This window comes from Saimiri boliviensis (assembly GCF_048565385.1).
Source record: "Saimiri boliviensis isolate mSaiBol1 chromosome 19 unlocalized genomic scaffold, mSaiBol1.pri SUPER_19_unloc_4, whole genome shotgun sequence".
NCBI lineage: Eukaryota > Metazoa > Chordata > Mammalia > Primates > Cebidae > Saimiri > Saimiri boliviensis.
Genome location: NW_027412505.1, coordinates 1,249,391 through 1,393,569, shown reverse-complemented (window position 1 = coordinate 1,393,569; position 144,179 = coordinate 1,249,391). Strand labels below are relative to the sequence as shown.

The 144,179-nt window shown below is 42.3% G+C and overlaps 1 long non-coding RNA gene and 1 pseudogene across 1 annotated transcript; both read right to left on the bottom strand.

Moving 5' to 3' along the window:
* Positions 1-43,079: 43,079 nt before the first annotated feature.
* LOC141583356 (uncharacterized) lies at positions 43,080-112,100 on the bottom strand. The gene is made up of 4 exons (XR_012516012.1): positions 112,068-112,100; positions 73,478-73,616; positions 68,891-69,008; positions 43,080-43,124 (listed from the first exon to the last, which is right to left on the bottom strand). It is a non-coding gene; the product is annotated as an uncharacterized LOC141583356 (long non-coding RNA).
* Positions 112,101-113,732: 1,632 nt separating this feature from the next.
* LOC141583345 (phospholipid phosphatase 2-like) lies at positions 113,733-118,063 on the bottom strand (annotated as a pseudogene).
* Between the last annotated feature and the right edge of the window lie 26,116 nt (positions 118,064-144,179).

Genomic DNA, 144,179 nt, shown 5'->3' with positions numbered 1-144,179 from the left:
CAGCGAGTTAGAAACACGTTTCTTCTTAAAGCTGCGTTTGGACATTCCAGAGTGGATGGGAGAACAGAATGTAAAGAGAAATACCGTTCTCTAAAACCAAAACGGAGCTACCTAGCAGAATAGTTGTCAATGTGTGTATTCAACTTCCAGAGATAAACTGATGTGTGTTTGCAGCAGTTCGGAAACCCTTTCTTTGGAGAACGCAGAAACAGTCTTTTCCAGCCGTAGAGACGCATATAAGTGTAAGCAGTAAGAATGCGTTTAAAACACAGAAGAGCCGCTTCTTACGAACTCATCTGCTGAGTGTGGGTTCCTTTTAGGAAGTTGCATCTATGTTTAGATTCAGCGAGGTAGAAACACGTTTCTTCTAAAAGCAGCGTTTGGACATTCCAGAGTGGATGGGAGAACAGGCTGTAAAGAGAAATACCTTGCTCTAAAACCAAAACGGAGCTATCTAGCAGAATGATTGTCAATGTGTGTATTCAGCTTCCAGAGTTAAACTGATGTGTGTTTGCAGCAGTTCAGAAACCCTTTCATTGGAGAATGCAGAAACAGTCATTTCCAGCCCTAGAGAGGCATATAAGAGTTAGCAGTAAGAAAGCGTTTAAAACACAAAAGACCCGCTTCTTACAAACTCATCTTCTGCGTGTTGGTTCCTTTTAGGAAGTTGCATCTATGTTTAGATTCAGCGAGGTAGAAACACGTTTCTTCTAAAAGCTGCGTTTGGACATTCCAGAGTGGATGGGAGAACAGGCTGTGAAGAGAAATACCTTGCTCTAAAACCAAAACGGAGATATATAGCAGAATGGTTGTCAATGTGTGTATTCAACTTCCAGACATAAACTGATGTGTGTTTGCAGCAGTTCGGAAACCCTTTCTTTGGAGAATGCAGAAACAGTCATTTCCAGCCCTAGAGACGCATGTAAGAGTTAGCAGTAAGAATGCGTTTAAAACACAGAAAACCCGCTTCTTACAAACTCATTTGCTGTGTGTTGGTTCCTTTTAGGAAGTTGCATCTATGTTTAGATTCAGCGAGGTAGAAACAAGTTTCTTCTAAAAGCTGCGTTTGGACATTCCAGAGTGGATGGGAGAACAGAATATAAAGAGAAATACCTTGCTCTAAAAACAAAACGGAGCTATCTAGCAGAATGGTTGTCAATGTGTGTATTCAACTTCCAGAGATAAACTGATGTGTGTTTGCAAAAGTTCGGAAACCCTTTCTTTGGAGAATGCAGAAACAGTCTTTTCCAGCCTTAGAGACGCATATAAGAGTTAGCACTAAAAATGCGTTTAAAACACAGAAGACCCGCTTTTTACGAACTCATCTGCTGTGTGTTGGTTCCTTTTAGGAAGTTGCATCTATGTTTAGATTCAGCGAGGTAGAAACACGTTTCTTCTAAAAGCTGCGTTTGGACATTCCAGAGTGGATGGGAGAACAGGTTGTAAAGAGAAATACCTTGCTCTAAAACCAAAACGGAGCTATCTAGCAGAATGGTTGTCAATGTGTGTATTCAACTTCCAGAGTTAAACTGATGTGTGTTTGCAGCAGTTCAGAATCCCTTTCTTTGGAGAAGGCAGAAACAGTAATTTTCAGCCCTAGAGACGCATATAAGAGTTAGCAGTAAGAATGCGTTTAAAACACAGAAGACCCGCTTCCTACAAACTCATCTGCTGTATGTTGGTTCCTTTTAGGAAGTTGCATCTATGTTTAGATTCAACGAGGTAGAAACACCTTTCTTCTAAAACCTGCGTTTGGACATTCCAGAGTGGATGGGAGAACAGTTTGTAAAGAGAAATACCTTGCTCTAAAACCAAAACGGAGCTATCTAGCAGAATGGTTGTCAGTGTGTGTATTCAAATTCCAGAGTTAAACTGATGTGTGTTTGCAGCAGTTCGGAAACCCTTTCTTTGGAGAACGCAGAAACAGTCTTTTCCAGCCGTAGAGACGCATATAAGTGTAAGCAGTAAGAATGCGTTTAAAACACAGAAGAGCCGCTTCTTAAGAACTCATCTGCTGAGTGTGGGTTCCTTTTAGGAAGTTGCATCTATGTTTAGATTCAGCGAGGTAGAAACACGTTTCTTCTAAAAGCAGCGTTTGGACATTCCAGAGTGGATGGGAGAACAGAATGTAAAGAGAAATACCTTGCTCTAAAACCAAAACGGAGCAATCTAGCAGAATGGTTGTCAATGTGTGTATTCAGCTTCCAGAGTTAAACTGATGTGTGTTTGCAGCAGTTCAGAAACCCTTTCATTGGAGAATGCAGAAACAGTCATTTCCAGCCCTAGAGACGCATATAACAATTAGCAGTAAGAATGCGTTTAAAACACAAAAGACCCGCTTCTTACAAACTCATCTGCTGTGTGTTGGTTCCTTTTAGGAAGTTGCATCTATGTTTAGATTCAGCGAGGTAGAAACACGTTTCTTCTAAAAGCTGCGTTTGGACATTCCAGAGTGGATGGGAGAACAGGCTGTAAAGAGAAATACCTTTCTCTAAAACCAAAACGGAGCTATCTAGCAGAATGGTTGTCAATGTGTGTATTCAACTTCCAGAGTTAAACTGATGTGTGTTTGCAGCAGTTCAGAAACCCTTTTTTGGAGAATGCAGAAACAGTCATTTCCAGCCCTAGAGACGCATGTAAGAGTTTGCAGTAAGATTGCGTTTAAAACACAGAAGACCCGCTTCTTTCAAACTCATCTGTTGTGTGTTGGTTCCTTTTAGGAATTTGCATCTATGTTTAGATTCAGCGAGGTAGAAACACATTTCTTCTAAAAGCTGTGGTTGGACATTCAAGAGTGGATGGGAGAACCGGCTGTAAAGAGAAATACCTTGCTCTAAAACCAAAACGGAGCTATCTAGCCGAATGTTTTTCAATCTGTGTATTCAACTTCCAGAGATAAACTGATGTGTGTTTGCAGCAGTTCGGAAACCCTTTCTTTGGAGAATGCAGAAACAGTCATTTCCAGCCCTAGAGACGCATGTAAGAGTTAGCAGTAAGAATGCGTTTAAAACACAGAAAACCCGCTTCTTACAAACTCATCTGCTGTGTGTTGGTTCCTTTTAGGAAGTTGCATCTATGTGTAGATTCAGCGAGGTAGAAACACATTTCTTCTAAAATCTGCGTTTGGACATTCCAGAGTGGAAGGGAGAACAGGCTGTAAAGAGAAATAACTTGCTCTAAAACCAAAACGGAGCTATCTAGCAGAATGGTTGTCAATGTGTGTATTCAACTTCCACAGTTAAACTGATGTGTGTTTGCAGCAGTTTGGAAACCATTTCTTTGGAGAATGCAGAAACAGTCTTTTCCAGCCGTAGAGACGCATATAAGAGTAAGCAGTAAGAATGCGTTTAAAACACAGAAGACCCGCTTCTTACGAACTCATCTGCTGTGTGTTGGTTCCTTTTAGGAAGTTGCATCTATGTTTAGATTCAGCGAGGTAGAAACACGTTTCTTCTAAAAGCTGCGTTTGGACATTCCAGCGTGGATGAGAGAACAGAATGTAAAGAGAAATACCTTGCTCTAAAACCAAAACGGAGCTATCAAGCAGAATGGTTGTCAATCTGTGTATTCAACTTCCAGAGATAAACTGATGTGTGTTTGCAGCAGTTCAGAAACCCTTTCTTTGGAGAATGCAGAAACAGTCATTTCCAGCCCTAGAGACGCATATAAGATTTAGCAGTAAGAATGCGTTTAAAACACAGAAGACCCGCTTCTTACAAACTCATCTGCTGTGTGTTGGTTCCTTTTAGGAAGTTGCATCTATGTTTAGATTCAGCGAGGTAGAAACACGTTTCTTCTAAAAGCTGCGTCTGGACATTCCAGAGTGGATGGGAGAACAGGCTGTAAAGAGAAATACCTTGCTCTAAAACCAAAACGGAGCTATCTAGCAGAATGGTTGTCAATGTGTGTATTCAACTTCCGGAGATAAACTGATGTGTGTTTGCAGCAGTTCGGAAACCCTTTCTTTGGAGAATGCAGAAACATTCATTTCTAGCCCTATAGACGCATATAAGAGTTAGCAATAAGAATGCGTTTAAGACACAGAAGACCCGCTTCTTACAAACTCATCTGCTGTGTGTTGGTTCTTTTTAGGCAGTTGCATCTATGTTTAGATTCAGCGAGGTAGAAACACGTTTCTTCTAAAAGCTGCGTTTGGACATTCCAGAGTGGATGGGAGAACAGGATGTAAAGAGAAATACCTTGCTCTAAAACCAAAACGGAGCTACCTAGCAGAATGGTTGTCAATGTGTGTATTCCACTTCCAGACTTAAACTGATGTGTGTTTGCAGCAGTTCAGAAACCCTTTCTTTGGAGAATGCAGAAACAGTCTTTTCCAACCGCAGAGACGCATATAAGAGTTAGTAGTAAAAATGCGTTTAAAACACAGAAGACCTGCTTCTTACGAACTCATCTGCTGTGTGTTGGTTCCTTTTAGGAAGTTGCATCTATGTTTAGATTCAGCGAGGTAGAAACACGTTTCTTCTAAAAGCTGCGTTGAGAGATTCCAGAGTGGATGGAAGAACAGACTGCAAAGAGAAATACCTTGCTCTAAAACCGAAACGGAGCTATATAGCAAAATGGTTGTCAATGTGTGCATTCAACTTCCAGAGTTAAACTGATGTGTGTTTGCAGCAGTTCAGAAACCCTTTTTTTGAAGAATGCAGAAACAGTCATTTCCAGCCCTAGAGACGCATATAAGAGTTAGCAGTAAGAATGCGTTTAAAACACAGAAGACCCGCTTCTTACCAACTCATATGCTGTGTGTTGGTTCCTTTTAGGAAGTTGCGTCTATGTTTAGATTCAGCGAGGTAGAAACACGTTTCTTCTTAAAGCTGCGTTTGGACATTCCAGAGTGGATGGGAGAACAGAATGTAAAGAGAAATACCGTTCTCTAAAACCAAAACGGAGCTATCTAGCAGAATGGTTGACAATGTGTGTATTCAACTTCCAGAGATAAACTGATTTGTGTTTGCAGCAGTTCGGAAACCCTTTCTTTGGAGAACGCAGAAACAGTCTTTTCCAGCCGTAGAGACGCATATAAGTGTAAGCAGTAAGAATGCGTTTAAAACACAGAAGAGCCGCTTCTTACGAACTCATCTGCTGAGTGTGGGTTCCTTTTAAGAAGTTGCATCTATGTTTAGATTCAGCGAGGTAGAAACACGTTTCTTCTAAAAGCAGCGTTTGGACATTCCAGAGTGGATGGGAGAACAGAATGTAAAGAGAAATACCTTGCTCTAAAACCAAAACGGAGCTATCTAGCAGAATGATTGTCAATGTGTGTATTCAGCTTCCAGAGTTAAACTGATGTGTGTTTGCAGCAGTTCAGAAACCCTTTCATTGGAGAATGCAGAAACAGTCATTTCCAGCCCTAGAGAGGCATATAAGTGTTAGCAGTAAGAATGCGTTTAAAACACAAAAGACCCGCTTCTTACAAACTCATCTTCTGTGTGTTGGTTCCTTTTAGGAAGTTGCATCTATGTTTAGATTCAGCGAGGTAGAAACACGTTTCTTCTAAAAGCTGCGTTTGGACATTCCAGAGTGGATGGGAGAACAGGCTGTAAAGAGAAATACCTTACTCTAAAAAAAAAACGGAGCTATCTAGCAGAATGGTTGTCAATGTGTGTATTCAACTTCCAGAGATAAACTGATGTGTGTTTGCAGCAGTTCGGAAACCCTTTCTTTGGAGAATGCAGAAACAGTCATTTCTAGCCCTATAGACGCATATAAGAGTTAGCAATAAGAATGCGTTTAAAACACAGAAGACCCGTTTCTTACAAACTCATCTGCTGTGTGTTGGTTCCTTTTAGGAACTTGCATCTATGTTTAGATTCAGCGAGGTAGAAACACGTTTCTTCTAAAAGCTGCGTTGGGAGATTCCAGAGTGGATGGAAGAACAGAATGCAAAGAGAAATACCTTGCTCTAAAACCAAAACGGAGCTATATAGCAGAATGGTTTTCAATGGTGCATTCAACTTCCAGAGTTAAACTGATGTGTGTTTGCTACAGTTCAGAAACCCTTTCTTTGAAGAATGCAGAAACAGTCATTTCCAGCCCTAGAGACGCATATAAGAGTTAGCAGTAAGCATGCGTTTAAAACACAGTAGACCCGCTTCTTACAAACTCATATGCTGTGTGTTGGTTACTTTTAGGAAGTTGCATCTATGTTTAGATTCAGCGAGGTAGAAACACGTTTTTTCTTAAAGCTGCGTTTGGACATTCCAGAGTGGATGGGAGAACAGAATGTAAAGAGAAATACCTTGCTTTAAAACCAAAACGGAGCTATCTAGCAGAATGGTTTTCAATGTGTGTATTCAGCTTCCAGAGTTAAACTGATGTGTGTTTGCAGCAGTTCAGAAACCCTTTCTTTGGAGAATGCAGAAACAGTCATTTCCAGCCCTAGAGACGCATATAAGAGTTAGCAGTAAGAATGAGTTTAAAACACAGAAGACCCGCTTTTTACAAACTCATCTGCTGTGTGTTGGTTCCTTTTAGGAAGTTGCATCTATGTTTAGATTCAGCGAGGTAGAAACACGTTTCTTCTAAAAGCTGCGTTTGGACATTCCAGAGTGGATGGGAGAACAGAATGTAAAGAGAAATACCTTGCTCTAAAACCAAAACGGAGCTATCTAGCTGAATGGTTGTCAATGTGTGTATTCAACTTCCAGAGATAAACTGATGTGTGTTTGCAAAAGTTCGGAAACCCTTTCTTTGGAGAATGCAGAAACAGTCTTTTCCAGCCGTAGAGACGCATATAAGAGTTAGCAGTAAGAATGCGTTTAAAACACAGAATACCCGCTTTTTACGAAATCATCTGCTGTGTGTTGGTTCCTTTTAGGAAGTTGCGTCTATGTTTAGATTCAGCGAGTTAGAAACACGTTTCTTCTTAAAGCTGCGTTTGGACATTCCAGAGTGGATGGGAGAACAGAATGTAAAGAGAAATACCGTTCTCTAAAACCAAAACGGAGCTACCTACCAGAATGGTTGTCAATGTGTGTATTCAACTTCCAGAGATAAACTGATGTGTGTTTGCAGCAGTTCGGAAACCCTTTCTTTGGAGAACGCAGAAACAGTCTTTTCCAGCCGTAGAGACGCATATAAGTGTAAGCAGTAAGAATGCGTTTAAAACACAGAAGAGCCGCTTCTTACGAACTCATCTGCTGAGTGTGGGTTCCTTTTAGGAAGTTGCATCTATGTTTAGATTCAGCGAGGTAGAAACACGTTTCTTCTAAAAGCAGCGTTTGGACATTCCAGAGTGGATGGGAGAACAGGCTGTAAAGAGAAATACCTTGCTCTAAAACCAAAACGGAGCTATCTAGCAGAATGATTGTCAATGTGTGTATTCAGCTTCCAGAGTTAAACTGATGTGTGTTTGCAGCAGTTCAGAAACCCTTTCATTGGAGAATGCAGAAACAGTCATTTCCAGCCCTAGAGACGCATGTAAGAGTTTGCAGTAAGATTGCGTTTAAAACACAGAAGACCCGCTTCTTTCAAACTCATCTGTTGTGTGTTGGTTCCTTTTAGGAATTTGCATCTATGTTTAGATTCAGCGAGGTAGAAACACATTTCTTCTAAAAGCTGTGGTTGGACATTCAAGAGTGGATGGGAGAACCGGCTGTAAAGAGAAATACCTTGCTCTAAAACCAAAACGGAGCTATCTAGCCGAATGTTTTTCAATCTGTGTATTCAACTTCCAGAGATAAACTGATGTGTGTTTGCAGCAGTTCGGAAACCCTTTCTTTGGAGAATGCAGAAACAGTCATTTCCAGCCCTAGAGACGCATGTAAGAGTTAGCAGTAAGAATGCGTTTAAAACACAGAAAACCCGCTTCTTACAAACTCATCTGCTGTGTGTTGGTTCCTTTTAGGAAGTTGCATCTATGTGTAGATTCAGCGAGGTAGAAACACATTTCTTCTAAAATCTGCGTTTGGACATTCCAGAGTGGAAGGGAGAACAGGCTGTAAAGAGAAATAACTTGCTCTAAAACCAAAACGGAGCTATCTAGCAGAATGGTTGTCAATGTGTGTATTCAACCTCCACAGTTAAACTGATGTGTGTTTGCAGCAGTTTGGAAACCATTTCTTTGGAGAATGCAGAAACAGTCTTTTCCAGCCGTAGAGACGCATATAAGAGTAAGCAGTAAGAATGCGTTTAAAACACAGAAGACCCGCTTCTTACGAACTCATCTGCTGTGTGTTGGTTCCTTTTAGGAAGTTGCATCTATGTTTAGATTCAGCGAGGTAGAAACACGTTTCTTCTAAAAGCTGCGTTTGGACATTCCAGCGTGGATGAGAGAACAGAATGTAAAGAGAAATACCTTGCTCTAAAACCAAAACGGAGCTATCAAGCAGAATGGTTGTCAATCTGTGTATTCAACTTCCAGAGATAAACTGATGTGTGTTTGCAGCAGTTCAGAAACCCTTTCTTTGGAGAATGCAGAAACAGTCATTTCCAGCCCTAGAGACGCATATAAGATTTAGCAGTAAGAATGCGTTTAAAACACAGAAGACCCGCTTCTTACAAACTCATCTGCTGTGTGTTGGTTCCTTTTAGGAAGTTGCATCTATGTTTAGATTCAGCGAGGTAGAAACACGTTTCTTCTAAAAGCTGCGTCTGGACATTCCAGAGTGGATGGGAGAACAGGCTGTAAAGAGAAATACCTTGCTCTAAAACCAAAATGGAGCTATCTAGCAGAATGGTTGTCAATGTGTGTATTCAACTTCCGGAGATAAACTGATGTGTGTTTGCAGCAGTTCGGAAACCCTTTCTTTGGAGAATGCAGAAACATTCATTTCTAGCCCTATAGACGCATATAAGAGTTAGCAATAAGAATGCGTTTAAGACACAGAAGACCCGCTTCTTACAAACTCATCTGCTGTGTGTTGGTTCTTTTTAGGCAGTTGCATCTATGTTTAGATTCAGCGAGGTAGAAACACGTTTCTTCTAAAAGCTGCGTTTGGACATTCCAGAGTGGATGGGAGAACAGGATGTAAAGAGAAATACCTTGCTCTAAAACCAAAACGGAGCTACCTAGCAGAATGGTTGTCAATGTGTGTATTCCACTTCCAGACTTAAACTGATGTGTGTTTGCAGCAGTTCAGAAACCCTTTCTTTGGAGAATGCAGAAACAGTCTTTTCCAGCCGCAGAGACGCATATAAGAGTTAGTAGTAAAAATGCGTTTAAAACACAGAAGACCTGCTTCTTACGAACTCATCTGCTGTGTGTTGGTTCCTTTTAGGAAGTTGCATCTATGTTTAGATTCAGCGAGGTAGAAACACGTTTCTTCTAAAAGCTGCGTTGAGAGATTCCAGAGTGGATGGAAGAACAGACTGCAAAGAGAAATACCTTGCTCTAAAACCGAAACGGAGCTATATAGCAAAATGGTTGTCAATGTGTGCATTCAACTTCCAGAGTTAAACTGATGTGTGTTTGCAGCAGTTCAGAAACCCTTTTTTTGAAGAATGCAGAAACAGTCATTTCTAGCCCTAGAGACGCATATAAGAGTTAGCAGTAAGAATGCGTTTAAAACACAGAAGACCCGCTTCTTACCAACTCATATGCTGTGTGTTGGTTCCTTTTAGGAAGTTGCGTCTATGTTTAGATTCAGCGAGGTAGAAACACGTTTCTTCTTAAAGCTGCGTTTGGACATTCCAGAGTGGATGGGAGAACAGAATGTAAAGAGAAATACCGTTCTCTAAAACCAAAACGGAGCTATCTAGCAGAATGGTTGACAATGTGTGTATTCAACTTCCAGAGATAAACTGATTTGTGTTTGCAGCAGTTCGGAAACCCTTTCCTTGGAGAACGCAGAAACAGTCTTTTCCAGCCGTAGAGACGCATATAAGTGTAAGCAGTAAGAATGCGTTTAAAACACAGAAGAGCCGCTTCTTACGAACTCATCTGCTGAGTGTGGGTTCCTTTTAAGAAGTTGCATCTATGTTTAGATTCAGCGAGGTAGAAACACGTTTCTTCTAAAAGCAGCGTTTGGACATTCCAGAGTGGATGGGAGAACAGAATGTAAAGAGAAATACCTTGCTCTAAAACCAAAACGGAGCTATCTAGCAGAATGATTGTCAATGTGTGTATTCAGCTTCCAGAGTTAAACTGATGTGTGTTTGCAGCAGTTCAGAAACCCTTTCATTGGAGAATGCAGAAACAGTCATTTCCAGCCCTAGAGAGGCATATAAGTGTTAGCAGTAAGAATGCGTTTAAAACACAAAAGACCCGCTTCTTACAAACTCATCTTCTGTGTGTTGGTTCCTTTTAGGAAGTTGCATCTATGTTTAGATTCAGCGAGGTAGAAACACGTTTCTTCTAAAAGCTGCGTTTGGACATTCCAGAGTGGATGGGAGAACAGGCTGTAAAGAGAAATACCTTACTCTAAAAAAAAAACGGAGCTATCTAGCAGAATGGTTGTCAATGTGTGTATTCAACTTCCAGAGATAAACTGATGTGTGTTTGCAGCAGTTCGGAAACCCTTTCTTTGGAGAATGCAGAAACAGTCATTTCTAGCCCTATAGACGCATATAAGAGTTAGCAATAAGAATGCGTTTAAAACACAGAAGACCCGTTTCTTACAAACTCATCTGCTGTGTGTTGGTTCCTTTTAGGAACTTGCATCTATGTTTAGATTCAGCGAGGTAGAAACACGTTTCTTCTAAAAGCTGCGTTGGGAGATTCCAGAGTGGATGGAAGAACAGAATGCAAAGAGAAATACCTTGCTCTAAAACCAAAACGGAGCTATATAGCAGAATGGTTTTCAATGGTGCATTCAACTTCCAGAGTTAAACTGATGTGTGTTTGCTACAGTTCAGAAACCCTTTCTTTGAAGAATGCAGAAACAGTCATTTCCAGCCCTAGAGACGCATATAAGAGTTAGCAGTAAGCATGCGTTTAAAACACAGTAGACCCGCTTCTTACAAACTCATATGCTGTGTGTTGGTTACTTTTAGGAAGTTGCATCTATGTTTAGATTCAGCGAGGTAGAAACACGTTTTTTCTTAAAGCTGCGTTTGGACATTCCAGAGTGGATGGGAGAACAGAATGTAAAGAGAAATACCTTGCTTTAAAACCAAAACGGAGCTATCTAGCAGAATGGTTTTCAATGTGTGTATTCAGCTTCCAGAGTTAAACTGATGTGTGTTTGCAGCAGTTCAGAAACCCTTTCTTTGGAGAATGCAGAAACAGTCATTTCCAGCCCTAGAGACGCATATAAGAGTTAGCAGTAAGAATGAGTTTAAAACACAGAAGACCCGCTTTTTACAAACTCATCTGCTGTGTGTTGGTTCCTTTTAGGAAGTTGCATCTATGTTTAGATTCAGCGAGGTAGAAACACGTTTCTTCTAAAAGCTGCGTTTGGACATTCCAGAGTGGATGGGAGAACAGAATGTAAAGAGAAATACCTTGCTCTAAAACCAAAACGGAGCTATCTAGCTGAATGGTTGTCAATGTGTGTATTCAACTTCCAGAGATAAACTGATGTGTGTTTGCAAAAGTTCGGAAACCCTTTCTTTGGAGAATGCAGAAACAGTCTTTTCCAGCCGTAGAGACGCATATAAGAGTTAGCAGTAAGAATGCGTTTAAAACACAGAATACCCGCTTTTTACGAAATCATCTGCTGTGTGTTGGTTCCTTTTAGGAAGTTGCGTCTATGTTTAGATTCAGCGAGTTAGAAACACGTTTCTTCTTAAAGCTGCGTTTGGACATTCCAGAGTGGATGGGAGAACAGAATGTAAAGAGAAATACCGTTCTCTAAAACCAAAACGGAGCTACCTACCAGAATGGTTGTCAATGTGTGTATTCAACTTCCAGAGATAAACTGATGTGTGTTTGCAGCAGTTCGGAAACCCTTTCTTTGGAGAACGCAGAAACAGTCTTTTCCAGCCGTAGAGACGCATATAAGTGTAAGCAGTAAGAATGCGTTTAAAACACAGAAGAGCCGCTTCTTACGAACTCATCTGCTGAGTGTGGGTTCCTTTTAGGAAGTTGCATCTATGTTTAGATTCAGCGAGGTAGAAACACGTTTCTTCTAAAAGCAGCGTTTGGACATTCCAGAGTGTATGGGAGAACAGGCTGTAAAGAGAAATACCTTGCTCTAAAACCAAAACGGAGCTATCTAGCAGAATGATTGTCAATGTGTGTATTCAGCTTCCAGAGTTAAACTGATGTGTGTTTGCAGCAGTTCAGAAACCCTTTCATTGGAGAATGCAGAAACAGTCATTTCCAGCCCTAGAGAGGCATATAAGAGTTAGCAGTAAGAATGCGTTTAAAACACAAAAGACCCGCTTCTTACAAAATCATCTTCTGTGTGTTGGTTCCTTTTAGGAAGTTGCATCTATGTTTAGATTCAGCGAGGTAGAAACACGTTTCTTCTAAAAGCTGCGTTTGGACATTCCAGAGTGGATGGGAGAACAGGCTGTGAAGAGAAATACCGTTCTCTAAAACCAAAACGGAGCTATCTAGCAGAATGGTTGTCAATGTGTGCATTCAACTTCCAGATTTAAACTGATGTGTGTTTGCAGCAGTTCGGAAACCCTTTCTTTGGAGTATGCAGAAACAGTCTTTTCCAGCCGTAGAGACGCATATAAGATTTAGCAGTAAGAATGCGTTTAAAACACAGAAGACCCGCTTCTTACGAACTCATCTGCTGTGTGTTGGTTCCTTTTAGGAAGTTGCATCTATGTTTAGATTCAGCGAGGTAGAAACACGTTTCTTCTAAAAGCTGCGTTTGGACATTCCAGAGTGGATGGGAGAACAGGATGTAAAGAGAAATACCTTGCTCTAAAACCAAAACGGAGCTATCTAGCAGAATGGTTGTCAATGTGTGTATTCCACTTCCAGATTTAAACTGATGTCTGTTTGCAGCAGTTCGGAAACCCTTTCTTTGGAGAATGCAGAAACAGTCTTTTCCAGCCGCAGAGACGCATATAAGAGTTAGTAGTAAAAATGCATTTAAAACACAGAAGACCCGCTTCTTACGAACTCATCTGCTGTGTGTTGGTTCCTTTTAGGAAGTTGCATCTATGTTTAGATTCAGCGAGGTAGAAACACGTTTCTTCTAAAAGCTGCGTTGAGAGATTCCAGAGTGGATGGAAGAACAGAATGCAAAGAGAAATACCTTGCTCTAAAACCAAAACGGAGCTATATAGCAAAATGGTTGTCAATGTGTGCATTCAACTTCCAGAGTTAAACTGATGTGTGTTTGCAGCAGTTCAGAAACCCTTTCTTTGAAGAATGCAGAAACAGTCATTTCCAGCCCTAGAGACGCATATAAGAGTTAGCAGTAAGAATGCGTTTAAAACACAGAAGACCCGCTTCTCACCAACTCATATGCTGTGTGTTGGTTCCTTTTAGGAAGTTGCGTCTATGTTTAGATTCAGCGAGTTAGAAACACGTTTCTTCTTAAAGCTGCGTTTGGACATTCCAGAGTGGATGGGAGAACAGAATGTAAAGAGAAATACCGTTCTCTAAAACCAAAACGGAGCTACCTAGCAGAATAGTTGTCAATGTGTGTATTCAACTTCCAGAGATAAACTGATGTGTGTTTGCAGCAGTTCGGAAACCCTTTCTTTGGAGAACGCAGAAACAGTCTTTTCCAGCCGTAGAGACGCATATAAGTGTAAGCAGTAAGAATGCGTTTAAAACACAGAAGAGCCGCTTCTTACGAACTCATCTGCTGAGTGTGGGTTCCTTTTAGGAAGTTGCATCTATGTTTAGATTCAGCGAGGTAGAAACACGTTTCTTCTAAAAGCAGCGTTTGGACATTCCAGAGTGGATGGGAGAACAGGCTGTAAAGAGAAATACCTTGCTCTAAAACCAAAACGGAGCTATCTAGCAGAATGATTGTCAATGTGTGTATTCAGCTTCCAGAGTTAAACTGATGTGTGTTTGCAGCAGTTCAGAAACCCTTTCATTGGAGAATGCAGAAACAGTCATTTAGAGCCCTAGAGAGGCATATAAGAGTTAGCAGTAAGAAAGCGTTTAAAACACAAAAGACCCGCTTCTTACAAACTCATCTTCTGCGTGTTGGTTCCTTTTAGGAAGTTGCATCTATGTTTAGATTCAGCGAGGTAGAAACACGTTTCTTCTAAAAGCTGCGTTTGGACATTCCAGAGTGGATGGGAGAACAGGCTGTGAAGAGAAATACCTTGCTCTAAAACCAAAACGGAGATATCTAGCAGAATGGTTGTCAATGTGTGTATTCAACTTCCAGACATAAACTGATGTGTGTTTGCAGCAGTTCGGAAACCCTTTCTTTGGAGAATGCAGAAACAGTCATTTCCAGCCCTAGAGACGCATGTAAGAGTTAGCAGTAAGAATGCGTTTAAAACACAGAAAACCCGCTTCTTACAAACTCATTTGCTGTGTGTTGGTTCCTTTTAGGAAGTTGCATCTATGTTTAGATTCAGCGAGGTAGAAACACGTTTCTTCTAAAAGCTGCGTTTGGACATTCCAGAGTGGATGGGAGAACAGAATATAAAGAGAAATACCTTGCTCTAAAAACAAAACGGAGCTATCTAGCAGAATGGTTGTCAATGTGTGTATTCAACTTCCAGAGATAAACTGATGTGTGTTTGCAAAAGTTCGGAAACCCTTTCTTTGGAGAATGCAGAAACAGTCTTTTCCAGCCTTAGAGACGCATATAAGAGTTAGCACTAAAAATGCGTTTAAAACACAGAAGACCCGCTTTTTACGAACTCATCTGCTGTGTGTTGGTTCCTTTTAGGAAGTTGCATCTATGTTTAGATTCAGCGAGGTAGAAACACGTTTCTTCTAAAAGCTGCGTTTGGACATTCCAGAGTGGATGGGAGAACAGGTTGTAAAGAGAAATACCTTGCTCTAAAACCAAAACGGAGCTATCTAGCAGAATGGTTGTCAATGTGTGTATTCAACTTCCAGAGTTAAACTGATGTGTGTTTGCAGCAGTTCAGAATCCCTTTCTTTGGAGAAGGCAGAAACAGTAATTTTCAGCCCTAGAGACGCATATAAGAGTTAGCAGTAAGAATGCGTTTAAAACACAGAAGACCCGCTTCCTACAAACTCATCTGCTGTATGTTGGTTCCTTTTAGGAAGTTGCATCTATGTTTAGATTCAACGAGGTAGAAACACCTTTCTTCTAAAACCTGCGTTTGGACATTCCAGAGTGGATGGGAGAACAGTTTGTAAAGAGAAATACCTTGCTCTAAAACCAAAACGGAGCTATCTAGCAGAATGGTTGTCAGTGTGTGTATTCAAATTCCAGAGTTAAACTGATGTGTGTTTGCAGCAGTTCGGAAACCCTTTCTTTGGAGAACGCAGAAACAGTCTTTTCCAGCCGTAGAGACGCATATAAGTGTAAGCAGTAAGAATGCGTTTAAAACACAGAAGAGCCGCTTCTTAAGAACTCATCTGCTGAGTGTGGGTTCCTTTTAGGAAGTTGCATCTATGTTTAGATTCAGCGAGGTAGAAACACGTTTCTTCTAAAAGCAGCGTTTGGACATTCCAGAGTGGATGGGAGAACAGAATGTAAAGAGAAATACCTTGCTCTAAAACCAAAACGGAGCAATCTAGCAGAATGGTTGTCAATGTGTGTATTCAGCTTCCAGAGTTAAACTGATGTGTGTTTGCAGCAGTTCAGAAACCCTTTCATTGGAGAATGCAGAAACAGTCATTTCCAGCCCTAGAGACGCATATAACAATTAGCAGTAAGAATGCGTTTAAAACACAAAAGACCCGCTTCTTACAAACTCATCTGCTGTGTGTTGGTTCCTTTTAGGAAGTTGCATCTATGTTTAGATTCAGCGAGGTAGAAACACGTTTCTTCTAAAAGCTGCGTTTGGACATTCCAGAGTGGATGGGAGAACAGGCTGTAAAGAGAAATACCTTTCTCTAAAACCAAAACGGAGCTATCTAGCAGAATGGTTGTCAATGTGTGTATTCAACTTCCAGAGTTAAACTGATGTGTGTTTGCAGCAGTTCAGAAACCCTTTTTTGGAGAATGCAGAAACAGTCATTTCCAGCCCTAGAGACGCATGTAAGAGTTTGCAGTAAGATTGCGTTTAAAACACAGAAGACCCGCTTCTTTCAAACTCATCTGTTGTGTGTTGGTTCCTTTTAGGAATTTGCATCTATGTTTAGATTCAGCGAGGTAGAAACACATTTCTTCTAAAAGCTGTGGTTGGACATTCAAGAGTGGATGGGAGAACCGGCTGTAAAGAGAAATACCTTGCTCTAAAACCAAAACGGAGCTATCTAGCCGAATGTTTTTCAATCTGTGTATTCAACTTCCAGAGATAAACTGATGTGTGTTTGCAGCAGTTCGGAAACCCTTTCTTTGGAGAATGCAGAAACAGTCATTTCCAGCCCTAGAGACGCATGTAAGAGTTAGCAGTAAGAATGCGTTTTAAACACAGAAAACCCGCTTCTTACAAACTCATCTGCTGTGTGTTGGTTCCTTTTAGGAAGTTGCATCTATGTGTAGATTCAGCGAGGTAGAAACACATTTCTTCTAAAATCTGCGTTTGGACATTCCAGAGTGGAAGGGAGAACAGGCTGTAAAGAGAAATAACTTGCTCTAAAACCAAAACGGAGCTATCTAGCAGAATGGTTGTCAATGTGTGTATTCAACTTCCACAGTTAAACTGATGTGTGTTTGCAGCAGTTTGGAAACCATTTCTTTGGAGAATGCAGAAACAGTCTTTTCCAGCCGTAGAGACGCATATAAGAGTAAGCAGTAAGAATGCGTTTAAAACACAGAAGACCCGCTTCTTACGAACTCATCTGCTGTGTGTTGGTTCCTTTTAGGAAGTTGCATCTATGTTTAGATTCAGCGAGGTAGAAACACGTTTCTTCTAAAAGCTGCGTTTGGACATTCCAGCGTGGATGAGAGAACAGAATGTAAAGAGAAATACCTTGCTCTAAAACCAAAACGGAGCTATCAAGCAGAATGGTTGTCAATCTGTGTATTCAACTTCCAGAGGTAAACTGATGTGTGTTTGCAGCAGTTCGGAAACCCTTTCTTTGGAGAATGCAGAAACATTCATTTCTAGCCCTATAGACGCATATAAGAGTTAGCAATAAGAATGCGTTTAAAACACAGAAGACCCGCTTCTTACAAACTCATCTGCTGTGTGTTGGTTCTTTTTAGGCAGTTGCATCTATGTTTAGATTCAGCGAGGTAGAAACACGTTTCTTCTAAAAGCTGCGTTTGGACATTCCAGAGTGGATGGGAGAACAGGATGTAAAGAGAAATACCTTGCTCTAAAACCAAAACGGAGCTATCTAGCAGAATGGTTGTCAATGTGTGTATTCCACTTCCAGACTTAAACTGATGTGTGTTTGCAGCAGTTCAGAAACCCTTTCTTTGGAGAATGCAGAAACAGTCTTTTCCAGCCGCAGAGACGCATATAAGAGTTAGTAGTAAAAATGCGTTTAAAACACAGAAGACCTGCTTCTTACGAACTCATCTAGTGTGTGTTGGTTCCTTTTAGGAAGTTGCATCTATGTTTAGATTCAGCGAGGTAGAAACACGTTTCTTCTAAAAGCTGCGTTGAGAGATTCCAGAGTGGATGGAAGAACAGACTGCAAAGAGAAATACCTTGCTCTAAAACCGAAACGGAGCTATATAGCAAAATGGTTGTCAATGTGTGCATTCAACTTCCAGAGTTAAACTGATGTGTGTTTGCAGCAGTTCAGAAACCCTTTTTTTGAAGAATGCAGAAACAGTCATTTCCAGCCCTAGAGACGCATATAAGAGTTAGCAGTAAGAATGCGTTTAAAACACAGAAGACCCGCTTCTTACCAACTCATATGCTGTGTGTTGGTTCCTTTTAGGAAGTTGCGTCTATGTTTAGATTCAGCGAGGTAGAAACACGTTTCTTCTTAAAGCTGCGTTTGGACATTCCAGAGTGGATGGGAGAACAGAATGTAAAGAGAAATACCGTTCTCTAAAACCAAAACGGAGCTATCTAGCAGAATGGTTGACAATGTGTGTATTCAACTTCCAGAGATAAACTGATTTGTGTTTGCAGCAGTTCGGAAACCCTTTCTTTGGAGAACGCAGAAACAGTCTTTTCCAGCCGTAGAGACGCATATAAGTGTAAGCAGTAAGAATGCGTTTAAAACACAGAAGAGCCGCTTCTTACGAACTCATCTGCTGAGTGTGGGTTCCTTTTAAGAAGTTGCATCTATGTTTAGATTCAGCGAGGTAGAAACACGTTTCTTCTAAAAGCAGCGTTTGGACATTCCAGAGTGGATGGGAGAACAGAATGTAAAGAGAAATACCTTGCTCTAAAACCAAAACGGAGCTATCTAGCAGAATGATTGTCAATGTGTGTATTCAGCTTCCAGAGTTAAACTGATGTGTGTTTGCAGCAGTTCAGAAACCCTTTCATTGGAGAATGCAGAAACAGTCATTTCCAGCCCTAGAGAGGCATATAAGTGTTAGCAGTAAGAATGCGTTTAAAACACAAAAGACCCGCTTCTTACAAACTCATCTTCTGTGTGTTGGTTCCTTTTAGGAAGTTGCATCTATGTTTAGATTCAGCGAGGTAGAAACACGTTTCTTCTAAAAGCTGCGTTTGGACATTCCAGAGTGGATGGGAGAACAGGCTGTAAAGAGAAATACCTTACTCTAAAAAAAAAACGGAGCTATCTAGCAGAATGGTTGTCAATGTGTGTATTCAACTTCCAGAGATAAACTGATGTGTGTTTGCAGCAGTTCGGAAACCCTTTCTTTGGAGAATGCAGAAACAGTCATTTCTAGCCCTATAGACGCATATAAGAGTTAGCAATAAGAATGCGTTTAAAACACAGAAGACCCGTTTCTTACAAACTCATCTGCTGTGTGTTGGTTCCTTTTAGGAACTTGCATCTATGTTTAGATTCAGCGAGGTAGAAACACGTTTCTTCTAAAAGCTGCGTTGGGAGATTCCAGAGTGGATGGAAGAACAGAATGCAAAGAGAAATACCTTGCTCTAAAACCAAAACGGAGCTATATAGCAGAATGGTTTTCAATGGTGCATTCAACTTCCAGAGTTAAACTGATGTGTGTTTGCTACAGTTCAGAAACCCTTTCTTTGAAGAATGCAGAAACAGTCATTTCCAGCCCTAGAGACGCATACAACAGTCAGCAATAAGAATGCGTTTAAAACACAGAAGACCCTATTCTTACAAACCCATCTGCTGTGTTTTGGTTCCTTTTAGGAAGTTGCATCTATGTTTAGATTCAGCGAGGTAGAAACACGTTTCTTCTAAAAGCTGCGTTTGGACATTCCAGAGTGGATGGGAGAAAAGAATGTAAAGAGAAATACCTTGCTCAAAAACCAAAACGGAGCTATCTAGCAGTATGGTTGTCAATGTGTGTATTCAACTTCCAGAGTTAAACTAATGTGTGTTTGCAGCAGTTCGGAAACCCTTTCTTTGGAGAATGCAGAAACAGTCTTTTCGTGCCGTAGAGATGCATATAAGAGTTAGCAGTAAGAATGCGTTTAAAACACAGTAGAGCCGCTTCTTACAAACTCATATGCTGTGTGTTGGTTCCTTTTAGGAAGTGGCATCTATGTTTAGATTCAGCGAGGTAGAAACACGTTTCTTCTAAAAGCTGCGTTTGGACATTCCAGAGTGGATGGGAGAACAGGCTTTAAAGAGAAATGCCTTGCTCTAAAACCAAAATGGAGCTATCAAGCAGAATGGTAGTCAATGTGTGTATTCAACTTCTAGAGTTAAACTGATGTGTGTTTGCAGCAGTTCGGAAACCCTTTCTTTGGAGAATGCAGAAACAGTCTTTTCCAGCCGTAGAGACGCATATAAGAGTAAGCAGTATGAATGCGTTTAAAACACAGAAGACCCGCTTCTTACGAACTCATCTGCTGTGTTTTGGTTCCTTTTAGGAAGTTGCATCTATGTTTAGATTCAGCGAGGTAGAAACACGTTTCATCTAAAAGCTGCATTTGGACATTCCAGAGTGGATGGGAGAACAGGCTGTAAAGAGAAATACCTTGCTCTAAAACCAAAACGGAGCTATCTAGCAGAATGGTTGTCAATGTGTGTATTCAACTTCCAGAGATAAACTGATGTGTGTTTTCAGCAGTTCGGAAACCCTTTCTTTGGAGTATGCAGAAACAGTCTTTTCCTGCCGTAGAGACGCATATAAGAGTTAGCAGTAAGAATGCGTTTAAAACACAGAAGACCCACTTCTTACGAACTCATCTGCTGTGTGTTGGTTCCTTTTAGGAAGTTGCATCTATGTTTAGATTCAGCGAGGTAGAAACACGTTTCTTCTAAAAGCTGCGTTTGGACATTCCAGAGTGGATGCGAGAACATGCTGTAAAGAGAAATACCTTGCTCTAAAACCAAAACGGAGCTATCTAGCAGAATGGTTGTCAATGTGTGTATTCAACTTCCAGAGTTAAACTGATGTGTGTTTGCAGCAATTCGGAAACCATTTCTTTGGAGAATGCAGAAACAGTCATTTCCAGCCCTAGAGACGCATATAAGAGTAAGCAGTAAGAATGCGTTTTAAACACAGAAGACCCGCTTCTTACGAACTCATCTGCTGTGTGTTGGTTCCTTTTAGGAAGTGGCATCTATGTTTAGATTCAGCGAGGTAGAAACACGTTTCTTCTAAAAGCTGCGTTTGGACATTCCAGAGGGGATCGGAGAACAGGCTGTAAAGAGAAATACCTTGCTCTAAAACAAAAAAGGAGCTATATAGCAGAATGGTTGTCAATGTGTGTATTCAACTTCCAGAGTTAAACTGATGTGTGTTTGCAGCAGTTCAGAAACCCTTTCTTTGGAGAATGCAGAGACAGTCATTTCTATCCCTAGAGACGCATATAAGGGTTAGCGATAAGAATGCGTTTAAAACACAGAAGACCCGCTTCTTACAAACTCATTTGCTGTGTGTTGGTTCCTTTTAGGAAGTTGCATCTATGTTTAGATTCAGCGAGGTAGAAACACGTTTCTTCTAAAAGCTGCGTTTGGACATTCCAGAGTGGATGCGAGAACACGCTGTAAAGAGAAATACCTTGCTCTAAAACCAAAACGGAGCTATCTAGCAGAATGGTTGTCAATGTGTGTATTCAACTTCTAAGTTAAGCTGATGTATGTTTGCAGCAGTTCGGAAACCCTTTCTTTGGAGGATGCAGAAACACTCTTTTCCAGCAGTAGAGACGCATATAAGAGTTAGCAGTAAAAATGAGTTTTAAACACAGAAGTCCCTCTTCGTACGAACTCATCTGCTGTGTGTTGGTTCCTTTTAGGAAGTTGCATCTATGTTTAGATTCAGCGAGGTAGAAACACGTTTCTTCTAAAAGCTGCGTTTGGACATTCCAGAGTGGATCGGAGAACAGTCTGTAAAGAGAAATACCTTGCTCTAAAACCAAAACGGAGCTATATAGCAGGATGGTTGTCAATTTGTGTATTCAACTTCCAGAGATAAACTGATGTGTGTTTGCAAAAGTTCGGAAACCCTTTCTTTGTAGAATGCAGAAACAGTCTTTTCCAGCCGTAGAGACGCATATAAGAGTTAGCAGTAAGAATGCGTTTAAAACACAGAAGACCCGCTTTTTACGAATTCATCTGCTGTGTGTTGGTTCCTTTTAGGAAGTTGCATCTATGTTTAGATTCAGCGAGGTAGAAACACGTTTCTTCTAAAAGCTGCGTTTGGACATTCCAGCGTGGATGGGAGAACAGAATGTAAAGAGAAATACCTTGCTCTAAAACCAAAACGGAGCTATCTAGCAGAATGGTTGTCAATCTGTGTATTCAACTTCCAGAGATAAACTGATGTGTGTTTGCAGCAGTTTAGAAACCCTTTCTTTGGAGAATGCAGAAACAGTCATTTCCAGCCCTAGAGTCGCATATAAGAGTTAGCAGTAAGAATGCGTTTAAAACACAGAAGACCCGCTTCTTACAAACTCATCTGCTGTGTGTTGGTTCCTTTTAGGAAGTTGCATCTATGTTTAGATTCAGCGAGGTAGAAACACGTTTCTTCTAAAAGCTGTGTTTGGACATTCCAGAGTGGATGGGAGAACAGGCTGTAAAGAGAAATACCTTGCTCTAAAACCAAAACGGAGCTATCTAGCAGAATGGTTGTCAAAGTGTGTATTCAACTTCTAAGTTAAGCAGATGTATGTTTGCAGCAGTTCGGAAACCCTTTCTTTGGAGGATGCAGAAACACTCTTTTCCAGCAGTAGAGACGCATATAAGAGTTAGCAGTAAAAATGCGTTTAAAACACAGAAGACCCACTTCTTACGAACTCATCTGCTGTGTGTTGGTTCCTTTTAGGAAGTTACATCTATGTTTAGATTCAGCGAGGTAGAAACACGTTTCTTCTAAAAGCTGCGTTTGGACATTCCAGCGTGGATGGAAGAACAGAATATAAAGAGAAATACCTTGCTCTAAAACCAAAACGGAGCTATCTAGCAGAATGGTTGTCAATCTGTGTATTCAACTTCCAGAGATATACTGATGTGTGTTTGCAGCAGTTTAGAAACCCTTTCTTTGGAGAATGCAGAAACAGTCATTTCCAGCCCTAGAGACACATATAAGAGTTAGCAGTAAGAATGCGTTTAAAACACAGAAGACCCGCTTCTTACAAACTCATCTGCTGTGTGTTGGTTCCTTTCAGGAAGTTGCATCTATGTTTAGATTCAGCGAGGTAGAAACACGTTTCTTCTAAAAGCTGCGTTTGGACATTCCAGAGTGTATGGGAGAACAGGCTGTAAAAAGAAATACCTTGCTCTAAAACCAAAACGGAGCTATCTAGCAGAATGGTTGTCAATGTGTGTATTCAACTTCCAGAGATAAACTGATGTGTGTTTGCAAAAGTTCGGAAACCCTTTCTTTGGAGAATGCAGAAACAGTCTTTTCCAGCCTTAGAGACTCATATAAGAGTTAGCAGTAAGAATGCGTTTAAAACACAGAAGACCCGCTTTTTACGAACTCATCTGCTGTGTGTTGGTTCCTTTTAGGAAGTTGCATCTATGTTTAGATTCAGCGAGGTAGAAACACGTTTCTTCTAAAAGCTGCGTTTGGACATTCCAGAGTGGATGGGAGAACAGGCTGTAAAGAGAAATACCTTGCTCTAAAACCAAAACGGAGCTATGTAGCAGAATGGTTGTCAATGTGTGTATTCAACTTCCAGAGATAAACTGATGTGTGTTTCCAGCAGTTCGGAAACCCTTTCTTTGGAAAATGCAGAAACAGTCATTTCTAGCCCTATAGACGCATATAAGAGTTAGCAATAAGAATGCGTTTAAAACACAGAAGACACGCTTCTTACAAACTCATCTGCTGTGTGTTGGTTCCTTTTAGGAAGTTGCATCTATGTTTAGACTCAGCGAGGTAGAAACACGTTTCTTCTAAAAGCTGCGTTTGGACATTCCAGAGTGGATGGGAGAACAGGATGTAAAGAGAAATACCTTGCTCTAAAACCAAAACGGAGCTATCTAGCAGAATGGTTGTCAATGTGTGTATTCCACTTCCAGACTTAAACTGATGTGTGTTTGCAGCAGTTCAGAAACCCTTTTTTGGAGAATGCAGAAACAGTCTTTTCCAGCCGCAGAGACGCATATAAGAGTTAGTAGTAAAAATTCGTTTAAAACACAGAAGACCCACTTTTTACAAACTCATCTGCTGTGTGTTGGTTCCATTTAGGAAGTTGCATCTATGTTTAGATTCAGCGAGGTAGAAACACGTTTCTTCTAAAAGCTGCGTTGAGAGATTCCAGAGTGGATGGAAGAACAGAATGCAAAGAGAAATACCTTGCCCTAAAACCAAAACGGAGCTATATAGCAAAATGGTTGTCAATGTGTGCATTCAGCTTCCAGAGTTAAACTGATGTGTGTTTGCAGCAGTTAAGAAACCCTTTCTTTGAAGAATGCAGAAACAGTCATTTCCAGCCCTAGAGACGCTTATAAGAGTTGGCAGTAAGAATGCGTTTAAAACACAGAAGACCCGCTTCTTACAAACTCATCTGCTGTGTGTTGGTTCCTTTCAGGAAGTTGCATCTATGTTTAGATTCAGCGAGGTAGAAACACGTTTCTTCTAAAAGCTGCGTTTGGACATTCCAGAGTGTATGGGAGAACAGGCTGTAAAAAGAAATACCTTGCTCTAAAACCAAAACGGAGCTATCTAGCAGAATGGTTGTCAATGTGTGTATTCAACTTCCAGAGATAAACTGATGTGTGTTTGCAAAAGTTCGGAAACCCTTTCTTTGGAGAATGCAGAAACAGTCTTTTCCAGCCTTAGAGACGCATATAAGAGTTAGCAGTAAGAATGCGTTTAAAACACAGAAGACCCGCTTTTTACGAACTCATCTGCTGTGTGTTGGTTCCTTTTAGGAAGTTGCATCTATGTTTAGATTCAGCGAGGTAGAAACACGTTTCTTCTAAAAGCTGCGTTTGGACATTCCAGAGTGGATGGGAGAACAGGCTGTAAAGAGAAATACCTTGCTCTAAAACCAAAACGGAGCTATCTAGCAGAATGGTTGTCAATGTGTGTATTCAACTTCCTGAGATAAACTGATGTGTGTTTCCAGCAGTTCGGAAACCCTTTCTTTGGAGAATGCAGAAACAGTCATTTCTAGCCCTATAGACGCATATAAGAGTTAGCAATAAGAATGCGTTTAAAACACAGAAGACACGCTTCTTACAAACTCATCTGCTGTGTGTTGGTTCCTTTTAGGAAGTTGCATCTATGTTTAGACTCAGCGAGGTAGAAACACGTTTCTTCTAAAAGCTGCGTTTGGACATTCCAGAGTGGATGGGAGAACAGGATGTAAAGAGAAATACCTTGCTCTAAAACCAAAACGGAGCTATCTAGCAGAATGGTTGTCAATGTGTGTATTCCACTTCCAGACTTAAACTGATGTGTGTTTGCAGCAGTTCGGAAACCCTTTTTTGGAGAATGCAGAAACAGTCTTTTCCAGCCGCAGAGACGCATATAAGAGTTAGTAGTAAAAATTCGTTTAAAACACAGAAGACCCACTTTTTACGAACTCATCTGCTGTGTGTTGGTTCCATTTAGGAAGTTGCATCTATGTTTAGATTCAGCGAGGTAGAAACACGTTTCTTCTAAAAGCTGCGTTGAGAGATTCCAGAGTGGATGGAAGAACAGAATGCAAAGAGAAATACCTTGCCCTAAAACCAAAACGGAGCTATATAGCAAAATGGTTGTCAATGTGTGCATTCAACTTCCAGAGTTAAACTGATGTGTGTTTGCAGCAGTTCAGAAACCCTTTCTTTGGAGAATGCAGAAACAGTCTTTTCCAGCCGTAGAGACGCATATAAGAGTAAGCAGTAAGAATGCGTTTAAAACACAGAAGACCCGCTTCTTACGAACTCATCTGCTGTGTGTTGTTTCCTTTTAGGAAGTTCCATCTATGTTTAGGTTCAGCGAGGTGGAAACACGTTTCTTCTAAAATCAGCGTTTGGACATTCCAGAGTGGAAGAGAGAACAGGCTGTAAAGAGAAATACCTTGCTCTAAAACCAAAACGGAACTATCTAGCAGAATGGTTGTCAATGTGTGTATTCAACTTCCAGAGATAAACTGATGTGTGTTTGCAGCAGATTGGAAACCCTTTCTTTGGAGAATGCAGAAACAGTCATTTCCAGCCCTAGAGACGTATATAAGAGTTAGCAGTAAGAATGCGTTTAAAACACAGAAGACCCGCTTCTTACGAACTCATCTGCTGTGTGTTGGTTCCTTTTAGAAGTTGCATCTATGTTTAGATTCAGCGAGGTAGAAACACGTTTCTTCTAAAAGCTGCGTTTGGACATTCCAGAGTGGAAGGCAGAACAGGCTGTAAAGAGAAATACCTTACTCTAAAACCAAAACGGAGCTATCTAGCGGAATGGTTGTCAATGTGTGTATTCAACTTCCAGAGTTAAACTGATGTGTGTTTGCAGCAGTTCAGAAACCCTTTCTTTGGAGAATGCAGAAACAGTCATTTCCAGCCCTAGAGACGCATGTAAGAGTTAGCAGTAAGAATGCGTTTAAAACACAGAAAACCCGCTTCTTACAAACTCATCTGCTGTGTGTTGGTTCCTTTTAGGAAGTTGCATCTATGTGTAGATTCAGCGAGGTAGAAACACGTTTCTTCTAAAATCTGCTTTTGGACATTCCAGAGTAGATGGGAGAACAGGCTGTAAAGAGAAATAACTTGCTTTAAAACCAAAACGGAGCTCTAGCAGAATGGTTGTCAATATGTGTATTCAACTTCCAGAGTTAAACTGATGTGTGTTTGCAGCAGTTCGGAAACCCTTTCTTTGGAGGATGCAGAAACACTCTTTTCCAGCAGTAGAGACGCATATAAGAGGTAGCAGCTAAAAATGCGTTTAAAATACAGAAGACCAACTTCTTACGAACTCATCTGCTGTGTGTTGGTTCCTTTTAGGAAGTTGCATCTATGTTTAGTTTCAGCGAGGTAGAAACACGTTTCTTCTAAAAGCTGCGTTTGGACATTCCAGAGTGGATGGGAGAACAGGCTGTAAAGAGAAATACATTGCTCTAAAACCAAAACGGAGCTATCTATCAGAATGGTTGTCAATGTGTGTATACAACTTCCAGAGTTAAACTGATGTGTGTTTGCTGCAGTTCGGAAACCCTTTTTTTGGAGAATGCTGAAACAGTCTTTTCCAGCCGTAGAGACGCATATAAGAGTCAGCAGTAAAAATGCGTTTAAAACACAGAAGACCCGCTTCTTACGAACTCATATGCTGTGTGTTGGTTCCTTTTAGGAAGTTGTATCTATGTTTAGATTCAGCGAGGTAGAAACACGTTTCTTCTAAGAGCTGCGTTTGGACATTCCAGCGTGGATGGGAGAACAGAATGTAAAGAGAAATACCTTGCTCTAAAACCAAAACGGAGCTATCTAGCAGAATGGTTGTCAATGTGTGTATTTAACTTCCAGAGTTAAACTGATGTGTGTTTGCAGCAGTTCAGAAACCCTTTCTTTGAAGAATGCAGAAACAGTCATTTCCAGCCCTAGAGACGCATATAAGAGTTAGCAGTAAGAATGCGTTTAAAACACAGAAGACCCGCTTCTTACAAACTCATATGCTGTGTGTTGGTTCCTTTTAGGAAGTTGCATCTATGTTTAGATTCAGCGAGATAGAAACACGTTTCTTCTTAAAGGTGCGTTTGGACATTTCAGAGTGGATGGGAGAACAGAATGTAAAGAGAAATACCTTGCTCTAAAACCAAAACGGAGCTATCTAGCAGAATGGTTGTCAATGTGTGTATTCAACTTCCAGAGTTAAACTGATGTGTGTTTGCAGCAGTTCAGAAACCCTTTCTTTGAAGAATGCAGAAACAGTCATTTCCAGCCCTAGAGACGCATATAAGAGTTAGCAGTAAGAATGCTTTTAAAACACAGAAGACCCGCTTCTTACAAACTCATCTGCTGTGTGTTGGTTCCTTTTAGGAAGTTGCATCTATGTTTAGATTCAGCGAGGTAGAAACACGTTTCTTCTTAAAGCTGCGTTTGGACATTCCAGAGTGTATGGGAGAACAGGCTGTAAAGAGAAATACCTTGCTCTAAAACCAAAACGGAGCTATCTAGCAGAATGGTTGTCAATGTGTGTATTCAACTTCCAGAGATAAACTGATGTGTGTTTGCAGCAGTTCGGAATCCCTTTCTTTGGATAATGCAGAAACAGTCATTTCCAGCCCTAGAGACGCATATAAGAGTTAGCAGTAAGAATGCGTTTAAAACACAGAAGACCCGCTTCTTACGAACTCATCTGCTGTGTGTTGGTTCCTTTTAGGAAGTTGCATCTATGTTTAGATTCAGCGAGGTAGAAACACGTTTCTTCTAAAATCTGCGTTTGGACATTCCAGAGTGGATGGGAGAACAGGCTGTAAAGAGAAATACCTTGCTCTAAAACCAAAACGGAGCTATCTAGCAGAATGCTTGTCAATGTGTGTATTCAACTTCCAGAGTTAAACTGATGTGTGTTTGCAGCAGTTCAGAAACCCTTTCTTTGGAGAATGCAGAAACAGTCATTTCCAGCCCTAGAGACGCATATAAGAGTTAGCAGTAAGAATGCGTTTAAAACACAGAAGACCCGCTTCTTACAAACTCATCTGCTGTGTTTTGGTTCCTTAAGGAAGTTGCATCTATGTTTAGATTCAGCGAGGTAGAAACACGTTTCTTCTAAAAGCTGGGTTTGGACATTCCAGAGTGGATGGGAGAACAGGCTGTAAAGATAAATACCTTGCTTTAAAACCAAAACGGAGCTATCTAGCAGAATGGTTGTCAATCTGTGTATTCAACTTCCAGAGATAAACTGATGTGTTTTTGCAGCAGTTCGGCAACCCTTTCTTTGGAGAATGCAGAAACAGTCATTTCCAGCCCTAGAGACGCATATAACAGTTAGCAGTAAGAATGCGTTTAAAACACAGAAGACCCTATTCTTACAAACCCATCTGCTGTGTGTTTCCAATGAAAGTTTGAGGACAGCCAGGCCAACATGCTGAAACCCCAGCTCTATTAAAAGTACAAAAATTAGCTGGGCATGATCCCATGTGCCTGTAATCTCAGCCTACTTTGGAGGATGAAACAGAAGAATGACTTGAACCCAGGAGGCGAAGGTTGCAGTGAGGTTAGATCACACCACTGCACTGTAGCCTGGGTACAGTTTAAAAAAAAGAAAAAAAATTAGTTTTTGTAGAGACAGAAGTTTCCCTGTGTTGCCCAGGTTGGTTTCAAACCTCTGAACTTAAATGATCCTATCACATCAGGATTACAGGTGTGAGGACTCACCCAGCCAACAAACTTGGGAGATTTAAAGAGGCTTAAAAGACATAACAATGCTGGCGAACAGTTATGGGCTAGAGATGCATACTAGGAAGGCTCTACTCTAAAGAAACACAAAGAGGCCAAGTGTGGTGGCTCACACCTGCAATGCCAAACACTTTGGGAGGCCGAGAAGGGAGGATCGCTTGTGCCCAGGAGTTTGGGACCAGCCTGGCAACGTAGTAAGACCCTGTCTCTACAGGAAAAAAAAAAAAAAGTTTTTTTAAAATTAACCAGGAATGGTGGTGCACGCCTATAGTCCCGGCTACTCAAGAGGCTGAGGGGAGACAATCACTTGAGCCCAAGAGGTCAAGACTGCAGTGAGCCATGTTCACACCACTGCACTCCAGCCTGGGTGACTGAGCAAGAACCTGCCTCAAAAAGAAGACGAGCAGAAAGAAGCAATTACTGTGAATGTCAGGGTTGTGGAACACTTCTGGAGAGAAGGGAGGGGCTGGCATTGTGCCCATCTCCAGCCCCTTCTGGAAGTACAGAGTCTAGTGGGGAAGACAGCAGCACAAGTGGAGATTCAGGCCGCAGCACCAGGAAGTTCCCTTCCACCTTCCCACTTCCTTGCCCTTTCCTTTGGGGAATGGGACCATGATTTTCTTTCTTCTTTGCCTTTCTAACTAGATAGAGCTTCTGATGGGAGAATTCAGATACAGGATGTATAGCATCAACATCCACAGCCAGCTGGAATTGACAGCTTTTTTGATACCCCAGTCAGGCACATCCTGGATTCCTCTGCTAAGTACATCTGGATGTTGCAGCTGTCCAGGATTCTCAGCCACATGCTCAGTGCCCAGTCCCAGATCCTGGAAATCCCCTGATATTGCCCCCAAATGGAGAGACACTCACTCACAATTCTGCATAGAAATTGTCTCTATGTGTCTTTTTTTCTCCTTTTTTTTTTTTTTTTTTTTTTTTTTTTTTGAGAAAGAGCCACTCTGTTGATCAGACTGTAGTCCAATGGTGTGATCTCAGCTCACTGCAACCTCCACCTCCCAGGCTCAAGCAGTTCTCCTGCCTCAACCTCCCAAGTAGCTGAAGTTACAGGCACCTGCAACCATGCCTGGTTAATTTTGTGTGTTTTTTGTTTGTTTGTTTGTTTGTTTGTTTGTTTGAGACGGACTTTCGCTCTTGTTACCCAGGCAATGGTGCGATCTCGGCTCACCGCAACCTCCACCTCCTGGGCTCAGGCAATTCTCCTGCCTCAGCCTCCTGAGTAGCTGGGATTGCAGGCACGCGCAACCATGCCCAGCTAATTTTTTGTATTTTTAGTAGAGACGGGGTTTCACTATGTTGACCAGGATGGTCTCGATCTCTTGACCTCGTGATCCACCCGCGTTGGCCTCCCAAAGTGCCGGGATTACAGGCTTGAGCCACCACGCCCGGCTTCAATTTTGTGTTTTTTGTGGAAATGGTTTCACCATATTAGTCAGGGTGGTCTTGAACTCCTAGTCTCAAGTAATCTGCTCTCCTAGGTCTCCTAAAATGCTGGAATTACAGGCATGAGACACCATGCCCGGCCATTTCTGTCACCCACCTAGGCCAGACTCTGCATGTTTGGGCTTGATGAGACTGTGGCTGTCCAGCTGGCTGCCTGTCATCTTTAGTCTCTGTGTCTCCTCGATTCTTCTCAACTCCTCATAATTTTCTTTTCTTTTCTTTCTTTTGTTTTTTTCTTGAGATGGACTTTTGCTCTGTCACCCAGGCTGGAGTGCAATGGCATGATCTCGGCTCATTGCAACCTCTGCCTGCCATGGTCGAGCAATTTTCCTGCCTCAGCCTCCCACGTAGCTGGGACTACAGACACGTGCCACCATGCTGGGCTAAGTTTTGTATTTTTAGTAACATAGGGTTTCATCATGTTGGTCAGGCTGGTCTTAAACTCCTGACCTCAGGCGATCCACCCACCTTGACCTCCCAAAGTGCTGCAATTACAGGCATAAGCCACAGTGCCCAGCCTCAGTTTTTAAACTCAGCCCGAGTGGGTTTCTCTCACTAGAAGCTAAGAGCTCTGAGCCCTACAGCCTTCTGCCACCCAGCAGGAGGTGTTTAGATGTTTCTGGATCTAAAATCCAAGTGTCTAAGCCTACCAGTAGTTCCAAGTGCAGATGGTCACACAACTTTTTGACTTTACAATGGCACAAAAATGATCACATTCAGTAGAAACTCTGCTTCCAGTACCGATACAATCTGTCTGTTTTTCACTGTTGGCATAGTATTCAGTAAATTGCATGAGGGCCAGGCACAGTGGCTCATGCCCTTGATCCCAGTACTTCAGGAGGATGAAGTGGGAGGATCGCTGGAACCCAGGAGTTTGAGACCAGCCTGGGAACATAGTGACACCCTGTCTCTATAAAAAAGATAAAAATTAGCCACATGAAATTGTGTGCACCTGTAGTCCCATCTACTTGGGAGGCCGAGGCAGGAGGGATCACTTGAGCCCAGGAGATTGAGGCTGCAGTGAACTATAGTTATGCCACCGCACTCCAGCCTGGGTAACAGAGCAGGACCTCATCTCTTAAAAAATAAAAAATTTTGGCTTATGCCTGTAATCCCAGCACTTTGGGACGCTGAGGTGGCTGGATCGCGACGAGGTCAAGAGTTGAAGAACAGCATGACCAACACGGTGAAACCCCATCTCTACAAAAAATACAAAAGTTAGCTGGGTGTGGTGGCATGCACCTGTAATATCCCAACTCTGGAGGATAAGGCAGGAGAATTGCTTAGAACCTGGGAGGTGGAAGTAGCAGTGAGCCGAGATTGCACCATTGTACTCTAGCCTGGGAGACAGAGAAAGACTCGGTCTCATAATAAATAAATAAATAAATAAAAATTTAAAAGTAGGTAAACTATTGCTTCATGAGGACAGCATTTCTGTTTGGGATGATGAGAAAGTATAGAAACAGATTGTAGTGATTGTTGCACAATATTGTGAAGCTACCAAATGCCATTGAATTGTACACTTAAAGGTGGTACATTTATCCAAGTTTATTATCTAATTCTACAAACATTCATGAAGGCTGGACCTCTGAAATGTCAAAGTCATGATCCAAGGTGGGGAAGGGTGAGTGGGTTTTGTTCTCCTTTTAGTACTGCTCGGTTTGTTCTCAACCTAACGTCAACTGGGCTAACATCCAATGCTTGGTAGGGTAGGCGTATTACGTGCATTTGCGGGATGAGTATGGTGGCTCACACATGTAATCCCTACACTTTGGGAGGCTGAGGTGGGCAGATTGCCTAAGCTCAGGAGCTCAAGACCAGCCTGGGCAACATGGTGAAACCCCATCTCTACTAAAAATACAAAAATTAGCTAGGTGTGGTAGGGTGCCTGTAGTCCCAGCTACCCGGTAGGCTGAGGGAGGAGAATCGCTTGAACCTGGGAGGCAGAGGTTGCAGGCAGTGAGCCAAGATGGAATCACTGCACTGCAGCCTGGGCAACAGAGCCAGACTCCACCTCCAAAAATAAAAATAAAAATAAATAGGACAAGTACAGTGGCTCATGCCTGTAATCCCAGCACTTTAGGAGACTGATATAGGCAGACTACCTGAGGTCAAAAGATCGCGACCAGCCTGGACAACATGGTGAAACCCAATCTCTACTAAAAATACAAAATTTACCCAGTGCTCATGCCTGTAATGCCAGCCACTCTGGAGGCTGAGGCAGGAGAATCACTGGAACCTGATAGGCAGAGGTTGCAGTGAGCCAAGACTGCACCACTGCACTCCAGCCTGGATGACAGTGTGAGACTCTGTCTCAAAAAATAAATGAATGCATTTTCAACTTAGGATATTTTCACTTTTTTTTTTTTTTTTTTTCAGAGACAGGATCTCTCTGTGTTGCCCAGGCTGGTCTTGAACTCCTGGGATCAAGCAATCTTTCGACATTGACCTCCCAAAGTGCTGGGATTACAGACATGAGCTACTGCATTTGGCTGCTATTACCAATTTATAATAGATTTATGGGGACATGACCCCGTCATGAGTCAAGGAGCATCTCTAATCATGCTGAAAATGGGGGTGGCTTGTGTGAGGATATGGGGGAGTGTCAAAACACAATGGAACCAGGGCCTGCAGGGGGACACCATAGCCTGCCTCTGGCTCAAACTCAGGGCTCCCTCCTCTTTGTCTCCTGCTGCAGGGCAGACATCAGGCTTGCAGCTCTGCAAATCCACGTTGTCTGCACTGAAGGACTTCAAATCCACAGCTGGGAGTTGTGGATGGTGTTGGAGCAGGAGCAGGGTAGAAGGGACACATCAGGGGTTAAACCTGTAGCCACAATGGCAGAGCAAGTTCGTTTTCTTTTTTCTTTCTTTCTTTTCTTTTCTTTTTTTTTTTTTTTTTTTGAGATGAAGTTTCACTCTTGTTGCCCAGGCTGGAGTGCAATGGCATGACCTCGGCTCACTGCAATCTCAGCATCCCATATTCAAGTGATTCTCCTGCATCACCCTCCTGAGTAACCGGGATTACAGGCATGCATTAGCAAGCCTGGCTAATTTTGTATTTTTAGTAGAGATGGTTTCACCATGTTGGCCAGCTGGTCTCAAACTCCTGACCTCAAATGGTCCACCTGCCTCCACCTCCCAAACTGCTGGAATTACAGGTATGAGCCACCGCACCTGGCCCTAGTTTCTCTGCCCTGCCTGCTGGCTCTGTACAGCCTCAGCTTCTCTTCCCCCAACCCCTAGGTGATAGTGAGCAACCCCCACTCCCTGAGGTTCTAGGCCACCTCCCATGAGAGCCGTTACAAGTTACATGGGAACAGCAAGTACAATCGGGTGACCTATGTCCCCACCAAACCTCGCCGCATGTCTCCCGAGGGATTTCTCTTCCTTCTTCCCTTACCAGCATAAAGAGCTGAGGAATTTCCAGACAACACAGCCCCTAGCCCTGCCCTGTGGTAGGAAGATCATCAGGCAGCCATCACCTACACACCTTACTTCATTAAAGTGTCACACAGGTCAGGCGTGTGAGAGCTTGTAACCCCAGCACTTTGGGAGGCTGAGGCAGGTGGATCACAAGGTCAAGAGTTTGGGACCCACCTGACCAACATGGAGAAACCCCGTCTCTACTAAAAATAAAAAAATCAGCAGGCCGTTATGGCATGTGCCTATAATCCCAGCTACTCAATAGGCTGAGGTAGGAGAATCACTTGAACCCGGGAGGCAGAGGTTGCAGTGAGCTGAGATTGTACCACTGCACTCCAGCCTGGGTGATAGAGTAAGATCCCATCTCAATCAATCAATCAATGAATCAAATAAGTAAGTAAGTATCACATGGGAGATTCCTGCATGGCATGACAGGGAGGAGCCTAACCCAGCCTGAGGCAGGGATGGAGATCTGAGTTAGCAAACTGAAGCATAAGGATTTAGTGGGGGCAATTTCCATGGGGCAGGGGCCTAACCAGCTGCAAGTCAGCAACAGCAAACTTCTTTGACCAGGCTCATCACATCTAGATAAGTGAGAAAAACAATCACTCCTCACTGTGTGTCCCAAGAACTCTGGGAGCAAGTGAGTGGGAGCCATCATACTAGGGCCATTGTTTCTGTGAGCTTCCAGAAGCCTTTCACAGGCAGTGGGATTAGAATGGAGCAGGGCTTGGCTGAGCGCAGTGGCTCACACTTGGAATCCCAGCACTTTGGGAGGCCAAGGTGCGTGGATGGCCTAGGGTCAGGAGTTGGAGACCAGCCTGTCCAACATGTTGAAACCCCAGCTCTACTAAAAATACAAAAATGAGCCAGATGTGGCAGCACTCACCTGTGGTCCCAGCTACTCAGGCGGATGAAACAGAAGAATCTCTTGAACCTGGGAGGTGGAGGTTGCAGTGAGCCAAGATTGCATCACTACACTCCAGGCCTGAGTGACAGAGCAAGACTCCATCTCAAAAAAAAAAAAGTAGGGGCAAGGGACAGAGTGGGGCTAAGTGGCTTCCAGGTTTACCTCTCCTCCAACACCCCATCTCTCCCACAGTCCTGAGTTGGGGGATGCCCATGGTGTTCCACAGGTGCACTTGGGATTTTCTCTCCTGACCCCACAGGATATTTACCTAAAACAGAAGCAGCACTGAGGCAGGACCGACCCAACTTTACTTCCAGCTATGCTGACTCCTGGACAGAGGTGGGGACTGGGCTGCCTATGGGAAGTTGTTTAGCAGGAGCAGAGAGAAACAGGGCTGAGATCACAACCCCAGCTGAAGAACAGTAAAACAGGATGATTAAAACACTTTACAAGAGCCAGGTGAGGGCGCTCGCACCTGTAATCCCAGCACTCTGGGAGACCGAGGTGGGTGGATCACCTGAGGCCAGGAGTTTGCAACCAGCCTGGCCAACATGGTAAAACCCTGTCTCTACTAAAAATACAAAAATGAGCCATGTGTCGTGGCCAGTGCCTGTAATCTCAGCTACTCAGGAGGCTGAGGCATGAGAATGGCTTGAACCTGGGAGGAGGAGGTTGCAGTGAGGCCTGATCATGCCACTGCACTCTAGCCTGGGCAACACAGTGAGATTCCATATCGACAACAATGACAAAACACTTTACAAATGGTGGTCCCTCAAAACACTTACACACAGAATTACCATTTGCTCTAACAAAGCCACTGCCATCCATTCCAAAAGAATAGAAAGCAGGAACTCAGAGAGGTATTTGCACACCTGTGCTCACAGCAGTGCTATTCACAACAGCCAAAAGGCAAAATCAACCGACGGGTCCACCATTAGATGAAAAGATAAACACAGTGTGATCCATCCGAACAGCAGAATATGACTCAGACTTAAGAAGGGAGGGAGGCCGGGCGAGGTGGCTCACACCTGTAATCCCAGCACTCTGGGAAGTCACGGTGGGTAGAGACTCTGTCCTGAAAAAATAAATACATACAAATAAAGAGAAATAACAAAGGAAGTGAGAATATATCGTGAGTGACTCTAATAAGTAAGGACTGAAAGCATTCTCAGCTGCTGATAGCATTACTACCAACCAGTTCAGTTACATTCCTTTTCCCAGCTGGGAAGACCTGCACTTGTCCCCCAGGGCTCACCTTTCTGTACACCAGACAAGCGATGGCCGACTGCAGCCTCATCTGCAGCACCTTGAGCCAGTACGTGTTCTGCTGCTTAAACAGAGTTTGCAGGCAGGCCGAGAGGAACATCAGCACTGCGAGGAGGTAGCGCTTCCAGGCCGGAGGCTTGAGATCACCAATAAACTCCAGGAAAAGGCTGGCAGGGGAAGGAGGGAGAAGGGACAGCTGGTGAGAGGAGGTACCCATGTGTGTTGTTTTTGCTAAAACCAGGCCAGGTGTGGGGGATGAGTCAACTTTTTCACAATCATGATCTCGGTTATGTCCCCCACTGTCCATGCTTCTTCTCAATCTTACTGCAGCTCCTCAAGGTCAAGAGATGGTGTTTTTCTTCCACCTTGTTATGGGCTAAATTGTGTCCTCGCAAAATTTGTATGTCGAAGCCCCAACCCCCGGTATGTCTGAATGTGACTGTATTTGGAAATAGGGCCTTTAAAGAGGCAATAAAGTTAAAGCGAGGTCATTAGGCTGGGCCCTCATCCAGTCTGACTGGGGTCCTTACAAGAGGAGAAAATGTAGACACACAGGGAGACACCAGGACACACACAGAGGAAAGACCATATGAGGACACAGGGAAGAGGTGGCCAACTGCACGCCAAAGGCAGAGGCCTCAGATGGAACCAACTTGTGGATACCTGATCTGGAATTTCCAGCCTCCAGAATCATGAGAAAAATACATTTCTGTTGTTGAAGCTACTCAGTCTGTGATGCTGTTACAGCAGCTGAGCAGACACCATATGAATCTGGGCTGGCCACAAAACCACCTTTGACCAACAGGGTAGAGTGGCTTTTGGCCTATTGCTTAGAAGCCTCCGAAGCAGCCACATGAACAAGTCTGAGCTAGCTTTTTGGAGGATGGGAACCCACATGGAACAGAAAGCCATCCCAGATTCAGACACACAACTGCAGGCACATGAGAAAACCCAGCCAAGAAAAGAAGCACCACCCAGCTGAGCCCAGTCCACGTTACTGACCCACATTACCATGAACTAAATAAATGAAGCCGCTTATCATTTTAAGCCACTCTTGGGGCATTTTACAACAAAAGCTAATTGACACGGTCATGTAAGAGCTGGCTTATTTGCCCTTCTGGGGCACATTCACTTTCTCATTAATCATTTCCCTTTTTCAGTATCCTTCTCACCCACCCTCCAGTGACCTGAGCACCAGATCTATAGGCAGAGGCATGAGAGCTGAAGCCCTCTGACTCTGGAGGGATGCCATTAAGAGACCACCAGACTTAGCAGAGCTCCTGAAGTCTGGACTCACCTAAGCAGCTTGGGGACAGTGAACCTGAAGACATCACTGATGAAGAGGCTGTGGGTCCCAGCAGGAAGGTAGAATGGAACACCTGCCAGATGGCCCGCAGCAGTGGGCCCCACTGCCTCCCTTCTTCCATAGGAATGGCTCAGTCTCTGGAGCCTCCATGCCACTGACTCCTTTCCTTTTAAACACTATTGCCTTGGTGTGCTTTAGAGGAAGGGAGAGGCTGGCTCTGGGTCCCATTTTATACTCAGCCACCAGCCGCAGGACCAGGCATTAAAAGCTTGTTTTCCTAACAATGGGCATGCGTGGGTGTGGATCTAGCCTGGCTCCCTCCCTGTGCCTTCTTATCACCCTGAGCACCCATTTAAGATGCAGGCACAGGATTTGTGGGAGAAGGGCAGGAGGGCAGCCCTGAGGACTCTTAGATGGCCATGGGAAAACACACATGTTGAGCACCTACTACGTGCCAGACACTTCCCAGTCATCCTAAGACCCCTAGCAAGCCAAATGTTGTTCCCTTTTCACAGATGAGAAAACTGAAGCTCAGAGAAGTGAACTTGTCCAAGGGCACACAGCTGAGAAGTAAAAGCTGGGATTCAATTCCATCTCTCTGCCTCCAGAGCCCATGTACTTTTCTTTTCTTTTTTTTTTGAGATGAAATCTCACTCTGTCACCCAGGCTTCAGTGCAGGGGTGTGATCTCAGCTCACTGCAACCTCTGCTTCCTGGATTCAAGTGATTCTCTCACCTCAGCCTCCCGAGGAGCTGGGATTGTAGGCAAATGCCACCACACCCAGCTAATTTTTGTATGATTAGGAGATGAGGTTTCACTATGTTGGTCAGGCTGGTTTTGAACTCCTACCTCAGGTGATCCACCAGCCTCAGCCTCCCAAAGTGCTGAAATTACAGGTCTGAGCCACTGCACCCAGGCTCCCATGTACTTTTCAATCTATCATGTTGTCATCCTGGAGGAAGAACAGCACCCCCTCTTCCACATGCACAACCAGCCAGCCCTTAGGTGGTTTTGAACTGGTGGAGAATCACAGCTGATGTGCATGGGGCCTGGTGCTCTGGCTCTGGGTGAAAGCACAGACAGATGCTCAGGCTGCCTCAAACTCTTAAGATCCCCAGCCTTTGGCCATAACCAGGGGCCACAGAGAAGAGCTAAAGTGAGGAATGAAGAGGAGGTGGTGGGGAGGCCCAAGGGCCCCTCCAGAGCACATCAGAAACCCTGGGCCATAATGGAGAGCCTGGGGTGATGCAGCTGCTGACAGCCGGTCACTGTGTGGTCTTGGGGAGGTAGACTGCTCCCCTCTCTGTGTGTGAGAGGATGAGTGTGGTCCCCCGCTCTGAGTCCCTTGTGTACCTCTGACAACCTGTAAGGTTATCAGTAATTTCTTGCTTGCTTGCTCTTTTGAGACCAAGTTTCACTCTTGTTGCTCAGGCTGGAGTGCAGTGGCATGATCTAAGCTAACTGCAATCTCCACCTCTTGGGTTCCAGCAATTCCGCTGCCTCAGCCTCTCAAGTAGCTGGGACACACCCCCATGCCCGATTAATTTTTGTATTTTTAGTAGTGATGGGGTTTCACCACGTTGGCCAGGCTAATCTTAAACTCCTGACCTCAGGTGGTCCACCTGCCTTGGCCTCCCAAAGTGCTGGGAATAAGGGTGTGAGCCAACATGCCTGGCCACTTATCAGTAATTTCAATCCCCATTACAAATCTCTGACCCGGGGCCACGTGCAGACATCGCCTATTTACATGAAGGAGCTCACTGACTTCCCTGGACCCCCTTGCCAGGTAGGTATTATTAGACTCTCCATTTTACAGAAGGGGAAGGAAGCAGGCTCTGAGAGGTGGCGATAGCAGCCCGAGGTCACACAGCAAGGGCAGAGCAGGGATTGCAGCCTCGATCCTGACTTATGGTTCCTAGAGTGTGTCTTGTGCACTAAGGACCCCCAACCCCACCATCATAATAATAATAAAAGAAGCATAACAAAAATCCCCTTGTGAGCTCAGGTGGCAAGACCCTTGCCGGCCATGGTCTTTGTCCCTCATTGCTGACCTGATCTGGTGTTTGGTTTGGCATCTATGGAGGGTTGTGGCTCAGCTCTGTTACTGAATGGGCATGGCCTGCTGCTCACAGGTATTTTGGCATTTGGGTCTCAAAGCCAAGAATATGCCCCTTCCATGCAGAGAGCATCCCTGACCACCCTTTCTGTCTGACCCCACCATTTTATTCTTTACATTCACAGCCTTTCCCATGACACCAACCCTCTCTTTGTCTTGTAAGAACCCCAGGTGGGTAGACTTTGCCTGAGTTTTTTACCAATATGTCCCTAGTATCGAGTCCAGCTCCGACACACAGTAGGAGCTCAGTAAACACTTGTCAAATGAATGGGAAAAGCAGACTGAGTGATATGTGTAAAAGGGCCTAACGAGAGTGCCCAGCACATACTGTTATAAACATTTATAGAAGGAAGGATAGAGCCTGGCTGGGTGGACAGAACTTGGCTTTGGAGCCAGGAGACTATGGTTCCAATGCCTGCTCTGTCTCCTCTCCTCTGAGCTTTAATGTTTCCATCTGTAAAATGGGATCAGGGAAGAGTTGATTGGGAAGTTTTCTTTCTAGCTGGAGATTTTACTCAGTACGGTTCTAGCTGTTTGCCTGTAGAGTCATTGTGTTTAGCCTGCAGGCTCCATAGCAGGCATTTCCTCTTTTGGAGGTTTCACCTCCCATCAAGGAAGAGGTCCAGATTGCTGTCTGATGTCTGGTCTCTGGACTGAAGGCCATTTAGTGCAGGACTCACAAATGACCTTGATGAAAGGCAGGGGGTATGCATGAGTGGCATGGGCAAGGTGTGAGTTGGGGGATACAAAAGGGAGTGGTGAAGGCCGGGTGTGTGGCTCACACCTGCAATCTCAGCACTTTGGGAGGCCAAGGTGGGCAGATAACCTTAGGTCAGGAGTTCAAGACCAGCCTGATAACCTAAGCAACATGGAGAAACCCAGCCTCTAATAAAAAATACAAAAATTAGCTGGATCTGGTGGCTGATGCTTGTGGTCCCAGCTACTTGGGAGGCTAAGGAAGGAGAATTATTTGAACCTGGGATGTGGAGCTTGCAATGTGGCAAGATGGTGCTCCAGCTGGGGTGACAGAAGCAGAGAGAAGGAGGGAGGGAGGGAGGGAAGGAGGGAAAGAAGGAGAGGGGGGAGGGAGGGAGGAAGAAAGAAAAAAGAAAGAGAAAGAGAGAAAGACAGGAAGGAAGATAAGAGAAAGAAACAGAGGAAGAGAAAGAGAAAAGCAAAGGGAGAGAGAGAAAAGAGAGGAAGGAAGGAAAGAAGAAAGGGAGGGAGGGAGGGAGGGAAGAAAGATAACAGAGAAAAGAAAAAGATACATGCGTGCGTATGCTCATTGCAGCATGATTCCCAATAGCAAAGACATGAAACCAACTTAAATGCCCATTGATGGTAGACTGATAAAGAAAATGTGGTACATACACACCATGGAATATAATGGAGCCATAAAACAGAATGAGGTCATGTCCTTTGCAGCAACAGTGATGAAGGTAAAAGCCATTATCTCACATGAACTAACAGAGGAACAGAAAACCACATACTACATGTTCTCACAAGTAGAAGCTCAACATTAAGTACACATGGACACAATAGACACTGGGACTTATTTGAGGATGAAGAAAAGAGGAGGGTCAGGACTGAAAAACTACCTATGAGGTACAGTGCCTACCACATAGGTGACTAGATAATCTGTACTACAATCCCCAGTGACACTTATATAATAAACCTGCACAGGTACCTCTGAACCTAAAATAAAAGTTTAAAAAAAAAACTGATAAACTAAATCAAAGGAAGCATAAGGAAAGGAAAATGTGAGATAAAAACAAAAAAATAGTGGATATAATAAATACTTTGGTACCTTAAAAAAAGGAAATAGACAAATTAGTAAGAAGGGAAATAAGCATAAAAGCAAAAAAAGAAAAGAAAAAAATTATGTTATCTCTAATTATGAGGTACTATTTTGCACAACTCTGTGCAAATACATTTGAAATCTGCATTTATTACTATCCAATTCAACTTCTAAATTATAAAAATATCCTACATCTGCACTGTTCAATATATAGCCACTAGCTACGTGTGTTGAGTGAATACTTGTACACTTAAATGTGGCTCATGTGACTGAGAAACTAAATTTTTTCTAATTATTAATTTATTTAATTTCTAATTATAATTTTATTATAATTAGTTTAAATTTGAACAGTCACATGCAGCTAGTGGCTATTGTATCAGAAAGCATAGAAGAAAATGAAATTGAAATTTTCTTAAGACAGTGTTATTTACCTAAGTTAAATCCAAACAGTATTTATTTAAAAAACAAAAAACTTAAAGACCAACTCTATAAAAGAAATAAAGTTATTAAAGAATCTCATTCTCTCCCTCTGACACACACACACACACACACGCAGAGAGACACACACACACACAGAGACACAGACACAGACACACGCAAAGAGAGACACAGACACACACACACACACACACACACACACGCACACAGGTGTTACAAGGAAAAGGAAAGCTCTTCTTTATAACACAGAACAGGACTTTCACAAACTACTACTCATGGCCCGAATCCTGCTGCAGACCATTTTCCTGCAGTCCATGAGCTAATAATTTTTACACAGCTAAAGAAGAAATAGAATATGTAACAGAGACCATATGTGGCCCACAAAGCCTAAAAGACTTAGAATGTTGCTCTTTACTGGAAAAATCTACTGGCTCCTGATCTAGAAAAATGTCTGAATTTTAAAAATACCATTTTGCAAATACCATCAAGGTAATATGAGATTCTGGCATGAAATTACTCCTAGCACTATACACTAACATATTGTTAGGAAAAGGACCTTCATATATCTCTATTATCCATCAAATGTTTATTAAGTATGCAATTTAAATCGAAGAGATGAAACTTAGCTTCACAAATATTGAGATAAAGTGACATTATAAACTTCCCAATACAATGCAATGGGAAACATAATATTTGCCTAAACATTTTGTCTAATCCAGAAGAACAGTTAGATGAATCCAGTTTGAGAAATATTCTATGAGACAATTGGTCTGGAGTCTTCAAAAATGTCAAGGCTGTAAAAGATGAGGGAAAAGCGTGGAGGGAAAGCAATATTCTAGACTGATGAAAATAATAAACATGACCAAAAAATCCAATATAAGATCCCTGACTAATATAAAGAATATTTGAGAGCAAGTGGAGACATTTAAATTTAGACTGTATACTACATAATATTAATTATCAGTAGCAAATGTCTTGTGATTGTTACTTTAGTAATATAAAAGAATGTGCTAATTTTGGGAAGAATCCCTTAAGTATTTTTGTATAATCTTGATGTATGCAATTTGCTTTCAAGCAGTTCAGAGTTCCCCAAAATGTGTGTGTGCATGTATATGTACGTGTATGTAAGAGAGAGAAAATGAGTGTGTATGTGAAGAAGAAAAAAGACAAAGAGACACACAAAGCCAATCCCAGAAAATGTTAATCTGTGAATCTAAATAAAGGGCGCATGTGTCTTTACAGTACTTCTTTTTCAACTTTTCTGTTTGATGTTAAAAGTCGGAAGAATTTTTTTTTAAGGCACCTGTTTATTCAGGGTGAGCATGATTTTCAAATTTCTTTGCTAGATGTTGGTTTCCTGTAGTTGTTAATACTTTTGTGCCACCTGATTGCCTTATGACAAAATAAACTTAGCTATGAAAGAAAAACTGTCTGTGTAGCCATAAAGCCAAACAATTGCTTCACTGAATAGGAAAAGAAAATATGAAGTTTATTGCAAGTAATATTGTTATAAACTGTTATTCTCCTCATACAGTATAACCAATTATTACCTTGTAATGTTAGTCAGCTCGACTAATAAGGAGAGAGCAATGGGCAGTATTTATACACAATGACACTGAGACCAATTCCTTGTAGCCTGAAAAACAATATGGCAAACATTAAGAGAAGGTACAGGAGGTGTGTTTTCATGATTTACAGGACAAGAAATCACACTATCTTCTTCTACTAGATGATTAACTATTCTGGGAAACATATACTCAGGTTTATAGTTATAATAGACAAGAATACAAGGTGCATAAGCAACCCTGTCATCTTTCATTATTACAATCTTGCCAATCTGGAATGAAGCAAAAAATGACACATGTAGATAGGGGCATTGGCCTAAGAAGAGGAAGACCAGAGTGATGGCTTCAGCTCTGCTTCCAAAGCAGAGCTCTAAACTTTAGAGGTGCCATATATGGCATCTCTAAAGGCTCTTCCAAATCAAAGTCTCCTCCTTGGGACACCAATGGACCAGACCAGGAATCCTTTTGTCTTCTTCACTCCCACTGGGACTTGCTCTTTTACCCTTTCTCCTATCTCTTTGTCCTCTTGATGTTAAGTGCTACCTTGTTTGTTGTGGAATATTTAACCTATAATATTTATATATTGGTTAAATATACTATTATGTGTGGTATGCAATATAGACTGACTTGTCGAATGGATTGAGTCTGTGTTCCCCATGTCTCTAACTATGGAGTGAATGGGAAGTGCTAAGGAGAACTGTCTCCTTGGGAACTCCTTGTAGCTCATGGCTTTTGTGATTAGAAATTCTCTGGAGAACTAAGAGAATTAGGATGAGTTCTTCTTCAATAGAAGTCTGACGTGTGGAAAGACACACACATGTATGAACCAGGATACCTCTAACCTTGCACTGCTGATGACATGGGGCTTTGAGAAAAAATTGCCTAAACTACTGAGGACATAGATGCCACCAAGTGAGGTATGGGTTAAATCAAGCAGAGTAAGACCATAGGTGAGTAGAATGCTTTGGAAATTGATTATTAGATTAACTCAGAGTTAATTTAGAACATTTGTCAATCTGTTCAGTTGTGTGGTGTGTGATTTTTTAAGTACATAGGCAAATTTTCTTTCCTAAATAGGCACAGTCTCCAGAACGTTACTGAATCTTCCTTTGATCATTTTACATTTTATAATATTTCTGAGTCATTATTTTAAACATTATTACCTCTGAATAGGGATTGTAAATATGGGATGTGAACACTGGATTGAATCTGTACAGGATTCATGTATCCCTGGAAGGTGATTTTTGGAGGGACATAAATCTCGAGTGTGAACTAGTTTCTACTCTTTTTCTCCTTCTCATGAAATATGAGTGTAGCAACAACAACAAAAATTAAGTTGAGGATTCTGGTTAGTTTGGGTTCATAAATTTATCAAATTCTTACCATATTTTGCTTTAAATCAAAGTGAATGAAATTAAATCTATATCCCCTAGTCTAATTCCCTTTAGTGAGACTGCATTCTTTCAACAGCTATTAGAGAAAGATTTTTTTTTTTTGCCCACACATTTTCAAAGAAGTTTCTGGAGCTTACAACACACCGGCCATCATTTAAACTATAAGAATTCAGAAGCAGAAATTCTACCAACAATTGAACTTCACTGAGTTGGCCGACATGGTGTTTTAAATTCTAGTTCTGCTATAGAGCAAACCCAGATTGAGAAGCTGAGGACAAGTCATACGTATTGTTTGTACTGGGAGACTGCATCATTAGCAGAGTCTTTGATACACAACGGCAAGTTCTGTTTAAGATGTTTATGCTCCCGGGAGTTTTTCCTAGCGTTCTTCCATTAGACGATATGTACACAGAGCAGTGTTCACAAACTCTGAGTGGCATTGACATTAATTTCTAATAATGTTTAGAAACATTTGTAAAATTTCTAAACATTATTAGAAATTAACAATAGGGCCCCATCCTCCAGTATAAATGTGCATGCTAAATCAATGACCATTATTTGATGCACTATCCCACAAAGAAAAAATATATGGGTCTCAGAATTAAGGCATGGAAGCCACAATGGCTCTGTTACTATCACCCCCAGTAACCCACTTCTGGAATGCGTGCTTCCCATTTCCACAATTCTGGGCACCACAGGTGTAGAGAACTCTTCCACCAGCAGATAGAAAATACAGCTGCCACTTTAACATTTTGGGCACTTTGTGTTTAGGGCCAACAACAACAACAACAAACAGAATAGGGATAATTGCCATCCGGGAAACGGTACATGGCCTAATCATCAGGAGGAAAGCTGCTATTACACATTTGAGAAGTGAGCAATCAGCTTAATACCAAGGTGGTTCGCAGACATTAGTATTTCATCATCTAATTTTAATCATAAACCCATAATGGCCATAGCCTAAGAAAAGTAAACACGAACTTGGTGCCCACAGGAAGGAAGTTGTGGGCTACCCACAAAGTTAGCATCCTTCTACCATTATAAGAACTAAGGTGAAGGGCTCTAGAATGAATCAGAGAGTTTAGCCTAGAACTCTGCCTCCCCAGTAGCAGCTAGGGCTGCAATTTCTCCTACTAACCTTTTTCCCTTATAACCTTACAAGTTTCTTCAAAGAGAAAGTCCCACCAGAGTCCTAAACGAGCCACCCTGAGAAATTATATGAGACAAACGGCCATAGAAATACGGAGGAATTGTCATAAATACTGCAGTGCCCAGATCTCTCTGCCCTATTTCCTTCAAGACTCAAGGACATGTACCCCGAGCTGGGTATGACCTCGCTGAAAGAGATTACCTCTTCTCCAGTGAATCCCTACCCAAGTACTGGAGATAAACAATAAGCTCCTCTTCCCAAAGAGGAACAACTCTGGGAGGCTACCCAAGCTTCAGGGCTCCCTTTGGAGTCAGCTGCATCCCTGTTGCAATGCATCACAGCTCCAATTCTTCCTCTGCCCAACCCTAATTCTTTCCTTTCCCCACACCCCAAGTGCTGAGCCCAAGACCACTCCCTAAGAAACATCCTTTACACTCATTTCCATCTGAGTCTGTTTTCTGTGGTAGTCAATCTACAACAAACTTTAAGTAACCCTGGCATACTAACAGCAAAAAGTTAATATTGCTATTTTACTTGCACCATAATTTTTTTTAATCACTTTGCAGTATTTTTTCTCTTAGTGTCATCTAAAAGCAAAGAGAATTCTTCAATCAAATGTGTTTATACCCTAACAAGAACTGTACTATACAGAATTATTTTTAAATATATAAGATACCTTTGATTCCTCCAATATAAATACATGTTTAACATGGCCAAACAATGTTAAGACAAACAGGAAAAAAGAAAATTTGATTATGGAATAAAATATTTGGGTATTTAGGCTGGGTGCGGTGGCTCAAGCCTGTAATCCCAGAACTTTGGGAGGCCGAGGCGGGTGGATCACGAGGTCAAGCGATCGAGACCATCCTGGTCAACATGGTGAAACCCTGTCTCTACTAAAAATACAAAAATTAGCTGGGCATGGTGGCACGTGCCTGTAGTCCCAGCTACTAGGGAGGCTGAGGCAGGAGAATTGCTTGAACCCAGGAGGCGGAGGTTGCGGTGAGCCGAGATCGCGCCATTGCACTCCAGCCTGGGTAACAAGAGCGAAACCCCGTCTCAAAAAAAAAAAAAAAAAAAAAATGGGTATTTGAAGCAAAGAAATGGCTAAAGTGTTAATTGTACTTAATTGGCATATAACCTGAGACTCATCCAATATATCAGAAATCAAGTGACTTCTACACTCTGATCAGATTGTAGTACCATTTACTAGGCTTTCTTTCTCATTTTCTTCTCCCTTTATTTGCTCATCTCTTTATCTCTGGAATGTTTTTAAGCCTGAAATCCCAGTAGCTGTACTTTCCCACCCACTGTTATTTGTCTCTGAAACCTGTCTACCATCCTGGATGTGCCTGACCCTTTATTAGCTATCTGCTGACTTGAGGCAGCTGCTGCCTAGTCCTGAAGTATCTAGCAGTGTCCAGTATCTGCCTTGGACTCCTTGGCCTGGGTAAATTTTATTTTTTCTTAATGGAGAATGCAATGGAGTCACAGCTTACTCCTGGGTTAGGTTCTAACATTAGTCTATTAGGTGAAGAAAAAAATGTAGGACACTGATAATACTCTTGCAAATCTTATCAGATAAGAAAAAAGGAAATATATCTCAAAAATGCCTCATTGCTGTTTTTTTTCCCAGCATTTGAATCAATCACTATGAAATGTTTGGTTTTCATTTAAGGTAATACATTATTCAAATCAGTGCTGCGTTTAAATACAAAAGTTCCACTTAGCTTAACAAGATGCTGACATTTTAAAAGGCATGAGGGAAAGGCCGTTCCTGTTCATTGAAGGAACTCACTGGAAGATTTCCCTGCATGATTTAAAGTATTACTTTTCCTTGATCTTTTATTTTTGTTGGTTATTATACATAATACTTTGTAGTTTATTTACCAATAATATTTGTATATTTTTATGGCATACACATGATACCTTGATATACTCATGGAATGTATAATGGATCAAATCAGGTTATTGATCAAGTATTTAGGATATTCATCACCTCAAATATTTATCATTTATTTATGTCGGGAACATTTCAAATCTTCTAGCTATTTTGAAATACATATTGTTAATTATAGTCACCCTACTGTGCTATCGAACACAGGTATTTATTTCTTCTAACTAATGTTTCTCTTACTTTAATCGCCTCCAGTGTCATCCATGTTGCTGCAAATGAAAAGATTTTTATTCTCTCTTATGGCTGAATGGAATTTCCTTGTGTATATATACCACATTTTCTTTACCATTCATCTGTTGATGGACACGCAGGTTGACTCGATATTCTAGCTATTGTGAACAGTGCTGCAATAAACGTGGGGTTGCAGGTCTCCCTTTGATACACTGATTCCCTTTTCTTTGGAGAAATAACCAGGAGTTATAACCATAGGATTTCTGGATCATATGGTTGTTCCATTTTTAGTTGTTTGAGAAATCTCTGTACTGTTTACCTTCATAGCTGTACTAAATTACACTCCCATCAACAGTATGTAAGAGTTCCCTTTTCTCAGCATCCTTGCAAGAATTTATGGTCTTTTTAATAATAGCGCTCCTAACTGGGGAAGATGACAACCCTGATTATTAGTGATGCTGAGAATATTTGTATAGACCTGTTGGCCATTTATACTTTAATTCTTATGAATTAAAAACACACATACAACACAACCCAGTCAGTTAGGCATGGATATGATAACTATGAGATCGACTAACCCTGGGAAGTGGCAGAACCTGACCTATGCAAATGCCATATCTTCCTGAACCCTTCCTCCAGAACTACTTTCATGTGACTAACTCTGTTTCCACTCTTTCATACTCTTTCTGTTCACATATTTTCCCCCACTTTCATGTTCCTAACCACTCCATTTTAATCTCACTGCACGACTGATTTTCAGCTTTGCTATTCTATGTGAGCGATGACCCCAAAAGGGACTTCCAATCTGTTTAGCTACTAGATGATGATACAGAATAGAGAAATAAACATAACATTGAATTCACATAACTGTATTAGCCTTTTACAAATCAGAACAACCATGGCAATGAACTCTCACCATCCATCTTTTGGTTCATTAATATTATAAACAAATCTATTCCTCTGGGCAGACATTAAACATGAGAAAAATTAACAAAGCTGCACTAATACAATCACAAGGTCAGTAATTTATAATCTGAGAAAAGGAACTGGTAAACCATATTTTAATTATACAGTTTCATCATGATACATTACTTATGTGACATTTTAAAATTTGTTCACACAATAATTAATCCAGACAAGAAGGTTGTAATAAATCATAACCAGATAACTTATACCAGCATACTTTTCTCTCAGCGTATTTCTTCCTAGCCTACTGGACGTTTGTAACAATATCCCTGGGGTCAGATATATTCATACTGATTCATTTACCAAACTGTACAAGTATTTTTAAACATATTACTTTAATATGTTACCAATCAGAGAAAAAGTTAGTCAGTAAACAAATAAATGGCTGAAAATATTACTGTGTATTCATGGATTTCATATTTGCTTCCAGGTTGCAATGCATGGAAAAGTAGAGAGTAACTTAGAAATTCAAACCTGTTAAATTCAGGAACATGCTGGATAATTTTAAAAGTTGGAACAGCTGGCCGGGCGCGGTGGCTCAATCCTGTAATCCCAGGACTTTGGGAGGCCGAGGCGGGTGGATCACGAGGTCGAGAAAGCGAGACCATCCTGGTCAACATGGTGAAACCCCGTCTCTACTAAAAATACAAAAAATTAGCTGGGCATGGTGGCGGGTGCCTGTAATCCCAGCTACTCAGGAGTCTGAGGCAGGAGAATTGCCTGAACCCAGGAGGCGGACGTTGCGGTGAGCCGAGATCGTGCCATTGCACTCCAGCGTGGGTAACAAGAGCAAAACTCTGTCTCAAAAAAAAAAAAAAAAAAAAACAAAAACAAAAAAACAAAAAAAAACATGTTGGAACAGCTATAAAAAGGTAAAGCCATGTTTCATTTGGGAAAAATAAAAGTTCCTAATAAGAGCATTAAAAATGTGAAAATGAATTTCTATCACTTGTGTTTTGACAGATCTCAAATTCATTATTGTCAATGTGCTTTCTTTTGGGAACAGTTCTAGTGATAAATCTAGTTTTAAAACACGTAAGACATGCTCAACCCTTTGACATTCTGGTCATCATGTTTCTTTACCACGTTGGACACTTGAAAAGAAATGCTATTTAACCAGTTGTCTGTGTTTTTTGTTTTTGTTTTTTTTTTAAAGCAAATTAAAAAAAAAAAGCCCATTAAAACATTAAAAAGTATTCTCACATGCATTAGCATACATTAGCATATCTGATTATCTAAAGACAATTTATTTGGACAGATATTATCCCAATTTATAGTTGAAGATACTAATATCAGAGAGGTTTAGATTTGCCCAAGGTCACAATTTTAATTCTGAAAAGCTTCCAATATCATGTTTAGCTTTTATACCACCATACAACTGCTACAATGGAGCAAATGCGCTTTGTTTACACTGGTATCACTAAGCCATGAAGCAGTGTCTGACCCCGAGTAGTTTAATCAATCTTTTGTAAATGAATGACCAGAGAAATGATTGAATGTCTGAGTCACTGTTGGGTTCCATAAGAGAGGTAGTTAAGCTACCCTTTGGCAGGAAATGAATCCTTGCAGCTCATTACAGTGGCAGCTACAGCTCTAGAGATCTCATAAATTTTGAAGGTTCCTAAAACATAAACACCTGAACTCCCAGTTGTAAGCTTCATTTAGAAATTTCCACCTCTTCTATGTGAGTGCAGTTAAGTTGGATATAACTATGAGATGTTTCACATAAGCCTCATGGTAACCCCAAGGCAAACATCTATAGTAGATACAAAATAGAGAAAAAAATAATCAAAGCATACTACTACAGAAAATTGCATAATTACAAAGAAAGACTGCAAGAAGAAAGAAATAATCTATAAAATATCCAGACAACAATAAATAAAATATCTATAGTAAATCTCTACCAATCAATAATTACTTTAAGTGTAAATGGTCTAAAATTAATAAAATATACAGTGCAGCTACATAAATTTAAAACAGACCCAACTACATGCTGCCTAAAAGAGACTCATTTCACTTGTAAAGAAACACGTAGACTGAAAATAAAATTATGAAAATAGATATCCCATACAAATGGAAATCAAAATAGAGAAGGAATAGCTGTTTACCAGATAAAATAGCTTTATATTCAAAACTGTAAAAAAAGAAAATATAACAATTCCCATACAAATGGAAATCAAAATAGAGCAGGAGTAGCTATTTATCAGATAAAATAGGCTTTATATTCAAAACTGTAAGAAAAGAAAATATAACAATTATAAATACATATGCACCACCCAACATCAGAGCACCTAAAGTATAAAGCAAATATTAACAGATATGAAGGGAGAGATAGACAGCAATACAATAATTGAAGGAGATTTCTTGGGCAGCAATAGCCGCCATTTTATGATCTGTTGCAGTTTGCACAATTTCAGTTTCAGTTCCTGTTTTCCTGCTAGTAAGTTTCAGTTTAATGTTTCCTGTTGAAAAGTTTAAGTCTTTGTTTCCCCGCTGATAAGTTTCAGTAATGTTTCAGTTTCTGTTTCTCCACTGAATGTTTCAGTTTCTGTTTCCTGCTGGTAAGTTTCAGTTTTGAAACTTATGAAGGCCGGAATCTCCCAACTGCAAGCTTCCTTTGCCCCGCCTCTCTGCCTGAGCCTATTTAAGCTGTGAGCTTAGCAACAATAAATGAGACTTGATCAGACTCCTGTCTTGTCTCCATTCTTCGTGTCTCCTGCCCATCCATCCCCACTCCCTCCCTTCGAGCTCCTGTTGTTGTCCTGCAGGTCGGGACAGATTTCAGTATTACACTTTCAGCAATAGGAAGATGATTAAGGAGAAAATTAATAAGAAAATGTTGGGCTGGGCGCGGTGGCTCAAGCCTGTAATCCCAGCACTTTAGGAGGCCGAGGTGGGTGGATCACGAGGTCAAGAGATCGAGACCATCCTGGTCAACATGGTGAAACCCCGTCTCTACTAAAAATACAAAAAATTAGCTGGGAATGGTGTCGCGTGCCTGTAATCCCAGCTACTCAGGAGGTTGAGGCAGGAGAATTGCCTGAACCCAGGAGGCGGAACTTGTGGTGAGCCAAGATCACGCCATTGCACTCCAGCCTGGGTAACAAGAGTGAAACTCCATCTCAAAAAAAAAAAAAAAAAAGAAAGAAAATGTTGGACTTCACCTATACTTTTTTTGTTCACCTATACTTTCAATCAAATGGACCTAAGGGATATATGTAGAACATTCACAGGATACATATTCTCCTCACGCCCAAATGAAACATTCTCCGGGATATATCATATGTTAGATCACAAAACAAGATTAACGAATTTAAGATTAAAAATATATCAAAATCTTTTCTGATTATAATGGTATAAAAGTAGAAATTAATAACAGGAAAAAAAGACCTGGAATATTCTCAATATAAGAAATCAAAAACCATGCATCTGAACAGCCAATGTGCCAAAGGAAAAAAAAAAAAAAGAAATTACAAGGAAAATTTATAAATATACAGAGATAAAAATGGAAACAAAGCATACCAAAACTTACGAGACACAGCAGAAGCGGCTGTAAAAGCAAAATTTATAGCAATAAACATGTACATCTAAAAGAACAAAGATCACCTCAACATTACACCAAAAGATACTAGAAAAAGAACAAACTAAGCCCAAACATAGCAGAAGGAAGGAAACAATAAGGATCGGCGCAGAAATATATCAAATGAGAATAGAAAAAGTATGGGAAAAATATCAATAAAACAAAGAAGTGGGTTTTTTTAATTTTTTTTTTTTTTGCAAAAATAAACAAAAGTGAAAAATCTTTAGCTACACCAACTAAGGCAGACAGAAGATTCAAATAAATGAAATCACAGTCCAGGCGCTGTGTCTCACGCCTGTAATCCCAACACTTTGGGAGGCGGAGGTGGGCGATAATGAGGTCAGGAGACCAAGACCACCTTGGCTAACATGGCGAAACCCCACCTCTACTAAAAATTAAAAAAAGTTAGCCAGGGGTAGTGGCACACCCCTGTAGTTCAAGCTACTCAGGATGGTGAGGCAGGAGAATTGCCTGAATCTGGGAGGTGGAGGTTGCAGTGAGCCGTGATGGCACCACTGCACACCAACTTGGGCAACAAAGCGAGACTCTGTCTCAGAAAAAAAAGAAAAGAAAAGCAAAAAAATCACAGATTAGAGAGGAGACCTTACAACAGATGCCTCAGAAATGAAAAGAATCATAAGGGACTATTATAAACAGTCATATGCCAACATTAAATAACCTAGAGAAAATGCATAAGTTTCTAGCAACACACAATCTAGTAAGATCAAATCAAGAAGAAACAAAAAGGTTCAACAAACCATTAACAAAAAAAGTTGAAGTAGCAACCATTTACTTTTTATTTTATTTTATTTTATTTATTCTTTTTTTAAGACAGGGTTTCACCATGTTGGTCAGGCTGGTCTTGAACTCCCGACCTCAGGAGATCCACCCGCCTTGGCCTCCAAAGTGCTTGGATTACAGGCGTGAGCCACCACGCCCGGCGATGCAACCATTTACTGATTAGGAGATCCTTTCATCATTGCTTGTTTTTTTCAGGATTGTCAAAGATCAGATGGTTGTAGATGTGCGGTGTTATTTCCGAGGCCTCTCTTCTCCATTAGTCAGTGGGTCTATTCTGGCAAGAGTACCATGCTGTTTTGGTTACTGTAGCCTTGCAGTACTGTGTCAAGTCAGGTAGCATGATACCTCCAGATTTGTTCTTTGTGCTTAAGATTATCTTGAGTATACAGGATCTTCTTTGGTTCTATATGAAATTTGAAATAGTTTTTTTTTTTTTTTCTGATTCTGTGTAAAATATATACGGTAGTTTGATGGGAATAGCATTGAATCCAAAAATTACTTTAAGCAGTGTGGCATTTTTATGATATTGATTTCTCCTATTCATAAGGATAGAATGTTTCTTTGTTGGTGTCCTCTCTTATTTCCTTGAGCAGCCATTTGTCATTGTCCTTGAAGAGGTCCTTCACATCCCTAGTGAGCTGTATTCCTAGGTATTCTCTTTGTAGCTATTATGAATGGGTGTTCATTCAAGATTTGCCTCTTTGCTTGCCTATCATTGGTGTAAAGGAAGGCTTGTGATTTTTGTACATTGATTTTGTATCCTGAGACTTTGCTGAAGTTGTTTATCAGATCAAGAAGTTTTGGGGCTGAGACAATGAAGTTTTCTAAATATAAAATCATGTCATCTGCAAACAGAGACAACTTGACTTCCTCTCTTCCTATTTAAATATCCTTTATTTCTTTCTCTTCCCTGATTGCCCTGGACAGAACTTCCAATACTATGTTGAATAGGAGTGGTAAGAGAGGGCATCCTTGTCTTGTACCAGTTTTCAAAAGAAATGCTTTCAGCTTTTGCCCATTGAATATGATTTTGGCCGTAGGTTTCTCATAAATAGCTCTTAATATTTTGAGATATGTTCCATGCAAAGACACACAAAGGCTCTAAACCAAGGGATGGAGGAAAATTTACAAAGCAACTAGAAAGCCAAAAAAAAAAAAAAAAAATTAATTAGGGGTTGCAATTCCTAGTCTCTGAGAAAACAGACTTTAAACACAGGTCAAAAAGACAAAGAAAGGCATTACATATGCTAAAGGAAACAATTCAACGAGAATAGCTAACTATTCTGAATATATATACACCCACAACAGAAGCACCTAGTTTCATAAAACAAGTTCTTGAGCCTAAGACCTACACACACACACTTAGGCTCCCATACAATAACAGTGGGAAACTTCAACACCCCACTGTCAAGATTAGACAGATCAATGAGAGAGAAAATTAACAAGGATATCCAGGACTAAACTCAGCTCTGGATCGCGTGGACCTAGTAGATGTCTACATAACTCTCTACCCCAAATCAACAGAATATACCTTCTTCTCAGTGCCACATGACACTTATTCTAAGATCAACCACATAATTGAATTAAACCACTCCTCAGCAAATGCAAAAGAACTGAAATCATAACAAACAGTCTCTCAGACCACAGTGCCATCAAATTAGAACTAGGATTAAGAAACTCACTCAAAACCACACAATTTCATGAATATTGAACAACTTGTTCCAGAATGACTCCTTGGTAAAGGATGAAAGTAAGGCAGAAATAAAGAAGTTCTTTGAAACCAACAAGAACAAAGAGACAACATACCAAAATCTCTGGGATACAGCTAAAGCAGTGTTAAGAGGGAAATTTATAGCACCAAATGCCCATATGAGAAAGTTAGAAAGATCTCAAATCGACAACCTAACATCACAACTTAAAGAACTAGAGAGGCAAGAGCAAATTAATCCAAAAGATAGCAGGAGACAAGAAATAACTAAGATCAGACAAGAACTGAAGGAGACAGAGACATAAAAACACCCCCAAAATATCAATGAATCCAAGAGTTCATTTTTTGAAAAAATTAACAAAATAGATAAACCCTAGCTACAATAATAAAGAAGAAAAGAGAGAAGTATCAGACGGACACAGTAAAATGTTATTAAAGGAGATATCACCACTGACGCCACAGAAGTACAAACTTAGAGAATACTATATTACCTCTATGTAAACCAGGAAAAAGTCAAATCGCTGAATAGACTAATAACAAGTTCTGAAATTGAGGCAGTAATTAATAGCCTACCAACCAAAAAAAAAAAAAAAAAAAAAAAAAAACCCAGGACCAGACAAATTCACTGACCAATTCTACCAGAGGTACAAAGAGGAGCCTGTACCATTCCTTCTGAAACTATTCCTAACAATGGAAAAGGAGAGGCTTCTTTCGAACTCATTATATGAGGCCAACATCATCCTGATACCAAAATGTGGCAGACACACAACAAAAAATACAAAACTTCAGGACAATATCACTGATGAACATCAATGTGAAAATCCTCAATAAAATATTGGCAAACTGAATCCAGCAGCACATCAAAAAGCTTATCCACCACAATCAAGTTGGCTTCATCCTTGGGATCCAAGGCTGGTTCAACATATGCAAATCAATAAACATACCATATAAACAGAACCAAGGAGTAAAATCAAATGATTATCTCAATACATGCAGAAAAAGCCTTTGATAAAATTTAACATCCCATCATGTTAAAAACGTGCAATGAACGAGATATTCATGGAACATATCTCAAATTCTTCTTAAATTTTTCTAAAGCTTAGAACTAGAGGGAATACTGTCAAACCCATTTTTTGGGCCAGCATCATTCCTATGTCAAAGCTAGACACAATAAGGAAACTACAGGCCACTAAGATGAACATAGATGGAAAAACCATCAAGAGAACACACACAAAATGAACTCAAGAACACATCAAAGAAATTACACACAATGACCAAGTTGGATATATGTCTGTCTCAACACTGTTTTTATCATGGAACCATGGTAAAGAAGCTAAAGAGACAACTTAAACACTGGGAGTATAGATTTACCAACCATAGTCTCTCTTAAAAAGTTAACACCTAAAATATGTAAGGAATTCAAAGAACCCAATAGCAAAACAAAATAATAACCTGATTAAAAAATAGGTAAAGGACTTCAACAGACTTATCTCCAGAGAAGACATAAAAATGGCCAACAAGTATATGAAAACGTGCTCAACATCACTAGCCATTCGGGAAATACAAATCAAAACCACAATGATTTATCCCCTAACATCTGTTGGGATGCTTATTATGAAAAAGACAAGAGGTAAGTGGTGCTGAGGGTGTAGAGAAAAGGAAACACTTACAAACTGTTGGTAGGAATGGAGATTTAGGTAGCCACTTTGGAAAACTTTACAGAGCTTCCTAAAAGAAATTCAACGTAGAACTACCATATAACAATTCATGTAGAATTACCATAGTAATCCCTCTTCTGGATATATCCCCAAAGGAAATGAAATCACCACCTTATAAGGATATCTGTGTGTCCATGCTTATTGTAGAATTATTCTCAAAGCCAAAGTAGGGAAATGAGCTAAGCATCTACTGATAGAGGAATGGATAAAGAAACCATGGTATACATATACAACACATTACTATCTGGCCTTAAAAAGGAGATCCTGCCGTTTTCAGCAACATGGATGAATTATGTTCAGTAAAATAAGCTAGATATAGGAAGACAAATACTACATGAACTCACTTATATGTGGAATCTTAAAAACATAATCATAAACACAAAGCAGCAGAGTAGAATGGTAGTTGGGAAAGGTACAGGAGAAATGGGAGATGTGGGCCAAAGGGTATAAATTTTTTATTTACACAGGATGAATATGGGTAGAGAACTAGCATACAGCATAAGCATCATAGTTGATGATATTACATTGTATACTCTGGAAATTTGTTAAAACAATAAATTTTAGATACTCTTACCACACACGCACATACACACACGTCAAAAGGAAAGGTGACTATGGAAGATAATGTAGTAATTTATTAAAGTATTTGACTGTTAAAAGCACTTCACCATGCAGATGTATATGGAAACATGTTGTACACCTTACATTTATACAATAAAAATATTACTCATCATTATTACTGAAAAATAAAATTTTTCATAGACACTTAAAATATAAATTATATTAAGATAACTGTACACATATTTTAAGCATTTCTCAGTATTAATTTTTAACATGGTGAATAGTAATAGAACCCACATAAATAATTACTGAAAATAAAAATGTCTTCCCCATTCTACTGAGAGATCTTCAGGGAAAATATTCTAGTAGTCCAGGTTAATTTTTTTTTAACTCTATATTTTTTGTGGACATAATTGCAAGTCAAAAAAGAATCTTCCTATGAATCATCGGTTATTTCAGTGTCCTAGGCATCTCTAAAAATAAGCTGCCAGACAACCTGAACCTGGAAAAGAATTGAAAATTTCCCCATTCAGTTGTATTCTTTTTGTTCACTGGTAACTGTAGGAATTTTTAGAAATCAAGTTGCTTTCTCGATGTTCACTGCATTCAATAGCATGTATGTCATGAAAATGTTCCCTTATTTATCTGTATGCCTAATAAACTGTAGTATGAAGTAAATAATAATTCACTTGAAAAGCTCCTCTGTAGTTACTGCAGATTTGAGTGTGATTATTTAAATGTCACCCGATGAGGCAGAGTAGGATGATTACCAACCACCTGCCTGTCTAATACATCTTGAAAGGCATCAAAACTCATGTGCTTGCAGGCAAGAAGCATGACATAGTTATTTCATTCCACTTTAATAAATCATGCTTGAGTTTACTACTGTGAGCCAGGGAGGATTGAAGAGAAAGTGGAATGGGCTCAGAACTCTGAGAAATAAAGCACAGCTAAGGAGACAGCCAGAGAAGTTGTAGTTCTGAAATTGGCTGCTTTCTGTCAAACACTGAGAGACTTTCTTTCTCATAGAGATTAGCTTATTTTTTTCACAAAGGTGGAAGGGGATATTTGGAAATTTTTTAAAAAATCACACACTGGTGTATAGAAAGAAAAATTTAACAATACAGTGAGACCCCCTGATCTTTCATACTGATATGAATTAAAACATAAGGCATGTCTATCCTGACAAAGACCAAATACACAATTACATAAGCCAAGATTCATCATCTTTCTCAACATCATCATCCACTGAATGTTTACTGTGTGCCAACAAGTTAAGTGTTTTCAAGGAAACCTCACAAAACCTTTATGAGCCAGGTACTTTTATGAGCCCCTTTTTTCAAATGAAAAAATTAAAGCCTACAGAAGTTGTAAATAACTGGTCCAAAGTGGTTACACTACTAAAGATCCTCTCATTCCAAGGTCCCAGTCTTCCCAAAGAGCAAAGAAGAGATTAATATGGCTCTAGAATAAAAATAGTAGTATTTGGATAAGAAAATGAGTGTTACAGGAAGGAGAAAGCACACAGGATGAAAAGAGAAGAAAAGTTATGTTTGTAGAATAACTAGGAGACTGACTGAGTCAGTGGAGGATTTATATTGAGAAATGGTAGGAAGCAAGCTAGAATAGAAGACTGGGGGCAAATCAGTCAAATAGATTTAAATGCCAGTCTAAAACCAGGGCAATTGGAAGCCAGTGCACATTTTTTTTATCAGAGTTCAATACTTGAATAATCCTGTGTTTGTTTTAGGAAATCACACAAGATTGACAATCTGGTTAAATACATTTAATTTAGAGATTAGACATTGAGATTTATGTTAAGGATCCCTACTCTTTGCTACTTAAAAGTCAAGATAAGTGAACATTACATTTAGCTGAGAAAAGAAATATCCAGTAACTGCCTTTTGAATATGAACTTTTAATCACTGTTACATTGTTTTGTTCCTTGAGAATCTGTGATCTTCTAAAGAAAACAGATTCCTATTTTTATGGTAGGAACTTTATGAATGCAGACACTTAGTGAAGAAGTAATATAAGTGGTACCAACAACAGAAAATGGATTTAGGAGAAGTAAGTGACATGAATTGGGAGAATGTCATAAGCCCATTTTAGCCATGTTCCCCAAGACCTCCAGAATGCCTTTCACCCATAACTACTCACTGACATGGTGGCTTTCAGGTGAATGCCATGGAGATTGCTAGGCAAGGAGCATGGAGAAGACCAATCAGAAAATGCCTCGAGTCACTTGCCTATGTAAAATATCTCCCCTTTTGGGCTCTGTGTATTCTGCACTTTCTCAATATTCAGCTACATTAGATCCTCTTCTTGTTTCATTTTATTAATTTTTTTTAAGAGATAGGGTCTCACTGTATTGTCCAGGATTGTCTCAAATTCTCAGGCTTGCCTCCAACTTCCAGGGCTAAAGCCATTCTCCCACCTCAAGCCTCCTGAGTAGCTGGGACTACAGGTTCATAACACTGCATCTGGCTCTTTCTCTTAACTCTGACCACTGACTTCTAGAATTTCCTGCTATGCCACACTATAATGTGAGCTTATATGTATTTATAGAGGCTGCCAAGAAACAGTCCCAGAAGTGTTGTGTTCCAAATCTGAGAACAGAACTTTGGTTTACTTCATGTAGTGTTTGATTTTTAGGCTAGGGAAGCAAATGCATCCTTAAAACCAACTTATGTCCGTCCTGCCTCTGGGAAGTCTTCTCCAACACAGACGTCTTCAAACACAGAAATTGTATTTCTAAAAAAAAGGTGTGGAAAAGCATGTCTGAAAAATTTCAGTTCTCATAACATAGAAGTTAAAAAAAAGTAAGCAATAAAAATGTCATTGAATATATACATTCACATGTGAGACAAACATAGATAATGCAAATAAAAGTTGTGAAGGCTACCCACTTTCAAAACAAAACATTGACGAACTTTAATGTTTTTGCTACATTCCTTCTGTTGAACCAACTTCTTCAGAACTTTAGGAAATATTGCAATAGTATTGAGATCTAAGGAGAACACAGATCTAAAATAACATAGGTCTAAGATCTAGAACATAGATATAAGATCTACGTTCTCCTCCATATTTTAGGTTGTGCTTCTTAGAAAGGACTTGAAGCAATGCTTACTGGTTTTTAAATTATTGTCTTCTGTATGAGAATTTTCTCTTGTTTCACACACATCTTCGCCAAAAATAAATAAATAAATAAATAAATAAAGACTTTGTTACTTTTTGTTTGACTTCCTTTCCAATTACCTTGGTTCATTAGGGTAAGATTTAGCTGTATTTTCTCCATAAACTGAAAGGGTAGACATATTTTCTCTGTGGACAACCCAACAGAGCCACCGTCATTTGCTAAAGAACAGTTGCTATATGTTTTTGTGTTTTCACGTACTTAATTAAATGTGGCTTATATTAAAAATAGCACAGATGTTTTGTTAGAAAACCAAGATTAGAAAAAGATTACTACAGCCAACTCCACATCATCTCTCTTGCCATTTAGTTTCTACCATTCTGAGTCAAACTATCAGCATTGCTTCCATTATTCACCATTTCTCTTTGATGCTTCACATCGTTTATTTTCTTTTCTTTTTTAAAATTTCTATCACAATACCAGTCTCTCCCCACAACTCGAATTGCTCAAATAATTACATGAGGACTACCCTGGTTTAGATAGTGCCCTTTCATATGTTTTCTCATTCAGGTTTTATAAAAACTTGTTTTATGCCGGGCGCGGTGGCTCAAGCCTGTAATCCCAGCACTTTGGGAGGCTGAGGCGGGTGGATCACGAGGTCAAGAGGTCGAGGCCATCCTGGTCAATATGGTGAAACTCCGTCTCTACTAAAATACAAAAAATTAGCTGGGCATGGTGGCGCGTGCCTGTAATCCAGCTACTCAGGAGTCTGAGGCAGGAGAATTGCCTGAACCCAGGAGGCGGAGGTTGCGGTGAGCCGAGATAGTGCCATTGCACTCCAGCCTGGGTAACAAGAGCGAAACTCCGTCTCAAAAACAAAACAAAACAAAAAAAACAAAAAAAAAAACTTGTTTTACAAGACCTTGTTTTACAAGACCTTAAAATTGTGTGATTCAAATGGGCAATATGTAGCAATATGTTCATCTTTGATCTACCAATCCCACTCTTGAGAATTTATTCCAAGGACCAAAATGTATGCACCAACTCTATATATTAAAATAAGTATTAATAATACCAGGTTTTGAAATGACCACAATGTCCAGTAGTAGGAAATCAGTTAAATAAACTATGATACCTTTGCATGATGTAATAATGAATCCAATTTCCATGATCAGGTTAAGCATCAAAGGAAGCATATAAAACTATCTACATTATGACAGAAACTTGGATGTATTATTGATATGTACACCTGAAAGAGCTGAAAGTATATTTTACAAAATGGTAGGCTTATCAGTGCTTTTTATCTCTATCCTTTTCTCTCTTTTCTCTTTAACTATAAATAGCATATATCTCATGTGAGATACATGTGTGTATATATACATACGTATAAAATTGGCACCAAAGTACATATCATAATTTTACCTTTAAGAAAAATGAAACTTATGCTACCACTTACATATGACCCAGAAATTTCACTCCTATGTATGTACCCAAAGGAATAAAAATCTGTGATCACACAAATATTTGTACCTACATTTATATAGCAACATTACTAACAGTAGTCAAAAGGTAGAAACCCTCCACATGTCACCTTGATGAATTTAAAAATGTGGTAGCCATACAATGGTTATCATCCATAAAAAAGTAGTGATACACACCAAATTTAACCTTGAAAACATAATGCCAAGTGAAGGGAGTCACTCAAGTAGACCTTACATTGTGATATGGTTTGGCTGTGTCCCCACCCAAATCTCATTTTAAATTGTAGTTCTTATAATCCCTCTCTGTGGTGGGAGGGATCTGGTGGGAGGTAATTTAATCATGAGGGTGGTTACTCTCATGCTGTCCTATTGATAGTGAGTGAATTCTCGTGAGATCCGAAGGTTTTATAAGGAGCTTTTTCACCTTTTGCTTGACAAGTCTTTTTCCTGCTATCGTGTGAAGAAGCACGTGTTTACTTCCCCTTCAACCATGATTCTAAGTTTCCTGAGGCCCCCCCAAGCCATGCAGAACTGTGAGTCAATTAAATCTTTCCTTTATAAATGACCCAGTCTTGAGCAGTTCTTTATAGAGATGTGAGAATGAACTAATATACATCACTATACAACATTTTTACTGAAATGTTTGGCATAGACAATTCTACAGAGACAGAGAATATATCAGGGATTGCTTAGGGATGGAGGCATTGGGCAATGGGAGTGTATAAATAAAGGGCATGGAAACTTTTTTCAGATTATGAAAACTACAGTTGACTGTAGTGATAGTTGTACACATCTATTAATACACTAGAAGCTATTACTGTATGCTTTAAATGAATTAATTGCATGATATATGAATTATAACTCAATAAACATATTTAAAAATAAAAATAAAAAAATAACACATTTCTAGCAGCTTTCTTTTCCTTGGAAAAAACTTTAATTTACTTCTGTAATAGAGTGTTTTGGAAAAAAAAAACACTCACAGGACTAGATTCTTTAGTTACACAAATATAAAGCAAGTATATTGACTTTGAAAAACTATGGAATCTCAACAATTTTCAGTGCAGAAGCTGCAGGTGGAAATATTATATATCCTGTATGTGAATGTAAATTGAGTATTCTTACTTTTAGGATCACTTGCCTTTGGAAAGTTAGATCCTTTTCCCCCCATCCCCACATAAATATATTCAGTCCAAACTAAACATAGTATGAACTATGTTTAGTCGTATGTTGGTATTACATATGAAGTTAAGACTAAATAGTTTTATCTTTTAGAAATGTATAGCGACTATCGTGAATGTGTTTCTTGGGTCAGGAAAGTCTAACCACATCATCATAGGTGGGGTATGCGGTTTTTATAAAGGAATGGCTACTATCACTGTCAAACATACGAGATCATTAAATAAGCACGACTTCCTTGGACAACAGGGGAGGGGACCTGCTATTCTTTCTGGCATCCAGGAAGATTGTCTCCTGGTATACGTGGTACCAGATGGTAGAAGTTACTTTCTGATGGAGCTGAGATGTCCCTGACTGAGCAGCAACCTACCAGGAGGAAGGCATGAACTCTCTGGTTTGTTTAGTATCTACACACTAAGAGAAACTATTTCTAATAGCAGTGCAATATACTTCCTCTATTTTGCTCTATGTATCTGCATTTACTCAAGTTCTATGACACATAGCCTCACCTGAAATATAATTTGGGGAAATTAAATGAGGGGTTTATATTCATCCTGTAAGTAAACTGATGGAGGAAGAGTATGATGCAGAGAAACCACTGGATTTAGTGAAGTACTCTAAGAATTCCACAGATTTAAAACAAAATCAGAATGCAATCCAACAAAACAACTCCCAAACACAGCCAATGGGTCAATTTGCAGTACATGTTATGCATATTGTATACATACATTTTAGGAATTTCCAGAATTTTCTTGGATAAAAGAATGGACTGCCTCCTGTGATCGAAAATCATTTTAAGGTAGATATTTTAAATAAGGTCTCAAATGTCAAATACATAAGGTAGGAAAACCTCAAAGGACAAATTTATTTATTTTACTAAAAAAAATTAATTACATGGAAATAATATATCATCATCATTTCTCAGTTATAAAATGACAGAGTTTTCTGTTTTCTTATTCCTACTTTTTTTTTTCTTTCTTTCTTTCCTTTTTTTTTTTTTTTTTTTTTGGTTGTTGTTGTTTGAGAGACAGTCTCACTCTGTCGCCCAGGCTGGAGTGCAGTGGCATGATCTCAGCTCACTGCAACCTCCACCTCCCAGGCTCAAGCAATTCTTGTACCTCAGCCTCCTGAGTAGCTCTGATTATAGGTGCAGGCTGCCACGCCCAGCTACTTGTTATTAATTATTATTATTATTATTATTTTGTATTTTAGTAGAGATGGGGATTTACCATGTTGCCCACTCAAAATCATGGGCTAAAGTAATCTACCCACCTCAGCTTCCCAAAGTGCTGGGATTACAGGCATAAGCCACCATGCCCAGCCTCTTATTCAGACTTTCCTATGCTAAGTTTTTCAGCACGTGCTGCTGTAAAAGGCTGCATTGCTCTTATAGTCTAAACGTAGAATATATGTTATATTTTAAAATCATGTATTATGTTGTATATAACATATTAGAGATAGATATAATTGTAGCTACATTATTCTTCCCAAAGTTAGGGAAAAAATAGAACTGCTCATTTGAACTTTGATAAGGTTTAACCTTTAGAAGTTTCATGTTCATATTGAAATTAATTCTTCCCTACATCTAAATCTATGGTTTATTTTGAACATGTCACTAAGTCCTACTGTATTTTTAAATAATTAAAATATCCTTCCTAACTCTACTCTCTTAACCTCATACTTCATTTCATTCAATTCCTCCTCAGATGATATGGGTTAGAGTTCCTTTATTCAAGAGTGATATCAAAATTATTTAGCAGAGTATATTATGGACAGGATCAATCAGAACCAGATGCCAACTACTCAAGAAAACTTATAGATCAATCAGAACACATGCCACCCAATCAAAATAAACAGCTAAGTGCTAGATCAGGGGCCTAGAAGCCCCCCTATTACATAAGACATTACCTCATTCGTTGCTAAATCATGGGAGACATTCAGAGATCTTAGAAGGGGCAGGAGACTTGGAGTAGCCAAGTCTAATAACCAACATGCATGAAAGGTTTTCGCTGTTTTACTTTGCATAGATGTAACAATACAGCTGTTTATGTCTGCTCCCTCTCCAAACATTGCTAAAGTGTCAGCTAAGCAATAAGAGAAATATAATACCATATTAAGTGACAGAGCAAGAGATGTTAACCAACTTTTGGAAGAGGAAAAATTGCTAGGTGATAGCTGACTTTACAGAAAGGAGAAAGGTGTTGCCTAAGTGGAAGCTAAGCAAGATTCCAATGAGAAATAAGCTAACTTATCTTTTAGAATCCTGGAAAATTTTAGACATCGAAGATGCCAGGTATTTCTGAAGTTATAGGGGCTTAAGGATCATGACACTGAAAATGAAGCATTGCCTAGGTGTCTGTAAAAGGACAACTGGATTCTGTGTCTCTTTCTCTGACTTCATGCAACCAAGTAATTTCCTCTTTTTTATGTCTCAGGAGATAATTAATTTATTCTCTGTAGAAACTGGGTCAAAGAGTGTCAGAATCCAGGTTGTGAAGGCACAGTAAAAGCTGAAGTGAGGTGCCATGCTAGAAACAGTGTTTACTGAGAGTACCAGATCCAGTCTCCCTCCCTCACATGAATTCTGAAATATTTACAGACAGGTTTATCCATCCAGGCCTTTGGAGGGTTTGTCTATGGGAAAAACATTGGTGGGAATGTGCAATGATACAGCTGCTTCATGAAATATTTTGGTATTTTCTTAAATAGTCAAACATACACTTACCATTTGATTCAGCCATTCTACTCCAAAGTTCTGAAAGAAAATATTCTTTCTGATACTGCTCTCCTTTAACCTTGTATGTAACGTTGTATATGGATGTTCATAGCCGTTTTATTTGTAATAGCCAAAAACTAGGAATGCTTTGAATATCCATCAAGAAATATAGAAAATCTGAGGTGATTATATGTAATGGACTACTACTTAGCAATAACAAGAAATGAATTATCAGTATAAGCAACAATATGGATGAATCTCAAAATATTTTTTCTGGATGAAACAAAAAACAGGACAAAAAAGGAGTATATTCTGTATGTATGAAGAATGGGGAATGAGGAAATGTGGGAGCAAAGGATTGCAGAGATACATGAGTAAACTCTGGGAGCTGAAGGATATGTTCATTATTTTTGTTGCAAGGGGTTCACAAGTTTATAAATATGTCAAAACATTACATTCTATGATTTAAATATATATATTTAACTTTTAAATATGCAGTTTTTGAGGATTGAGTATAACTTGATTGTTTGATAGATGAATGATAGCCAGATTGATTGACTGATAGAAATGTAAAGCCAGGAATCCATATAGAGACCTTTGCATTTCTAAAGCTTGGGTCACCTAACTAAGTTGTTCTCTTTATATCACCTGCGAATGAGAATAACTTTTAGGTCTCGGGCATTCTAATTTTTTAACTTAATTATAGAAATCATTTTTGTAGTCATATTTTTATTTGTGCTTTGCTTTAAATGCAAAGCATTCTCAACAATGGACGTAAGTATCCAATAACGAACAGCAAGTATTAATGTCTTTTAACATAAAATTTACTGAGAAGTAAAAATACAAAGCTTACGAGTACAGAAATTATAGTTCTGCCTGGTTTATTTTATAAATAACCTCAGATCATGCTAAATGGCCAAAGTTACTTTATCTTCATTTGAATACTTTGATTCTTTTCATGAAGAGTTTCTCTCAATTTAAGACATTTGCTTTATGTCCAATTTAGAGAAGTATATCAAGTACTATATACACTATTTAATAATTCCTGCAGGAAGATGGAAGAATAATTTTATATAGTCATTTGGAAAAGGTTGAAAATATCCCAGTGGACACAGCATAATTCAGTACCTTTACTACTTTATTGATTTTATTTTGAGTAATTTGTCCATGTTTTGCTTTACAAATCATTTTTAATATATGCCTGGCATGCTTCTATCTATCTTCATATTATCCCAGTTTTTTTTCCACATGCTTTCTAGAATTATAATTTAACCCAGAGGTTCATACTGGCTGCATATCCCAATCACCTGTTAAAATATCAACATCCAGGCTCAACTCACAGATTCTGATTTAATTGTTTCAGGTAGGGCCCTGGCATACATATTCTTAAAAGCATCCCTGGCAACTCTAATGTGTAGCCAATATTGAGAATCACTGACTATCTTACACACTGTCTATATCAGCATTTTCCAAATGTGCTTGAACGTAAGAATGTTCAAACAAGATACCTCAAAAATCCAAAACAAGACTAATGGCTCTAAATTTCCAAATTTTAGATCCTCAAGCAAAACCTCCTGAGTCAGGATCTCCACAGAAGTAAGGAGAATCAAGAGCTTCAGTTTAAGAAGCACTATTTCACAAGACTCCAAAGACATTATAATCAATCCCAGAGGTTGGAAAAGATAAAGAATATATAGACACATTGGGGTCTTTCAATCTCCTGCCTTCTCATACCAACATTCAATGCAGCATCGTTTTTAAAACTTTTATCTCCTAAATACATGTGAAATATCTCTACTTACCTCCATTACCCCTCATCACACCTGTCACCTAAGAGCCTAACAACAAACCTCAGTCTACTCCAGTATCTCATTCTCACACCAGGTCACTGGCTTCTACTCTTGCCTTACTCCAACTTGTTTTCTCCATTAGAGCCAGACTTATCATTTGGAACATCAATCTTACCAAGTCACCCAGAGCTTAACATATTGCCCAGAGCTCTTATGGAAATACAGTACAAAACGTTCACACCTTGGTCTGGCTTCCACCTTTTCTCACCTCATTCAGGACTCAGCTCCCTTTACTTCCTGTCATCTGGCCAGGATAGCCTTCTTTCTCTCTGTTCATACAGGCTAAGCAAACAGATTGCCACAGGCCATTTGCAGAAGCTCAGTCTTCTGCTTGGAAAGCTCTTCCAGGCCCCCACCCTACAGCTTTATCTAGTTAAAAAGGCCTATGCATTCTTCACAAGTCAGGCAACAGCCAAGCCTTAATCTTCCTCTAGATAAGTCAAATCTTGCAACCTCAGGCTTTTTTAGTAGCATATACCACTCCTTCCTAAAATTGTCCAGAATTACAGCATGCATTCATCTGTGTGACTTCATTTTCGTTTTCCTCCTCTCCCAGCACCTATTTGACTATGAACTCACTGGGAACAGAACACTTTTTCTCTCTGAGACCAAATTGCCTAGGTTCAAATCCTAGCTTACTATTCTAAACATTTTGTGTGCAGATATTAACGCGACGGTAATTATTCTGATAATTTTCTCATTGCCGTTGTTAGCTTTAGAGCAATTGTTTTTTCAGATCTGTGTAACTGTATTAAACTGAAGCTTCCATATTAATTATGGCAGCAGAATTAGTCAAATGTTTATGTTGTTACACATTTAAGCCCAGAAATTTAAAATACATTTTTAAGAATCAACAGATTTTCATATGCTATATTTCTAACCTTAATAGCATTACAGGTATTTCTAACTTTAATAGCATTACAGGGGTGGGGAGGGCAGGGAAGAAAAAGAAAAAAATGGTAACAGCTCAGCAGCAAAGAAAGGTCAAAGCAGCGTTCAAGCGAACAGACTCAGCCCAAGGCCACAACTGTGGCCCAGGCTCAGTAGTGAGTACCACAAGCAGAACACAAGCAGAACGCAGCAAGCAGCAGCCATGTGGGGCCAGGTCCAAATAGCTGCGTGCTGCTCTCCGCAGGTGTTCCACAGCAAAATTTTGTGTGTTCTTTGTAAACAAGTAACATCCAAAATTGTAATTCTCCGCTAAGGTTTAAGTAACATTTAAATTCTAATAATAATTTCTTTGTTATCTCTGAGATAACTCTTTTAAAATCTGATTTAATTAAAGCAGTAGCTTCTAAAGGGGAAGAAATTACATCTAGCCCATAAATTAGTTAAAAAGCAAGTAGAAGCTAAGCATGTAAAACTACACCCTTTAAAGAAAAGCTTTAAACCAAATGGAAGTAATATCAGTTAAGTTAAAAAGTAAAACTGTTAAGCCCATTCTCAAAAAGTAAAATGGTCAAACCTACCTGATATTTCCCTGTTGGAAAACTTAAACGTTGTTCAAAAAGCAAAGCTTGCTGCTCCAGTGGCTCTATACCGGCCTTCCACAGCAGTAATTGTCTATTCAGGCTGGGATTCAGCAGGCTGGTAAAGATGAAAATTTAGAGGGATAGCAGTTTCCAGTTATAATGCACCCCCAAAATGAGCAGGGACAGTTTTAGGTAACATTGAAGCCTTTTCCATTTAAATGCCATTTAAATTTCTAAAGAAACTTAAACAAGGCAATCAATAATGCTAATACAAAATGTCATGTTGCTAAGCAGCCTTTTAAAGGGATAGCTCATTTAATGGACTATATTAAGGCTCATGATGGCAATGGAGGAAATTTACATAAGGCTACATTATTAGTGCCAACTATGGCAGGATTGAGGGTAAACAATGGGACTGCTGCATTTCCTGGAGCTTGTTTCCATTCTGGAAGAAAGGAACACACCAAAAGGACTGCAGACAAAATCTAAGAACAGGACCTCAGCCGAGGGTAACAACAAAAAATACTAAACCAGACATTTGCCCCAAGTGTAAAAAAATAAAGAAAAATAATTGGGCTAATCAATGTCATTCAAAATTTAATAAGGAAGGAAACCCGATTCCAACTGGGTCCTATCCTGCTTAAGTTACTCTCTTATCTCTGTACAATGTTTGTCCCCTGCCACCAATAAAAGCGCAGCAGCAAATTTGTGTAGCACTCAGAAAGTAAATATTTTACCTGGGGAGCCTCCACGAAAAAATACCAGCAGGAGTTTGTAAGCCCTTACCTACAGAAACAGTGGTTTTGCTTTTAGAAAAACCTAGCCTTAATACTAAAGGGATAAAATTTCATACAGAAGCTATTAATAGTAATTTTACAGGGGGAATGCAAATTGTATGTCATTTTCCAATACTTGCAGTGCTAAACCTAAAAAACGCATAGCACAAATGTTACTTTTACCTTACATCAAATTAGGTCAAAGCAAAGATGAAAGAATTGGAGGATTTGGAAGTACAAATAAGCAGGGCAAAGCTGCATACTGGATATATCAAATTACAGATAAACACCCAGCATGTAAAGTCACTATTCATAGAAAAAAAATTTAAAGGTTTAGTTAATACTAGCACAAATATCTCAATTATTTCTGTTCAGCACTGACCCTTTTCTTGGCCTGTATAAAATGCTCACTCTAATATAGTCAGAGTGGGGTAGGCCTCAGAAGTTTATCAAAGCAGTCTTATCTTACCATGCAAAGGGCCCCATTCAGTCTACTGTAATTCAGATTCCTATTAACTTGTGGGGAAGAAACTTATTACAGCAGTGGGGAACCAAAGTCTTAATACCTGAACAATCGTATAGCTCCCAAAATCAACAAATAATGGAGGCCATGGGCTATGTGCCTGAAATGGGAATAGAAAAAAATTTACAGGGTCTAAAAGAATCATTAGAAGTTAAGGGACAAAGTTCTCAACATGGTTAGAATATCATTTTTAATGACAGCCATTGTTAAACCTCCAAAACCAATAGCTTGAAAATAGTTAGATAATAAACCAATTTTGATAGAACAATGGCCACTTACAAAAACTGGAATTTTTTTTAAATGTAGTTGCTAAACAATTAGAAAAAGAACATGTAGTTCCCACATTTTTAGCTTAAAACTGTCCTATTTTTGTAATAAAAAGGAAATCTAAAAAATAAAAAATGTTAACAGATCTCAGAGCAATTAATGCAGCTATACTACTTTTACCCACTATGATTCAAAAAAATTGTCTACTACTATTATTGATTTGAAGGACTTTCTTTTTTTTCTTTACTTTTCTTTTTTTTTTTTTTACGATTCCTTTGGCAGAAAAGAACTGTAAGCAATTTGCCTTCACTTTTCCTAATACACTCATCAAAAACCTGCCTAAAAGTATTATTGAAAAGTGCTTCCCCAAGGGATGTTAAACAGTTCCACAGTTTGTCAAACTTATGTGGACACAGCTATTAAGCCCACTAGAAAAAAATTTCCTCAGTGCTATATTATTCATTATATAATATTCTTTGTACTGCACCAAATAAAGAGTTACTTATACAATGCTATAACCATTTAAAAAAAGAAATCCATTCAATGTACTAGGTTAATCGTAGCTCCAGATAAAATTCAAACTACAACTCCTTATTCGTATTTGTGCATGTTGGTAAAAAAAAAAAAAAAAAAAAAAAACACGACAAAAAAACCCCCCACTATGTCACTTCAAAAGGTGTTCATCAGAAGAGATAATTTAAAAACTCTAAATAATTTCCAGAAGTTACTTTGAAATATCAATTAGATAAGACCTACTTTAGCCATTTCAACTTATGCTATGAGTAATTTGTTTTCTATTCTTTGAGAAGATTCCAGTCTGCATAGTCCTCAAGAATTAACTTAAAAAGCTAAAATGGAATTGCAAGTAATTGAAGAAAAAAATTCATAAGGCTCAAGTAAGTAAAATTAATCATAAAAAGCCTTTAACATTATTAATTTTCCCTATTTAACACTATCTTACACTCTCTTAGTAATAATCTCTTAGGAGTTATTATTCAAAAATCAGGAGTTAGTGGAGTGGCTGTTTTTACTTCATAGTAGCACTCACACTCTGTATTTGGACTGAATTGCAACTTTGATTGGAATGGGGAGGTCTCAAGTTGTAAAAGTGCATGGATTTAATACCATAAGAATAATAGTGCCTCTTACAAAAATTCAAATTCAGCAAGCCTATACTAATAGTGTAACATGGCAAGCCTATTTGCCAAGTTTTGTGGGCACTTTAGAAAATCATTACCTAAAAAACAAAAATTTTTCCATTTTTAAAATAAACCAATTGGATTTTATCCAAAATTAGTAAGTCAAATCTCATTGAAAATGCAGAAAATGTTTTTACAGATAAAATCTAGTAACAATAAAGCTTCTTATTCAGGATCTAAAAGCAAAGTTATTCAAACTCCTTATACACTATTGGGTCTGGCAGAGGATCCAGGGAATGGCATAGCCAGAATGGACAACTGGGCCTTTGAATCTAGGCCACACATAGGTAGACTAACAAGTGATGGTGCAACCAGCTCAGGCAGCTTTATGTAAGGGCACCTGCTAGTTAGGAACATGCACCCCACCCCAGACCCCAATCCCAGACCACCTGCCTGCACTGGGCATTGTCTCATCTTGGCAGAAAGGTGTGGGGGTGATGATCAGGTAGTATGTCCCTGGGTCTCAGGCCTCAGAAGTTCCTTAGGAACTTGGCAGTCACTGGGCAGGGGAAGGGGCCCAGGGACCCCTTGTGTGCATTTGCCCATGGAATGTGTTCCTACCCCAGCTTCTCAGCCCTCACTAGAAGAGTCCAGGGCTTCCACCTGCTCTATGTTTCCAGCTCTGATCTACTGACCTGGTGACTCTGAAGGCTTCCTGACTCCAGCCTGGGGCCTCCTCTGTTAGATGGGGGTTCCAGGTTTCCTGCAGACAGAGGCCAACCCTTGGAGGTTGAACCTGGACCTCTTTTTTTTTAGACGGAGTCCCACACTGTCAGTGGTGCAATCTTGGCTCACTGAAATCTCCACCTCCTGGGTTCAAGTGATTTTCCTGCGTCAGCCGCCAGTGTAGCTGGGACTACAGGTGTATGCCACCATATCCAGCTAATTTTTTTGTATTTTTAGGAGAGATGGGGTTTCCCCATATTGGCCAGAAGGATCTCAATCTCCTGACCTTGTGATCCGCCCACCTCAGCTTCCCAAAGTGCTGGGATTACAGGAGTAAGCCACCGCTACCGGCCCTTAGTTCTTAAAGTATAATTTTTTTCTCTCTCCAGTCTCCCATTTTTACTAAGGAAAAATCATGATATGACCAAATGTCTCTATTATACCTGGCCTGAATATTTGTATAAAGTATAGCAAGAATAATTATTTTTACATATGTTTTCAAAATCGGATTTCATAAAACTTGGTTTCATAAAGTGAATCTCAGATAATACTTTTTAAAGCTGAGCCCAGCTATGGGTCTTGTTTTGTAGAAAAACCCACAGTCCTCCATTTTGTCCCTCACTTCCTGGAGTCCGCCTGCAGACCCTATTCTGCCTGGTAGCGCAGGGCGACCAATCACTGCTCAGCCTTAACCCGCCAAACCTAAAGCCAACCCCCATCCCCCACCCCTTGGCAGTTGCAGTAGTCTGCCTAGAAACAAGACAGCCAATAAAATTCAAACCTAAGCCCGCCAAGAGGTGACCAATCCCCTTCTGGCACGCAGAAAACCCTCCTCTGCTCTCCCTTAGACCAATCACTCTGCAACACCTCGCCTAAACAGGCCGCCGCCCCTATAAAAACCCTCTCTGGCAGCTGCTGGGTGCAGCTCAGCTCCCCTCCCTCCTGGGTTGCCCGCAGATCCCAATAAACCTGGACTCGGCTTAACAACTCCTCGCTCTCATTTGCTTTGGGGAGGGTCTCTGCGGGTCGCACAGGTCTGTTCCCTCAAATAACTACATGAGTTGCATAAATTTCTCTTTTGAGGTCACAGGATAACTTGGGTATCATAAGCCTGTCAGGAAGTGACATTATTTACTTACCACAAGTTACTTACAGGGAATGTGTAGACAAGGTATGAAGCCAGTTTTCCCAAAGGGTTTTTATTGACTCTATACATCAAGTTTGATTCCTTAGGGAAAGCATGCCATTCCAGTCAAAGCCTTGCCAAAATAACTAATTTCTCCAATTGTGACCTGTTGCAGAAGAAAACATTCTTTTGCACTTATGCAAATTATATTTCCATAAGTTAAGAATCTATTCACAAATAGATTCTAAATTCTGGAGTAAACAAATAGAGAGAAACAAATATGCTTCTAATTTTGTTTACTCAATTGGAGTATATTTTACTCAATTGCTAAAAGCTGTAAATAGCTCAAAATAAGCTTCCTGAACTCTGAAAAACAAAACAAAGGATCAGTAATATTTTAAGCAAAGCCAAAAAGATTACTTCAGTCTATATTAGTTCACTCCGTGCAGTTATCTCCTGTTCTGCTTTATATTCTTGAACATTTCAGGTCTCCATGAGAGTCCTGAAAGTTTTTTCTTTATGCTAATGACAAAATTTCCAAAGTTATCAGAAACCTGCATTTAGGAGCACCTGTCAATGTCCCATAGCAGATTATAAGTCACCTTTCAAAGAGGATTAAAACAAGACAACAAATGTCTGTGGATGACAAAGAAGTCTTAGGATAACATATTTATGCAAATACAGTCCAAGGAAAATGAAACACCATTTCACATTTGGCAATGCTTTCTTTTTTTTCCTGAGATAGAGTTTTGTTCTTGTTGCCCAGACTGGAGTGCAACGCTGCAATCTCTGTTCACTGAAACCTTCACCTCCTGGGTTCAAGTGATTCTCCGGCCTCAGCTTCCTGAGTAGCTGGGATTATAGGTGCTTGCCACAATACCTGGCTAACTTTTAGTATTTTTAGTAGAGATGGGGTTTCACCATATTGGCCAAGCTGATCTCTAACTCCTGACATCAGATGATCCACCCTCCCTCGCCTCCCAAAGTGCTGGGATTACAGATGGGAGCCACTGTATCTGACCTGACAATGCTTCCTGACAATTCTTCCTCTATGGTTTTTATACCAAATAAGCCAAATGTCATTTATGTACTTCAGGGGATATAATATCTAAAAGATATGTATGTAAGAAAAACAAGTGATTTATAATTTGATTTTTACAAGTTTCTCGGATATCAAATCCCAGGTTATCTTAAGTCACTCATTAACCAAAGTGATAACTCAAAAATTGTAAAAAGGCAAAAACCTTTACTCATTAATAGAGGGATGACTTCACTTTCCAAATAATATATATTTTTCCCTTTCCTGTTGTTCCAGTTTATTCAAAAGGTCAGGCAAAAATCTTTCATTTTTAAAATAATACATGAAAATCTTGTTCACAGGGAAAAGTTAAATCTCACCTTTGTATTAGTGCATTATTCATATCAAACCTAATTCTTTTTTTTTTTTTTTTTTTTTTTTTTGAGACGGAGTTTCACTCTTGTTACCCAGGCTGGAGTGCAAGGGCATGATCTCAGCTCACTGCAACCTCTGCCTCCTGGGTTCAGGCAATTCTCCTGCCTCAGTGTCCTGAGTAGCTGGGACCACAGGCACGTGCCACCATGTCCAGCTAATTTTTTTGTATTTTTAGTAGAGACGGGGTTTCACCATGCTGACCAGGATGGTCTTGATCTCTTGACCTCATGGTCCACCCACCTCGGCCTCCCAAAGTACTGGGATTACAGGCTTGAGCCACCGTGCCCAGCCTCAAACCTAATTCTTAATAAAAACTTATTGAACCTCCTTCATGACAAGAAACTGAAGCACTACAAAGGGGTTTTGAAACTTGGAGTGAATGACAGTATGTTTCAGTAATGCTTCATCTACCCAAGGGTAAACAATCAAATCTCTCCTCGACTGTTATCTAGAGAGGGCATCCAAGATGGCCAATTAGGAGCAGCTCAGGATTGCAGCTCTCAGGAAAAGCATGGAGGGTGAGTGGATGCTGCATTTCCAGATGTATTTTTATTGCTCACAGACCAGGAGATTCCCAAGCGGAGGAGCCCCATGGGTGGCCAACATGCCTATCTTGGCCCCCGCAGTTGTTTTGGCCTGCATGGCTGTTTTTGCCAGTGCAACTGTTTTGCTGGTGCCCCAGCATGGCGGTTCTCCATACAAAATACACAGGTCTGGATGCCATTTTAGCCGGTGACTGGAGCTCTGGGAAGGCAAAGTCACCCATTCATCTGATTAAAAAGGGTACTGAAACAGGGAGCCCGACCAGGAGAGTCTCAGGCAAAAAAGCACCACGAATCTCAGTGCTGCTGTTTCAGCTGGCACAGTGGGTCACCACATGGGAAATCACACAGATCCCGGCGCCTTTTCAACAGGTGACTGGAACACCTGGGAGACAGTCTACCGTTAACGAAAGAAAAATAATTTATTTTAAGGGGCTCTGAGGCAGGGAGCCAGGTGATCAGTCTCAGCTGGTCCCACCTCCACAAAAAAAAAAAAAAGCAACCCGAAACACTCTGTATTGAGAGTTTCACAGCAAGCACAGCTGAACCTGGGAAGGCCCAGCTCTGTGGGGGAGGGGTATCTGCCATTACTGAGGCAGTCCACCACTACAGAGGTAGTTTGCCATTCCTGAGGCAGTCCACCATTACAGAGAGAGTCGGCCATTATAGAGGTGGGCCACCAATGCCAAGGAAGTTCTAACTACACCCATAGAAACAGGACTGCAGGGAAGTTCACATGGCAGCTGGGCAGAGCCCACAGCAGCTCAGCAAAGCCTAGGCAGGCAGACAGTGACAAGGCTGCCTCCTCCCTGGGTAGGGCAGCCCTGAAAAAAAGCCAGCAGCACAACAGAAACTCATAAATAAAGCCCTAACTCCTTGGGACAAAGAACCTGGGAAGAAAAAAAAAGGGTGGGGTTTATGAGTTCTGCTGCAGCAGACTTAAATGTACCTGCCTATCAGCTCTGAATGAACAGCGGAGCTCACAGCTCAGCACTTGAGTTCCTATAAAGGACAGACTGTCTCCTCAAGCAGCTCTCTGACCCCGGTATATGCCAAGAGTCACCTCACAAAGGAGAGATAAGACTGACATCTGGCAAGTATCCTTCTGGGACAAAGATAGCAGAAAAAGAAACTGGCTGTAACCCTTACTGTTCTGCAGCTGCTGCAGGTGACCCCCAGGCAAGCAGGGCCTGGAGTGGACCTCAGCAGTCCTACAGCAGAGAAGCCAGACTGTTAGAAGGAAAACTAAGAAACAGAAAGAAATAACTTCATTATCAACAAATGGGACATCCACTCAGAGACTCAATCTGATAGACAACAGCTACAAAGACAACAGGTGGATATATCCACAAAGATGGGAAGAAGGCAGTGCAAAAAGAATGAAAACACCCAAAACCAGAATGCCTCTCCTCCTACAAGGGATCACAACTCCTCACCAGCAAGGGATCAAGGCTGGATGAGGAGAATACATATGATGAATTGACAGACTCAGGCTTCAGAAGGTGGATAATTAGAAAGTTCTGTGAGCTAAAAGAACATGTTCTAACTCAATGCAAAGAAACTAAGAACTTTGAAAAAAGATTTGATGAAATGCTAACAAGAATAAACAACTTAGAGAGGAATATAAGTGAATAGATGGAGCTGAAAAACACAACAAGAGAATGTCATGAAGCATACACAAGTTTCAACAGCCGAATTGACCACAAAAAATATGGGACTATGTGAAAAGACCTAATCTACATTTGATAGGTGTACCTGAATGTGATGGAGAGAATGAATCCAAGCTGGAAAATACTCTTCAGGATATTATCCAGGAAAACTTCCCCAACCTAGCAAGGCAGGCCAATATCCAAATCCAGGAAACATAGAACACCACAAAGATATTCCTCAAGAAGAGCAACCCCAAGGCACATAATCATCAGATTCACAAGGGCTGAAATGAAGGAGAAAATGCTAAGGGCAGCCAGATAGAAAGGTCGGGTTACACACAAAGGGAAGCCCATCAGACTCACAGCAGATCTCTCAGCAGAAACCCTACCAGCCAGAAAAGAGTGGGGGCCAATATTCAACATCCTTAAAGAAAAGAACTTTCAACCCAGAATTTGATATCCAGCCAAACTAAGCTTCGTAAGTGAAGGAAAAATAAAATCCTTTGTGAACAAGCAAGTACTCAGAGATTTCATCACCACCAGGCCTGCTTTACAAGAGGTCCTGAAGGAGGCACTGAACATAGAAAAGAACAACCAGTACCAGCCACTCCAAAAACATACCAAAGAGTAGAGAGCATCAACACAATGAAGAATCTGCATCAACTAACAGGCAAAACAGCCAGCTAGCATCAAAATGGCAGGATCAAATTCACACATAACAATATTAACCCTAAATGTAAATGGGCTAAATGCTCCAATCAAAAGACACAGACTGGTAAACTGGATAAAAAGCCAAAACCCATTGGTGTGCTGTATCCAGGAAACCAATCTCACATGTAATGATAAACAAAGTCTCAAAATAAAGGGACGGCAGAATATTTACCAAGCAAATGGAGAGCAAAAAACAGAGCAGGAGTTGCAATTCTCATCTCTGATAAAATAGGTTTTAAACCAACAAAAATCAAAAGAGACAAAGAAGGACATTACATAATGGTAAAAGGATCAATGCAACAAGTAGAGCTAATGATACTAAATACATATGCACCCAATACAGGAGCACCCAGATACATAAGGCAAGTTGTTAAAGACTTACAAAGAGACTTAGACTTCCACACTATGATAGTGGGAGACTTTAAGACCCCATTGTCAATATTAGACAGATCAACGAGACAGAAAATTAATAAGGATATCCAGGACTTGAACTCAGACCTGGACCAAGCAAACCTAATAGACATTTACAGAATGCTCCACCCCAAATCCAAAAAATATACATTCTTCTCAGCACCACATTGCACCTACTCTAAAATTGACCAAATAATCGGAAGTAAATCACCCTCAGCAAATGCAAAAGAATGGAAATCATAACAAACAGTCTCTCAGATCACAGTGCAATCAAGTTAGAACCCAGAATGCAGAAACTAACAGAACCACACAGCTTCATGGAAACTGAACAACTGGCTCTTGAATGTTGACTGGATAAACAAAGAAATGAAAGTAGAAATAAAGATGTTCTTTGAAACCAATGAGAACAAAGACACAACATACCAGAATCTCTGGGACACATTTAAAGCAGTCTCTAGAGGAAAATATATAGCAATAAGTGCCCATATGAGAAGCAAGGAGAGATCTAAAATCGACACCCTATAGTCAAAATTGAAAAAGCTAGAGGAGCGAGCTCAAAAAAAACCTCAAAACCTAGCAGAAGACAAGAAATGACTAAGATCAGAGCAGAATCGGAGATAGAGACACAAAACACCTTTCATAAAATCAACAAATCTAGGAGTTGGTTTCTCGAAAACATCAGCAAAATAGACCACTAGCCAGATTAATAAAAAAGAAAAGAGAGAATAATCAAATAAATTCAATAACAAACGATAAAGGGGATATTATCACAGATTCCACAGAAATACAAGCCATCATCAGAGATTATTACAAACAACTCTATGCACAAAAACTAGTAAACCTGGAAGAAATGGATAAATTCCTGGACACTTGCATCCTCCCAAGCCTAAAGCAGGAAGAAGTCAAAACCCTGAAGAGACCAATAACAAGATCTGAAGTTGAAGCAGCAATTAAGAGCCTACAACCCAAAAAAAGTCCAGGTCCAGATGGATTCACAGATGAATTCTATCAGACATACAAAGAGAAGCTGGTATCATTCCTTCTGAAACTATTCCAAGCTATGCAAAAAGAGGGAATCCTTCCCAAATCATTTTATGAGACCAACATCATCCTGATACCAAAACCCAGCAGAGACTCAGCAAGAAAAGAAAACTTCATGTAATTCCAGCACTTTGGGAGGCCGAGGCGGGTGGATCACGAGGTCAAGAGATCAAGACCATCCTGGTCAACATGGTGAAACCCCGTCTCTACTAAAAATACAAAAAATTAGCTGGGCATGGTGGCACATGCCTGTAATCCCAGCTACTCAGAAGGCTGAAGCAGGAGAATTGCCTAAACCCGGGAGGCAGAGGTTGCAGTGAGCCGAGATCACGCCATTGCACTCCAGCCTGGGTAACAAGAGCGAAACTCCATCTCAAAAAAAAAAAAAAAAAAAAAAAAAAAAGAAAGAAAAGAAAGAAAACTTCAGGCCAATATCCATGATGAACATAGATGCAAAAATCTTCAATAAAATACTGGCAAACCAATTGCAACAGCACATCAAAAAGCTTATCCACCATGATCAAGTAGTATTCATCCTGGGGATGCAAGGCTGATTCAATATATGCAAGTCTATAAACATAATTTACCACATAAACAGAACCAAGACAAAAACCACATGATTATCTCAATTGATGCAGAAAAAGCCTTTTAACAAAATTCAACAGGACTTTATGCTAAAAACTCTGAATAAACTAGGTATTGATGGAATGTATCTCAAAATAATAAAAGCTATTGATGACAAACCAACAGCCAATATCATACCAAATGGGCAAAAACTGGAAGCATTCCCTTTGAAATTTGGCACTAGACAAGGATGCCCTCTCTCACCACTCCTATTCAATATAGTATTGGAAGTTCTAGCCAGAGCAATCAGGCAAGAAAAAGAAATAAAGCGTATTCAAATAGGAAAGGAGGAAGTCAAATTGTCTCTATTTGCAGACGACATGATTGTATATCTAGAAGACCCCATCGTCTCAGCCCAAAATCTCCTGAAACTGATAAGCAACTTCAGCAAAATCTCAGGAAACAAAATTAATGAGCATAAATCACAAGCATTCCTATACACCAATAACAGACTGAAAGAGAGCCAAATCAAGAACGAACTGCCACCGGGCGCGGTGGCTCAAGCCTGTAATCCCAGCATTTTGGGAGGCCGAGGCGGGTGGATCACGAGGTCGAGAGATAGAGACCATCCTGGTCAACGTGGTCCGTCTATACTAATAATACAAAAAACTAGCTGTGTGTGGTGGCGCGTGCCTGTAATCCCAGCTACTTAGGAAGCTGAGGCAGGAGAATTGCCTGAGCCCAGGAGACGGAGGTTGCGGTGAGCCAAGATTGCGCCATTGCACTCCAGCCCGGGTAACAAGAGCGAAACTCCGTCTCATTAAAAAAATAAAAAATAAAAAAAAGAACAAACTGCCATTCACAATTGCTACAAAGAGAATAAAATACCTAGGAATATAACTAACGAGGAACATAAAGGACCTCTTCAAGGAGAACTACAAGCCACTGCTCAATGAAATAAGAGAGGACACAAACAGATGGAGAAACATTCCATATTCATGGTTAGGAAGAATCAACATCGTGAAAATGGCCATACTGCCCAAAGTAATTTATAGATTCAGTGCTATCCCCATCAAGCTACCAGTGACCTTCTTCACAGAACTGGAAAAAACCACCTTAAACTTCATATGGAACCAAAAGAGAGCCCGCATAGCCAAGTCAATTCTAAGCAAAAAGAACAAAGCAGGAGGCATCACAGTACCGGACTTCAAACTATACTACGAGGCTATAGTAATCAAAACAGCATGGTACTGGTACCAAAACAGAGATATAGAACAATGGAACAGAACAGAGGCCTCGGAGGCAACACAACATATCTACAACCATCCAATCTTTGACAAACCTGACAAAAACAAGCAATGGGGAAAAGATTCCCTGTTTAATAAATGTTGTTGGGAAAACTAGCTAGCCATGTGCAGAAAGCAGAAACTGGACCCCTTCCTGACAGCTTACACTAATATTAACTCCAGATGGATTAAAGACTTAAACAGAAGACCTCATACCATAAAAACCGTGGAAGAAAATCTAGGCAAAACCATCCAGGACATAGGTGTAGGCAAGGACTTCATGACAAAAACACCAAAAGCATTTGCAACAAAAGCCAAAACAGATAAATGGGACCCAATCAAACTCCACAGCTTCTGCACGGCAGAAGAAACAGTCATTAGAGTGAATCGGCAACCAACAGAATGGGAAAAAAATTTTGCAATCTACCCATCTGACAAAGGGCTAATATCCAGAATCTACAAAGAACTAAAACAGATTCACAAGAAAAAAAAAAGCCCATTCAAAAGTGGGTGAATGATATGAACAGACTCTTTTCAAAAGAAGACAAATAGGAGGCCAACAAAAAGATGAAAAAATGCTCATCGTCACTGGTCATTAGAGAAATGCAAATCAAAACTACATTGAGATACCATCTCACGCCAGTTAGAATGGCGATCATTAAAAAATCTGGAGACAACAGATGCTGGAGATGATGTTGAGAAATAGGAACACTTTTACACTGTTGGTGGGAGTGTAAACTAGTTCAACCACTGTGGAAGACAGTGTGGCGATTCCTCAAGGACCTAGACATAGAAATTCCATTTGACCCAGCAATCCCATTGCTGGGTATATAGCAAAAGGATTATAAATCATTCTACTATAAGGACACATGCAGACGAATGTTCATTGCAGCACTGTTTACAATAGCAAAGACCTGGAGCCAACCCAAATGCCCATCAATGATAGACTGGACAGGAAAAATATGGCACATATACACCATGGAATATTATGCAGCCATCAAAAACGATGAGTTCGTGTCCTTTGTAGGGACATGGATGAACCTGGAAACCATCATTCTCAGCAAACTGACACAAGAGCAGAAAGTCAAACACCGCAAGTTCTCACTCATAGGCAGGTGTTGAACAATGAGAACACATGGACACAGGGAGGGGAGCATTACACACTGGGGTCTGTTGAGGGGAAAAGAGGAGGGACAGCATGGGGTGGGGAATTGGGGAGAGATAGCATGGGGAGAAATGCCAGATATAGGTGATAGGGAGGAAGGCAGCAAATCACACTCCCATGTGTGTACCTATGCAACAATATTGCATGTTCTTCACATGTACCCCAAAACCTAAAATGTAATAAAAATTTTTTAAAAATCTGGAGACTACAGATGCTGGAGAGGATGTGGAGAAATAGGAACACTTTTACACTGTTGGTGGGAGTGTCAATTAGTTCAACCATTGTGGAAGACAGTGTGGTGATTCCTCAAGGACCTAGAAATAGAAATTTCATTTGATTCAGCAATCTGATTACCAGGTATATATCCAAAGGATTATAAATCGTTCTACTATAAGAACACATGCACACCGATGTTCATTGCAGCACTGCTTACAATAACAAGGACCTGGAACCAACCCAAACACCCATCGATGATAGACTGAACAAAGAAAATGTGGCACATATACACCATGGAATACTATGCAGCCATTAAAAATGATGAGTTCGTGTCCTTTGCAGGGACATGGATGAACCTGGAAAACATAATTCTCAGCAAGCTGACACAAGAACAAAAAATCAAACACCACCTGTTCTCATTCATAGGCAGGTGTTGAACAATGAGAACACATGGACACAGGGAGGGAAGCATCAGATATTGAGGTCTGTCAGCACAAATAGAGGAGGAACAGTGGGGATTGGGGAGTTGGGAGGGATAGCATGGGGAGAAATGCCAGATATAGGTGATGGGGAGGAAGGCAGCAAATCACACTGCCATGTGTGTACCTATGCAACAATATTGCATGTTCTTCACATGTACCCCAAAACCTAAAATGCAATAAAAAAAAGGAAAAAATTTTTCTCTAAAAGTCCTACTAATAATAATGTCTAGTTTGTGGAGTTTATCAAAAAGGAAGACTAAAATATTGGATTCTCATCCACCTTATAACAGAAGAGAACTTCTTCAACCTAATAAAGGGCATCTCAAAAAACCCTGTATCAAACATCATATTTAATGATAAAAAAATCAAATGCTTTTCTCTTAATGTCAGAAACAAGACAGGCATTTCCACTGTCACCAGAATTTATAATTATACTGAAGAACTGAAGGTTCCACCTTGTATGATGAGGTCAATCATTCAATAAATAATCTTGGAAATGAAGAAATAAAACATTCTCTTCATAGATGACATGATTTGTACTTGGAAAATACCAAAGACTCTGCAAAAAATGAATGAAACTATTTGTTGAGTTCAGCAAAGTTTTAGGATGCAAGGTCAATATACAAAAATTAATTATAGTTCTATATACTATACTATAAAATTCTGTTCTATAAAATTAATTGTAGCTTTATATACTATAAAATCTGATTTCCAATTGTTCATAATTAGTACATTCATAATTAGTATGAGCAATTGGAAATCAAAATTTAACATGAAGCACCAAATTTTACAATAGCACCAAAATATGAAATGCTTAAGTATAAATCAATCAAAACATGTACAAAATCTGTATGCTGAAAACTGCAAAACTTATCAGAAAATATCACAGATAACTAAATAAACAGAAAGATATACTGTGTTCATGGATTGGTGAACTCAATATTCTTAAGATGTCGGTTCTCTCCAATCAATATCTGAGCAAAATTTTTGTAGAAATGTATCAGCTGATTCCAAAATTAGGTTGAAAGACAATAGATTAAAACTAGCCAAAAGAATTTCCAGAAAGAATAATAATAGCAATGTTGAAGAATTCACAATATCCAATTTTAATAGTACTGTATTTAAGACAGTGCACTGCTGATAAAAAAAAATGCAGACAGATAAATCAGAGGCAGTCCAGATGTAGACCCCAACATTTTAATATAATGAAATGGAGAAAGAATAGTTTTTTTTACAAATACTGCTGGGATAATTGTAAATCCATATTTCTTTTGTTTGTTTGTTTTGTTTCGTTTTGTTTGAGACGGAGTTTTGCTCTTGTTACCCAGGCTGGAGTGCAATGGCGCGATCTCGGCTCACAGCAACCTCTGCCTCCTGGGCTCAGGCAATTCTCCTGCCTCAGCCTCCTGAGTAGCTGGGATTACAGGCATGCGCCACCACGCCCAGCTAGTTTTTTATAGTAAATCCATATTTTTAAAAAGCTAATCTTGATCCATATATCACACCATATAGAAAGTAATTTGACACTTTCTAATAGGCATATACTTACAGTACAACACAGCAATCCAGGTAATTACCCAAACAAATGGAAGACTGTGACAAACACAAAAGACCATATACTGTATTATTTCACTAATACTAAATTCTGGAAAAGGTAAAACCATAGTGACTGAAACTAGATAGATGGCTGCCTAGAACTGGGAATTGGAGGAAGGCACTCACTGCAAAGGGCCATAAGGAACTTCTGGCAATGATTTATATCTTGATTATGGTCATGGATACATGACTGTGTGTAAACTCCAAAGCTTACTAAATGTTACATTTAAAATACGTAAATTTTATTGCATGGAAATTATTCCTCAATCAAACTAGGGAAAAGTGAATTGGCTAAATTATTCCTCGATCTTCCTTGAATTCATTTTGACTTACTTGAGTCATTTTTTGACTGAGTCATCCATGTCCACCCTTCTTCATACAGTAGTTTCCTGTATCATCAACTGTTGTTCAGCCTTTATTAAAAGTGCATCACTATTTTCTCCAGAATTTTCTTCCATGCCTCTAACACCCATTCTACAAGTTTTGATGTAAATGTTCAAGCAATGATGATATTACTTTTGCTGCTTACCTGACTATAAGATGCTTTCTGACTTCAGATATATTAAAATGTGAAAAAAAATGTACATCTAAGAACGAAAATGTGATAGAAGGAAACAAGGTTTAAATGCTGGTGAAATGAACTTTTTAATTATTATGTAATAATCTCTTTATCTTTAGTAATGCTTTTTGGTTGTCAGTGTTACCTGACATAAATATAACTAACATGACATTCTTTTAATTTTGTTGGTATATCTTTTCCCCACCTTTTTGCTTTGAGAGATCAACCTTGCCTTTACAATTAACGGGCTCTAGAGAGCTAGTGCTGGTGTTGAGCAGTGTCTATGATGTCTGGAGGAGGTAGATATTTGACAGAGCAGTAACAGTACCTTTAAGATAAGACTTATTTATAAGTAAACAAGATACACCTCCAGAGATCCCCAGAAAAACTTGAGAAACATTGTAGAAGTAGCTAATGTCATCTGCAAGCACATGGAGCAAAAGCGACTGACATCTGAGTATTAATGTAATAATGATTCCTGTCTCTGTTCTCAATTGACTTTATTTAGAATACATATACAACATATAAAAATGTACTTAAAAGCCAGGAAAAATTCTACTAACACCTTAGCCTGGATTATCACAAATCAACAAATCTGTATGTTCTATTTCACTGCAAATAACACATATTACCTTTGGAATATTTATAACACCAAAAGTAAAATGAGAGAAATGTAAGATAACCCTTCCAAAATATAATTAAATGATTGGGCAATAGGAAGACTGAAAAAAAAAGTCTCTTAAATTTGGCAAGAAAGAAGTCACCAATAAGCTCAGGAAAGACATTTACAGTAAAGTACAAGGACTAGGAGCCATATTAAAGAGAAATGAGTGAAAATCAATTACTGTCAACAATATGTTTGAGGAATTTGGGGTGAAAGGGTAGTTGCATATTTCTTTTGAATCAGTCCATATCCAAAAATCTAAGGTTTAGGCCTTCCCAACTAAATTGCCTCATGCTGATTTCTTTCTGCATATCACTTTAAATTTTTATCTTGTCATCTCTTTTTACCAGATTGTTTTCACAATCTGATAAAAGGTCAAGAGAGTCCTGTCACACAACATGGTTCAGATACTCACTTTGACACCCACTGACCATGTGGCCTTAACTGCTCTGACCATCCATTTTCCCTGTCCTGCCTCCTGCCACCACTCCAGCAACCTCAACATCCCACTCTGAGTTCTTCCAGGAACATCATTCAGGCTATTCACTCACTCATTCATTTTTTCAATCAGTGAATATAATGGAGCACCTGCTGTGAACTTGAGGTTGGAAAAACAGTTGTGAACACTGTATAACGTTATCTCTGTTTCTCCTGACAGCATTGCTCAAGCAGTTCCTTGTGTCTGGAATGCTCTTTTCTGGCTCACTCCCACCAACCCTCAGGTACCATCTCTGCCAGGAAGGGCACCTGCCCACCACTATCCCCCAGATATGGCCAATAACTGAAGGCAGACCTATAGAAGTTTAACTACAGGCCTGTAAGCAAGAAATATCTGGTAGTGTAAGCTGTTGAGAGTTGGGGGGCTGTTTGTTACAAAGCATCATTGCAGCAAAAGCTGACCAATACAAACAGGCAAATTCTAGCTTCAAGTTTCAGGACTGGGACACAGTGAATCAACGCTTAGTGTTTTTAGGCAGGGTGGGCCAATGCTAAGCAGATGTTCTCAGAAGAGACAACATCTGAGATTGAGAGAGACCTGGGTGTGAGTCTTTGCTTTGTCATGCAGGGGTAGTAAAAAGTCTATTGATTAAAAAACACATTCTCTGGAATCAAGTTGCTTGGGTGCAAATCCCAGTGCTGCCACTTATAAGCTATGTAACCTGGTACTAGTTTCTTAACTTTTGGGCCTCAGTTTCCTCATCTGTGAAATGGAAATGATTCAAGTACCAGTCTCACTAGGGCATTAAGTTGATTCAGTAAGCTAATTTATGTGATGTGCTATGAGTCGCTACTTTTCAGTCATTGTGGGTGAGCTTGGCTTGGCAACTTTACTTCTAGAACCTTGTCATGTATCCAGCGCAATTTGTGTTCTTTGGATTACTAGAAACTCTAGCTGGCATGTTGTAGCTTTCTAGGCACCAAAACCTTCTTGTGTTGTCTCCATAGCAACTGCAAGCATAGACTCTGGAGTCGGACACCCTCAAGTTTTAATCTGGTGACCTTGGGCAACTGATTTAACTCTCTTTGCTCATAAAATAATAGCAGTAATTTCACACGCCTCTGGGGTATGATGAGAATCAAATGCAAATAGTGTATTTTTTACAGAAGTACTTAGCACAGCCCCTGGCTCATAGATGGTGTTATTGGCTCTTCTTGGAGAGAGGTGACCTATTGGAGAGCCATCTGCTTCTGGGCATCAGTTTGCAGGGAGGGTGTGACCAGAGCAATCCACTCTTGCCAGTAGGACCCTTTGAGTCTTTTTCCCGAAGGTTGGCAAGAGCCAGTCACAGAGAATCAGCAGAGCACACCTAGTACCTCCTTCTCCTCTATCTCCTAGCTGTCTGGCTTGATCCAGAAGACTTGTGAGGGCCCCCTTCTTGTGAAGAAACTCCTAGTTGGAACCCATCTCTACAATGGCCCCACCCACCAGCACCACAATCCAAGCAGCCTGGGGCAGGATGTGGAGTGCGTGGGTCACAAGAGTCTGTGTCTGGGCAGGGAAGGGTTAGGAGTTAACACACATGTGGTCACGTTCCATGGCTGATGCCTGTAATCCCAGCACTTTGAGAGGCCAAGGCAGGTGGATCACTTGAGGCCAAGAGTTCAAGACCAGTCAGGTCACTGTGGCTAAGCCCTGAATCTACTAAAAATACTAAAATGAGCTTGGTATGGTGGCACACACCTGTAGTCACAGCTACTTGGGAAACAGAGGCATGAGAATCACTTGAAACTAGGAGGTGGAGGTTGCAGTGAGCTGAAATTGCACCACCGCATTCCACCCTAGGTGATGGAGCAAGATTCCATCAAAAAGAAAGGAAGGAAGGGAGGGATAGAGGAGAGAGGAAGAGAGAGAAAGAGGGAGAGAGAGGAAGGGAAAGAGGAATGAAGGGAAGGGGAAAGAAAGTAAGAAAAGAAAAGTCATAAACATGTGCTTGGCCAACCTCTGGAGCAGGGGGTAGGGGTGGGAGTATTGTCCCTGGACTCCGAGTTGGGAGAGCTCCCCTCCTTGTGCTCCTGCTATCTTTCTTGAAAATAGCATTTCCAAATAGAGAAACAGAGGGGACTCCTTCAGCCTACCTCAAGAAAACAAGGAGTCCATCTGACCCAGGACAATCATCCAAGGCAGAGCTGTAGTAGTTAAACCACAGATGCATAAGCAAGAAACAGATGTTGTTGTAAGCTGATGGAATCTGACAGGTTGTTTGTTATGTCGCATCATCACAGCAAAAGCTGACCAATAAAGAGGAAAATTGGACTCAAGTGGAAGGTGGCGGTGAGAGAAACTTGGGTTAGGACAGAAGGCTGAGGGCTTCCTCTGCCTTTGCCCTGTGCCCTCTGACACACGTTCCCAAACTTACTGTTCCCTGGAGTAGCCCGCCAGGCCTGATGACCTGGTTAAAGATGTGCTAAGTGAGGTGGGCATCCAAGCCCACCAGGGGGTCATCCAGCAGGTACACAGTTGCCTTTCTGTACACAGCCTGGGCGAGGCTCAGCTGCTGCTTCGGGCCCCTGAGAGATTCATGTCCTGTGGCCACAAAAGGGACATCTACAGGGTGAAACTGGGGAGCCCACGCAGAAGCAGGTTGGGGTGCAACTGCCCATCAGGGTGAGGTGTAGCTCCCCATGTCTCTCCCCTGGGGACATGGTCAGCTTCAAAGGCACTCACTCCCAAGCCAGCATTCCCTACATTCTTACCGGCCTCGCTTCTCCCCTTCCCAGCACACTTCCTGGAGGGGTTACCTGTGCTTCCCAAGCTACTCTGTCTCCTACTCACTCTCTGTATCCATTTGAGTCCAACTTCTGTTCCCTTTCTCCACTGAGACCACCTTTAATGAGGACACCATTCATTTCCCTATTCGATGATCCAGTGGTAACTTTTCAGTCCTACTTATTTTTATTTTAAATTTTAATAGATTTCTTTTAGTTTCTATTGATATGTAATAGTTGTACCTATTTGAGGGGCACAGGTGATATTTCGAGACCTGTAAAGCAGTGGTCCCCAACCTTTTTGGCACCAGGGATCGGTTTTGTAGAAGACAACTTTTCCATGGGCCTGGGGGCAGGGGGGTGCTCTCAGGATGATTCAAGCACATTACATTTATTGTGCACTTTACTTCTATTATTATTATTATTAATTGAGATGGATGTTTGCTCTCCTCACCCAGGCTAGAGTGGAATGGCATGATCTGGGCTCACTGCAACCTCTGCCTGCTGAGTTCAAGCAATTCTCCTGCCTCAGCCTCCAAAGTAGCTGGGATTACAGGTGCCTGCCGCCACATCTGGCTGATTTTTTGTATTTTTAGTAGAGATAGCATTTCACCATGTTGGCCAGGCTGGTCTCGAACTCCTGACCTCAGATTATCTCCTGCCTCACACCGCAAAGTGCTGGGATGATAGGCATAAGCCATTGTGCCTGGCCTGCTCCTATTATTATTACATTGTAAAATATGACAAAATACTTACACAACTCACCATAATGTAAAATCACTGAGAGCCTCAGCTAGTTTTGCTGAAACTAGATGGTCCCTCTGGGGGCAATGGGAGACTGGGAGATTGTGATAGATTATCAGGCATTAGATTTTTATAAGAAGTATGCAGTTGCAGGGCATGGTGGCTCATGCCTGTAATCCCAGCACTTTGGGAGGCCAAAGTGGGTGGATCACAAAGTCAGTAGTTTGATACCAGCCTGGCCAACATGGTGAAAACCTGTCTCTACTAAAAAAATATAAAAATTAGCCATGTGTGGTGGTATGTATCTGTAATCCCAGCTACTCAGGAGACTGACGCAGGAGAATGGCTTGAACCCAAAAAGCAGAGGTTGCAGTGAGCCAAGCATGTGCCACTGTACTCTAGCCTGGCAAAGAGTGAGACTGCATCTCAAAAAAAAGAAAAAAAAAAAAAAAAAAAAAAAAGAAGAAGCAGCAGGCAGCCGAGATTCCTCACATGTGCTCTTTACACTAGGGTTTGTGCCCTTATGAGAATCTAACACTGCCATTGATCTAGAGTTGGAGCTTAAGTGGTGATGCAAACAATAAGGAGTGGCTGTAAACACAGATGAAGCCTCATACACCTGCCCCCTACTCAACTGCTGTGCTGCCTGACCAGTTCCTAACCGGCCTCAGACTGGTACTGATTCATGGCCAGAGGGTGTGGGGACCCCTGATGTAGAGAGTATGTAATGATTATATCAGGGTAACTGAGATAGTCAGCACCTCAAATATTTATCTTTTGTATTGAGTACACCACAATCCTTGTCTTCTAGCTGTCTTGAAATTTACAAATAAAGTCTCATTCACTATGATTTCCCTTGTGTAGTATTGATTACTATCACTTATTCCTTCTATCTAGGACTTCTTGTCTTTCATGCATTCCTTTTTAAAATTATTTTTATTTATTTTTGAGACAGTCTTGCTCTTCCATCCATGCTGGAGTGCAGTGGCATGATCTCAACTCACTCCAACCTCCACCTCCAGGGTTCAATCGATTCTCCTGCCTCAGCCTCCTGTGTAGCTGGGATTACAGGTGTGCCACCATGCCTGGCCAATTTTTGTATTTTTAGTAGAGATGGTCAGGCTGGTCTTGAACTCCTGACTTCAAGCAATCTGCCCGTCTCAGCCTCCCCAAGTATTACAGGCATGATCCACTGCACCCGGCCATTCATTCATTCTTTTTTTTTTCTCTCTGTAATCTAGACTCAGATGACACATTCATTCATTCTTACATTAATTTATTCCATTAAGAACTACTGCCTGGTTATCATATCCCTGTCAGGGTTCTAGTCTTTGGGGAAACAGCAGTGAACGAAACAGTTTCTGCTGTCTGAATGGATCCATCACTCTAATGAGAAGGAGAAAGACAGGCAATGCACAAACAAACCAGTAACACAGACAGCACATTAGGTAGAAAGCGCTATGAAGAATAAATACTAAAGTAGGTGCAGCCAGGTGCGGTGGCTCACGCCTGTAAACTCAGCATCTTGGGAGGCCAAGGTGAGTGGATCGCTTGAGATTAGGACTTCGAGATCAGCCTGACCAACATGGTGAAACCCCATTTTTACTAAAAGTACAAAACTGGTGGCACCTGCCTTTAATCCTAGCTACTCGGGCGGGAGTATTGCTTGAACTTGAGAGGCGGAGGTTGCAGTGAGCCGAGATTGCACAACTGCACTCCAGCCTGGGGAACACAGCAAGACTGTCTCAAGAAGAAAGGAAAGGAAGGAAAGGAAAGGAAAGGAAAGGAAAAAGGAAAGGAAAAAGAAAAGGCAAGGCAAGGCAAGGCAAAGCAGGTGTGGGTGTAAGGTGCACTAGCATGAGCAGGGTTGCAGTGGTGGGTGGTGGATAAGGTAATCTGGGAAGCCTTCTCTGCGAATGTGACAGAAGTGAGGGGTGAGTCCTGGGAACTCCTGGGGAGAGATTTCCCACAGTGGGAACAGCAGTTGTAAAGGCCCTGGGGACAGAGTGTGCTGCAGGGGATCAGGGAACATCACAGACTCTGGAGGCTGGAGTGAAGCCAGGAGATGATGAAGGAAGATGGGGATGACAGATACCAGAGCAAGGTGACAGTGACCTTGCCAGGGATCATCACGACTTGGGCTTTGACTCTGAGGAAAATGGGAAGATGACCTGAGGTCAGGAGATCGAGATGAGCCTGGCCAACATGGTGAAACACTGTCTCTACTAAAAATGTAAAAATTAGCCAAGTGTGGTGGCATGTCCCTATAATCCCAGCTACTCAGGAAGCTGAGACAGGAGAATTTCTTGCATGTGGGAGGGGGAGGTTGCAGTGAGCCAAGATTGCACCACCCCAGCCTGTGCAACAGAGTGAGACTCCATCTCAAACACACACACACACACACACACACACACACACACACGCACACACAAAAGTGGAGGACTGGATTTGGCCTGGGGGTCACAGTTTGCAAGCTCCTGCCCAAGCCATAGCTCCAGATGCATATATTCTGTGTCTTGGACATCCCTGTCCAGACCCTTTGGTGAGGCCCAGAGAGGGGAAGCAATTAGATCAACATCACCCAACAAGGCAGGGCAGAGTAAGACAGGACTCTAGTCATCTCATTCTCAGTTGTCGAACAGACCCTCACAGCCAATCCCTACCATGACTCCTTGAGTCTCTCTTTGTGTCCATTTCTATTTATTGATTAGTGATTATTCATTGAGCACCTAGTATGTGCTTGACCATGAGCTCAGCCCTTCTTCTTCCTCACTTCCCTGACCACTCCCTGCATTTCTCCATCACGGTGCCCATGATGAGTCAGAGACCCAAATGACCCCCAATTGCAATGCCTCCCTGACCCAAAAGACCCTGAGACTCTCACCTTCTCCCTAATTGAAGTGTGGACTCCCCCAGGAAAGTTATCCACATCTGGCCCACAGGGCACAGGCCTCTAGGACTCTCTCAAGCCAGGCTGGGTCCAGCTACTGCCTGAGGCACACTTTCTCCACCACAGAGGTGTTCTGCACCCAGGCCTCCTGGAGCATGTAGGCCACTGAACACTAAAACACGACTTACTTTGGTCACAGAAGGATGATGGGGAAAGACATATGACAGGTTTTGAGGAGCAGTGGGAGCCGGGCTCTGGGTGGGTGCGTGGGTGCGTGGTTGAGAGAATGAAAGTGAGCTTGGCTGAGATGGGGAGGGGTGGAAAGGCAGTGAGGAAGGGGGACTTTCAGGATGATGGGGACATCCTAGCACACAGGAAGGGGGTGGCCTTACTTGGATGCTCACAAACCCTTCCACCTTTGACAGCGCCCCAAAGAGGATGGACAGCAGGGAGGACTTCCCTGTCCCCACTGGACTGACTAAAGGCAGGAAACAGCCCTGGGACATGGTGAGGTTTATTCTTTGAGTGCAAGAAAGGAGACATGACATTGGTTAGGGCCCAGCCCTCATCTTTGAGGAAGGGTGAGCCTCAGATGGAGACGAGCTTTCCTGCTCCAGGACTCTAAGAGCACCTGTGGGGCTGTTCCTTTCCCAGTCCTTGTCTGGCTATTTGAGCAACCATCCTGTGCACATCTGTGCATGTGCACATGCATACACACATACAAAGTGTGTACACATGCATGTACACTCATTTGCACACTCATACAAGCATGTTAGCATGCACATCAACACACACAATGTAGGCACAAATCTACGCAACAAGCACATATGCATACCCAAGCAATCCATGTTCACACGCATACATGTGTGCACACACACCATGCACACACAAGCATGAATGTCCACCCACGTGCACAGAGTTGGCAGTACCCTGAGGGTTTCACCAGCCTGGCCTCCTGCCTTGGCTCCTGCAATAAATAGGCTCTTTCCTCCCCTCCCTGCCCCTGCTCTTGGTTCTGCCCCACTCCTGTCCATGTCCCATAGCCCATCCTCCACCCCGTGACCAGAGGGATCTGTTAAAACCCAAGTTGGCAGTGGCTCATGCCTGTAATCCCAACACTTTGGGAGGCTGTGGTGAGTGGATCACCTGAGGTTGGGAGTCTGAGATCAACCTGACCAATATGGAGGAATTTCATCTCTACTAAAAAATACAAAAATTAGCTGGGTGTGGTGGTGGATGCCTGTAGTCCCAGCTACTTGGGAGGCTGAGGCAGGAGAATTGCTTGAACTGGGAGGTGGAGGTTGCAGTGAGCTGAGATCACACCACTTCACTCCAGCCTGGCAACAGAGGCTCCATCTCAAAAAACAAACAAACAAACAAAAAACCCAAGTCAGCTCTTAACACTTCCCAGCTGAACCTGTTAGCACACCCATTTCACTCAGGGTCAAAGCTAAAGTCCTGATGATCATGAACGACATCCCGTCTCCGTCCACTCTGTGCCTCAGCTGCTCTTTCTTGGCCATGCTGACCTCCTTGCTGTTTCTTGAACACAGTAGGTCAGTGGTTCTCAACTGCGGATGACTGCATCCACCAAGAGTCATTTGGCAAGATCTACATATTTATGGATGTCACAACTGGTAGAGGGTGATGCTGGCATCTAGTGGGTAGAGACTGGGAGTCTACTAAACATCCCATAATGCACAGGACAGAACCCAACAATGAAGTTTCAGCCCAAAATATCAACCATGCTGAGATTGGAAAACCCAAGTCCAGGCATAGTCCTGACCCAGGGCCTTTGCATATGCCATTCCCACTGCCTAGAAGGCTCTTCTCCCATGCCAGCCATGGCAGCTTATGCCTGTAATCCCAGCACTATGGGAGATGAGGCAGGTGGATCACTCGAAGTTGGGAGTTGGAGACCAGCACAGCCAACATAGTGAAACCCCATTCTACTAAAAATACAAAAATGAGCTGGGTGTGGTGGGGCACACCTGTAATCCCAGCTACTCGGGAGGCTGAAGCAAGAGAATTGCTTAAACCCCAAAGGTGGAAGTTGCAGTGAGCCAAGAGCATGCCATTGCACCCCAGCGTGGGTGACAGAGCAAGACTGTTTCCAAAAAAAAGCAAAACTGTTCTCCCAGACACCTGCACGGCTCACTGTCTTTCCTTATGATCTCAGCTTGAATGCCAAGCCTTCCCTCACTAGGCATGCCATCGTGCTCTGTCCCCTTGCCCTGGATTCCTGTTTGGACCTCACCTCTACCAGCACATCACCCCAAGACAGCAGGGCCCTTGTCTGTTTCTTTCACCCAATCCCCAGTACCTAGAACAGAGCATGGCCCACAGCTAGTGCTCCATCAATGAAGTGACTGAGTGACAGCCAATGCAAATACTGCCCAGGACATATTCTCTCCCTTCTTATGGAGTTTCAGGCCTGGCTGAGATTTTTTTGGCCACAAAGACCAAGCCATGGAATTGGGGGCTGTAGATGATAATGATCTGGGACTGACATATGTGGCACAGAATTGAGCAAAGCCGATTAAGCAAATGCCATTGTCCCCATCTGCAGGAAGTGCAGGTCTATGCTGTCCAGGTCCCCACCTGCAGGAGGTACAGGAGCATCCTGGGAACCTTCCTGGCAGAGGCCCAGCCCAACCTAACCCACCCTCCCATCCCAGGCTGGAAACCTGCACCACCCCTCAGGTGGAAGTCAGCTGGAGCCCTACACAGCTTCTCCCTGAAAACATGAGGCTGGTTTCCATGGGTGTCATTCTGTACCTGTGGAGGCAGGGAGGGCTTTCCTGGAACCAGGCAGAGGTGGCACCATGTATCATGATGCAATCCTTTCTGGCAGCTGCGGGGCACAAGAGGCCAGTTACGGGAGCCCCCTGACCTGGCCACCCTCTGCATCGGGGAGGCCAGAGGCAGAAGCGGCAACAGGAAATCTCTCCTACTGAACAAACCGTCCTGCTGCTCGCTGGCTCCTGTGTGACCCTGCAGGGGTAGGGCGCGTGTCTCACACCTGTAATCTCAGCACTTTGGGAAGCTGAGGTGGGTGGATCACTTGAGGCCAGGAGTTTTAGACCAGCCTGGCCAACTTGGCAAAACCCCATCTCTACCAAAAAGTATGAAAAGTAGCCAGGTGTGGTGGTGGGTGCCTGTAATCACAGCTACTCAAGAAGCTAAGGCAGGAGAATTGCTTGAACCTGGGAGGTTGCAGTGAGCCAAGATTGCACCGCACTCCAGCCTGGAAGACAGAGCGAGACTCCGCACTCCAGCCTGGAAGACAGAGCGAGACTCCATCTCAAATAATAGCAAGTACTTATTAGAATATATATTATATATTTTTAATTACATAACTACAATAATTATCATAACCATTATAATCGGTAATAAATATTTCACTGTGACACGTGTAATTAGATTAGTGGTTCTTGATCCTTAACAAATAGAATCTCCTGAAAGATTTTCTAAAAATCAAAGCTCTCATGGCTCAGCCCAGATCCATTAAATCCATTCTCACAACCAGCTGCTGTGATGATCAATATGCCCATTTTGCAGATGGAAACACAGAGGCTGAGAGAGGTGATCTACTTGTCAGGATCAACCAGCTAGTCAGTGCTGGGGCTGGGATTTGGACCTGGGCAGTCCAATGCCATCGGCTAGGTTTTTACCACTAGGTGAGTGTTTTTCAGGTACACAGTTTGCCCAGGTTCTTCAGTACAACAAGGGGGAGGGTGGCTTGGTCTGTGGGGTGACAAAAGGATGGGATAGAGGGGCAAGCCCAAGTAACTTGAGTTTGGAGAGTCTCATCATGCAATAATGCTTGCAATGATGCTATTTTCTTTTCTCCTTTTTTTTTTTTTTTTCTGAAATGGAATCTCACTCTGTAGCACAGGCTGGAGTGCAGTGGCATGGTCTTCGATTACTGCAACCTGTGCCTCCCAGCTTCAAGTGATTATTCTGCCTCAGCCTCCTGAGTAGCTGGGATTATAGTGCACGCTATCACACCTGGCTAATACTTGTATTTTAGTTTGGCCAGGCTGGTCTCAAACTCCTGACCTCATGATCCACCCACCTCGGCCTCCCAAAGTGCTGGGATGTCAAGCATGAGTCACCATGCTGAGCTTGCAGTGATACTTTTTTCTAGCTTGACCAAAATGTTGCCATGCTTATCATCTTGGACTTTCTGCATGAGGACAAGACCTGGTCTGTTCGAGGAGGAGTCCCCCCAATCCCCAGCTCACAGACTGGTACAAGTCTGCAGCCTCAGGAACTGGACCATACAGCAGGAGGTGAGAGGAGGAAAGGCGAGCATTGTGTCACCTGTGTTCATATCCATTCCACATCACATGCGTCCACACTTGATCTCCGCCTCCTGACAGATCAGCAGTGGCATTAGATTCTCATAGAAGCATGAACCCTATTGTGAACTGCACATGTGGGATATCTGGGCTGCATGCTCCTTATGAGAATCTCATGTCTGATGATCTGTCACTGTCTTCCATCACCCCCAGATGGGACCGTCCAGTTGCAAGAAGACAATCTGAAATCATTCATTACATGTTACAGTGTAATAAATGTACAATAAACATAATGTGTTTGAATCATCCCAAATCCATGCACCCCACCCTGGGCCATAGAAAATCTGTCTTCCAGAAAACCAGTCCCTGGTGCCAAAAAGCTTGCAGACCACTGTGTTACCATGTTCCCAACAGTGCCTTAGGTATTCTACTCAACCATCAGTACCTCTAACTTTCACAGAGATGGGAGTGAGGCTGAAATTTCAAATCTTCTAATGGCAAGGTTAGTTTCTTTGGCAACCAGCCCCACTGAGGCTGTCCAGGTGCCCCCAGCCATCAGTCATCTCATTAGCATACAAAAGACACATCATTTCATACATTACACTCAGGACACTGGGGCAGAGACCACACACAAACTCTTATTATGTTCCAGTAACCCACAGAATGGAAGAAAAAATCTGCACAGTAGATTCTTCATAAGCGTCTGTTATCCAGAATGTATAAATAACTTTTACAATTCAACAACAAAGACAATCCAATCTAAAAACTAATGAAGCACTTTAATACACACTTCACCAGCAAGCACTTAAGAGATGCTTAACATCATTAGTCCTAATTCAAACCAGAAAGAGATACCCCTTAACTCACACTAAAATAGTCATACTAAAAAAAAAAAGTGTTGACAAAGATGTGCGGAAACGTGAACTATTTAACACTGCTTGTGACAATATGAAATGGTGCAGCATATGTGTCAAATAATTTGGAGTTTCTTCAAACAGTTGCAAGTAGATTTGCCATACGACTCAGTGATTCCATTCCTAGCTATATACACCAAAGACCTGAAAACAGGTGTTCAAACAAAAACTCGTATGCTCTTTAAATGTGTCAAGATCATAAATATGCAGGAAAGTCTTGGGAACACTGACAGGAAAACTGGATCAAAATGAAAAAACACATTATACTCCCAAGCAGGGCAGGAGGTAAAAGTGAAATGAGTTTGTGAACTGAATTATCACATAGGAACCATGCTGATTTCCTGATCTAGGGGTTATGTGGTGGTAACCTAGGAGAGTTTCCATGCTTTGGATAAAGTATACTGGAGTATTTTGTGGGACGCTGCAAATCTGGTACAGCAGTAACTGCTGGGGACTCTAAGAAAAGAAACAGGTTATATTTTGCACTGCTTCTGGAAGTTTCCTAGAAGTATGACATTATTAAAAAGTAAGTTACTGCCGGGGGTGGTGGCTCAAGCCTGTAATCCCAGCACTTTGGGAGGCCAAGGCGGGTGGATCATGAGGTCAAGAGATCGAGACCACCCTGTGGTCAACATGGTGAAACCCCATCTCTACTAAAAATACAAAGAATTAGCTGGGCATGGTGGCATGTGCCTGTAATCCCAGCTACTCAGGAGACTGAGGCAGGAGAATTGCCTGAACCCAGGAGGCGGAGGTTGCGGTGAGCCGATCGTGCCATTGCACTCCAGCCTGGGTAACAAGAGCAAAACTCCATCTCAAAAAAAAAAAAAAAAAGTAAATTACTTTTTAAAACAACCATATCAATACTACGCCAGAAAAGCAGAGACATCACCAAAATCCACTATAGAGGCTACGCTTCATCCAAAGCTGTGAACCCTTATAAAAGCCTCAACGTCAACAGACTCCACTTAGTAGATATTATTATACTTATTAGTATTAGAGGCTACTGTGCGGATACATTAGTGTTACGGCACAGTGTGGATATTAGTGTTAGGACATGGTGTACATATTATATTGGTGTTGGAGAACAGTCAGATATTACATTAACATCAGGGAACCATGTGGATAGTATTACATTAGTATTAGAAGCAATGGTGTGGATATCAGATTAGCGTTAGAATATGGTGTGAATATATTGGTTTTAGGGCACGGTATGGATATCATAGTAATGTTAGGGCATGCTGTGATTATTATATTAGAGGTCACTGTGAGAACATATCTTAGCAGCCACTGCGTCTGGATATTGACAATGATATCAGGCTGTAGTCTTAATGATGCGATTTGGGGATTTCATTTTTCTAGATGAATTTCTTCCTTTGCTGAGTACTCTAAAGCTCTCTTCTCTGCATTCAGGGCCATGGAAAGGAAGCATTTTACTCATCAATGAACAAGACTAAGTTGACACAACCCTTGTGCTGCCCTGGCACCTCAGAGGGAATTTGGTCAGGGGTGGGTTCACGCACCCTCTGGTGGCGCCAGAGCTCAGGACAGACACTCTTACTCAGTTTCTCAGCAGATGTTCACCCCTGCCTGGCTGTCCTGAAATACCTATAAAATTCAATATTCAGTTTATTCAATGTAATAATTTTGGAAACTCAAGCCAAAATGAAGCCCACTGTAGCCATATCCTTCCCAAAAATAGTGATGGAAGACTTTGGAAGCCATGTAGAATGAACTGAATATATACACAAAATAAAAAAAAACCAAAAACCTACTCAAAATAGTCCAGAGGTGGTAATATAAAATGCAAAACTATAAAAAATCTAAAAGAAAATCTAGATGACATTGGGTTTGGTGTTGAGTTTTAACACACAACATCAAATGCCAATTCATGAAAATATTGATAACAGACTTTATAAAGCTAAATATTCTACTGTGGAAAATTGTATTCAGAGAATAAAAAGACAAGACAGATGTGAGAAGATATTTACACAATACATAGGTGATTTTAAAACTGGTTAAATATCTGAACAGATATCCAACCACAGCAAATATACCGATAGTAGGCTGGGCATGGTGGATGCCCATCTCTACTAAAAATACAAAAATTACCCAGGCATGGTGGTGCATGCCTGTAATCCTAGCTGCTCGGGATGCTGAGGCAAGACAATTGCTTAAACCTGGGAGGCGGAGGTTGTGGTGGGCCAAGATCACACCATTCCTCTGCCCTACTGTATATGTAAAAATGCAGATTCACTGAACCAGACTAAATTGTATTCACTGGAAGGTTGATCAAGGATTCAAAAGAATGCAACCTTTTGTTTTATCTACTTCTGACCTAGAAGCACCCCCACTTCCTACTTCCAGTTGTTCCTCCTCACTGAATCAAATGACTGTACATCTTATGCATATTGATTGGTGTCTCCTGTCTCTCTAAAACGTATAAGAGCAAGCTCTACCCTGACCACCTTAGGCCCATGTTGTCAGGACCTCCTGAGGCTGTCATGGGCGTGTCCTTAACCTTGGTGAAATAAGCTTTCTACTTGACTGGGACCTGACTCAGATATTTTGGGATCACAATCCACAGTCACCATGGTGTGACAGTTGACTACAGCATTCAGTACAGAGACGTGCTATACAGGTTTGTAGCATGGGAGCAATAGGCTATACTATATAACTTATGTGTGGAGTGGGCTATACCATCTAGGATTTAAAAAGACACTCTATGGTGTTCAGACAAGGATGAAATCACCAAGGACAAATTTCTCAGAAAGAATTCACATCAATAGAAGATGCTTGAGTGTATTTTAAATGGTTAAAGCCTAGAAGAAAAAAAAAAGAAACTCAACTCCTGTTTTGGTTTAATAACAAAGCTTAATAGAGTTAACATATTTCATCTAATCTAAGATGCTAATAATTAACAAACATTATTTTATGCACCATCACAAATAGGTTGCCAATTAAACTTTCTGAATAACAACAAAAATGTGAATTTACTGCTATTCATGCCAGTAAAGTAAAATGAAAATGAATTACGGTTTTGACATGTTAAAGTAAAACAGGAGGAAGCCGTTAGCCTGAGGTCTTGCAAAGGAAATGGAAACCGAATTGGAGGCATTAAAACTGACTTTAAAACAGGAGCAAACCAACCAGTCAATGACAATAAACCCAGCTGCTAGTTGGCTTTATGACTGTTGATGCTGAGGGAACCATCCCCACAACAGGCAGTCGCCTAGGTGGAGCCAAGGAGAAACCTCACTTAGCTGCCACCACTAACAGCTCAAAGTCCCAAGCCCTGTTTTCCATTCTGGTGCTTCAGGTGTGATTCACAAATCATTCCTTTGCTTAAATAAACAAAATTTATTTTGCCTAAAATTCTCTAACCCCTAAATCCTAACGACTAACTGGTAACCCTAAACTTTAACCCTGACCCGTATCCCTAATCCTCACCCAAAGCCCTGAGCATACATTGGTTTCTGCGTTTGCACTGATACGTCACTGTTGATGATTCAAACTGCTGTATGGCGGCCGCAGGAGCAGCGCGGACTTTACAGTAACGCGCGGACGGAGGCCTTGCATCAGCATCACAGCTGTTTTCTACACGAGCACTGCGGGTGTTGTATTCACATTCCGGATGTCACAGCTGCCTTAGGAACGCGCCATTGCGTTCCAAGGCTGCGGTGTGCACCTCGCACTGCCGCCACGTGGCCTTGGCTCGGGAGAACCTCAGCGCGCAGGACTCTGAGGGGCTTTTGGTGTCCAGGTTTCCACACCGAGATCTTCCTACTAGTCTCTGACCCTAAGCAGTCAGGCTGCAAACAGGAAGGATTTTACTCACTGTGGACGCGGCCCAGAGTCGTCCCCAGGTGAGGCTGTGCCCGCTAGGTCTGTGCTGTGGAGAACGCAGCTCCGCCCTGACGGGGCCCCGCAGGTCTGCACTGAGGACGACAGAACTCCGCAGGCCGCCATGACGCAAGGCACGCCGGGACCGTGACGCCGTCTGAAAAGGCGGCTCGGGCGCCCCCTGCTGGCGGCCGCCGGGCAGTGCGGGGCCCTCTCGCTCCCGGTGATGTGCCCGCGCCCTCTTCCGGCGACGAGGGCCACGGCAGGGCCCTCCCACAGTGAGACCCGAGCCCCGGGGTCTGTGCTGAGGAGGTCGCAGCTCCACCTCCAAGTGCCCCCAGATCAACGCTGAGGAGAACACAACTCTGCAGACCACGTGGGCGGCAATGATGCACCTCGGGGGGCGGAACCTCAGGACTCTGAAAAGGCTGGCTTGGGCGCCCTCTCCTGGCGGACCAATGCAGGGCCCTCTTGCTCACACTGCCGTGGCAACATGCTCCCTGCTGGCAACTAGGGCAATGCAGGATCCTCAGGCTCACTGAGCTAGGGGGCTGTGCATATGTACACAATGTGCACCTATATGTACATGCATACATACTGTACATCTGTACGTAATGTAAACATGTAAATGTGCACATACTGTACCTCTCTACCTAATGTGCACATTATGTACACGTGAACATGTATACATTACATATATGTGTACATATTGTACATCCTTACATAATGTGCACATTATGTAAACGTGTATATTTTGTACAGCTGTACATAATGTACATAATGTGCACAAATATGTACACATGTACATATAGTACATATGTACATTACGTACATGGTTACACATTGTAATACCAAAATAAATTAAAAGTACATAATGTGTACAATCTGTATATTTACCATGATATTACATATTGTATATATATAATTGTAATTACATATATCATTGTGATATTACAATAATGTATATATCATACACATGTGCACATAAATGTACATATTGTATGGATTATGTACATTTATTGTACATATGTATTGTGTACACATATGTACATCACAGTAAAGGTACATATGGTACATATTATATACATTTATTGTAATATCCCAATAAATGTACACATTATGAGTATATTCTGGGATATTATTTCTAGTATATTAGATAAAAATTACTCCTAATATCAGGGTGGGTATACACCCATGTGTGTATATCTTGTGATATTATCCATCATATCCTAAGTAAGTATTACTCTCACTGTGAAAGCAAGTGTACACTCTGTGACTGTTCCATTATCACAGGCGGTGTACAACGCTTCTGCGATGTGGTTACTAATATCCTGGGGAGAGTACCCTGAATATCGCAGGAAGTGTACACCACCACTGTAATATTGTTTCTAACACATCCAAAAACGGAGAGGATGTTACTCCAAGTATCTCAGGAAGTGCACAAACCCCCAGTGATATTGTTCCTAATAACTAAGGGATTACAGATAATAATACTCACAATCCAACTGGGGCTGTACACCCGTCCTGTGATGTTGTTCCTAATATCCAGGGAAGGAGAGGATGATGTTACTGCCCATAGGGAAATACTCTCAGTATGGCAAGAGGTGTACATCAAGCTCTCATATGGTCACTAATGTACACACACACACACACACACAAAATTATATTGAATTAAACATTGCAAGGGGTGAAAACCCCCTGTGCTTTCAATCCTAATGTCAAGGAAGGTAAGGATGACATTTTTGTCAATATCAAAGACATGTAACTAGAACTAGTGTTATTGTGCTTAATATAAAAAAAAAACAGAATAACATTATGATCACCCTATGATATGGTTCTAAGTATCATATTACACAACATTTTCAAAACGGATGGTCCCTAGGAGCCAGGGTGGGCCGGGGGGCTGCTACAGGCCCTCTACTGGGGTCTGTCGGCACAGCCCCATAGCCAGGGGGTCCTAGCAGCCAGGGTGAGCTGGGGGGCTGCTGTAGGCACTCTGGATGGGGTTGTGTGCACAGCCCCCTAGCCAGGAGGTCCCTAATAGCCAGGATGGGCCGGGGGCTGCTATGGGCCCTCTGGCGAGGGGTGTGGGCACAGCCTCCTAGCCAGGGGTCCCTAGTAGCCAGGGTGGGCCAGGGGCTGTGTGTGGGCACAGCCTCCTAGCCAAGGAGTCCCTAGCAGCCAGGGTGCCCTGGGGGACTGCTACAGTTTTAGCTGTGTATTTTGAAAAAGTTGTCTCTAAGTGCTATAGCTGATGAAATTAGAATGAGTGATCTGTGTCTACTTGAGTTGAGCTTTCTTTTAGTAATAAAGGATTAAGTTCTATTTGAATTCTTTAGAACTGACTCTCATTCTTGTCAATCAACTGTGAATTTTCTGTGTTAATTTCTAGCAGAGGTAATATAGTTAATCCAAAACTATAGGTATATTAAAGTCCAGATTGACAAGTGTACTCAACAAACCAGGCACTGAGCTGGAAGAGGGATCTTTTCCCAGTGGGCCTTAAGGCCCACATAAATCCCTGTGCAGAAATCGAGAAACAGAGACAGAAAGGGACTCGCCTAAGGCTTGTCACTTGAAAGTGAGTGGCTGACTGACTGGCAGAGGGCTGGAAATCAAATCCAAATCTCCTGACCTCTAATTTCAAAGGGTGCACTGCCTCCCCAAGGCCCAGTTTCACAGGTAAATAGCTTAACAAGGGCTTTACTCGATTGAAGTCAACATTAAAAGACATCGGAACAGTCTTTGGCCCCTTGTCTCTAACGAGAATTTGCCCAGGTAATATTTTAACACTGGGTCTAACCTGAGAGATCTGGACTTTCAGCCTGAAACTCTTGAAAAGGATTGATTAACTTAGGAGTTCCTGCTACAAAGTAAGAGTCAAGAACCATTTTCAGCAAAGGTGAGCTGACCTCATTGGTCAATAGGAAATGAGCTGGTTTCAATCACCACCCTCTCACTAATCATCAAGATAAAATTTCTTAAAACATACATGTATTGTGTTTTTCGGAAGGCTGGGGGTTATCCAAGATTCTGAGTAATATGCTACCACAGGAAGGAGATGCTGTTCACGCCTGAAGACAGACACACAGACACACAGACACACACACACATACACAGAGACAAACAGTCTAAACACACAACTGGTAGTGTCCAGCCAGATACTTAGCAGTATGAGGAGGGCTTTGAAGTCATTCATGCTCCAAAGGAAAAGACACCTTTCCCTAATTCACACGTCCATTCTCCCTCCTTATCCCCCAATGCTGTCTTCTCCTCAAGCCCACGCATTACTAAGTAGAACAAAATTAGGCAGGGCTATCAGGATAAAGCATTGTCAATGATGCTCTCATTTAAAATAACAGCACAGTCAAATGGAGAGCATGCTTGCATATAAAATGTGATTCTTTCAGACATGGCTCATGATGACTGGGACCACGCCTCCAGGGAGAAGCTCTGCTCTGCAGCCATCCAAGCTGTGTGCCTGGCCACCTCCCAAAGTGCTTCACACTCTCATTTCACCCTTAGAGGCAGACAAGAGGACTGCAAAGGACTCATGTGTCTCCTGTGCTCTCTGAAAAAGACTCCCATTTCTCCTGGGGACCAAAAAGAACAAAAGTTGCTTTTTCTTTGTAGAGCACACAACTTTTCCAAAATACACAGCTAAAACTGTCCTTGATTTAAGTGCTATAGCCCTAGCCCTAGCGCTAAACCTAACCCTAATGCCGAACCTGAACCCTAACCCTAACCCTTTTCTCAAATTGACTTTTCTGGAAACAACTTGTTTGGCCTTGTCTGTAGTCGACTTTTCTGGAATCGACTTACGTTGACTTTTCTCAAATCGACATTTCTGAAATTGACTTGCCTAGCCTTTTCTCAAATCGACTTTTCTGGAATCAACTTATTTGGCCTTGTTTGAAATCGATTTTTCTGAAATCAATTTGGCCTTGCCTAAAACATGTTTTCCAGGATTCAACTTGCCTTTCCTTTTTTGGAATCGACCTGCCTTGTCTGCAATCGATTTTTCTGGAATCCACTTTCCTTGCCTGAAATCGATTTTTCTGGAATCGACTTGCCAGGCCTTGCCTGAAATCTCTTTTCCTGGATTCTACTTGTCTTGCCTTTCTTTTTTTTTTTGAATCGACTTTTCTGGAATCGACTTCCTTGTCTGAAATCAATTTTTCTGAAATGGACTTGCCAGGCCTGTTCTCAAATTAACTTTTCTGGTCTGAAATCGATTTTTCTGAAATCAACTTGCCTGGGATTGCCCGAATCTATTTTTCTGGAATCGACTTGTTTGGCCTTGCCTGAAATCAATTCCTCTGGAATTGACTAGCCTTGTCTGAAATCGACTTTTCTGAAATCGATGTGCCTGGCCTTGCCTGAAATCCATTTTCCTAAATCACTTAAAGCGGGGACCATTTTAGCTATTTTAGCTGTGTATTCTTAAAAACAGCCAGGCGCGGTGGCTCAAGCCTGTAATCCCAGCACTTTGGGAGGCCGAGGCCGGTGGATCACGAGGTCGAGCGATCGAGACCATCCTGGTCAACATGGTGAAACCCCGTCTCTACTAATAATACAAAAAATTAGCTGGGCATGGTGGCACCTGCCTGTAATCCCAGCTACTCAGGAGGCTGAGGCAGGAGAATTGCCTGAACCCAGGGGGCGGAGGTTGCGGTGAGCTGAGATTGCGCCATTGCACTCCAGCCTGGGTAACAAGAGCGAAACTCCGTCTCAAAAAAAAAAAAAAAAAAACTTGTCTAGCACTTAAAGCACGGACAGTTTAAGCTGTGTATTTTCAAAAATTTGTCTCTAAGTGCCATAGCTCATGAAGTCAAAATGAGTGATTTGTGTCCCCTTGAGTTGAGCATTCTTTTAGTAATAAAGGATTAAGTTATATTCAATTTTTTTTTTTTTTTTTTTTTTTTGAGACAGAGTTTCGCTCTTGTTACCCAGGCTGGAGTGCAATGGCACGATCTTGGCTCACCGCAACCTCCGCCTCCTGGGTTCAGGCAATTCTTCTGCCTCGGCCTCCTGAGTAGCTGGGATTACAGGCAGGTGCCACCATGCCCAGCTAATTTTTTGTATTTTTAGTAGAGACGGGCTTTCACCATGTTGACCAGGATGGTCTCGATCTCTCGACCCCGTGATCCACTCGCCTCAGAAGCTGAGGCAGACAGATCACATGAGGTTAGGAGTTCTAGACCAGCTTGGCCAATATGACAAAACCCCATCTCTACTAAAAATACAAAAATTACCCGGGCCTGCTAGCATGCACATGGAATCCTAGCTACTTGGGAGGCTGAGGCAGGAGAACTGCTTGAATCCAAAAGGTGGAGGCTGCAGTAAGCTGATATTGAGCCACTGCACACTAGCCTGGCTGAAACGGCAAGATTCCATCTGGAAAAGAAAAAAAGAAAGAAAACCAAAATGTCTGGGAGTGGCAGGGTGTAGTGGCTCACTCCTGTAATCCCAGCAATTTGGGAGGCTGAGGCGAGCAGAGCACCTGACATTAGCAGTTCAAGACCAGCCTGACCAACATGAAGAACACCTGTCTCTATGGAAAATACAAAAATTAGCTGGGCATAGTGGCATGTGCCTGTAATCCCAGCTCCTTAGCTGGATGAGGTAGGAAGATCACTTCAACCTGGGAGGTGAAGTTTGCAGTGAGCCGAGGTGGTGCTACTACACTCCAGCCTGGGTGACAGAGACTCTGTCTCAAAAAAAAAAAAAAAAAAAAAAAAAAATTCAAATAATTTCACACTAGAATAGTTATACTAAAAAACAAACAAACAAAAAAGAGTTGACAAAGATGTGCAGAAACTTGAACCCATAAACACTGCTTCTGACAGTATTAAACAGTCCAGCCTATGTGTAAAATCATTTGGTGTTTCTTCAAACACGTGCAAATAGATTTGCCATATGACTCAATGATTCCATTCCTCGGCATATACTGTAAAGAACTGAAGACAGGTGTTCAAACAAAAACTTGTATGTTCTTTAAGTGTGTCAAGGTGATAAATATGCAGGAAAGTCTGGGGAACAGTGCCAGGAAAAGAAAACTGGATCAGAACAATGAAAAAACACATCATACTCCCAGGTGGTGCAGAAGGTAAAAGTGAAATGAGTTTGTAGACTGAATTATCATGTAGTAACCATGCTAATTTCCTGATCTAGGGGTTATGTGGTGGTTACCTGGGAGAGTGTACTTTGGGCAAAATATACTGAAGTATTTTCTGGGACATTGTAAATCTGGTACAGCAACAACTGCTGCAAATCTAAGAGAAGAAAGAGGTTATACTTTGTACTGCTATTGGAAGATTCTTAGAAGTATGACATTATTGGAAACAAACTACTTTTTAGAACAACCATATCAATACCATGCCAGGAAAGCAAAGACCTCATCAAAATCCATTATAGAGGCTATAGTTCAACCAAAGCTGTGAAATCCTTATAAAAGTCTGCATGTCAACAGAGTTCACTTAGTAGATACTACTGTATTTACTAGTATTAGAAGCTACTGTGTGGATATGTTAGTGTTATGGCATGATATGGATATTAGTGTTAGGACATGGTGTGAATATTATACTGGTGTTAGGCCACGGAGTGATTACTATATTACAGACCACTGTGAGAATACTTGTGAGAATACTTATTAGCAGCCGCTGTGTCTTGGACACTGACAAGATCAGAGTGTAGTCAAAACAGTGGATGTGAGGGTTTCCTTTGTCTAGCTGAATTCCTTCCTCTGCTGAGTACTCTCTAAAGACTCTCTCCTCTGCACTCAGGGCTTTGGACAGGAAGTTTGTTACTCACCAATGAACAACACCAAGTTGACATGACCTTCATGCTGCCCTGAGGAAGATAAAGCTCCTTGCCGCTTCTGGCACCTCAGAGGGAAGTTGGTCAGGGGTGGGTTCGTGCACCCTCTGGTGATGCCAGAGCTCAGCACAGACACTCTTGCTGAGTTTCTAGGTGGACGTGCAACCCCGCCTGGCTGTCCTGAAATACCTATAAAATTCAATATTGAGTTTACTCAATGTAATAATTTTAGAAATTCAAACCAAAATGAAGCCCACTGTAGCCATTCCTTCCCGAAGATGGTGATGGAAGACTTTGGAAGCCATGTAGAATAAAATGAATAAATACAGAAATTAAGAAAAACAAAAACCTACTCAAAATAGTCCAGAGACGGTAATTTTAAATGCAAAATTATAAAAAATCTAAAAGAAAATCTATATGACATTGAGTTTGGTGTTGACTTATAACACAAAACATCAAATGCCAATTCATGAAAATATTGATAACACAGACTTTATAAAACTAAGTATTCTACTGTGCAAAACTGTATGCAGAGAACAAAAAGACAAGAGAGATGTGAGAAGATAATTACAAAATACATATGTGATTTTAAAACTGGGTAAATATCTGAACAGATACCTAACCAAAGCAAATATACTGATAGTAGGCTGGGCATGGTGGCTCATGTCTGTCATCCCACAACTTTCGAAGGCTTAGACGGGTAAATAATCTAGGTCAGGAGTTCCAGACCAGCCTGGCCAACATGGCGAAACCCCATCTCTACTAAAAATACAAAAATTAGCCAAGCGTGCTGGTGGGCACCTGTAATCCCAGCTACTTGGGAGGCTGAAGCAGGAGAACCACTTAAACATGGGAGGTAGAGGGTGCAATGAGCCAGCATCGTGCCATTGCACTCCAACCTAGGTTACAGAGCAAGAAAGACTCCATCTCAAAAAAAAAAAAAAATTGTTAATAACGTATCTGACACATGTTGATATTCACGAGGGGAAACTAGTTTGGGTCTACACAGGAAATCTGCATTTTCCTCCCAATTTCAGTGTGAATCTAAAACCAATTTAAAATAAAACCTTTATTTAAAAATTACAAATTTTTAAAAATATCTGCTTACTTATTTGTACTAATAAGTAGTAATTGACACTAACTACTACTTTTCAAAACAAGGGCATTTATTATGCTGCAAAGTAATTTATGCAAACATATATAATTTCAATGAAATGCCTATTTTACAAGATTTATGTTAAAATAACACATCCATGTAAACATATTTATCATATCTTTTTTCTTGTGGTGTGGTTCACTCTCTAGGAAATCTGGTCACCTTAGAACCAAGGAAAGACTTCAGATTTTGGAGACTATTTCAATTTACAGCGGGACATTTTCAAAAATATAACTTTAAAAAAAAAAATAGCAATTGATTGTGACTGAATCACTTATTATAATGAATGCTTGTCTTTGTTTTGTTTCCCAGCATTCCTTTTAGCTACAATACAACAAAAGCAAATATTTGCGATTGGAAAAAATATTCAAAGGAAGACTGTAAAGGGAATTTGTGACCACAATTATTCAATGTTTCATGACGATGCTTTCTAATACTGAAAAGTTTAAAGGGATAGTCAAAGTTATTCCCCCAAAGATGCTTTGAAGAAATCGATGAAACTAGAGAAACAAAAGTGGCAGGACAATCAATGCGACTTTAGATGTCACTGTGTCTTGTGAGAAAAAGTAATTTACCTTCAGAGGATCGCCAAGAATTACTGGAAGCCCAGACTCTGGAATGTATCTAAATTTAGTTGTTAATATCACTAGCAATGAATGTGATAAAAAGGGATCTCTGTTTTATTTGTGTAATACAATACCAATGCAGTATTTAATGCTCCAAGGAAAACAAGTTATACCTGAAATACAGTTGACAATATCAGAATCAAAATAAGCTTCCTGACCAGGCATGGTGGCTCATGCCTGTAATCCCAAGACTTTGAGAGGCCAAAGCAGGCGGATCACCAGAGGTCAGGAGCTCAAGACCCACCTGCAAACACGGAGAAACCCCATCTCTACTAAAAATGCAAAAATTACCCAGGCTTGGTGGTGCATGCCTGTAATCCCAGCTACTGGGGAGGATGCGACAAGACAATGGCTTAAACCAGGGCAGAGGGGGGTACGCTAGGCCAAGATCACACCATTCCTCTGCCCTACTGTCTATGTAAAAATGCAACTTCACTGAACCAGACTAAATTGTATTCAGTGGAAGGCTGATCAAAAAATTGAGAAGAATGCAACTTTTGTTTTATCTACTTCTGACCTAAAACCACCCCCTAGCCGCCTTCCTACTTCTAGTTGTTCCACCTCACTGAACCAAATGACTTTACATCTTACACATATTGATTGGTGTCTCCTGTCTAAAATATATAAAAGCAAGCTCTACCCTGACCACCTTGGGCCCATGTTGTCAGGACCTCCTGAGGCTGTGTCATGAGCATGTCCTTAACCTTGGCGAAATAAGCTTTCTACTTGACTGAGACCTGACTCAGATATTTTGGGATCACAATCCACAATCACCATGGTGTGACATTTGACTACAGCATTCAGTACAGAGATGAGCTATACAGGTATGGTATGTAGCCTGAAATCAAGAAGCTATACCATATCACTTACGTGTGAAGGGGGCTACACCATCCAGGTTTTATAAGGACACTCGATGGTGTTTGCACAAAGATGAAATCACTAAGGACACATTTCTCAGACAGTATCCACATTGTTAGGAGATGCTTGAGTGTATTTTCATTGGTTAAAGCCTAGGAGGAAGAAAAAGCAACTGAACTCCTGTTATGGTTTAATAGCAAAGCTTAATAAACATTTCATCTAATCTAAGATGCTAATAATTAACAGACATTATTTTATGCAAATCACAAATAGGCTGCCAATTAAACTGACTTTCTGAATGACAACAAAAACGTGAACTTACTTTTCTAATGCCAGGAAAATAAAATGAAAATGAATTATGGTTTTGATATGTTAAAGCAAAAAACGAGGAAGCCGTTAGCCTGAGGTCTTGCCTAAGCAAATGGAAACCGAACTTCGAGGCATGCAAACTGACTTAAAAACATGAATAAACCAATCAGTTAATGACAAAAAGCCCAGCTGCCAGCTGGCTGTATGACTATTGACACTGAGGGAACCATCCCCACAACCGGCGGTCACCCAGCTGGAGCCCATGAGAAACCTCACTCAGCTGCCACTGCTAAGAGCTCGAAGCCCCAAGCCCTGTTTTCCGTTCTGGTGCTTCAGGCATGATTCATGCAACATTCCTTCCTTCAAATTTGCCTAAAATTTTTCTAACCCCTGTATCCTAACCCCTAACTGGTAACCCCGAACGCTAACCCTAATCGCTAGCCCTAATCCTCACCCTAAACCCTAACCACACGTTAATTTCTACGTTTGCACTGATATGTCCGTGTTCAGTATTGAAACTGCGGTACTGGCAGGGCCGCATGACTAGTGCGGATTTTATAGTAACATGTTTGGACTGAGGCCTTGCGTTAGCATTAGGTGTTTCCTACCTGAGCACTGGGCTTATTGTATCCGTATTTCAGAGGCCATATCTGCCTCAGGAACGCTCCATTGGTCTTCTGAGGCTGCTGGGTGCACCTCACACCGCAGCCGCCTGGCCTTGGGCGGGAGAACCCAGGTGCGCAGGGTTCAGAGGGGCTTTTCGTGTCCAGTTTCCCACACAGAGCTCTTCGTACTAGTCTCTGACCCTCAGCAGTCAGGGATGCAGACAGGAAGGATTTTACTCACCGTGGACATGGCCCAGAGTTGTCTCAAACCGAGGCTGTGCCCTACGTCTGTGCCGTGGAGAACACAGCTCCGCAGATTGCCCTGAAGCGATGCGATGCACGCTCGGGAGCCCCCTGCTGGTGGCCAGGCGGTGCGGGGCCCTCTTGCTCATGGTCCTGTGTCTGCACCCCTCCTGATGGCAGCTGGGGCCACCGCAAGCCCCTCTTGCAGTAAGAACCCCGCCCCAAGGTGTGTGCTGAGGAGGACGCAGTTCCACCCTCACAATGCCCCCCAGTTCTGTAAGGAGGAGAATGCAACTCTGCAGACCGCTGTGACTCAATGCACGCTGGTGATGTGACAGGATGTACATCGGTGGAAGAGCCTCAAGAATCTGAAAGGTGGGTGTGGGGGCCCCTACTGGGGGCCTGCACTGCAGGGCCCTCTTGCTCACGATGCTGTGCCCACGCCCCCTTCTGGCTAGATCCACTGCAGGGCCCTCTGACAGTGTGGTGACCGGCATCACCTGCTGGCAGCTGGAGCACTGCAGGGCCCTCTTGCTCAGTGTAGTGGCAATATGTCCGCTGCTGGCAAACAGGGCAGTGCTACATCCTCTTGCTCACAGTGTGGTGCCTGTGCTGCTGGGCACTCTTACTCTCGGTGTAGTGGGGTCACGCCCCCTGCTGGCCGCTGGGGCACTGCAAGACCCTCTTGCCCATAGCGTCCTGGCAACACTCCCGTGATGGCAACTAGAGCACTGCAGGGTTCTCTTGCTCATGGTGTGGTATTCGCTGGGATTACAAGCGTGTGCCACCATGCCTGGCTAATTTTGTATTTTTAGTAGAGACAGGATTTCTCCATGTTGGCCAGGCTGGTCTCGAACTCCCAACCTCAGGTAATCTGCCCGCCTCAGCCTCCCAAAGTGCGGGGATTATGGCATGAGCCACCTAGCTCGGCCTAATTTTTTGATTTGTCATAGAGACGGGGTTTTGCCATGTTACCTATGCTGCGGGGTTTCCTTCTGATGAGATGAAAATATTCTGGAATTAGGTAGAGGAGATGGCTGTACAGCATTGTGAATGTACTAAAAATGAACTGTACACATTAAAATGGAAGAAATGGTGACTTATACAAATTTTATTTTGATTTATTTATTTATTTATTTATTCTGGTCCGACATTACCCTAGGCTTGTCAGTCAATATTTTGATTTTTTTAAAAAGGACAATGATGAGTTGAAACGTTTAAGGGCCTATCAGTAGAAACAGTAAGAAGACAGCGCATGGCTGGGTGCGGTGGCTCACGCCTGTAATCCTAGCACTTTGGGAGGCCAAGGTGGGTGGATCACCTGCAGTCAGGAATTCAAGACCAGCCTGGCCACCATGGTGAAACCCTATCTTTAAAAAGAAAAAAAGACAGTGCAGAAGAGGGCAGGGCTGAGACTCAAGGGAGTCAAGGGAGACAGCACGTTCCCCGCGGCCTCCTGCTGTCTGCGGGGCGCCTGGAGCCCTGAGCCCCGCTCCTGCCTGACCCCCCGCCTGCTGGCTGCTAACCATCTGGCTTCTGCGGCTTCTTCAGCTCCCACTGCCCTCAGAGTGAAGGCTGCTCGTCCACACCCACCTGGCCTCGGTGACGTCAGCAGCTTTTCCCCTGCACACGCTCTCCAGCTGCACATAGACCGAGCAGTTGACCCAGCTCCACTTGGGGTCACAGATGGCCAGGAAGCTGGGGTGCAGGTGGCCGATCGTGTACTTGGCCAGGTCCGTCAGAGACTGGCTCACAGCCGCCCCGAAGAGGAAGGTCCCCAGCACCTTGTACATGGCAGCCACGTAATTATTGAAGTCAGAGCAGGAATAGAGCCAGTCTGTGAGCACCAGGTAGGCTTCTCCTGCCGAGACCTGCGTGTGGGGCAGCCGCGGTGACCAGAGGGGGTCCTGATCAGCCCATGGGCCCTTAGTGGGCCTCAGTCCTCCCCACGGGCCTCCCCAAGGCTGCTGCAGAGCTGGGGACTCTAAAGGTGCCCAAGCTGGGCTTGGTGGCTCACGCCTACCAGCCCAGCACTGTGGGAGGCTGAGGCGGGAGGATCACCTGAGGTCGGGCATTCAAGACCAGCCTGACCAACATGATGAAACCTGTCTCTACTAAAAATACAAAAATTAACATGCCTGTAATCCCAGCTACTGGGGAGACTGAGGCAAGAGAATCACTTGAACCCAGGAGGCGGAGGTTACAGTGAGCGGAGATCCTGCCATTGCACTCCAGCCTGGGCAACAAGAGCAAAACTCCATCTCAAAAGACAAAAGGGGGTTCCTATTTTGTTGTTGTTTTTGTGTTTTTTTAAATTTATTTTTATTTTTATTTTTTTGAGAGGTAGTTTCGATCTTGTTACCCAGACTGGAGTGCAATGGCACGATCTCGGCTCACCGCAACCTCCGCCTCCTGGGTTGAGGCAATTCTCCTGCCTCAGCCTCCTGAGTAGCTGGGATTACAGGCACGCACCAACATGCCCAGCTAATTTTTTGTGTTTTTAGTAGAGACGGGGTTTCACCATGTTGACCAGGATGGTCTCGATCTCTTGACCTCGTGATCCACCCGCCTCGGCCTCCCAAAGTGCTGGGATTACAGGCTTGAGCCACCGTGCCCGGCCAAAAGGGGGTTCCTATTACCCACAAGTACCACTCGGGGCAAGGCTGTGTCCCCCAGCCCCCCACAGACCTCCAGGCCACCTCCATCAGGAACCCAGGGTAGGGCTGTACCCCATCCCGCCCCCTCCCTGTCCCTCTGAATCCCTCCTGTCTTACAAGAATGACAGTGGCTGTGATGGTGACCCCGGCCATGAGCCCAAGGGTGATGGTGTCTGGACGGTAGGGGTACCGGATGGAGTCATCCCCACAGTCAAATCCTCGGTTATACGGGGTGTTCACCAGCGACACAGAACAGCGAAGGACAGGGAGGCTGGAGGGGGAGAAGGGCCTGGGAGCTGTGAGGTTCTCAAACCAGCTGGGCCATGGGGCCCCCACACCCGCCTTGGCCTCGAGGCCTGCTCCCACCAACAAGGAAGAGCTTTTCTCACAGCACGTGGGAGGCCCAAGCGACACTCCTTTCCCATCACCCTCAGATGAGCACGAACTCCCCAGGCCCTCTCCCCGTCACACCCTCCCTCTGCTCCTTGAAAAACCGGGCAAGGACGGGCACGGTGGCTCAAGCCTGTAATCCCAGCACTTTGGGAGGCCGAGGTGGGTGGATCACGAGGTCAAGAGATCGAGACCATCCTGGTCAACATGGTGAAACCCCGTCTCTACTAAAAACACAAAAAAATCAGCTGGGCATGATGGTGCGTGCCTGTAATCCCAGCTACTCTGCAGGCTGAGGCAGAAGAATTGCCTGAACCGAGGAGGTGGAGGTTACAGTGAGCGGAGACCCTGCCATTGCACTCTAGCCTGGGTATCAAGAGCAAAACTCCGGCCCCAAAAACAAACAAACAAACAAAAAAAAACGGGCAAACACTCACCTCTGGTCCTTTGCACAGGGACTTCTCTCTGCCCAGAATATCTTATTTTTATTTTTAAAAGTAGAGACTGCGGTCTGATGCTGACCAGGCCCGTCACAAACTCCCAGGCTAGAGCGACCCCCCAGCCTCAGCCTCCCAAAGTGCTGAGATTACAGGTGTGAGACAACGTGCTGGGCACCAAAGTGACTCTCACTTCCGCTCAGTTTCATCTCCCCTCCCGGCTGTCCCCACCAGCATCCCTCTCACAAAAGGAAAGGTCTGTTTAGCCATGCGTGGTGGCGTGTGCCTGTAATCCAGCTACTCGGGAGGCTGAGGCAGAAAAATTGCTTGAAACCGGAAAATGGAAGTTGCAGTGAGCTGGTCGTGCCACTACACTCCAGCCTGGCAACAGGGCGAGACTCTGTCTCAATTTATTAAAAGAAAATAAATAAATAAATAAATAAATAAATAAAAATAAAAGGGAAGGTCTGCTCTTTCTCCCTATTGCCCCATGTGGAATTACGCAGTCACCTGTGGGACACTGGACTTAATCTCCCCGCCTCCACCCGCCAGCACCAGGAGAGGCCTATTGTATTCAGGACAGAGACCCTGGAGGCTGCTCAGAGCCTGGCCAGCGCAGATGTTTAATAAACATCTGTTAAAACAGGCAGGACTTATTTCAACCTAAGAGCTGGCCAGAGAAGTCAGGAAAAGGCAAAAGCAGGGGCACAGCGGAGGTGCCTTCCTGCTCGCCCCTGCCCGCCACTGACCCTCGTGCCAGGGCACATGCCAGCCACATGGTAACTCAGGGACGAAAAGCACATTCTTGTCAATTCCACACTTGCGGAAGGTGTCACACAGCACTGGGGCTCCCGGGGCCCTGCTGGGCTCAGGGTGGCCAGGGAAGCCGGAGTCAGCTACAGAGGGCAGGGCCCGGGGCAGCTCCCTGTTCCACACGGCAGGTGCACAACAAAAGCGCAGGGTGTCTACCCCAGAGAATAACGAAGGCAGGGCGTCTTTGGCCCAGCAGGGCAAGAACAAAAAAGCGTGGCTCTTCCGAATTCTGAGAGCCTGAGGAGGGACAGGGAGCCTCACACTCCTCCCTGCATGCCAGCTGCAAGGGTCCTAGGACACGGCACGCCTTCGATGCTGGCTGAGTCTGGGGAAATAAAGCAGTGAAGACAGCAGAGCTCCTCACAGGGCAGAAAAGGCGGAGGGAATGCAGAACAGAACGGGCAGTGCAGGGGCCCAGAGCCGGGACGGTGCCTGGAGAGGCCAGCGCTGGGGCAGAGCGGGATGCCTTGTAAGAGCCCAGCTTCTGCTGGGGCGCAAGGGCGGCTGGCGCTGCTGTGAGTGATGGCAGAGACCAGGGAGGAGGCTCCTGCAATTGCCCCGCGGTGGAAGGTCAGGGTCACAGGACACCAGCCCCTCCCAGGGGCTCTCAGCAGGCGGAGGCTCACACCGGTTGGCCTCCGTTTCCGACCTCCCTGCCCCAGTAACTCCAGCTAGAGACTCAGACACCCCCATGACAACTGGCCCCGGGCTTCCCTCTGCCTGGAAAGCTCACTCTGGGGTCCCCGGAACAGGCACCTTCTCTTCCTTTGACCCCCGGGAGCCTTCCCGCCCTCACGCTGCCCCCACAGCCCCGTCTGGAACCTGTGGACTGCACTGTGACGGGCCGCAGCTTCCAGATGGAGGTGCCCTCGGCCTGGCCGCCACCCCTGGCACGCAGCAGCCACACCCAACCCCACCCTGGCGGCACCTCCCGGCTGTGCGGCCTCCAGCAGGCGACTCCGCGCGGCTGCCCCTCCCTCACAGGCCGTTTACGGAACCGTTTAGGTTATCTGCATGCTGCTGAGGGCCTGGCAACCAGAAAGTGCCACACACGTTTAAGTAACTGACAGCACAGCTGCTCAGGACATGGCACCCAGGGCTGGCAGACACCCCACAGGACATGGCACCCAGGGCTGGCAGACACCCCACAGGACATGGCGCCCAGGGCTGGCAGACACCCCACAGGACATGGCACCCAGGGCTGGCAGACTCCCCACAGGACATGGCGCCCAGGGCTGGCAGACACCCTACAGGATATGGCACCCAGGGCTGGCAGACACCCCACTGGACATGGCACCCAGGGCTGGCAGACACCCCACGGGGACCTCGTGCTGTCCCCTGGCCCCCCCAACAAGGGTCTACTTCGGAGTTCAGAGTGCTTGGCCAGAGAACCAGGAAACGCGCTCGGGAGGAGCGCACCCCTGGCCACCCCCCCGCGGTGACAGATCCGCGACGCCATTGTCCCTTCAGCCACAGAGCAAACACTTGGCCTTTGTTTCCGGGACCCTGGTGGGAGGCCTCCGGGCACTGCTTCCCCAACCTGGCCCAATAACCCGCGGGACAGGTTTCAGTCTCCCGAGGTCCCGAAGCCTGGGACTCAGCTTTTCTCTCCAAGTGTCTCCCCCGCCCGAGGCGCAGGTGTTTGAATCCCACCGATGCGCAGGGCCTATGCCTATCTAATTACTATTATTATTTTTGAAACAGAGTTTACTTCTCATTGTCCATGCTGGAGTGCAATCTCAGCTCACTGCAACCTCTGCTTCCCAGGTTGAACCAATTCTTCTGCCTCAGCCTCCCAAGTAGCTGCGATTACAGGCACATGCCACCATGCTTGCCTAATTTTGTCTTTTTAGTAGAGGTGGGATTTCTGCATGTTGGTCAGGCTGGTCTTGAACTCCTGACCTCAGGTGATCCATTCAACTCGGCCTCCCAAAGTGCTGAGATTACAGGGATGAGCCACCACACCGGGTTTTGGTTTTTGTTTGTTTTTTGAGATGGAGTCTTGCTCTGTCTCCCAGGCTGGAGTGCAGTGGGATGATCTCGGCTCACTACAACCTCCACCTCCCGGGTTCAAGCAATTCTCCTGCCTCCGCTTCCCGAGTAGCTGAGATTGTAGGCACATGCCACCACACTGGGCAAATTTTTGTAGTTTTAGTGGAGTGAGAGTTTCACCATGTTGGCCAGGCTTGTCTTGAAGTCCTGACCTCAGGTGATCCACCCGCCTCAGCCTCCCAAAGTGCTGGGATTACAGGCATGAACCACCTCAGCTGGCCACTATGCCTATCTCATTGTATTTCTAAAAGGAGAGGGAAGAAAAATAATTGTATTTCCATCCTCACAGTAACTCCATGAAGGAGATAATAACATGTACCTTTTACAAATGTGAAACAAAAGCTCCAGCTTTTTTTTTCTGAGAGTGTCTCACTTTGAAGCCCAAGCTTGAGTGCAGTGGCATGACCTTGGCTCACTGCAGTCTTGACCTCCGGGACTCAAGTGACCCTCCCACTTTAGCCTCCTGAGTAGCTGGGACTACAGGGGGACACTGCCACATCTGGAAAAATTTTTGAAATTTTTTGTAGAGATGGGGTCTTGCTATGTTGCCCAGGCTGCTCTCAAACTCCTGGGCTCAAGCAATCCTCCCACATCAACCTCCCAAGGTGCTGGGATGACAGGCATGGTCGCTCCAACTTTTTTTTTTTTCCCCAATGCCACATTAAGTTGTTAGCAGCTGAGTCAAAAGAGTCCTGGGGTCTGCTGACTCCTACTTCAGTGTTTCTTCAGCTAGACTACAGCCACTGTCATTCCTGGAAGTTGTCTGACAGTGGACTGAGATGGATTATTTGGGTGTGTAGCACAAACAGAGGAACATCTCTTAGGAGACCGAATCCTGAAGTTCTGATGGGGCCAGCATGTATTCTGGGGAAAGGTTCCATAGCTCCCATCCATGACCAGTGAATAGGAATTAGGTACCAGGCGTGGTGGCTCAAGCCTGGAATCCCAGCACTTTGGGAGGCTGAGGTGGGTGGATCACTAGATCAGTTCAAGACCAGCCTGGCCAATATGGCAAAACCCCGTCTCTACTAAAAAATACAAAAATTAGCTGGGCCTGGTGGTGGGTGCTTGTAATTCTAGCTACTCAGGAGAATGAGGCAACAGAATCGCTTCAACCCAGGAGGTGGAGATTGCAGTGAGCCAAGATTGCGCCACTGCACTCCAGCCTGGGTGACAAAACAACACTCAGTCTAAAAAAAGAAAATGCTGGGCATTGGCCAGGTACAGTGCGATGGCACACATCTGTAATCCTAGCAGTTGGGGAGGCTGTGGCAGGCAGATCACTTGAGGTCAGGAGTTCCAGACCAGCCTGACCTACATGGTGAAAGCCCATCTCTACTAAAAATATGAATATTAGCTGGGCGTGGTGGCAGTTGCCTATAATTCCACCTACTCAGAATGCTGAGGCAGGAGAATTGCATTAACCTGGGAGGCGGAGTTTGCAATGAGCTGAGATCATGCCACTGTACTCCAGCCTGGGCGACAGAGCAAGACTTCATCTCAAAAAAGAAAAAAAGTTGGGTGTGGTGGTGTGTGGTCTCAGCTACTTAGGAGGCTGCAGTGTGCAGACCACTTGAGCCCAGAAATTTGAGGCTTCAGGGAGCTATGCTGGAGTCACTGCACTCCAGACAGTGACAAAATGAGAACCCTATTTCTAAAAAACTCATTTAAAAAATTAACAAAATAAGAGAGACAATAGGATAGTATTCATCACCAATAAGAGATCAATCACATCACCCACTGAATCTTGCCAACACGATCAAACTCTAATCTAATGGGGTGAGCATAAATCCAGCTGCAAATACGCCACAAATACAAAAGACAGAAATGGGTTCACCTGCACCAGGGAAATCCAGACTTTGAGAAATGCTGCAGGCCCAACAGTGTGGAGTCTTCCAAAATTCATAGAAAAGAAAAGGGATAGGCCAGGCAAGGAGGCTCACGCCTGTAATCCCAGCACATTGGGAGGCCGAGGTGGGCAGATCACAAGGTCAGGAGTTTGAGACCAGCCAGACAACATGGAGAAACCCCATCTCTACCAAAAATACCAAAATTAGCCTGGTGTGGTAGCACATGCCTGTAATTCCAGCTATTCAGGAGGCCGAAGCAAGAGAATCACTTGAACCTGGGAGTCGGAGGTTGCAGTGAACTGAGATTGTGCCATTGCACTCTGGCCTGGGTGACAGAGCAAGACTCTGTCTCCAAAAAAAAAAAAAAAAAAAGGAAAAGGAATAGAGGAGAAATTTGTAGATTTCGTCTTTTTAAAAATTTTAGTTTTTGGCCAAGCATGGCTGTTCACACCTGTGATCCCAATCTTTGCACTTTGAGAGACTGAGGTGGGCAGATCACCTGAGGTCAGGAGTTTGAGGACAGCCAGGCCAACATGGTGAAACCCCGGCTCTATTAAAAGTACAAAAATTAGCTGGGCATGGTTCCACGTGCCTGTAATCTCAGCTACTTGGGAGGATGAAACAGAAGAATGACTTGAACCCAGGAGGCGAAGGTTGCAGTGAGGTGAGATCACACCACTGCACTGCAGCCTGGGTAGGGTAAAAAAAAGAAGAAGAAAATTAGGTTTTGTAGAGATAGAAGTCTCCCTGTGTTGTCCAGGTTGGTTTCAAACCTCTGAACTTAAATGATCCTATCACATCAGGATTACAGGTGTGAGGACTCACCCAGCCAACAAACTTGGGAGATTTAAAGAGGCTTAAAAGACATAACAATGCTGGGGAACAGTTATGGGCTAGAGATGCATACTAGGACGGCTCTACTCTAAAGAAACACAAAGACGCCAGGTGTGGTGGCTCACACCTGTAACGCCAAACATTTTGGGAGGCCGAGAAGGGAGGATCGCTTGTGCCCAGGAGTTTGGGACCAGCTGGCAACATAGTAAGACCCTGTCTCTACAGGAAAAAAAAAAAAAAAAAGTTTTTTTAAAATTAACCAGGAATGGTGGCGCACGCCTATAGTCCCGGCTACTCAGGAGGCTGAGGGGAGACAATCACTTGAGCCCAAGAGGTCAAGGCTGCAGTGAGCCATGATCACACCACTGCACTCCAGCCTGGGTGACTGAGCAAGAACCTGCCTCAAAAAAAAGACGAACAGAAAGAAGCAATTACTGTGAATGTCAGGGTTGCGGAACACTTCTGGATAGAAGGGAGGGGCTGGCATTGTGCCCATCTCCAGCCCCTTCTGAAAGTACAGAGTCTAGTGGGGAAGACAGCAGCACAAGCAGAGATTCAGGCCGCAGCACGAGGAAGTTCCCTTCCACCTTCCCGCCTCCTTGCCCTTTCCTTTGGGGAACGGGAGCATGATTTTCTTTCTTCTTTGCCTTTCTAACTAGATAGAGCTTCTGATGGGAGAATTCATATACAGGATGTATAGCATCAACATCCACAGCCAGCTGGAATTGACAGCTTTTTTGATACCCCAGTCAGGCACATCCCGGATTCCTCTGCTAAGTACATCTGGATGTTGCAGCTGTCCAGGATTCTCAGCCACATGCTCAGTGCCCACTCTCAGATCCCGGAAATCCCCTGACATTGCCCCCAAAAGGAGAGACACTCACTCACAATTCTGCACAGAAATTGAATCTAGCCGGGCGCAGTGGCTCAAGCCTGTAATCCCAGCACTTTGGGAGGCTGAGGCGGGTGGATCACGAGGTCAAGAGATCAAGACCATCCTGGTCAACATGGTGAAACCCCGTCTCTACTAAAAATACAAAAAATTAGCTGGGCATGGTGGCGTGTGCCTGTAATCCCAGCTACTCAGGAGGCTGAGGCAGGAGAATTGCCTGAACCCAGGAGGCGGAGGTTGCAGTGAGCCGAGATTGTGCCATTGCACTCCAGCCTGGGTAACAAGAGCGAAACTCTGTCTCAAAAAAAAAAAAAAATAAAATAAAAATAAAAATAAAAAGAAATTGAATCTATGTGTCTTTTTTTCTCTTTCTTTTCTTTTCTTTCTTTTTTTTTTTTTTGAGAAAGAGCCACTCTGTTGATCAGACTGTAGTCCAATGGTGTGATCTCAGCTCACTGTAACCTCCACCTCCCAGGCTTAAGCAGTTCTCCTGCCTCAACCTCCCAAGTAGCTGGAGTTACAGGCACCTGCAACCATGCCTGGCTAATTTTGTATTTTTAGTGGAAACGGTTTCACCACATTGGTCAGGCTGGTCTTGAACTCCTGGTCTCAAGTGATCTGCTCTCCTAGGTCTCTTAAAAAGCTGGAATTACAGGCATGAGCCACCATGCCTGGCCATTTCTGTGTCACCCCCCTAGGTCAGCCTCTGCATGTTCGGGCTTGAGGAGGCGGTGGCTGTCCAGCTGGCTGCCTGTCATCTTTAGTCTCTGTGTCTCCTCGATTTTTCTCAGCTGCCCGCAAATTCATTTTCTTTTCTTTCTTTTGCTTTTCTCTTGAGATGGAGTTTTGCTCTGTCACCCAGGCTGGAGTGAAATGGCATGATCTCGGCTCATTGCAACCTCTGCCTCCCATGTTTGAGCAATTTTCCTGCCTCAGCCTCCCAAGTAGCTGGGACTACAGACAGTAAGTACGTCAGTAAATAAACAAATTCGAGTCTGCCTCTAAATAAATCGATTAATAGATAAATAACTCAATAAATACATAGCCTCGCTTGGAGCCTGGGGAACAAGAGCAAAACTCTGGCCAGGCGCGGTGGCTCAAGCCTGTAATCCCAGCACTTTGGAAGGCCGAGGTGGGTGGATCACGAGGTCGAGAGATCGAGACCATACTGGTCAACATGGTGAAACCCCGTCTCTACTAAAAACACAAAAAATTAGCTGGGCATGTTGGTGCGTGCCTGTAATCCCAGCTACTCAGGAGGCTGAGGCAGAATTGCCTGAACCCAGGAGGCGGAGGTTGCGGTGTGCCGAGATTGCGCCATTGCACTCCAGCCTGGGTAACAAGAACGAAACTCTGTCTCAAAAATAAATAAATAAATAAATAAATAACATAACATAACATAACCTTTTTATTAAAAAGTCGTGCATTTGCTTGGTTTTTTACTGTGCTTTTAACATATGCTACTTTTTTTCATTCTTAAAAGTTCTCTGTGATGTTAGCAGGCTGTGATTATTTCCATTTGAGAAATGATGAAACCAAGGCTCAGAAATGGAAATAAATTTTCTAAGGTCAAACAGCAAATAGGTGCAATGAACTGACAGCAAGTTTAGTATCCCAGACCCAGATCCCAAATATAACTGACCTCCTTACTAGGCTCTCCAGCTACCAAAAAAAAAAGAAAAGAGGAAAAGAAAAAAGATCACACCAAAGCCCACTAGATAAGGAACAAATCTCTCCACTAAAGAATTCAGATCAGTTTTTAAGAAATGTAAGACACACAATCCCATGTTATTTAAGATGTCCCAGACTGGATAAAAAAAAAAAAAAAATAGCACACTTAGAAATCCTTTCTTCATTAGCCTAAAATCAGTAACAAAACTTAAAAACCCCAGAAAACTGAAAACCAGATTCATTTGATTCATTTAAGAGTACTGATGATCCAGGAGTGGCCAACTTGGAAGAAAAAAAAAAAAAAAGAAGTATTATTGATGAAATTCCCTTTCTAAAATAAAGAAACTCCTGGCCAGGCATGTGGCTATAATCCCAGCACTTTGGAAGACCTAGGTGGGTGGTCATTTGAGGTCAGGAGATTGGCCAACCTGGCCAACCTGGTGAAACCCCGCCTCTACTAAAAATACAAAAATTAGCCAGGCATGGCGGCAGGCGCCTATAATCCCAAGTACTTGGGAGGCTGAGGCAAGAGAATCGCTTGAGGCGGGGCGTGGTGGCTCATGCCTGTCATCCAAACACTTTGGAGGCCAAGGCGGGCGGATCATCTGAGGTCAGGAGTTCAAGACCAGCCTGGCTATCGTGGTGAAAACCCACCTTTAAAAAAAACGGGGTGGGGGGAACCAGATGAAGGAATTTAAATGCCTCTTTAACTTTGCCTAACAGGAGAAAACACGGGGAGACAAGAATGCTCTGAAGGTGGGGCAAAGGGTCACTGCCCTCCACCAGCTCCAGGAGGATGTGCCCCCGACGCTGCTCCATCCCTCCACCCTCTGGGGTGCCACAGAAAAACCTACCCGCGAGTTTCTTCCCCAGAGCCCACGAGAGCAGGGCTGCAGCCGGCAAGGAATCCAACGCAGGAAACTCAAGCGCTCGGGGAGCCCGGCGCGCCCACCCCGCCGGCACAGCGGAAGTTGTGGAGGCCCCCGGCGCGCACACTGACCCAGCTGGACGCCGCGGGTCTCGGACTCACCGTTTCCCGGCTTGGCGCGGCGCTCCCACCTCGGAAACGCTGCGTGGACGTCCGGGTAAACCTCAACTCAGCGCGCCGCCGACGCGCCAGCCCGCGCCTACCGCGATGCTGACGCCCGGTCACCGCTGACGCGCCGACCACGTCGCGGACGTCCCCGACACTCCGCAGATGCCGCGGAAGCCGACCGAGCCGCGGACCCCGCGGACGCCCCGACGCGCGAACCTCAACGCCAACGCCGCCGACCCGCTGAACGCGCTGCGGCCGCCCACGACGAGCCTACCACGCCACTGACATCACCGACGTGCCGACTGCGCCGCCGGCGCCATCCGCGCCAGGGACGCCGCCGAAGCGCCTCGGAAGCCGCCGTCGCGCCGCAGACGCCGCGGACGTTCCCAACACGCTGCAGACGGCCCCGACGCAGAGCGCGCCGCGGACGCCGTCAGCGCCTCGAACGCCTACGACGCGCCGACTGCGCTGCCGACGCCACTCACGGTGTTAGCGCCTGGGCCGCTGCCGAACCGCTAACCGCGCCACGGATATCCCCGACGAGCCTACCGCGCTACCTACACTCCTGACCTGCTGACCGCGCCGCCGATGCTATCCGCGGACGCCGCCGTCGCGCCGCTGACGTCACAGATCCTGTGGACGCAGCCGACGCCGAACACGCCGTGAACGCCCCCTCCCGCCCCCGACGCGCGGACCTCTCGGCCAACGCCACTGACGCTGTCAGTGCCTGGACGCTACCAACGCACTGACCGCACCGCGGTCACCGCCGACCGCGCTGCCGGTGCCATCCGCGCCTGGGACTCCGCCGTCGCGCTTGGGACGCCGCGGACGGGCCAGCCGCGCAGCGGACGTCCCCAACACGCCGCAGACCCCGCGGACGCCCACGACGCTCCGACAGCGCCGCCGACGCCACTGAAGCTGTCAGCGCTTGGGACGCCGCCGTCGCGCCGCTGACGTCACTGACGCGCCGACTCCGCTCCGGACGCCACTGACCCTCTGGACGCGCGGACCACGCCGCTGACGCCCTCGACGCGCCGACGCCCCGGGATGCCGTCGAACCGCTGACCGCGCCGCCGACGCCCTCGAGGAGACTACCTCGCCGCCGACACTCCTGACGCGCAGACCGCGCCGCCGATGCCATCCGCGCCCGGGACGCCGCCTTCGCGCCGCCGACGCCGTTAGTGCATGGGACGCCGCCGACACGCCGAGCGCGGCATGAAGGCCGCAAACCCTCCGGACGCCGCTGACGCCGACCGCGCCGCGACGACCCTGACGCGCTGACGGTGAGTAATCGGTTTGGCTAAGATTCTTTTCTTTTCCTAACTTAATGAAAAAAACAGGCTTGGAATTTCTCTGAAAGGCTGAAGAACTGCCCTTACCTTATGTTGCGTTGAGGTCGTTGCTTTGCGGTCCCGATGTGGCCCAGAGAAGGTCCGTCCTTACTCTCCTCCTCGGACGGCCTGCGGGGATTCGGACATGCAGGAGGTCGCGGTTCGATCCTGCACGGCGGGCCACGTGCCAACAGCGCTTCCCGGTGCCTTTCCCGTCGGGGCCCCTCGCTGGGACGACGTCACCTGCGCGGACCGTCAGGAAGGGCGGCCGCGGGCGCACAGTGACTCGCCACGCCGGGCCCGTGCGGGGGGTGGGTTAGATCAGTCTCACGAGCAGTCATTCTCCAGTTTGGAAACTTTATACTAATCGAAGAGTAAAATAATGTTGGGTTTGTTTTATTTATTCTTTATTTGCCTTTTTTAAAAAGTACTTTCGTCTAAGTTTTGTATTTTGGAAATTTCAAACCTACAGAAAAGGGGCAAGAATAGTATAGTGAAGACTCATATACATTTTTATTCAGACCAGTTATTAACATTGTGCCACATTTGCCTTATTTCTTTGTATGTACAGAAACATACGTGTGGATGTATTTTCTGAACCGTTGGAGAATTTCTTACAGAAATCATGACACTTTATGCTGCACACGTCGGTGTTTCCTAAGAACAAGGGCACTCTCCCACATAGCTACAATATAATTATCGTACTCAGAAAATTTAACTTCGATATAGGCTTAGTATCTACTATGCAGTCCACAGTCAGAGTTCCTGTTGTACCAATAACGTTCTGTATAGCTACTTTGATTTCCCCCAATCCAGGGCTTATGCATTGTGCTTAGTTGTCATGTCTCTTAGTCTCTAATCTAAAACAGTTGTTTAGCTTTTATTTCTTTTTCTTTTTTTCTTTTTCTTTCTTTCTTTCTTTTTTTTTTTTTTTTTTGAGACAGAGTCTTGCTCTGTCACCAGGCTGGAGTGCAGTGGTGCAATCTAGGCTCACTGCAACCTTTGCCTCCTGGGTTCAAGCGATTCTTCCACTTCAGCCTCCCGAGTAGCTGGGACCAAAGGCGCGTGCCACCACACCGGCTAATTTTTGTATTTTTAGTAGAGACGGGGTTTCATCATAGCCAGGATGGTCTCGATCTCTTGACCTCGTGATCCGCCCACCTCGGCCTCCCAAAGTGCTGGGATTACAGGCGTGAGCTACCACGCCTGGCCTAGCTTTTTCTTTTCTTTTTCTTTCTTTTTTTTTTTTTTTTGAGACGGAGTTTCGCTCTTGTTACCCAGGCTGGAGTGCAATGGCGCGATCTCGGCTCACTGCAACCTCCGCCTCCTGGGCTCAGGCAATTCTCCTGCCTCAGCCTCCTGAGTAGCTGGGATTACAGGCACGCGCCACCACGCCCAGCTAGTTTTTTTTTTGTATTTTTAGTAGAGACGGGGTTTCGCCATGTTGACCAGAATGGTCTCGGTCTCTCGACCTCGTGATCCACCCGCCTCGGCCTCCCAAAGTGCTGGGATTACAGGCTTGAGCCACCGCGCCCGGCCCTAGCTTTTTCTTTTTAGCGAGACTGGCATTTTTGAAGAATTCAGGACGAATATTACTTTTTTTTTTTTTTTCTTTTTGAGTCAGAATCTGTCATTGCCCAGTCTGGATTGCAGTGGTGCCATCTCAGCTCACTGCAGTCTCTGCTTCCCGGGTTCAAGCGATCTTCTCACCTCAGCCTCCCAAAGTGGAGCTAGAACTACAGGCATGCGTCACCATGCTTGGCTAGTTTGTTTGTTTTGTTTTGTTTTGTTTTGTTTTGTTAGAGATGGGGTTTCACTGTGTTGGCCAGGCTGGTCTAGAGCTCCTAGCCTCGAATGATCCACCTGCCTCAGCCTCCCAAAGTGCTGGGATTACAGGTGTGAGCCTGGATGACATCTTTCTTAGTGCATCACATCAGTGCATGATAATCAGTTTGTATCATCCGTGGTGATATGAAATTTAGTCATTTGGTTAAAGTTGTAGCTGCCAAATCTCTCCATTGTAAAAGTTTCATTTCTTCTTTATATGTAAGTCATCTGCTGGCTGAATTTGAGATGTTGACAGTTCTGTTTTCCAACAATCATTCACTCAGTGGCTGTAGTATCATTTGAGCCTTGCTTGAACCAACTCTTACATTGGTAGCTTAAAAATAGTGATTTTTTTCAGGGCTGAGAATGGTGGCTCATGCCTTTAATGCCAGCACTTTGGGAGGCCCAGGAAAGTGGATCACTTGAGCTCAGGAGTTCGAGGCCAGCCCGGGCAGTATGATGAAATTCCATCTCTACTAAAAATACAAAAATTAGTCGGGTGTGCTGGCACATGCCTGTAATCCCAGCTATGCAGGAGGCTGAGGCAGGAGAACCGCTTGAATTCGGGAGGCAGAAAGATTGCTCCACTGCATACCAGCCTTGTCGACAGAATGAGAGTCAGTCTCAAAAAAAAATTACAATTTTCTGTTTGTAAAATTTCTTCTTTATTTCTTTGTGGATATTATTTTATAAAGAAGAGCTGTCCTTTCCCTGTCTGTGTACTCCATTTGTTTTTATCAATATGGATTTTCAAAAATCATTATATTACTGATTTTGGTCATTATTTCCTTGACTCCTTAAATTAACCCAGATTCGGTCAATGGGAACCTCATCGAGCTGTTTCTCTGACCCTTTGCCATATCCCCATCGGTTTTTTTTGGTTTCTTTATTTTTTGTCCTTTCATAGTTTCTGGCACAGTAAGAAGTTCTATGATTACCTTTTACTTTACCTGCCTCAGTCCCAGGATCAGCCATTATCCTAAAGAGCTCCCTGGTTCCTTTTGGTGGGTAATGGCATTGACAAACTGTAATCTGGGCACAAGATTTCTTCATTGCCACATGAATACCTTTTGCTTCTAGGCCCTTTTAAGTGAACAGAGCTAGCAGTGAGTATTTTTAAGTATATATGTATGTACTTGTATACACATGAAGATTTGATACTGACTTCTCTAATTCGAATTTAACAGTATAGGTTCTTTTTTCCTTCATTTCACATTCGTATCTTCTTGAGAGCCCTGGTTACTTATAACGTCACTATATTTCAAAATATTTACACGTTTGCGGAGCAGTATACTATGCAAAAGTAGTTTCAGAATTACTACATAAATACCACTTATCAACAGTAAATGTATTCTGTAATGTTTACCTTTTTTTGTAAATCTTCTCATTCTTAAGGTAGTTTTGTGATTCTTTTTATCCTTAGGGTATTTTGCACTGACAATGTTCAGTTAGTGAGTTCAAAAATTATTTGGATTAATTTGTTTTATCTTCTGGGTGGCTTTATTATCTGTTTACCATATAGATTCATTTGTTGATGTTAGGATTGAATTTCGGTTTTTTATGTCCCATTAATTGACAAGCTGACTTACTTATTAGAAATTAAACGTTAACACAGTTCAAAACTCCAGTATATAAAATGATATACTCAGATGTCCCATCTCTTTCCCTATTCCCTCTCTCCTGTTTCCACTCATCTCCTGAAGGTAATCAGTTTCATTTCTGGGTTATTCTTCCTGTGTATCTTTTTGCAAAAATCGGCAAATGAATCATCTGTATATATATGATGTATATGTGTATATTCTTATTCCTCCTTTTCCTAATATAAAACCTATTACCTTACATGTATTCTTGAGCATGTAGCTTGTTTTCCTTAACATAGTCTCAGGATTTCTAAATCACTCCATATATGTTGATAAAAGATTGTCCTTACTCCTTTTTTACATCAGTATATAGTTCCATCTGTGAATATACTATACTTTATTCAATCTTTTCTTTATAGACTGCAGGATGACTGTGGTATTTAGCTCTTAGAAATAATGCTACAAAGAACAACCTGTGTATATGTTTTACTTTTTTCTAATTATTGGAATGTGTCCTCAGTAAATTCCTCAAAGAAGGCAGCTGATAACCACATTATATTCATAGCAGTTAAAACTAACACTCTATTTTCATTTTAGGAGACTTGAATACAGTGGCAGGGCTGGAAAAAGAACTGAGTAGTGCCAAAGAGGAACTTGAACTCATGGCTAAAAAAGAGAAAGTCAGGTGAGTTTTCTAGTCAATTCTTAATTTTTAAATCCCTATTATTTTTACTTTCAAAATAGTTTATGTTTAAAAGTGTCTAATTCTCCAAGTAGAATATCTGAGTCCAAATGCCAGGTATGACTTTTTTCTTTTTTGGGAAAAATATGTTATTTTTTATATACATTATCTTAACAAGATGCTCCTGTTTTTGTATTGGGACCATTAAAACTTACTAAGTGCTGGAAAAACACAACTCTCACTCCCCATTGCTAATTGGGCTAAAACAACTGTAAAGGACGGGTGTGGTGGCTCGCGCCTGTAATCCTGGCACTTTGGGAGGCTGATGTGGGCTAATCACTTGAGGTCAGAATTTGGAGACCAGCCTGGCCAATAAGGCAAAACCCGTCTCTACTAAAAATACAAAAATTAGTTGGGTATGGTGGCAGGTGCTTGTAATCCCAGCTACTCAGGAGGCTGAGGCAGGAGAATCACTTGAACCTGGGAGGCAGAGGTTGCAGTGAGCTGAGATCATGCCATCGGACTCCAGCCTAGGAAAGGAGCAAAACTCCTCCTCTAAAAATAATAATAATGACAGTAAATAACTGGTATAAATAGGAAGGATTGTGTGATTGCTGCTTAGAGTTATGACATTAGACCCATGAAATTAGTTTTAGAAACATGAAAGGAGAAACTTGAGTATAGTCAATGTTTATTGAGTATTCATATGCAATGTACCGTGCTGGGTATTTAAATTAGCACTAATGCTTACAACTCTACATGAAGTAAATGATGTCGGCCCCATTATTACAGATGAAGAAGCTGAAACACTGATTTTGCTTATAGAATGAGAGTGGAGAATAGTCATGTAACTAATAAATGCCAAAGCTTTGATTCAAACTCCTGTCTTTTGTGACTTCACATAATTCCTAAGATTTATTTTTCCCATCTTATGCTTTAACTCTCTCGAGCATAGACTTTTCGTCAGTTATTTTAGAAGAGGCCTTTCAGCCTTAGAGATTCGCACCCTCCTACCTTTCCTATATATATATATTTTTTCTGTTCCTAGAACAGAAAAAGTCTGGTGTACCTACAGAGTCATGAGTGAGGAGTAAAATGGCTGATATTCAAGTTGGAAAAGCAGGCAGGAACCAGATCACTAGGTTTGTTAAAAGAATTAAATAGACAGGAAATATATATTTCCTAAATGTCTACACAGCTGGTTGCATATTCATCTGTGATGTTGAGGAAATAGGGCCACCGTGCAGAGTTACAGACTGAAACTAAAAGCTTGTTTGTTACTCTGGCATCTCTTTTAGAAGATCAGTCAGTGTCGTGGCTTCCTAAATTAACTTTAGCTAGCTAGTCTAAATAGCTCCTTAGATTTTTTTTCTACCTTTTGTCATAGTTAGATCTATAATATAGAATCTGTGTTTGTATTTGTGATGGAATTAATGTATTTTATCTTTTGATTTTATTACCATATTTCTGCTTACAAATAGACTCATGTTTTTGACTCAGTTTTTAGGATATGAGAATGTGTGGCACTGAAGAGATACCAGGTTTTAAATTCCCCTAGTCTCTTTTCCTTTTTGTGGTTCTGCCTTAGCCGTTATCTGATTACTCATGTCAGGTATTTTAGTTTCCACTTGCTATTCCTGTGTTTCTCACATATACCAAATCCAGAGTAATTTTACTTTTTGGTTCTGTCCTGTTTTCAGGATCATGAAATTCTAGTGCCTATGAATGGGTATTTTGAGGGGCTGATACTTAGCTATTGCTAACTAGCTTTAGCGGGTTTATTTAAAATAACTTGCCCTTACCATAAAGACAGTATGGATATGCAACATCTATTGAGAAGACGTGATAGCCTAGTGGCTCTGAGTCAGCTTCCCTGAGTTCATATTCTAGCTCACTAGCTAGCCCTGTGATTTGTGTTTTGTTTTGTTTTTTTTTTTAAAGATGGGGTTTCACCATGTTGGTCAGGCTGGTCTTGCAATGCCGACCTCAGGTGATCTACCTGCCTTGGCCTCCAAAGTGCTTGGATTACAGGCGTGAGTCACCATGCCTGTTCTTTTCTTTTCTTTTCTTTTCTTTTCTTTTCTTTTTTTGGTAGCCCTGTGATTTTTGAACAAGTTTCTTAGTTTCTCTCAGTCTCAATCACCTTGTCTGTAAATTGAAGAGTAGAAGTCACCTTATGTATAAATCAAAAAGGAGTTACCTCAAAGGATTGTTGTGAGGATTCACTCCTTCATTCATTAGCTATGTGGGAACCTTCTCTCAGCTTGGGCTCGTGTTGGGGACGAGGTAGTGCATGAAATCTGCAAAGTCGCTGGCTCTATTTAGTTAATTTCCACTGGGGAGATACAGACAATAAACAGATATAATTATAGATGATAATAAGTGATAGGAGGGAAATGATAGAAAGTAGCGTGGATGGAGACCATCTTAAATAGGGGAGCCAAAGAAGGCTTCTCTGAGCAGATGACATGTAAACTGAAACCTGGGAATCAGAGACAGCCCTGGGAAAGATATTTCAGGCAAAGGGAGTAGTAGTTGTAAAGCCCTGAGTTAAGAGAACATCTGGTGTTCCTAGAACAGAAAAAGTCTAGTATACCTACAGAGTCATGTGTGAGAAGTAAAGTGGCAGATACTAAAGTGGGAAAAGTAGGCAGGAACCAGAGCACTAGGTTTGTTAAAAGAATTAACTATATACAAAGCATTTGTTAGAGAGCCAGTGACATAGTAAACGTTAGCAGGTATGGTTATTTGATTTTTTTTTTTTTTTTTTGAGACAGTCTTGCTCTGTCACCCAGGCTAGAGTGCAATGGCATGATCTCCGCTCACTGCAACCTCCACCTCCCAGGTTCAAGCAGTTCTGCCTCAGCCTCCTGAGTACCTGGGATTACTGGCATTCACCACCATGCCTGGCTAATCTTCGTATTTTTAGTAGAGATGGTGTTTTACCATTTGGGTCAGGCTGCTCTTGAACTCCTGACCTCATGATCCGCCCGCCTGGTTTTCCCAAAGTGCCAGGATTACAGGCGTGAGCCATGGCACCCAGGCTATGATAAGTTTTAATGAACTTTGTCATAACCACGTATTTGTCATTTTCTGTTGAGAACACTGAAAGTTCAGGGCATGTAGCACTAGCTTTTGGCAGGATTCCTTCAGAGGTGGTGGCATGTTCTTCCATCTGGAGGCATGTAATGTTTGGTGATCTCTTGTGATGTTAGCAGCTTTTGTGGTTTGATGCCTAATCCATTAATTCGTTAAGGGTTGCAAAATGGAGATATCCTAATGCTATCATTTTTTCCTCTATTAGCTGAAGTACTTATATTAAAAACTTCATCTCTTCTTGCTTCTACTAATGGTCACCATTCTTTTTAAGTAACATAATAAGCATGTTAAACAAATTTGGTGTGTTTTATGGTGCCAGTTAAGGTGGAAGATATCATTAAAAAGAACTATTACATCTTCCCGTAAAACATCCTTTGTTACCATACTACATGAATTTTTTTATTTGATCCTGTAGAGCCCTATTCTTGTCTCATTTTCTCTTGCATTACTGGCTGATAGTGATATGATATGCAAAAGCATTTGCCTCCGTGTTAAAATGTAAACATGCCAGATATTGTTCCCTTTATTCACAGTTGGAACTTTCTGCTCTACAGGCCATGATGGCTGTGCAAGAAGAAGAGCTGCAGGTGCAGGAAGAAGAGCCCCAGGTGCGAGAAGAGCCCCAGGTGTAGGAAGAGCTTCAGGTGTGGGAAGAAGAGCTTTAGATGCGGGAATTAGAGCTGCAGGTGTGAGAAGAAGAGCCCCAGGTACGGGAAGAAGGGCGCAGGTGCGGGAAGAAGAGCTGCAGGTGCAGGCTGCTGATACAGAGCCTCTGACCAGGAAAATACAGATTAAAGAAGACCTCATTAAGGTCCTTCAAAACTTTTTACAGATCACTGGAAATGTTCACATCTCAGATTACCTGTAGGGCATCTTCAGACACTATGCACACATTGAATCCCTTGCCCAGTGCCTATCAGTATCCCACTTGAAAGTACAGGCAGACTGTCCCAAGAACATTTGTTCCTCTGCTCCTCAACTGAATAATACTTTTATTACTATTTTCATGTTTACACTTACTTTTTGACTTCCAGGATCTGCAAATACAACTGGTTATCCTGAAGACATACCAGCTGTAGAACGCCTGACCAAAAAGTATTACTTCTTTGGCAAAAAGTTGCTTCAGTAGAATCCCAGGATCAAGAAATTTCAGGAAAACAAAGACAACAGGTAAGTCATTGGAATACAGACTCTCTCTCTCTCTCTCTCTCTCTCTCTCTGTCTCTCTCTCTCAATGTCTCTCTCTCTACACACACACGTGGAGTCTCACTGTGTCACCCAAGCTTGAGTGCAGTGGTACGACCATGGCTCACTGCAGCCTCAAACTCAGGCTCAAGGCATCTTCCTGCCTCAGCCTCCTGAGTAGCTGGAGCTGCAGGTGCATACCACCACACCCAGCACAAACCTTGTTTTTCTACTGTGAAATAAACCGTGGTATTGGTTTTTCATAAATGTTATTTCATCGGGAAACCTCTAAAGTTTCCTACTTTGATCAGTAGCAGTTGTAGATGCCTCTTTCTGATGTGTGGTTCTGTAAAGAGCAGTAGTTCTTCTGGACACATACCAATGGTTATCCCTCACACTCATGCATAAGTCATCTCCCTCTCAGCTGAATCTTTCTCCTCTCTGCATTTTACCATGTTAAAATCTCTCCCAGTTAAAAAAAGAGAAAGAAGCCCCTGCCTTTGCCCCAACTTTCTTCGTAGCTCCAGCCCTGTTTATCCTTTCTTTTCCAACAGACTTACTTGCTTGTACTTCCTGTCTCCATTAGCATCTCTCTCACTAACTACTCACCCCTCTCCGTTGTGGCTCTCAACTCTGCCTTAAACAACTCTGTTGGTTATACATGATCGTAGCTCGTTATCTTTATAGCACTGTTACACTCACAATGACACACGTCTATGATTAATGAATGTCTTTTTCCTCCACTAGATAGTAGGCTTTCCCTTAGAACATGGAACAGAGTCTTTCCCATAGAAGGTGCTCAATAAATATTGATTGAATGAATGAAGAATACTGGTAACCCCTATTATGTATGTTTCCCTCCTGCCTGTCCCGTTTCCCTCTTACTCCTTTCTCTCAGCTGCTTTCCTGTGCTGCTAGCTTCTCTCTCCTTTTTGTCCTTTTTGCTCCCATGTTTGAATTCCACCTTACAGGGTTTTAAAGATTTAAAAAATAGTGAATATGATATTGATTTGAAAACTGTACAATACTGTCAAAAGCTTAAGTACTAAGATAGCGGGCTTTTTATGTCATGGGATGTGCTGATGCATTTTCTTGTTTCTCAGGATGAACTGTGGCTTCCCGTCTCACTGTGCCATTTTTGTATTGCTTCTTCTCTCTTCTTCTCTCAGTTGCTGCTGATGCTAGAAGGACTAGTAGATGAACAGAGTCAGTTCAGTGAGGACTTAGAAGCAGAGAGACAGCTCTCTAGCAGTCTGGTGAAGTTCCATGCCCATCCAGAGAGGTAAGAGAATGGCTATTTTTCCTTTTATTCTTTGTTGAAATTTTTATTTATTTTACTATTGTATCCTTTTTATGCCTTTTCTTTTTTCTGAAGTGTAGATGATTATAATACTGAACAGGTTATAAAAAACAGGGACAATTACTGGGGCTACCCACATTGTCGTTTGTTTTATAGATTGCTCTGAGCCTCAGTGTCAAAATAAGTCAGGAATAGTGCCTGTTTCACACAGCGATTGCAGAGATTAAATGAGAAGACAGCTTTGGTGTCTAAAACAATGTGTTGCATATAGTCAGCACTCAATGTATGTTCCTTTCCTTTTGTGATCCATTTCCTGTTAAAGGCTGTTCTATTATAAAAGTAAGGCTACACCCTGTCTCTACTGAAAATACAAAATTTCGCAGGGCATGGTAGTGTGTGCCTGTAGTCCCAGCTACTCGGGAGCCTGAGGCAGGATAATTGTTTGAAACCGGGAGGCAGATGTTGCAGTGAGCCAAGATCCCGCCACTGCACTCCAACCTAGTGCCTGGTGACAGAGCAAGACTCTGTCTCAAACAAACAAACAAACAAACAAAATGAAAATGATACCCTAGGAGTATTTCTGGGAGCATTTAGGTTACACCTGTTGCTTTGGAACCTAGGAAGGGGGCTATGAAGCCAGAACCAAAAAAAAAAAACAAAAACAAAAATAGCTGTAGAGGTCTGACTTGTTCCTGTTGTGTTTTAATAAAATAGAGATGAGAGGATGTGTGTCCATGGGCTTTATGGGCTGCATTTGTAACCATTGTTTCTTGCTCTGGTATTTAATGATTACTTTTCCCAGGAGACCAGTTTTTCCTGACTGTATCACAGCAAACATCTAAGCCTTGCTTTTTGATTGGTTAATATCTTTTGGGAATTGGGAATGCAAGAGTATTATCAGGTTTTGGCATTGTCTAAGATGAAAGATAACTGGTGAGACTCCCTCATGGTACTCTTTGACCATAGTTGTTTCTCTGAGACCGTCTCAGAATCTTCAGTCCCACACTCCATATGCCACACCCAGCAAAGCTTCCTGAGTTACTCACAGTCTTCAGCCACCAGGGGACTGACTTTTATTCTGTCTCCCTCCAGCTCCTCCTGAGGATTTCAGGAGCACCACCTCTGAGGATGATGACGAGGTAAGAACCCCTTTTTCTGTCCTGTAAAGAATGCCGTGTCAGGTGGGGATCGGGGAGGGAGAGCATCAGGATAAATAGCTAATGGATGCAGGGCTTAAACCTAGATGATGGGTTGATACATGCAGCAAAGCACCATAGCACATGTTCACCGATGTAATAAACCTGCACAGTCCTGCACATACATCCTGAGACTTAAACTTCAAAAGAAAACAAAATTAAAAAAGAATTGTTTCTTTCTTGATTTCTTTCCTTCTGTTAATTGTGACAGTCTGAGAAGGCACATTATGTACCACATGTCCAATTCTCTTTGTGGGAGTGGAATTCAGTGGGAGTGTCTTCCCATTGGATACGTGATGTATCTGAATGTTTTTAAATGACAGCATCCATTATCAACTGTAATGCAGAGGAATTTTCCTCAACACCAGTTTTCCTCTTCGGTTTAGGCATTGTGTGTTTGCCAATGTAAATAAACTTCATAGATAAATTCTGTGGGAAAGGGTCTTGTCTTTTCCACAGGTGTCCTCTGTACTACCATTTTTGATTCTTGGCCTTTGACTCAACCATTGTCTTACAACTAGTTTTCTGAAGTCATCAAGAGACTAACAGATCTGGGCAGGGGGCGGGGGTGCACAGAAGAATTAATCTGATCCTCATGGCGTCTTCTTTTGTCTAATTGCAGAGTTCATAACTCCCTGGTTATGGTATGTACCCTGAAGTAGCTCACTTGCTGAGGAACAAACTTGTTCGTTGTAATATATAGAAACCTGATTCTGGGTTCTGGTTAAAGAATATTGGGAGTCTAGTGAGAGCTAATAATTGTGCAAGTGTATAACTCTGATCAGAGGGGCTGTATGACTGCATGTGAACCCAGAGGACCAGCCAGGGGATGTGTGAGCCAACGTGGCTTCAGCTGGAGTAGAAGTGAGTGTACCTCTCTCTGACTTACTCTGATGTTGGTGGTTCTAAAGAGTGGATTCTGGAAAATCTCAACAGTGAAGAAGATGCCTTTCCAGGTAGGCAACAAGATTACAGGTGGAATCTAATAAAGCAGGTGCCCAGGAGACTTCAGCTTCTGCCTGCTGCTTGGGAGGCTTAGTGAACATGTAGAAAGAGAAGAAAAAGAACACATGGATGAAGTTTGTTCTTGTCAGAGATTAATGTCATAGTGGTGAGAAGTGCGAGTACCCTGTCTGTGATCACCTCTTCTTGCTTTATTATTTAAAGATGGTCTTTCTGAGGACACCTCTTTTCTGCCTCTGCTTCTGCCACTGCAAAATGTTAAAGCCTTTGGTTTGGGACACAGTTCTGTAGTTACTTAATCCTGGAGACAACAGTTCTTCCACAGTGTGCCCAGATGCTTGGGAGAAACTGATCCTCACCTTCTGAACTGTTAGGTTTCATGGCAGCACATTCATTTGTCTGTCCTTGCTGTTTACTCCTGATATCAAGGACTTTCTCTGGGCATGGGGGACGGGATGAAGATTCGCTCTGGGCTCATTGCAAAGCTCCAGTGTCTTGTAAATGGAGGAAGAAGCACAATCTTGAGCACACTGCTCAGTTTGTTTATTCAAATGAGGATATGCAGTTTTACCGTCATTTGTTAAAGAGGCCTTCCTTTTCCCATTTCTCGGCACCTTTGTGGAAGATCAGTTGACTGTGTATGTGTGCATTGGATTTTGGGCTCTCTATTCCGTATCTCTGATACTTACGGGTGCCCCCATGCTAGGACCCTGCTGTCTGAATTTCTCTATCTTTTCCTCTTGTAGATTTCAATCTCATGAATGCGTATCTTCCAACGCTATTCTTTTTCAACATTATTATGATTATTTGAAACATACGAGAATTCATAAAAAAATTTGGGTTATCTTTTCCGTTTCTGCACAGATGGCTGTTACCAGTTTGATAGTAGTTCTTGTGCATCTTTGGATCATTTTGTAGTATTGTGTATTAGGTTTTGTCTTCCTGTCTATGAATACAGGATGCCTTTTCATTTATTTGTACCTTCTCTACTTCTTTTCAGTCACATTCTGTTCTTACCAGGTTACGAGTATTTCATCTCATTGGTTAGATTTATTTCTAAGTATTCAATGGTTTCAGAGGTTATTATCAATGGAATTACATTTGTAATCTTACTATTGGATTATTTATATTGAATGCATATTAACACAACTGCCGTTTGAGTGAGTGTTAACCTTGTACTCTGCAATTTTGATGAATTTATTAGCATGAATAGTATTCTTGTAGACTATCTCTGATTTCCCATATGCAGAATGTTAAAGAAGTTCTCAGCTTCATACCTCTCTTCGCAAGTATATTTTTACTGTGAAGGCCTTTGAAATGTGAAGGAAAATGCACAAGAAAGAAACCTAATGTTGCTATTCCCATGGCTTCCCTCCTTTCATCAACCTAAATGTATGTTTAGTTCACAGTATTTGAGAGTGTGTTGCTTCTACTCATATCACAAGTTTTCCCAAATATCTAATAATAATATGTGTGTCTAGGCCAGTTTACCTACCAAAGCATAGACTTAAACATCCTTTTGAGGATTATTCAAAATTCCCTATGTACAGAGATATGAATAATATGCTTTCACCCAACCTATTACCCACCCTCCTTGGAAGGAAAGAATGCACAAATCAGGTCTCCCGTGACACTATCCAGAGCACTTTTCCAAGGCTAAGCTACAGTCATCTCCATAACTTGGCAACAGCCTCAAGTTTGAGCCACTTTTCATTTAAGAGAAAGAAATCATACAGGATTTGATATCACGTGCTTAGAACCTTCCATTATGGTAGATAATTCTCCTCCCCAAGTAAACTGGTTACTATAGTGAAGTCAGTTAACATATCTATCATCTCATAGTTACCCATTTTTATTTGTTTTTGTGGCAAGAGCAGCTAAAATCTACTTATTTTGCAGGAATCCCAAATATAGTATAGTTTTATTAATTATAGTTGTCATGTACATCAGATCTCTGGAGTTGTTTATCCTATGTATCTGCTACTGTATAACTTCTAACATACATGTCTCCATCTCTACCTTTCCCATGTCCATGTTAACTCCTGTTTTATTCTTTCTGTATATTTGACTCTCTCTCTCTCTCTCTCTCTCTCTCTCTCTCTCTCTGGATTCTACCTACAAGTGAAGTGATGCAGTATTTGTCTTATGATGCAGTATTTGTCTTTCTGTGTCTGGGTTGCTTCACTTAGCAACATGTGCTCCGTGCTCTTCCATGTTGTGGCAAATGGCAGGATGTCTCTTTTTATAAAGATTGGATAATATTCTATTTATCCATTATTTCTCTGTTGACAGACACCCAAGTTGTTTCCATATCTTGGCTACTGTGAATAGTGCTGCAATACACATGGTAGCACAGATATATTTATGGCATGGTGATTATATGTCCTTTGGATGTGTGCCTAGAAGAGGGATTACTGGGGTACAGGTAGTTTTGTTTTTAATATCTTTTTTTAAATATAGAGATGGAGTCCCATTATGTTGCCCAGGCTGGTCTTGAACTCCCAGCCTCAAGCAGTCTTCCCACCTCAGCCTCCCAAAGTGCTAGAATTATAGGTGCAAACCAACTCACCTGGCTTATTTTAAACTTTATTTAGAACCTCCATATTCTGTTCATAATGGCTACACCAATCTACATTCCCACTAAAAAAATATATATATATTGTTTTGCAATGTATTTTTGGAGCAGAATAATATCTGCTTTTTGTGGCTTTGGGGAAACACAGCTGTTTTCTTTTTATTTTGCTGATGTTATTTTCAGCAGTATTAGGAGAGCAGTCTAGTTTCATTAACTAGCATCAAGAGTAAAAAGCTCAGTAATTACCATTTGCCATCTGTTAATCTCCTTCACTGAAGCATCTGTTTAGAACTATTTATCATGTGCAGTTGGGAATGTAGGGGGTTTTTGTTTATAGGTAAATGTTCTTTGTTGAATGTGGGTTTTATGAGTAGTGTTTTTATCCTTGGCTTGGCTTGCCTTTTTGTGTCTTTTGAAGAGCAAAAGTTTTACATTTTTGTGATGTCCAATTTATTTATTTATTTTTCCTTTTACAGTTCAGACTTTTAGTGCCCCGTTTAAGAAATCTTTGCCAAATCCAGGGTCATTAAAATTTCTTCTTACAGTTGCTTTGAGCAGTTTGGTGATTTGTTAGATTCATGATGTTGAGTTAATTTCTGTATATACAGCAAAGTAAGTGTCAAGGTGTTTTTGTTTTATTTTGTTTTATTTGTAGATGACTATTCCATTGTTCCAGCACATTTCATAAAAAGATTATTCTTTTCCTCATTTAGGGGATTTGTCATTTCAGCATTGCAGTTTTGTTGAAAATCAGTTGATTCTATATCTGTTGTGGCCTCTTTCTGGACCCTTTATTCTTTTCCATTGATCTAGATGTGTATTTGTACCAATACCATCAATACTGTAGTTACTGTAGCTTTGTTAACAAACCTTGAAACCCAGGTATTGGATATCCTCCACCTTTTTCTTTTTTAAAGTTGTTTTAGCTATTCTAGGTCTATTACATTCCCATATACATTTTTAAATTACTATGTCAATTTCTAAAAGCCCCGATAGAATTTTTATCATAATTGCATTGAGTGTATCCATCAGTTTTGTGAAAATTGACCTATTAGCAATATTGAACCTTCAAATCCAGGAATGCAGTATATCTCCCCATTTACTTCTTTAGTTCCTCTGTTTAGTTTCTCTCATTTCTTTACTGATATTTGGTGGCTTTCATCCTGTACATTTTTTTCTCAAATTTATCCCTATTTTTTGGTGCTATTATAAATAGTATTTTAAATTAAGTACGTGGAAAGATGTTCATCATTAGCCACTGGAAAAGGTAAATTAAAATCACAGTTAGATACCACTCCACTAAGGTTTCCCAGCTTCAGCACTGTTGACATTTTGAGCCTCACAATATTTCCTTGGTTGCAGGAAGGTGGGGGTTGGGGTGCTTGTCTTGTACATTGTAGGGTGTTTAGCTGCATCCTTGGTCTACCCATCAAATGGCAGTATTATTTCTTCCCTTACTCAAATTGTAAAAACCAATATGTCTCCAGACATTGCAAAGTGTGCCCTAGGAGGCACCCATTCACTACAGTGGTTAAAATTTTAAAAACTATTGGCAAGACTATGGAGCAACTGAAACTCACACAAGCTGCTTTTGAGAATGTAAAATAGTTTCAACTACTTTGAAAACAGCTTGGCAGTTTCTTTTTTTAATTTTGCTTTCAATTGACACTTAATTGTACACATGTATGGGGGTACTCTGTGATGTTTTTATACATGTATGCATTGTGCAATGATGAAATGGTATTTAAAATATCACCTCACTTATTTCTTTGTTGTAAGAATATTCAGAATTCTTTCTTCTAGTTATTTTGAAATATACACTGTGATGTTATTACTGATGTCTTCCTACTTTTGTGCTAATCAAAGCAGTTTGAAACTCAGCTCTATGCCCTTGAGCATGGCATTTAATTTTTCAGAGCTTTCTTTTACCCAAGGATAAAATAAGGATAATAACACCCACTGCACAGGGTCGTTGTGTGAGGATTAAACATGCATGTAAAAGTGTCTGTGTCAGGACTTGAACATGAGATAACCTCCGTCTAGGGGTCCTGATGTTCTCTGGTTCAGCCTCACCCTCGACTTACTCTCTGACCTTGAACAAGTGTCTGGGTCTCTCTGGGCCCTGTTTTCTCATCTGTAAAATGAATGAGGTTGGAATAAAGGATCCACAAGGTCCCTCTAGCCCTCTTGAGCTGTATGCTTTGAATCAGTCCCTTAAATGAAATGGACAGGTTGGGACTGGCAGGAGGGATAGGAGGATCTGATTGCTGAAAAGGAGCCCGGGGAGAAGGGAGGGCTTGCAGAGGTTCTGGCTGAGTCTGCTGTGTGCTTCACTGGAGAACATCCTCACATGTCAGGCAGCTCACACCTCAGCCATCTTAATGTTCCCTGCACCTCCAGGTTGATGTTGCCCCTGGCAACACCGACACAGTCTCTGTTCCCTTTGATGTGCTCACTCCCAGCATGGCTTAGTTGACAAGAAGTAGCAGGAGCGGCATTTTCCTGCACACAGTGATCCAGACGAAAGGGGGCCTTAAATCTATCATGAAGGTTAGGTTTGCAAGCCATGGGGCCCGTGAGGGACCTGAATGCCTGAGCTTTGAGAATCTTCCTATTTTGGCTGGAATTATGAGTTTAAACCTGCTGGAACTCAGGAGGTGCTGAGATGCCTGCAGAGGCCAGTATTCCTGGGAAGCACTGCTGTCCATGGACTAAAACATGGGGCACTTTGTTCAGCAGAGAAGGGTTCAAGGGTCTATTGTGCCACTTGCTAATTTATGCCAATTTCTTAGTTTCTCTGAGACTCAGTTTATTTATTTATAAAAGGAAATCATAATATCTCCTGCAGTTTGCATTTGGGCTGCTTTGGTTCATCCAGCATCTCTTTCCCCCTCTGTTTTTGGCACCTATCACTCCTGTCTCCCTTCCTTTGGGAAAGTAAGCTTCCTGCACTCAGGCCCTGATAGTCTGACCAGATAGTCAGTGACTATCCCACCTCTCTCCTCAGAGAGAGGTATCAGCTTAGACTAAACCAATCACAGCAATCCATTCTCCCCAGGAAATAGTGATTGGTCCAAGAAGAACATGTGACCAAAATCAGCCTAATAGAATCCTTGACTGAAACTTTATCTATGGCTATAAGAGAGCGGTTCTCTCTTCCCTCTGGAGTCAGTAGATGGGATGAGCTAAGCTTGGAGCTGCCAGTAGTTATGATTTCCCTTCCAGCTTCCCTTTCTTGCCTCATGAGTAAATCCCATAGCAAAGAGAAAGATGCTCCTGCACAGAATCAAAATGTTGAGAAACATAAGGAGTATGAGCGATCCAGTGATATCATTGGAGCCTGTGAGTCCAACTGTGCCTGAGGCTATTCCCTGGTGACTCTCCCAGCTCTACAAGCAACTACATTCCGTCTTAGGTGAAAGCAGCTGGACTCTTTTGGTTGAAAGTCGAAGGCCCAGGGAATTTGGTAGCTTAGTAAATATTGCTTTTACTCTGGTGGCAG